Raw genomic sequence first — 101197 nt, 5'->3', positions numbered from 1 at the left:
GGATGAAAAATGAATGGTATTATGATAACTCCTTCCCCTGTTTAATTGACCTAAAGTCAGTTCGGTGCACTTTACTACAGCCATGAAGCCATTTTTTTTTTTTGAAGTGCAGGCGGAGTAAAACATTTTTGAAGTGAACAAGTGAATTAAGAACTGTTGCGATTAATAAAATGTTTCCATACAATTTTCAATCATGGAAACAAGTACCATCATTCAAATGATGTAGTTTAATTTGGCATTTTTGATTTTTTCTTAGGTAAAATTTAAGGTGTGTACGTAAGTGTGCGCCCTGAAGCTTATAACATTGTGTGTCAGTTCTGCTATAGAAATATGTCCTCTTGTTTCGCTCCTGGCACTTGTTATCCACTGACTGCATTTGGTTTGGTGCATTTATTCAACAGTTACTGATGAAAACTCTACTGGGATGTGTATTTCTCCAAAAGTGTGTGTGTGTGTGTGTGTGTTCTCTGTGTGCTCTCGTGCATACACATCGACTTGTCTGTACCGTAGGTGCCCAGGATCAAATTCATAGGGCCTCATTTCTGTTCAAAGTCGCTGTGACGCGTCTGTAGATGAGGTGACGGATGATAAGTGGATGCAAATAGATACTGGAAGAAGGAAGCTTGATGGAGAGAATGAAATCAACCCGAACCTGTGAGTCTCCTCCACGCCGCTCTGCTTCACGCAGCCAGGACTGTGTTTTTCCGATCTCGTGCAGCACCTCTTTGCAAAGCCATAACTCTCCACTACTTAACTACCAGCACTAAAACATCTCTTATTAAATAGCTCGAAGACAACTCCTTATACTGCCGACTGAGAGAGAGAGAGCATGTTTAAGGCCAAACTCCTCTCAGATTGCTATCCAGCGGTCTCGGTGCTTTGTGGGACTTGATCTGCAGTTGCTAAACGTTTAATTCACATAAATATGCAGTGCATAATAACTGAAGTTAAAGTCAGTTGCTACATGACTTAAACTGTGTCGTCATCCTCCACTTTGGCACAGAAGGATGTTGTGCTGGTGTTTGATTTGTAGACACGTACCATATCATCCTTCCCCACCCTGTGTCTCATTGAGCATTCCTCTTCTTTTTCTCGACTTTCTTTTCTGTCTCCCACTCATTCTCTTTTTTTTATTATCTTTCCCTTGTGTCTTTCATTAAACATTGTTCAGTTGTGGTTGTGGGATTTAGAATGATTCAGAAATTGTGAAGTAATGTAAACAGCATGAATGTTATAGCAGGGAAACTACTTTAAGTGACGTTAAAATGTTCCAGAGCTTAAAGCTTCCAACAGTCCAATATGGAGGTATTTCTAAAATCATTATCATGACAACCAGCTTTTGGGAGTAATCCACCTTTTCTCAGAGGAGCTGGGTAATTATCTTTACCATCTCTGGTGTCAAATAGGGGTTCTTCCTGCTGTAAATAATTCCAAGACCCCGTTGGTGTAAAGCTGTTTGGAAGTCACGGTGAAGGCAAAAGACCATAGGGACCATAAATTATTCTTTGTGTCGAGCACACATGGAAAAAATGTTTTTACCTACCAGAACCGAACAAACACAAAGTGACAGCGGAGGGGAATTGAGCCACTAGTCTTATATTGTGAAAGATGATTAAAGCTTTAAATGACTGGGATTTAACACCTTACAACAAACACATCAATCAACCAATTCCCTCTCAGGCCACAGCTGCTTGCAGCCATTTGTTCCACCATTTGTTTGTGTTAAGTAACCGATTGTTTTTCACCGTAAAATACTGTTCTGCACCAGCCAGGCTTAAGAAAAGTGATAGGGGGGCGGGCTTAGCGAGGTGCAGATTGCAAATGGAAAGGCAGTAGAAAAACAAAGCAATAATTTGTGTGAACGAGGATACAATAAGTTCTGTTTGGTCTAAGCTTCAGTGAGCTTCAGAGCTGTTGCTAACCAGGAGCTGTGCACTGACGAAAGAGCAGCATTGATTGCTGCTCTGATTATTGGTCGGTATTTGATTTAAAATATATATATATTCATCCTTGTATTGTATCCTATGGCTTGCATACACACACACACACACTGTATCCCACCTGTTTATCATTTTTAAATTCCAGTAGGTTTGACACAGACGTGACTATGAGTCCTCTATTATGATGATTACTGATATCCACCACATCCTGAGTGTGATTGTGTGTGTGTGTGTGTGTGTGTGCTCATGCAACCCCCCCCCCTACCAAGCTCCTGGTAGCTCACCACAGGATGTTTTCAGTTCAATCAGGTTCCATCTCCCAAGATATTTTTGAAGCATGATTTTGATGCACTAAAAGTAAGGTTAGTGGTGTTTCCTGGTGTAAACCATCGGAGCCAATTTGTTTTAATCTCAATTGAGGATCGGAGTATCTACTGCCAAATAAATCATCCAAGTACAACAAACCTGCCCATATCACTCGCATCCAATCACAGTCCCTCGGCACCAACAGCTCTGTGCTGCATTAGCTTTTCCCTAACAGCCAATCCCACGCCACATGTCGGTCTACATGCAGAGAAGTTTGCCCTTTGAACTGGATCAGAGTTCTTCTTAGGACACAACGTCTGCTGATTGAAAGAATAGTCTGTGCCAGATTCCCCAAACACGTTTTGCAGTCATTTCTGCCTCATCCAAAAATCTCAGGCTCACTCAAATACATAAGGATTCGTGTAATTTGATGAATGTGCAGAAACCATTTTAGGCTCCAACCCAAAAGTTAAGACAATGATGTGAGCACATTTAAAGATGACTGACTGACTTTGGACACTGAACCCTCAGTGATGATTGTAATAGCGATCCTTGACTCTTCACCAGATCTTGGTTAATTGGGAGATTAATTTTGTCATGTTTGTAAAACGCCCTACAAAGTCATAGCTTTTCTCTGTGTCATTTGGATCTGACCGCAATGGGATTCTCTTGCATGATTTTTTCATTCTTCCACTAGAATATACTTTTATTGCATCAATATGTGTGTAAAATGGTGGACAAAATGCCAACCCCTAACGACGTAATGATCATTATACCCGTGGTCTTAGTTCCCTGACCACCACCATACTTACAAAAACAAGTGTTGACAGTTAGAACAAATGTTTTGTCTTACGTTTATATTAAAAAAGAAGAAAACTGCTTTGCAGCAAGCAACACAATAACCACCATATCTCACAAACTCACTTGCCTAATTAGCCTATCGTTGCTTTTATATGGAGGCCATTATCACTGGCTATAAACAGCCACTGTACTCAGGCGCCCCTCTCTTTTGGTCAGATGCAGGATCCGTCATGTTTTACTGGCCTCATGTGCTTCACATACGTGGAGCATGTGTGCTGCTGAGCCCCACTCGAGTTCTCTGTGGGGAGACATTGTTGGTATATTTCACATTACTCAGGGTCTCAGTCAGGAGGACCATATCCACGGGAGTCAATGATTTGGGTTCAAAACAGGATTGTGTTCTGGGAAACATCACAAAAAAAACAAAGTTTCACCATAATTGTTGTGGTTAGTTCAGATGTTGTGTAACAACAGTTTAAAAATATTCGGGACAATTTTTTATACTTACATTACCATTGAACCGTGATATGTTTGCTTTGGGTTCAAAGAGAATTTCCAACTTACTAACGTCATATGACGTCATTTTTTTGAAGATTTGATAATGTCATGAGGTAAAGCAAGCCTATTTTTGTTTCTAAACATTTACTCGTATTACATATTTTGAGTAGACAGTATAACAACACATATATAATTATTACATTAGCATACATGAAAGTATTCTATATTGTAGACATTTTGCAACATACTGTATCATAGGAAGGGAATGCTTCACCATTAAGTATGACACTTTTGTCTTTTTTTGGTTACGGCTCTAGTACTTACAGTATACAACCTGTTTGAGTAGGTCCATGAGATCAAACCATACACAATGCCAAATTACAATCGGACCTATTTTGTTTTTTTTAGTTCATCTGAATTTATTCTACTTTCAGTTAGATGTATTGTCCATGCTAAACACTCTAACTCTGCTCATTAGCAGGAGTGAGCTATGGCTTTCATCATAAAACACAAGCCCTTGAATCCTGCTGTTTTATGGGTCCTGGGTGTTTTTATATGACTGGTTTTCCAACATGAAATGAATTGCTTGTGTTCAAATAATCAAAACTGGTTCATTTTCAAGGCCTCCGGGCCGTTTTGGGGGAGATTCTTTCTCCTGGTTGGCGAACATAAAAATGTGTTACTAAAATGACACAGAACCAGAGCTGGCAAATAAATTATGATTTTTTTCTTGATAAACATAACAACCTGCTTATGTTTAGGTTTGTGATTCACCAAAGTATTACGTAATGCCTTCCATAACCCCGGAACATAGAAACCATCTAAAAAATACTATAGGCTATGGATTAAAAATATCTCAACTATTCCAGAAAGTATTACCATGGAATTCTGCACAGGTATCCAGTGAATGAATCCTACTGATTCAATCAAAAGAAGATTGTACAGCCTAAAATCAGATGTTGACCACAGAGGGCGTTACAATCTGCCAACGTACAACATCTGCTGCCCGAGACCATTACATCTTTACAGCCCGTCAAAAAAAGAGGATTACATTACCTTTCGCCATCATGAAACTGACACGTTTAGGTTTTAAATGAACGACTATTAGATGGGTTGTGGTTTCGGAACACACAAAGATGGATTTAAATAATGCTGGTGGTTCGGTCATTGTTCGTCTTGCAGCATCATCAGCTGAAGATTTTGTCCAATAATTCATTTTGTGTAACATATACCTTCAAAACTAGTGACATTCTGCTTTACCTTTACTCAACAACAATGCAACTACGCTAACAAGTAGATGCTAACTCAATAAACCCTCTAAGATGTTTGGTATGATATACATTATATGTATCAAAGAGCAGCATGTTAGCATTGCCATGGGGATTATGTTAGCACGCTAACATTAGCATTTAGCACTTAGCACATTTAGGCACAGCCTCACAAAGCTGCCAGCTTGTAAGCTCTCAATATAGTTCAGAAGAATATGTATTGTGGAAACGGTGTGGATAACTTTCCTTGCCTTAATATAGAACCGTTTTTGTGTACATCCTTTGCAATACAAGGATTGAATCGGCCCAAAACCGCGTGGGGAGAGGAAACGCCACAAAGTTTTCCCTCCAAAGTTCTTTAAGAGAGAGGCAGCATCACTTCAGTGTCTTAATGTTTGAAACATCTGAGCATTTATTTACTGTTAGAAGCACAAGTCTCAACTGTTCCCAAAATCAACAAGCTAACATTAACCGCTGGTAACTCCAGCCAAGCCGATTTAATCAACGCTTAGATTAAATGGAAGATAAGGACAGAGTCCTCGTTTTTTTTCACTGGATGGAAAAATGTCGCCATTAATTTTCCTTCATAAAAAGACAAGTTCACTTTCCAAGTGCGGTTCACTAGGGTTGTTCTGCCTGGGTGAGAAACCAAGGGGTAAATTGTACTTTCACACATGTTTTAATTCAGCGCCTTTCCATTAGTACTTCTTAGGTTGAGAGGAAATAGTTCACTAGAAAAATAAAGCTCAGGCCATCTGCCTTCTTTCAACTTTCAATAGCGAGTAATGTTTCTCGAGGCCTGTTTCTAGTCCATATGTTCTGAAAAAGTCAACAAAAATGATTAACAGTATTTGCATTGTAAACTGGATTTTCTTGAGCGATTCAGCTCTGCAAACTTTCCACAACGACAAAGGTGTTCTGTATCTCTCTCACATACCGACAATTAACCGACTTTGAAAGGCTCTCTTTAAGGGGGATGCCTGACACGGGTCTCTGCAGGGCTGAATGAACGCGGGACAAAAGTCGAGGGCAGACGGGCCACCTGCCTCAAAGAAAGAGCTGAAAAGGGTTTTATCAAGGAGAAAGAGAATAGACTCCCCACCCAGATTAATAAAATAACCCTACGGTTCCTCTATATACACCCCGATCGCCACTGCCGCCCATTGCCCTACTAGAAATGTACCAGACGCATACACATACAGAATATCTGGGGCCTGCCTCACCTGTTGCCTGGCAACATCGGATGGGGTAAAAAAGCCGATGGTGCGCTGATGATTAAAATTTCCTGGGCAGCACTGTTTGATCCCCAGCACTCCGTCATTGTCTCTCCGCAGCTTCATAAGAGACTCAACGCTGGAGTTACAGGGGGGAAGAGAATATGTAAACTTTCTCACTCCTGTCATACTGTGCACTTCGGCGATTCCCCGGTCAGTCACAAAGAGGGGCTAAAAATAAGAGGAAATACATTAATTGAGGTCGTACTGAGGGTTAGAAAGCGGTGGCCTTTCCTAACAGTCCTGTGCTCAGTTGATTTAAAGTGTTGTCGTCAAGGGGGAGAGGGAGGGGAGACACCGCTTCGGAAGGAATGTGTAGTTAATGCCACGCTCATGGCCAAATTAGTCAGGCCGGCTGAGGGGATTCCTCCTGGGGTCACTGCCACAGTAAAGCCAAAAAAGTACACTTGAGTAAATGATGCCCAGATGAACCAGATAGGTCCACCCTTACACGTGCACAAACCTATTGCACAAATATTTGTGTGTGCGGGGAATACTCCAGGCAGTGTACTTATACAAATTTAAAGGACTAGTGCACACATCTGCTTCATTGCCCAGAAATAGATGAGAGAAAGTTGTGTCTTTACAATTGATTTGTAAAAGCTGCAGCATGTTAGTAAATCTAGCAGGGTAACAGATAGCGTACGCGGTAAGTAGTAAATAAAAGGAGGATTATTAGTTGTTATTCAATGGGCCTAGCAAAAATCTTTTGACTCTCTTTCCCACAAATGCCCAGATACACAAATAATAATTCCTTTATTGATACAGCACCTTCAAAAACAGCCTACAAAGTGTGTTGACCAACAAAGCAGCAAGGGCAAGGCAATAAAACAAGCTCAAGTAAAGCAAGACAAGGGTTAAAGTAAAATAATAGATATCAAAAAATAGATACATCAATTAAAAAGCTACAGCATTATCCCATAAAAGCCAGTCTATAAAAAATGTTTTACCCTCTCTATATACAACTGCTTTCCCTTTGTGTTGACAGCTGACAGCTCTTGCTGACAGTGATTATCTGTCCTTGACTACCTTCTCAATCCCTCTACTATGAAATGATCCCCTCAATCACCCCAGTACACACACACACACACACACACAAACACACACACACAAATTGAGCCCCATAACATGCACCTGTCTCCTCCTTGTTTATATTAATCTAATCCTCCCAGGCTATGTGAATGATAGAATGTCATGCATCAATAATTATTTATCAAAACTTCTAGATCCTGTATTTATGTATGCATGTGTGTGTGTGTGTGTGTGGGGCGGGGGTGGGGGGTTAAGTGTGTCTCTCCGTGCGTGTTGTTTGTCTATTTACATAACTCTGTAGGGGCTTTGCTGCCTCGTGTCACTGTTTGTACTTTCTTCACGCTGAGGGAATGCACAGGACGGCCACTGGGCTATTTGCAGCGCCGAACCGACGCAACGTCAGGAGAAAACCGGCATATATGGCCACAGACTGCACCACTGTGGTTTCACAGACCCCAGCGAGACACGCGCTAGCAATAGCTGTCCACGCTGCGCCCCGGCCTAATTCATTAACCGGTGACAGGAGAGCGGATCAACATTGTCACTGTCATCTGGGAATTTTATGAGTCAGAGGCATTAAAAAGTTTGGATATCGCAGGCAAGAGCTTTGCGGTGTTGTGGTGTGTTTGCTACTTTCGTGCGTCTGAGGATTAAGAGCGTAATGGATTAGCGCAATGTCATGTGAATATAAAAACGTGGACATCTGCTCATTAGTCTCTATTGTAACCTTTGATTGTAGCCTGTTCCTGGGGAATAATAAGTGATACACTTGGCCTCTCATAAAAAAGGTTATGTTTGCCTTCACTATTACTCATTAAAGAGCATTGTGTGTGTGACCTCACAAACAACAATACGGAGGCAGTAATATGAAAACTGTCTTAGCCCCTACTTAGAAGCTATAGAGAGACGAACAAAGGGGAACATTTATTAACTAAAGAGTCCAAAAGTCCAAAGTTTTGAGAATAGATGGCGGTTTAACTGGTTGGCCAAGATGTATGTCAGAAAGGATGATGCCATGCACTCTTTGCGCCTCACTCACCTCAAAGCCTAATGGAGAATAGAGCTAAAAAAAGGAATAAACTTGGTATTTAAAAAAAAGTTGTAGTGTGCATCCATCCTTGGTCGGCAAGGTGTATGCACCTGCCCGACTTCATTTGCAGGTGCCGACTGATTCTCTCACTGGACGGTCACAGGGACTGACCAAGTGACCTTAACCTTGCGCACCCCAATGCCACATACATATGCACACACACACACACACACACACACAAAACACACACGCATATTCCTACCCCAGGGGATGGTGGGGCTAGATCAAACTGGGATACAAAGACCAGCATTATTCTTTGACATCCATTGCGCCAAGCTGCTGAGACTGAGAGGAGGGAGATTTTCATCTTTATATTTGACCATTTTTGAAAAAGCAATTCAATGAATCACACATGAACTTATATGTGATATTAAATGTCATTGTTTAATATAATCTTCTGCTTAGATCTTTGAAAAATGAAAATACTCAGAATTTAACATAATTAATGCCATGCTAACTTAATGTTCCTGGTAAAGCTCGGATTCAGCAGTCCTCCTCAGTGTCTCTCTGGGCTGGTCCTGAGCTAGTGCAGGGCAAACAAGGAAGTATTCCCATAGAGAACGAGCCCACACTGTGTTTGCAGTGCGTTCCTTAGCGCAGTGACTGATGAAAGACCAGAAGCCACAGCGAGGAGAAGCACCGGACTTGCATACTGCTCCCCGCTAAACATCAACACACCAGTTAGACAAATGAGGCTTCAACCCCCCCCCCCCCTTTAAACCGCTCTGCTCCGATCTCCATAGGCCGCAATTCACTAAACATGGATGTATACGGCAACATCTCTGCACTTGCTAATTATCATGAAAAGTCCCCAAACTGAGAAACTAGTGACAACTAATCTGCAACCGTGATTGACGATGTGGATGTATTAACCATGGCATTAAATACCTCAGAGGGAAAACTAGTGCTAAATGCACCTACCATAGGATGTGTATTCTACATTCTTACAATACAAACAACAGCATTTGGACACAGCAGGGAAAGGTCAAGTGCCACAGTTTACCATAACTCACTGACACTGATGCTGGTCCGTTATGACAATGAGCTGTTATGGAGCTAACTCCCTCTAGAGGTCATACGGGGAGATGCTCCACACAAAACCTTCACCATGGCTACAATTAAAATTACTTTAAAAGTTATGATTTTTTTAAAGTTCTAAAGGAATAGAAAGCGATTAGCCCACAAAGGGTCCTATAAGTTATTGGCTAATAAATACATTTAGGTTCATTTGTGGAATTTTGAATATTGAATAAATGTGTAAAGTCAGTAATATTAGTCCTGACATCACATTGTGGATTCATCATAGTGTCAGTAAGGATACAAAACAACGTTAGGTCACTTCTTTGCTGGAAAACAAACTTTGAAGAAGAAAGTAAAATGTAAAATATGATCAATAATGACGTGTTGCAAGCCACGACACCTGCAGTCTCTCTCATTCTTTGTTAATTTAAATTAATGTATTCAATTGTGTGAACAAAAAAATGGGAAAAGAATGTTTTCAAACTAAAAATCCAAGTGCCAGTTAGCAGGTAGCAGGTGAGTGAATTAGTATGAGTCACCTCATTTTCACACTCACAAAACAAAACTCCCCATAACCCATACCCCCATAACCCCCGCCCCTCTGACGCGGGGGGCGCTTGCCCTCTAAATAAACTTTTGGAGCTCATGGGAGAGAGAGAGAGAGAGAGAGAGACAGAGAGACAGCGGAGGGCTGAAGTCATCAGCCGGCAGGAGGGGAGTGAATGGGTCCTGCACGCAAAGCAGAAAAGCGCTAAAGCTGCGGAGATTCACTTTTTGTTCGGCCGCCGACAGCGAGCGCGCGAGTTGGTGTGTGTTGCGACAGCCAAAAGAACAACGCAACTTCCACTTGCAGCTTTCCTTCTGACACCGCTGTGGGTCTTGGTGGTGCTTTTTGCTTTTGTGCGCGCCAGCGGATGCTGAGATGAAGCAGAGACCCTCGCCGCGCCTGGTACATATAGGGTGTCCGCACACGCGCACCGGGGGACGCGCGGCGCATCTCCACTGAGAGACACGTTCACAGGGGGGAGGAAGGTCAATTTGGAGTTCCGCCCGTGGATATGTTATCTCAAACTTTTTGAGTTCATTCTAAGTCATAATTTAGTTCATGTTCTTGACCTACGTGAATGCGTGACTTTCCTTTCCTCTTGTGTGGGTATTGGTTTTTTTTTACGAAGGGATGTTCTTTATCACAGCACGGATACTATATCCTTGACTCACTCTGGCTTTCTTGGCACATATGAAGATCCCATCCAGGATGTTTCAGTCTAAGCGGCCCAGGCATCATTGGGCCACCGTACACTACCATCACCACATATCACCACATAGTTGGGGGTCCTGCTGTGTCTAGGAATTATCTACCCGGCACACTCTGCTACCGTCTGGAGGGGAAGAAAAACGGAATCCTACTCCATAAGTGACTTGGTGAACATTGACATTGGCTTAACGAGTCTCATCTCTGGGCTACTATGCAATTGCAACTGATCTCCTTTGTTTTGATCATCTTGCATGGCATGGATTACACTGGTTGTCAGCAGCACAGCAGCCCCAGGCTCCGGCAACATAAACGTGAGTATAGGTCAAAGTGCGGTACTAAGCATATTCTTTTAAATTGTTCTATTTTATTTTACTGCATCCATTGCCCTCTTTTATCCCAAGATACGTCACGTCACAGCGGTCTCCCGTAGGCATATGTGGCCAACAAAAAAAAAAAACTTGTTCAATATCCAGTTTAATCTACAAATCTAAATTGATGCCTCGCGATAGGAAAACTTTTACGTGTAAAGTCAGTACATAATTTCAATTATTCAATTATTAATTTCAAAGATTTCAAAACTCAAGACGTTTTTAGCAGAGTGATTCTTCGCGGCTATTATTATTCCTTTTTAAATAAATTCGGTATTAAGATTTTTAAAAAAAATGTTCTCCATCATGAATCGATACCACGTTGCCGACATAAAACGGAAAAGCTGTTCTTGATGAGATTCTAGCGCACACTGCTCTTCCCTGTAGGCTCTACACATACATATACATATATATCTCAACGTTTTACTCCAAGTTCACCGTTTCCTTGGAGCCTCCATTTGATGAATGGGTCTTTGGCCATCACCTGACCCTCTCTGCTCTCTGCGCACATGTCCCCTGGTTCCCGTCGCTCTCTAGCGGCCGCAGCAGCAGATTTCATGCACCAAGTCGGGCCACTGATCAGGTGGATGCTCACGGCTATAGAGAATAACCCCCGTGCTCAGTGCATTGGGTACCGTTCTGATGTTCAGATCTTGTCCAATTTTCCTCTTATTTCTGTTTTTAAGTTCGTGCAAATTTGACAGTGTAGGCTCCTTAAAACCACCGGCGATGTTCCATTCGGGAAAACAATGGCCTGAAGGTATTTTATCTCCCATATATCTCCCACGCAAGGTCCAACTTTATGTCTCTCTTGAGCTATAGCCAGCCAATTTCCATCACACGATGAAATGTGTATTAATAGAGTATATTTTTCTACTTTTCCTACACTCACTTTATCTTTAATGGTCTCCAGATGTGCTCTGTAACTAAAACTGTTAGAGAAGAGCATTGACAATTGGAATATTTGCTTGCCAGCGTGGCTGAAAACTGTCCCGTGATATACAATCACCTCTTAAAGTGATGTTTTTAACTCTGCCACCTGGGGCCGAAACGGCTCTCTCTTGACATTTTACCACAAAGCTCGTATTTTTGTCTGGAACAGAACCCTTTTTTTTTTGGGGTGTAATTTCTTGCCTTGCGACCACCAATGTGGAAATATAAAACAAGAACTTGCAGCATCCGGGGTTAACTGTGTGTTTATTACATAGTTTGAAAAGGGTCCTGCGGTTAGCTGCTCCTGTCAGATCTGTTCAATGTAGTTTAGGTCAGAAGTGAGGAGCCGAGTTTGGTTGGTGTTCATCAGAGGGAAACAGCCAATATGGATCTTATTGAAAACGCGGCAAACAGACACCTCAAAAAGACACCAGAGAGACGTTTTGCAACAAAGAACAAGGGAGATTGCCCGCTGTATTAACAAGTTGATTATTCTCAGATGTTTCGGCTGTGTTCATGTAAAATATATGTTAAAGAGTCACAGACTTCCCGCTTGTATGTGTTTATTTCCCCTAAACAATTTTAATGAGCCTCTCAACACGGTGAGAGGGGGGCAGGTGGCTCTGTTGAGAGTACTTTAGTTTGTTAAATTCTGAGACTGAAAAGTCAGTAATGGAAATGTTGGTAAGAGATGGTGAAATTGTGTTTTAAGGGTTGAAAAGGATAAAAACATCTTACCGAACACCACAGGCTCATACTCAGCCATGATGTGATTGCGTTGTTGGATGGCAGCACCAGAGCATTAATTCATAAATAAAGTATAGCTCTCGGGGGAATCTTCTGCCTTTCCAGAGTTTACTCAGAACCCATTAATTGACATGTGCTTCTCAAAATCCAAACTTCGGCCAAGAATGCGGATAGCTGACACATGCCGCGTTATCAGGGAGGATGGAAGGATTAGTTGGTGAAAGGGTGCATGAGTTCACACTTCAGAGGGATAGGATAGGAGGGGGTAAGACTGAGCTGGAAGTCAATGACCACTCAGTCGACTTGGCAAAATTACGATGCAGATACTCGAGCCGAGCTCCGAGATTCCGGCCCGTGATCATGCTTCCAAAAGTGGAGACATGGGAGTCCCTGGGCGTTAACAGTGGGAACGATGTTCATCATTGTCCGGTTCAGGGCAGGATGAAGGTGGAATGATTTGAATCTTGATTTAAGTTAATCATATAGGATAATAAAATGGTGTAATCCTATCAAGAGGTAATCACCCAATTCTTCTGGGACATTTTTCCCCATCTCTAATACTCTTCTGTTTGCCTGTGTGCAGACATGTGAGTGTGTTTATACATATGTGACTTTGTTGGTATGCTATGCAGGTCCAACTGAGGTTTTGTTGGTGCAAGTGTGAGGGCAAGGCCGAATTCCTGTGTCTTAAGACTTGTGTGAATCAGGGCATCTTGGCAGGAACACATGTGGGCAAATGGACAGCCGTTGTTAAGATTGTCGAGCTATTTCAAACAAAGTATCCATGATCTATGGTAAACTGTCATCCAAAAAAGGGCCAGCTTAAAGTAGTGGCATGGGATGCCAAGGCTGAAGAGGAAGACCAACTCGTTGGATGCTTACAGGGGATCGCTTTCAATTCGCCTTCCATGTGTGACCGCAACCACTTTGACGGAGTGCATTTGAGAATGCAGCACCAGTGCCCATGGAACTTCTATCATGTCTATTGCCTACTTATCGACTCTATGCCACAGCTACAGTGTGTATTTAAAGTGACAGCTAAGTGTCCTGTACAACCTTCTGGATTTAACTCAACAGTGGTAATCCTAAAAGAGATCGAAACACATTTCATTATAACGTCTGTTACTATCTACGGTTAATAAAACATCAGGACCAGAAGCTAAAAACTTCCTCTCTGAACCGACAGACATCAGCATCCAACCCCCAAACCCTCTTTGTTACAGATTTTACGGGTGATGTACAACCATTTCCAGGAAAACTGATTGTAAGAAATCAATGTATTTCTTCCTCTTTAGTACAATTTGGTCTTTAAGACTTTAAGCTTTACGTTTTTTTTTTTTTTTTTAATGAAAAATGCTTTAACTAATCAAGTCCGTGACAAACTGTCAACATACAATTAAAATGCTTAAAAACTTCACCCAGAGCTTTCATCCAGATAAAGTCTGGTGGATCATCCCACAAAAAAGAAGAAAACCCCATGATAAAATGTATCAACAAGAACTTAACACTACAGTACTTATACACGTAAACAGGGTTGTAAACAAAGTATAAACAGCCGTCATTGGCAGTGTGCTGAGGGCAGAAGGTTATTATTGCTCTGATACTGGAAAAACTTTAAAAAGACTGAAAAAATAACCACAGATGACAATATTTAGAGAAAATATTTATATGCATAAGATAATAAATCAAATGTTAAGAAATGGTTGAAATATATTATTACATATTGTCACTGTTATTTATTTTTTTGTTGTTGCTGCTCTTATGACACGCAATCCATACCATAATGCAGCACTGCAGCTCCAGAAATATTAAAGCATCTCATTGAGGACAGGCTGATGTATTTAAATGTATAAACCCTCATAAAAATCTGTGTTGTACTTTGTACATGTTAACAGTCTAATCTTGATTCGTGCATCAAAAAAGAAAACTTTAAAAACAGCAAATATTAGATTTTCCTATTTTCCTCTTCACAAACGATGTTTATAAATTTGGCAGCCAATAGGAGGACCTTTGTTTGAGAATATCTGTTCATTGGCTGTGATAGGTTGCACAGTTGTAGTTTTAAATCCTGCATTTATATGTGATATAGAGGCTAGGTTATACATTTTACTGCTTGGTGTCTCATTTTCATAGTTTTAAAATGGGGACCTCTTAAACTGAATTAGGTGCCTTGCCTAAAAATAGGTGCCTACGTCTATTCATTCAGATGAATTCAACTTTGATTCTTTAATACGTCCCAATAGTTGTATTATATGACGTGAAATCCACACTTGACTTAACCCTCCATTGCTCCCGTCAACAGAGATCTCTGGTGCGAGCTCAGGGTGCCAGCAGGGTGGCTGTCTGACCTGCTCTGACTACAATGGCTGCCTGTCCTGCAAGCCGCGCTTCTTCATGCATTTGGAGCGGATCGGGATGAAGCAGATTGGCGTGTGCATGACTTCCTGTCCTCTGGGATTTTATGGCACACGCTCCCCGGAAAGAAACACCTGCACGAGTAAGCCCTGACTATTAGACTATTAACGGCTTTTGTAGCAGACAGGTTTTTGTGCAATTACTATCCCCTGAATGGACGGACGTATGTATTCATTCTAATGCTCTCATGTAACAAGCACGCACAGAAAAGTACCTTTGCCTTGTCTTGAGAAGGTTCGGCTCCAAAACATAGTAGAAATGAAATATGGCAGAATTTTTAAATACAGTGAGAACTTGATAGTTGTTAAGTGCGTTTCCTTGTGGTGACTTTAAATAAAACCAAATGTTATTTTACTTAAAACCATAAATCCATCTGACTGCCGTGGCCTATATTTCTGAAATGTATTCCCAGTGAGACCTGCACACACACGGACTGACACCCTGTATATTTAACAAGCCGGACACACACGATAACTTTTACAGTTTAAATAAACGCTGGCGGTGGGTCTGGGTTTCAGAGTGCAGGTCGGAGTGCGACTCCTGCTTCAACAAGAACTTCTGCACACGCTGCCGGGCAGGATTCTACCTTCACCTTGGCAAGTGCCAGGAGAACTGCCCCGACGGGCTGGTCCGCAGCGACACGCAGAGGGAGTGCGTTCCCGGTGAGTGTTTAGAGCTCACCCCATTCACCAACAGGGAGCACAATGCAAGTTTTGCCCTTTATCCGACTCCACTTGCCTCGTGTTCCTGCTGCACATGTAGCCGTGTGCCGTTCCGGCTTTGGAGTGACGCACTCGTGAAGCACGTCGCGCTGTTAAATTTGGCCCCTTCTATTCAGAGATGCATAACTGCGCTCTTGTCTTTGCAGGGTGCCCTGCAGAGTGCGAGGCATGTGTGAACAGTGAGACATGTGCACGGTGCCGGCCGGGCCTGTACCAGCTCAGTGGGAGGTGCCACCACGTCTGTCCGGAGGACTACGAGCCCAGTGACAAACTCATGGAGTGCACGCCACAAGGTCAGTCCGGCTAAAAAAGACTAGCATTGGCGGCAGGGGAGGGGGAGCCCCGGTGTGGAATGAACATGCTCAACCCTCACTTCTCTGTCTCCCTTTCCCCCCCCCTCCTCCTCCTTCAGTGCACTGCGACGTGGGGGAGTGGAGCGAGTGGAGCCCCTGCTCTCGTTCCGGGAGAACCTGTGGGTTCAAGCGGGGCAAGGAGACCCGCACGCGGCAGGTACTCCAGCACCCGTCGCCCTTTGGCGATCCCTGCGCCGACTTGTCAGAGTTCAAAGAGTGCCTGGTCAAGAGGAGGAAATGTCCAGGTAAAGACAGCGATAGTTGATAAATGAAAAGTAATGATTTGGTTTCAGGTGGCCACGTTCGAGACGCCGTCCATTGCACTCGCTGTCGATCAGTGTGTTTGTGACACCCGGCACAGTGTCTATGAATTCCAGACCCTGCTGCTTCAGCTTGTGCAATCAAAGTCGGTCGGTCTTCCGCTCAGGACTACGACTGTTTACTCAGAGGATTGTCATTGTGGTCAGAGTGAGGACAGTGGGGGGAACACACATGTGTGATGTTGCAATAGGGAGGTTGTGTGTTTTCCCACGAGACCTCTTTGGACTTTTCCAACAGAAAAAAAAAACCTCTTCTTCTGTTTGTTGTAAACAGGGAAAAACGATCAAATGAAGAGTGTTAAAAACTGCTTTCAGACGGGCTTGTCTATTTGTAAAACCCATGGCTGCGGAGCATTTACAACCGCTTCATGTTATGTATAAACTGTGTGTGTGTGTGTGTGTGTGTGTGTGTGTGTGTGTGTGTGTGTGTGTGTGTGTGTGTGTGTGTGTGTGTGTGTGTGTGTGTGTGTGTGTGTGTGTGTGTGTGTGTGTGTGTTGTTATTGAGATGGTCGCCTGGCCTCTGTAGTGTTAAATGACAGATCGCAGCCAGGCTACGAGGCTGAGATCCAGCCCCCTGGGGCCTCACACTTACAGAACAAACAGTGTGTATTTGAATGCATGTGTGCGTGTTTCCGTGCATGTGTGTGTCTGTATGTGTGTGTGTGTGTGTGATGCAGCAGAAAAGCAGTTGACTCTGGAGCAGAAACAGCCAGCTCAACATCAACATCCTCCCCCTGGGAGGCACACGGCGACCAGGGGATCAGTATTGGTTTATCCTCACAGCTGCCAATACACACACACCACACACATGCACGCAAAAAAAAAAAACCCACATGCACACACAAGTTGTGATACAGATACACCCTCTCGCTCTCAGGCAAATTCGCACACGCACACTTGCTGGTGCCCACCAAACAATCTCTCTCACACACACACACACACACACACACACACACACACACACACACACACACACACACACACACACACACACACACACACACACACACACACACACACACACACACACACACACACACACACACACACACACGCACACACACACACACACGCACACACACACACACACGCACACACACGCACACACACACACACACACACGCACACGCACACGCACACGCACACGCACTAACTAAAATAACTACACAGCCGTTGCGCTTGGTGGTAATTTGTGAAAAAAGTCAACGGGGTCGACGTGATTTGTAAGGCAGAGTGTGAAATGTGCCCTCTATCACCCCCTGCTATCCCTCTCTCCCTCACTTTCTATCTGTATCTCTGCAGCGATCCAATCCCCCGTCCTCGTTCCCTCCCCACACACACACACGCACACACGCACACACGCACACTCCCCACCACACCAAAGAAAACACAGACCCCCATATAAGCTCCCCGTTGGCGCTCCCAGTCAGTCGGGTCGGGGCCGAGACTTTAGTGCGGAGTCGACGGCTCTGTTGATCTAGCTTGAGCCTGGTGAGAGAGGGGGCTCAGAGGGAAGGGGGGTCGGGGGGGGGGGTTATTGAATAAAGAAAGACAGTTGTCCGCAGTCTCAAAAAGCAACACATTTAGCTAATAGACGCTGCCCCCCTGCTCGCGATTACCCAGTTGCGATCATTCTCTCAGAGCATCTGCGGTGAAAGGGAGGCTGATTATTTGTTTTGGAGCATCCCCTCCTCGCCGTTTACGTTCCGCACACGCTAGGAGGTCAGTGGTCCGACCTCAAAGAGCCCCCAGTAATCCACCAGCAGCCCTCAGACATTGATACCTCCTCCTCCTCCTTTGCGCTCTCTCGTTTGTCCTCCCCCTCCCTCCGTGCACTGCCTCTGCTCATCCCGTTCTGCTCCTTGCTACATCCTTTGACTCCTCCGTATGAGTCTACTGAGTCTCTGCTCATTTCATCATCTTTTGCCATTTGTCAAAGATGTTCAGTTCTGACATTTGGGGGGGAATATGACTGCAGTGAATAAGATGAGATCGATACACCATCATGACTGTTAAACATGGAGCTCGAGGAAGCATCCGATTAGCATAGCTTAGCATAACATCTTAAAGCTTCCTGTAAACAGCAGCACGAGAGCTTAATGACCAACCAGTCATTGTAGTTCGAAGGATCTGTAGAAACACTACAAAAATAAAACCTAATCCATTTGATGCCGCTTACCCACTGATTACCCACCCCCTCAAACAATGTTTTATTTATAGATATCACGTCAACAAAAGTTGTAAAACTGTAGGAAACATGCTGACATATTGTGGCTTAGAGTCAGAGAAACTCATCTCTGTTGCCCGTTATCTGCAGCTGGAGATTGTGAATGTTTAGACGCACATCCTCATCCGCCGCTGTCGCTCTGAAGTAAATGCCGCCTAATTTGTCCTTCGATCGACCCGCTGTTCACCTCGCTGTCTCTGTGGCAAGACCGACCGCGTGCCCTCTGTGAGCATCAGCCTCTTTTAATGACTCATATACCTCGCTATTTCACAAGCCAGTCAATGAGGAGGGCAGGGAGGAGGGGCGGGGGCGGGGGGGGGGGGGGGGGGGGGAGGGTGGCAGCAACTGACACACACACAGTTAGAACTGCCCTTGTGACATCCTGGCAGCCATGCATTCCACTTGTGGGACAGCCCATAGCCTTTAATCCCAGCATGGCTCCCGCCAAAAGCTTCCCGGACGACAGAGCGCCTGCCATGGAGGATGTGTCCCACCATAAAACACACAATGCTCCTCCAACCACACACACACACACACACGTGTACACAGACACCACCCCATACCCTCGGTGCCCCTCCCTCCCATTTCTTTTTTAGTTGAATGAATACCATTGAAAGGATTAGCTGAACACGTGTTTTTCACAAATATACCTGTTATCGGAACGTTGGACTCATTATATGTGGAACCCAAGGGACGTTACTGACCATCCTTTAATTGGATTCAGCATTATTTGAATATGTATGTCAATGTTTGTAGTGCCTTAATCACAATACATCTTTTATAGAGCATTTAGTTGTACTACACGTGACAACATCTTAAGTGGAGCATGTATACAGAGATTTAAGTGCTCTTAGATAGTACACCATTATTTGTGGTGTTTATTTGTACTCACTTTTAGGAGCTTTTAGGAACAACAAAAGAAAGTGCTTCAAGGGCTGGGAATGAATCAAATCAGTGTTTTGGTAGCTTTAGAGTTTCGGCGATTACAGGCAAATGAAAACACATTAAAAGGAGTAGTTTTACATTTTGGGAGGCATGTTTATTTGCAATCTAACAACGATTAGATAAAACGATAGATTCCATTCTCACAATCGTCTGTAAAGTACTGAGCTAGAGCCAGTAGACTGAAGGCTTAATTTAGCCCAAAAAGTACAAATCCCACCTGCAAACTCTGCTAGTGCTCTATTTAACCCATTGTGCCTACACGTTGCTCATTCTGCACACAAACAAAAACATACTGTGGAATTAATTACACGTCGCTTGCTGCAGTTAACGGCAGGCAACCAGTGGAGACATTGGGGTCACTGTTGCATTATTCACGTTTTACTGCATTTACAGTAATTCAACTTGAATATCACGTGATTGTGTCCAAACAATCATTTCGCTTTACGTGAACAGTGTTGGCATTAATTTGTTTGGTGCCACTTCAACCACTGTGATTTTCCAATTTAAATAATGCAGAAGCAATGCATTTTTTGTTCTGCAACTGCCTAAAACACTGAATACAGATTTTACAAATGCATTGTCCTGAAATACCAACTGTCCAGTTTAAGTGATAAGAAACTATTTAAAAATTATGATTCCTGACTATTTGGAGCACACATTTAATCCTCTAAAACAACTTTGCCAACAGGAGCTGTTGTTAAAACAATGCATTTAATTGATTTATGTGCAGCACTTTTCCATCCTTACAACATATAGCACAAGTCTCGGCCAAACCAGACTAATATCCTCTGCTTTTAATTAAGAAAAACAAAGATGGATATTTTTATTCGTCCTCCCCAAAGCCAACAAACTGCCAGTCAAACATTATTCATTAAAGCTTGGCTCTTGGGAATGTGCTTGATGTAAAAAAACATTTTAAAAAAACTCCTAAAAAGGTGTCTCGTTTGGGTATCATTACACACATGTCCTCAAACAGTTTACAAAAAGGCCCATCAGAACCAGTTCCAACCAACCAAAGGCTGGGGTGGTTTGATAAACACTCTCCTAATCATCTCAACACTGACATGGATTAGGTTTCTCCTCGGGCTCGACAAAGGCACAGGGGCTACAGTATGACTAATCCACTGAACTTGTAAATACTGGTAAATGGTGTCTGGACAGAGAAAACAATGAGAGCGATGGGGACTTCCTGTGTTTATTAAGGATGGGGGGCAGACCCCCAATGAGTCAATGCACCACATTACTCCATCCACCCAGCTATCCATGCACCCACCGATTTTACTATTTAGGGTCCTCGCTACGACTAGTCGGAGAGAATTATTATTATTATTCTGACAAACTTTTTGGGGCCTTTATCATATTCAAAAAGTTGTTAAATTTGGCATGGATATCTGGACTGTTAAAAAATGTGATAATTTTTTTAATATTTTGGAATTACTTTTCAGCAGATAGACTGTGTGAACACATGTGCGTCCATACTGTCTTTGAGCACGTTATCCCATGCACAAGGCCCTCGCATGACCTCATGTCCTCTTCTGACATTTCTAGAGTCGGATTAAATACACCGGGCAGGTAGAGCTTGGTACCTTTAGCCCAGGATGTGTTTGTCAGACATGGCCCCATGGCCCGACCAGAGCCCTCCCTTGATTAATGGAAAGAGAGGCACGGGGGAGGATGAGCACAGGGGGGGGGGGGGGGGGGGGGGGCTAAACGGGAGGGAGACAGAGAGATGGCTTCCTCCCCCTCCTTTTATTTCTCTCCCCCTCTCTCTCTCTCTCTCTCTGTCTGTGCCTACTGCCTACTTCAGCAGTTTCACAATCCCCGACTAGCCAGCCACCCGGGCCAAGCAGGCCGTGCTGCTCCGTTCCACTCACACATGAACAGCAGCCGTACAAAAACAGGAAAGGGCCTCCTCTGATTTCACTTGCAGGTCCCGTCTCCAACCTCCCTGGGGGTGGATCTTGTTATTATCATTAATAACTGCAGCCCGAGCAGAGATAAACCTTAAGCATTCCGAAACTTGGTTTTGTTTATGAGATGATGTCGCAAGAACAGATAAATTGGGGGCTTTTTTTTTAAAGGTTTTCTATTTTGGACAAAGGTCTGTTCATGAGAGGGAGAGGGCTGACATTCGTGGGTAAAGACTGGCATCTAGTGGTGAGCAGGGTTTCTCATCACTTATAGGCTGATCCATTCATTTCTTTAAGGCTACGAACCCCAGTAACAACAGTTAGCCCAATAAGAATCTACAACTGCTTTAATATTTTTAGCCAGGGTGAAAAACTGTAAGAATTAATCTTGGAATATGCATGTTTCCAGCTCCCAAGGTGAAATATGACATATGTTCATTAAAACAATACCGTATATACTGTCAGGATGGCGGTGCTGGGGCAGGTTGCAGGCGGAAGGAGGCAGGACTCAAACGCAGGCTCCTCGAAAACTGTGCTCTTTATTCAAACCAGGACGTGCTCCAACGACGGGTAACATTAGACACTGACGCAACGAGGGACAACAGGCACACGGGGCTTAAATACACTAGGGAGGTGCAGGTGATTGGACACAGGTGGGAACACTCAGGCAATCACATGACAGGGCAGGAAGTGAAGCTCACCCAGAGACACGAGAGACAAGAAAACTACAAAAGAAGACAGGAAGAGGACCCAAACCGTGACATATACAGGCTGAAGACTGACTTCTTAAGGGCGTTTGGATGTTTCTATGAAAACGTATTGATGAGCAGTATGAAAATACAACCTCCCTATGTCGATGGGGGGGGGGGGGGGAGTGGAGACGACACGCTACCCCCTGCTTCACTAATCTTTGTCATGTCGTTTTCTTAACTCCCAGGAGGACGGAAGAAGAATGAGCGAAGGGAACAGAGGAATCGCAACAACCGCAAAGATAAGGAGAACCAGGAGGGCCGACGGGAGAGGAAGAGAGAACGGGAGCAAGAGAGGGAGAGAGACACGGGTGAACGCGAAGACTTGGATAACAGGAACAAAACCGAGCACAGACACCGCAGGGGTCACGACACAGACGCAGTCTCCCCCGAAGACAGCCTCGTGCAGTAGGGCCTCTACAATCTCCGCTTGTTATCCTCCCCTTCTTCCTTCCCTCCTAAAGACCCCCATCGTCACCCACTGTTCACCCTCCTCAACCCCTCTTCTGCAGGGGTGTTGCTGCTACTTGTATGATTTGAACGAAATGTTTATGCACAAGCGGGATAGGGCACATTCAGCCAAAAGGCTAGGGCCACCACGGACTTACAAAAGCAGTCGTTTTTTTTATTCTACCCTGTAGCTTCTCCCGTTTCACTTCCACCACTGAGAGAGTGGCTCTGACGAAGAGGGCAGGAAACACTGCTAGGTACTGAAGACCAAAGTGAGAAGCGTCTGTGCGGAGGACTGTCGTACAGACGGACAGCGCAGCAAAGACTGTGTGCGATGAGCTTGTTGATACGGATATTTAATGGGGGGGCCCCGGAACGACGTCGCGCGTCTTGGTTTTTGAATGTAGATTTCGCAACATCATGTAAAACAATTGTTTGTTATTGTTGTTCCTGTTTCATTAGATCTCTTTGCTTTATTTTATTTGGTGCAGAATTTGTAAAGAAAAAATAAAAAGTGAGTTTGTTACTGCCACCTGTTGACATCTTCAAAATCACTATGAGGGACAGATGTGGGAGAAGCTGCAGTGAATCAAAGCAGCGGGGTCGGAAGTGTTCTGTCTTGGTCAAAAACTAGTTCTATCTAGATAAGTGAGGACTCTTACCCAGCATTGGTTTTTCTGTTGTGTAAATGAAAACGGTGCTTTCCATAAAGATCCTCGGCTGAGAACCAAAAGCACCTGTATGTCAAATAAAACTATAATGGGTTTGTACCTGCGTCTGCTTTCTCGTGGCCGTCGGCCTTTTCCATCCAGACTCCCTCAGCCACTTCCTCCTTAATTAGAATACACCAACTTTTTTCAACAGTACATACTGACATTAATTATTAGTGATACCGGCAGTCACTAACTATGCAAGTCGAATTTAGAGCAGATTGCTTTCTGTCTCATGGTTTGCCAGCAAAGAAAGTAAATAAAACTACATACATGGCAGCGCAACTATTCCTCAACTACAACAATTAAAATTAAAAGATTTAAGATATAGTACCAATGAACACAATTTTAAACAAAGGGTGATAACTCTTCTGGATTAGCTTCATGAGAAATATGAATTCAGTGTTATGTTGTACATTTACAAGCCAAATTCCTTTGTAAAATAAAAAGAAACATTCCTTTTTCAAAGCTAAACTGTTTATTGGTGGAGTGAATATTTTGCTCATCATTAACATCTAATTGCATCAACAGGCATGATATTTCCTCCTCAGTCATTAAGCAGAGAAATCCCTGTTTATACAGACTTCACATGTAAATATATGAAATTTTGACATTCGCAAAATATATATATATGAAACAGTACAGTAATTATAGTGCAAGATAAAGCCATGTTTGACAAGTAAGAGGGATGATACATAGGACCTTGGTTAAAACCAGGATTTCTGAATCAAAATTAACCCACTAGTTAAACAAAAACAAAGGGGAAACCCCGACAGATCTTGAGATTTAACCAGATGCTGTTTAATTTGAGACAAAACAAACTACCATTCACAACAGCTTTTTTTCTCCTTTTTCAAGTGACTTAACGCCCCCCTGTTCACTTTATATTAGCCACAAAATCCTCGCCCTTCTTGATGGAAGACTTCAGCTCGGTCATGGCATCCGCGACCAGTTTCTCCTCGAAGGCAGTCAGCTTGCCCAATCCCAGGTTCTTCTCGATGCCGTTCTTGCCCAGGAGAAGAGGTGTGGAGAAGTACTTGCACTCAGTCTCCTCCGATCGGACATACCCGCATTCCACCACACCCTCCTTTCCGTTTATGGCGTCCAGGACGGAGAAGGTGAAGCGGGCCCCGGCATAGGCCATGGAGAGGGTGGCAGATCCAGCTCCGGCCTTGGCCTTAACCACCTCGGTGCCGGCCTCCTGGATCCTGCCTGTCAGGGCAGCCAGCTGGTCAGCGGGGAACTCCACTTTTGGTGTGCACTGGGAAATCAGGGGAATGATGGTCTTCCCAGCATGACCTCCAATGACCGGTACATTGACGCGAGCTGGGTCAAGACCTTTGAGCTCAGCCACGAAGGCGTTTGCTCTGACAATGTCCAGGGTGGTGACACCAAAAACTTTGTTGGGGTTGTACACGCCATACTTCTTCATGACCTCTGATGTGATAGGTATGGTGGAATTGACCGGGTTGGCGATGACGCAGATCATTGCCTCGGGGCAGTTGCGGGCGCAGGCATCGGCCAAGGTGGCTACAATGGTGGCGTTCGTGTTGAAGAGGTCGTCGCGCGTCATGCCGGGTTTTCTGGGCACACCGGCGGGGATGACTACCACGTCGCAGCCCTGCAGAGCAGCGTCCAGCTGGTCGGGACCCATGTGGCCGGTCACCTGGGCCCTGGTTTCGATGTGGCTAAGGTCAGCGGCCACTCCGGGTGTGTGGGCGATATCGTACAGAGAGAGTTGACTCACCAGGGGGCTATTCTTGAGCAGCAGGGAAAGCGGCTGGCCTATGCCGCCCGACGCGCCGAGCACCGCCACCTTGGCGTTGTTCTGCGAAGAGGTGGAGAGGCTTCGAGCCAGGCTCACGGTGGGTCTCACGGCACGGACAAACATGTCGTTTGTTGCTTCTTTTCTCAGTTAGGTGGAAAGTAAAGACGCTTGCCGAGTCGCTCTCCTCTGTGACACCAACGTCCTCTAGTCACGAGCTAACAGGAAGTAGTGCTTACGGTCATGCGTAGAATATAAGGGTCGTGCGATTTTACGTCGATCTGCGTCATCGCGTATTCTTACGTCGTGGTCTTTATGTCAGCTCCTTTTTCGGAGGAAAACAAAGCCCGTTGAACATTGGAGGTCGGACAGCTAGCGCTCGGACTCAGTGGCGTAACACGAATTCTCTTCTCTTCGCAAAAGAACAACGGGGCAGCCTTTGACGGTACGGTACACACGCATTGTCTCTGTCGTGAGAAAAGAATTTCCGTTATTGACGCCCCCCCCCCCAAAAAAAATAACGTTAAGCTAGCGCCGTCAGTTGAACTCCGTCTATTTGCTGGAGTCAGAATGCTGCCACCAGCCCAATCAGCGTTAGCCACAACAGGTCGTGTTGTTATGGTCCCTTTGCCAGTCTAGAAATCCCCGTGTTCGGTTTGACTTGTAACGTCAACAGCCATTTGCTTGGCCTTTCTTTGCTGCTCTGGATCTCACTAGTTCGCTGGTAAACTGTCACCAGTTAGTGTCACTATTCACGTTAGATCACTAGCACTGTGGGTTTTACTCGTGTGTCGAGTCATAACCAGCGCTGTCTAATTCCGCCGGGTTTGCCCATTTGTAATAACAGTAAACTCATTTTCGCCAGACTGTTATCAGTCCAACTCTTTTGTTCCACAGACTCCCAATAATTTAGCAAAAGCTAGCTTAAGTGAATACATGCGAATTAGTAGCTACTGCTAATGCCTCTTAGCGTGTGGTTAAACGTCCACCTTATTCATCATACATGATGTCCGTTGTCAAATAAGGTTTGACGTTACATTACAAATCGAGCTTGATACTGTGTACCTCAATTGTACTTGATCTCCGGACAGCCTGATAAACTAAAAACTCTTACGTTTTTAATACCTGCTCTGTTCCCAGTAGGCAGTGGCAAGCTTTAGGATCTATCGACTCTCCTAATGATACATCAGTGTTGAGGCACCTCCGGTAGGTAACGACTATCAGCCTTCTTCATATAGATGATAGTATAATTTGAATTTTTGTCATCCTTTGCTTGTTTGCTATTCAGTGGCTCTGACCTATGGTTAAATGTGATGTGACACCAGCATGAAAATATATCCACTGAAATTTTATAATGAGCTATTTTCCCTATTCCGCAGTACTTCCTCAGGATGGCTAGCTGTGGAGAGGTAGACCACTCCGTCAGTTCGCTTCCATCCAGCAAGAAAGGCGGCGGCGGCAACAACAACAACAGTGGTGGTGGAAGCGGGAACAGTGCCGAATCAGCATGCCCTGGCTCCAGTAACCCGTCCCCAGCCCTGTCCGTGCCGGAGTGTGCCATCTGTCTGCAGAGCTGTGTCCACCCAGTCCAACTACCATGCCATCACGTCTTCTGTTTCCTGTGCGTGAAAGGAGCATCCTGGCAGAGCAAACGCTGTGCTCTCTGTAGACAGGAAGTACCGGATGACTTCATGGAAAGGCCCACTCTTCTCTCTCCGGAGGAGCTGAAGGCGTCGGCGGGCGGTAGGGGTGGGGCAGCCAGTGATCACGCCTGGTATTACGAGGGCCGTAACGGTTGGTGGCAGTATGACGAGCGGACCAGCCGCGAGCTGGAGGACGCTTTTTCCAAGGGCAAGAAAACCGCTGAAATGCTTATTGCTGGGTTTTTATATGTAGCTGACTTGGAGAACATGGTGCAATACAGGCGCAACGAGCATGGTCGCAGGCGCAAGATGAAAAGGGACGTTTTGGATATCCCGAAGAAGGGAGTGGCGGGACTGCGTTTGGACACGGAGGGTGTTACTGGGGCCACTGGGGCAGCAGGACGGGAAAGCTCTGCCGACGGAGCCGATATGACGGTAGCAGGTGCACAGCAGCAGGTTCCAGGTATACCCTCTACTGTTACAGCCCCTCCAGCACCTACCAGACCTCCCACCTCCCTTGGCGCTCAGCCGGGCAGCGGCCCCACTGTGGAGGATGCTCTTTCCCAACTGCAGATCACACCCAGGCCCACGCCTTCAAATGAGCGGTCTGATGCTGGGGAAGGGGAGGATGAGGAAGAGGAGGCCTCACCCTCCAGGTCCTCTGACCCCCACACCTCTGTAGACGAGTCTGGCTCTGGAGACTGGAGCGATGATGAAGAGGAGGAGGAGGGGGGAGGAGATGGAGAGCATGTAGAGCCCTGGGGGGATAGGCCACGGAGGCAAAGACTGACTCCAGAGGACAGAACCGCTCCTGGCGCTGAGTCCGCCTCGCCTCCTTCATCCAGTAGCAGTGGAAGGTCCAGAATGCCTGATGGCCAGTGCACGGTGACTGAAGTGTGAAGTCATCCTTAAGGCCCTCATCAACAAATTGCTATTTTTCATTTCATTAATTTATTCCTCGCTGTATGCTGTTGTTTACTCCTGTCATGGATCCAATGTGGGTCGATTGCTCGGTAAAAGAGAAACAAAAAACATAACCCACATCCAGAATAATTTGCGGTAAACAACTAAATTTGCTCACAATATTTCTGGCTGTATCTGTATGGTTTGTTTCCGATATACAGATAAGTAGAATTACTGTTGAGGGTTCTAGTCATGAGACCGCAGGCACAGCCTTCTTTTGGGTCAGATGGATGCCGCATGTTGTGAGTCGGCTTCCTTGCCTATCCAAGGAAATCTCGTCTGTAAATTGATCATGCCGCTACTCTGGGGGGTTTGTGGGAGTCAGGTCAGTGACATCTGAGGGAGAAAGCATCAATGGGGACATTACTCCTAAAAAATGGAACCGTACACCGTGATCACGAACAGCTAAATTTAACATAGCACTCAAAAACGGGCTTGTTAGAGCTCAAATCACCCTCTAGTCATGCAACGAATTTAACCGCTGATAGTTCCCAGCCTCCACCTTACCTAACCGATTTAGTCTTACTTTGGATTGAACTGATAATGAAGGCTTTCCTTCTAATCTGATACTTTGGAAATGGAGTCATTCCCAAGTAGATTGTTTGTTTGGTGAAGAGCTTTTTAGGTCGTTTATCCAGGTAAAAAGGAAACATTTGTACTTTACTTGTCAGCAATGTTTGAACTTAAAACTCAATTAATGTGCTACAACATGGCAACTCGAGAGCCCGCAGGATATTCTAGCTACCTGCTCTTTGGCAGAAAATCTGGTTGTAATTGACCTGCAGCTTCTGAAATCTGTATCGTTAACAAATCCTGTTTTAAATGAATGTGCAATATAGAAGCGCATATTGAATTCATTTGAGCCATTCCCAGCTTTAAATAATTTGAATGGGAAGTATCAGTGTTTTCATCATTAAAGTCTTCTTACTGTCCCTGACTGAAGTTTTCTCAGAGTGTCTCTAATGTTTTGTGATTCGTGCATGTTTCATGTCGGCAGGTTGAGGAGAGAACGTTTTTGAGATTGTTTTAACAAATAATGTTGTGTCTCTGTTGGTTGTCCATCCGTATGATGTCAGAGGCAGTCCGTTGCTATTGGCCACCCTGTAGATTTTCAAGTTGTCATTTTTTCTTTTTTTTCTTCCATCACCAGCTCAGTCTTCTAAAGAATAAAGTTTATGTAACAGTTTTTTTGCTCTGCAAATTTCTTACATGGTTTGTGATTTAACAATAAATTTGATTTCATCATCATGAATTATTTGCGCTTAAGTAAATTCCTTTTTTTCCATGTAATGAGGTACATGTCATGTTTTTATTTAAATATATATTTAGTTTTAAGTGTAAAATGTGTTTAACAATGAATAGTAATACAGATTTCACCCAAAATTTCCACTGTAGGCAAAGTCATTGCGGTTACCCCACGTTAATAATTCATGTCGCCTACGCAATACAGCAACTCTTTATTTCATTAGGGAGCATATAAACAAGGGTTTATGTGCTGTAGGTCATAACGAGGCCAAGTCTCTCCCTGCCCTCACTCATCAGCACTCCAGCTGGGTTCTGCTCAGGAAGCGTAGGAAGACCTCTGCCGGGGGAGGGAGGGGGGGGGGGGGGGGATGATCCCCGGGGACCTGTCCCGTTCTTCACATTTCAGTTTGTGCAGTTCTGTGCTTCTGCAACGTCTCACTTACACAGTCGCCACGTTTTAAGTGTGAAACTAAAAAATGAGCAGAAAATTGTTGCCACGCCATACAAGGAAAACGCTGTGTGTGCATTATCTGATCCCTGTGTCTCAGCATCTTTTCACAAGAGTCTGAACTGAAAACCAGCCACGTAACCCCTCGTACCACAGCACCAATCTCCCGGTAGAACGCAGAGAGAATGGAGATGACCAAGGCCACAAAGACAACACTAACATTGGAACGTGCCTGTTCTAGCTCATCGTGATCTAATTGCTGCTATCTGTTGCTTCAGTCCACTCATTATTAACTTAGTCATGTTCTCTGGAGACAATGAGGTCATTTGTTTGACTGATGGGGACATTGGGATTCAGATTTTTGTCCACGCTGAAGATAAGGCTGTGAGACCCGTGGAATGATATCAGCATGTTCACAGTTGTTAACGTTGGTGAGATGTCACATGAAGAGGTACCAAAACTAGATCAATAACAGCCAAAGAAAGATCTGGTTTTAGTGCATCAGAGGCAGCGCTCCATCTGCTTTATTGAAAATGATCAAGTGTACAATCATGTATCTCTTTATTCAGCACTCAGCTTTCTACGTGAGAGCATCGTGGCTTTCTTCAGCACATCAAAGAACTCAAGGTGGTTGATGTAAAATACGAGTCAGTCCGTGACACAAGTCTGACCGCGTGCTTCTCAGCTCACCTGTGTTTGGACTTGCTAGCCAGAGCCTGCAGGTTGGCCTGCCCGCCCCACACCGTCCCGAACACCTCCTTCTCAGTCCTCAGGGCCTCCGACAGCGGGAGCTCTCTGCCCGACGACACCACCTTCTTCACAGCCCGGATCACCGGGGCGGCTCCCCCTGTGTAGTGACTGAGCCAGTTCTCCGCCTGCCGAAGGGCGGCCCCCGCCCCTTCCGCTGCCCCGGGGGCCTCCACAACTCCGTCCGCCAGTCCGATCCGCAGGCCCAGCCCGGAATCCACTTTCAGGGCGCCGCCGAGCAGCTTCAGGGCGTTCTGGCCTCCGACGATGCGGGTCAGTCGAGCGGCGCCGCCCCAGCCCGGGACCAGGCCCATGTGCTTATGGACGAACTGGATCACACTGCCAGATGCCATTAACCTAGGAGGCAGAGATGACGCATTGTTTAAAAAAAAAAAAACATTTTTTTAAAACTTTGGATAAAAGGTGACGGCGTGAAAGAGATCCTCGTGGGTATTGTCCCATGTACCTGAAATCACAGGCGGTGGTGAGTTCTGCTCCTCCTCCCAGCGCTCTGCCCTCCACCAACGCGACGGAGATCAGAGGCAACCTGCACTGACCAGACGGTTCTGTCAGCACACGCCCGGCGTGCACGTTTCATAGCAGCTTAGAAGCAAACTCCTTGAAATCTCTAAAACGGGGTTGCCGCCGATTGAGTTGCGAGGAAAATGAGAGCCCCAATACCTGAGAAGTCTTGTGAGAGCATTCTGCATGAACATACACATCTTCATCCCATCCTACGAGGAAAGAGCAGAGGAAATGTGACGATGGTTGAACATGGTTTGGTTTCATCGAGAACGGCAGCATCGGACTAGAAAACAGCCAAACAAAGTGGTTTCAGCCCGATTAGCATTTCAATGGGGCTCCTTTTACCAGAAAGTATTCAAATACAAGTCGTTCCAGCGGCCTCTAAGAGTACAAATGGTAATAATCCGTGCTGCGACCATGAGGAGGTGGGTGGAAAAGGTTCCCCCCCCCCCCCGGGCCCCAAAACACGTTTGAGAAGCGCTGTTGTTTGACAGAACTTCTCGGCGCTGCTACCTGTGGGTTGGATATCGCTCGGACCGCAGTGAGGTCCGACCCAGAGCAGAAAGTCCCATCAGCGCCCCGAACAATGACGCCTTTCCCGTCCATCCAGCTCTCCAGCTGGCTCACCCTCTCCTCTAATTCCACCATCATGCTGCCTGGGGTAAAAAAAAAAAAAAAAGAACAACGTGTTTAGGTTTGTGGATGGGTGTGAATAGTTTTCATCCTAAAAAAAAAAAAACACCATTTGCGCACTAATCAATGTGGAAGGTTCAGCGTACGCCCCCCCCCTCACCGGAGAAGGCGTTCATGCGGGACGGGTGGTTGATGGTGAGCACGGCGATGCCGGACTCCTGTTGGTGCAGGTCAACGGAGCCTCCGGGGAAGGCCCGCAGCTTCTCTGTGATCTCCTCCTGCTGGAAGCCGTGGACGCCGGAGTACACACAGCCGCTGCTTGGTCTCTGCAGCAGCCTTTGAGGGACAACATTCAGGAATACGTTCAAATCTCTATGCCATCGCAGTTCATCGGTGTACGGAGCTAGCCCTTAAACGTGGTTATAGTTGCACAGGAGCTGCACCGGCTGCAACAATATACATAATATGGAACATTGCAAGTTTGTGTTGACCCCATTAAGGTCCTCTGTCTTTCATTTCCGTTGATCTCTACATGATAAGACGGGCATCTCGCATATTCAAGCACCTTAGAAATGCACTTGGTGTTTTTAGATCAAAGTTCAGTACACTTGATGTTCTTGTATTAGTGACTTTATTCACTGTCCCGAGGTGGCATTGGGTCATAGACGTGATGGACTCGGTCACCTGGCCCAGGAGGCACAGCTGCTCCTCAGGAGTCGCCTTCTCAGTGCGCACAGGACCATCCTGCAGCAGCATGGAGACGGACACACGTCGGGAAAAAAATACTCACTTTCCCCTCAATTACTTCACACATTTATTATGAGGAAGAACAACGGTTGAGGACAGGGATCAAGCTGACGGCCCAAAAGCAGCAGCTAATGTTTTTGTTAGCATATTTTACAATTAAATCAACAGATCCACATTAATACCAACTATTTTTTGCCAGAACACACGAATACGTTAGTAATTTAGCAACAAAAATGCAAGCACCAACCTTGCTTGCTTGACAGTCGTGTAAGTGTCACCCTGAAATCCGTCCGTCCGGAAACCGGAGCTCGTCGGATCTGGACAATGGCAACGCACAGATGTAGTTGCTCATCTGTACCACGGGGGGGCGGACTAATACCGTCAGGCACCAAATGGGATCTATTCTTGTGTTCAGGGAGATGGGTCCATTAGTTAAGTATTTATGGGTAATTATGTGGCATAAATTATACACAACACTCTACAAGCCAAAAGCAGTTTGAACCACGTCGTGGACAATCATTGGCCATATGGACCCCATGCAGGGATCTGCACAGGTTTGTAAACACGACGACGACTGAAGATCTGTCCATATAGACATGTCCTTATTCAGCAGTATTGAATATACCAAGGAGTTGTTATTCAGCATTGGGAAAGGTAGCTGACAGTAACACTACACAGCTTATAGGCAACTGAAGTTTTCCTTCTGCGTGTGTGTGAAGGTGTACAGCAACATTTCAGGCTTTGTTTGATTCTTGCAGTTAACCCCATGTCTTGACACCAGAGATGATTGAATCTTAAGGAAATAGATACGTTATAGTATAAGACTGTGTTGACATGCAGTCAAAGAAAAACATACTATCTATATGTGAAAATAAAATATTGGGTTTGTAATTATATCAAAATTAGATCAGTATTGGGTTAAGTGATATTTATAATTTATTTATAATTGTGTCTTGGTTTTCCGCTTTGGTTCCTTTAAGGAATATTAATGATGTATTGTTTGAGGGGACCACCACCCATTAGGAAGGGAAACAAAAAGTGTGAATTGCTCTGGGATCACATTTCGGCTACTGGGCAAACACAGGCACAACTAAACGGCCAAAGAGACTTGCAGCTGTGTTATTGAAATAATTTATCTGAGTATAACAAAAGTGTCCGTGTAATTACTGAAGTTTGTAAAGATTTGTACAATTATAGGAGACCGGTGGGAAATTAGATGAGTGTAATGACCAATGACAGTAAGAAATGAGAGCATTCAGAGAGTGAGGCCAGCAGAGAGAAGAACATGTAAAGACCACGAGATGTGCAGGAAAAAGTAAGGTTAATGTGCCAGATCAGTGAGATGTGGAGACACTTCCTGTCCTGTGGTCTGATCCATGGCTACTGGGAGCATGAATCCTTCAATTCAACCCCACACATCCTGTGAAAACAAAATCGGACAATTCCAGAAACATGCTTACCGTACATATTATTCAAATACAGAACTTGTTTGTTGTTTTTCAGACCCTGAAGGTAAGAGAAACAACCACTTTCTCTCCGTTTCTCCTTCGCTAACTATCACAAGATGTTTGCAATGAGTTGGGCTTTCAGCCATTTCCGACCCTGGACACAAAAGCACCCGACACAAAGAAGCTGATTGAGGCTCTTTGAATGTTCAAATGTGTGTGATTAGATCATATATATGATACTTCATTCATGACTGTACCACACACACACTCAAGGTTTTCTGCGTCTGAGACTGCAACAGGCTCAAAGTACTTCTCTGTTCTATTTTAAAGTGGAGAAGGAATTCGGAAAAAGGTCGGCGAGAATCATCCTGGGCGGGCATTCCAAACACGCTGGCTCCCCGTCCTGCTCTGAAACACAACTTTGAGCTTCGTCAGCGAGCCTACAGCCTGTCCCTAAATATTACTCTGAGAAGCGCACCTCCTGGAAGACACGGCGGCTCGGCGGTATTTGCATACATAGCAGCCTCCATGTGGTAAGGGCTAGTCAGCGTTTGATGGACTGACTTCCTGTCCAGACTGTTCATACATTTGTTGATGAATGTTGGTTCCCAAACCATTGTCTCTCTGTGCCTGTCTGCTTCCATTCATCTCCTGGTCAGCCACTTCAGTCCTTTTGATCAGCCCTGCTGCTTCATGCTCTGTCCGGATATCCGTGATGCAGCCGCAGACTCCTGCTCATAATGGAAGCCTGTCTGAAATTACAAGCTGACTAATGGTCAGAGAGGCAGAGACAGAGAAGCATGCACAAATGCTGTTGCTTGTATATTGCTGTGTGTGTGTTTCTCCGTGTGACTGTTTGTGCACTGCATGTGGCCTCTAAAGTGATGCATCGGTGCACTAATCGATATGCTGCTGTCTGGGCCTCCACAGGAAGCCGGGAGATGCGCTGCACTCAGCATGGCTCTACACCAAGAAAACACACACACACACACACACATGTGGCAGTACGGGTCTATTTCAGGGCAGAACGGATGGCAGGTTGGCAGGTGCCAGACTCTCGGGGGCCTGGATGTTTCCTTTGAGGAGTGGAAGGAGGTTAGGGGAGCTGGAGGTCACACAGGAGGGCCAACAAACACCGCTTCCAATAACAGGGAGGTTTCGGTAGCAGCTGGCATTGCATAACCATTGCACCACAAAATGCAACAATTTCCATTAAGAGGTATTTAGTTATTTATGAACAACTCAAAACCTTCAAAAAACCCTTCTGCAAAGTTAGACCCAATGACCACAGATAACTTGCTTCCTTGCAGGTTAGTCAGCTTTACCATTATACTGTTTGTTGTGAAAAAGGAACAAGACATGGGGATACACAGAAAGCTGCTAGCTTGACACTCGTCAATGAGCAAGAGGGCACAAATGCTATTTAGGATGATTATGCGTAACACTGTGAGTTATTTGGACTAAGGCTGTTAGACAATGTGCACCACAGAAAGTCTTTTGTTGTTGAACCTGCGTTCTTTGATTGTTCAATGAATTCTTTCCATGAAGTCTCAAGCCGCGTCGGAATCCAAAATCTCAGCATCTGGAAACCTGCAGACTTGAGCAAAGGCCAGCACTGGGAATCCACGCCTGGCCAGTCTCGATGCAGGAAAAAAGTGAGAAGCAGTGAGAAGCAGCCAACACAGCGCATCAGGCATCAGGGAGGGATGACAATATTTATATTTATATCAGCGGCAGGCTGGGATTCCTGGCACCATAACATCGTTGCACCTGTTGTTTCAGTCGGCCCGTGGCGCCACGTTTCAGGGTGAGGGGTTAGGTGTCCGTGCCTCTCGGCGGAAGGATGGTGTGTGAGACCTTTCCTTAACGTCTGCGTAAGAGGAATGTGCACGCGTGTAGTGCAAAGGCAGTGAAGAAGAATTGTGCAATAATACAGGTGTCGACGTCTTATGGACAGAAACACGTCACCACATGACGCAAACAGCATCACAGAAAAAAGGAATGCAGGATCTTTTATGGTGGAACACACACACACACACACACACACACACACACACACACACACACGCACTATAAAAGCGATGGGCGGGCCCCGTGCTCTGCAGCCGTCACTCAAAGGCAGAGATCCCAGCGTCGCCACGGACGTCAGCCAATAAGATGGAAGGATCCAGGAAGTCGGTTGGTTCTGGTGCTTCATCTTGGTGAGTCCAGTGGTCAGAGAGGACTCTGTTGAGGACTTTTTCAATTATTTGGGGGATTGAAGATCAGTGTCTTGAGGGTTATTTAACTTTGTAAATACAACATCATGATTTTCTTTTCTTTTTTTTAAATGTGATTCAGTTGCTTCATGAATTAGTTTAAGCTGCCAATAAATCATTTCTTAAAGTGTCAAATCTGCAGGATGCCAACACCGCATACAGTGCAAATGTAGGTACTTTGGTATGTGATGTGAAAAGAGAGGAGAAATATGTAAGTCCTTATGTTTATTACACAAAAAGAACAGAAACGGTATCATCTTTATCATATGATTCACTACTTTGACCCCAACGATTGACTGTACTACTCAGCTGAGTCATGTCCTGATATGTGACCATTAAGAATTAGTAAAAGTAGAAAAAGGCCTTTTAATCTGTTATTCATAAGCATTGTTACTTATACTAAGCACAAAAGCAGGCTCTCGTGAATAGTGTTCAAACATTTTGCAACGGGCGGGACAGCAAACATAAATGCTGTTACAAACAATGCATTTCATTATAGAATCAGCAAAATGCATAAAAAGAAAACCAGCCTTTGGTACAAAGTTATAAAAAGGAACTGACATTCTCATGTAACTGTAATGAAAAATGCCAAGCCAGTCATAAATGTAAAGCCAGGTGTTTTAGTCACAGGTAAGGTACAGTCCAGGCATGTAGTGTAGGAAACATTCAAGAAGGCAGAAAGCAGCACAGAGAGTGAAGCTGCAGAGACATCTCTGACACCTATGAATCCACCGTGCTGAAGTGTGTGTATGCAACATGATACTTTGTGCCAAAGGCCCAGAAATCCTGTTGGGAGCCATATACAGTAGAAGTCCATATAGCACTCCCGATGTATTTTTGTCTGGAAGATTTTGGATCATTTGAATAAAAAGGTGTAAATACAGTACATAGAACCAACGTAGTAGTGGCAGTTCTGTCCAGACCAGAGCATCGCACATCCAATCAGGGTGACGTGTTTTCAATGTGCCTTGTTCATCGGAGCACACTGCCGCATTCGTGAAGCTGCTTCAGATCCTTTTCTTGCATCTTTGGCCAGAAAAGGATCTGAAGGCCGGATGCCACGTACATTCTAAAAAGGTAAGTGGGTGAACTGGCATTTAAAGCACTTCTGAGTCTGCAGCAGTGGAGAAGCAGCCTGGGTGCGGTATGTACAGTAGTTCTGAAATGTAACGTTCAGTGTTGGAAGGCTAGCACGCAGGGCTTCCCCTTGGTTCAACAACGCGGCGAGGTGGAGGTCAAATAATCACGGTTTTGATGTGGAAGGCGTGCGAGTAGGTAAGAGAGGAACTGTGTTTCTGGAGGCCGAAGGGTGAAGGCACAACGGGAGGGGTCGTGGGAGAGGAAGAGGTGGAGGAGGAGGAGGAGGACGAAGTGGGGGAGCGGGTGGCCCAGCGGGCCGGGAGGCGGCGGTTGGCGGGACGGGCGGGCCGGGAGAAGCTCTTCTGAGCCGAGGAGGAGGCGGATGCCACGTGGTTCTTCTGTGGAGAAAGAAATGAATTACCATTTAGGATTATCCCACTGTTCCATCAACATTTAAATTCACACACTCAAGATACTTTACATTTTGTCACGTGTTCCATCGGAAGTCTTCTTGACCCTGGAGGAAACAACAGGCATATTTCAAACAGGAACACACTCACGTGGAAAGGTCACATAAGTAGATCCTATTCTTTTTATTCAAGAAAAGAAAAGCATCTGTAGCGGAAATAAGCTGCCGCTTACTGGATTTAAATCATCTGCAAAATTCTATTTTGAACTGTTACGGTTTAACTGAACTAAAGCAGAACTTTTTAATTACATTGTTTTCCTGAAGTGGAATGAAACCGGCTTGATAATTGCGCCCACGATTCCTCCAGCATTTGCATGACTTTAAAGCAGCGCGGTGACTTCAACTCAAGCGCGGGCATTCAGTCATGTGGCTCCTTGCAGATGCTTCTATGATTACTGCACAAAGGCCGGGAAAACACTTCCACCACGAGGCCCCATGGAAGGACTGGAAGATGAAAGACAACTATGTGGCCGAGGGTGATCAATCTCCTGCCAAGTACTTTGTGTGCCACACTGCCAGGTCCTTTTGTTGGGCGCCTTGAAGCAAGAGAATGGCCCAGATGCCCAGTTTCTAATGGAGGCTCTGGCCTGCTTCTGTCTCTTAGCACGTACCAGAAATAAACAACATTCCCGCCGGAGCCGTCCTCAGTCAAGGGCAATCGCTTAGTGTTTCAGAAAGGAAATTAAACAACGAGGTGTGCGAGTTCACTCGGGTCCACTGCTGGAATTGGCCATTAAAAAAAAAGTATACATTGACCTAAAAAAAAAAACTGTCGAGTGGATAGAGAGAGAGAGAGAGAGAGAGGCACGGCGGGTGCTTCCACGTGAAAGCGGGGTATTCAGGCTCTACCCACCTGCACTGTTAGATGGACCTCTTTCACCCCCGTGGTGCCGTGGCGGCCGAGCTGCGCGTGCGTGGCGTGCTTCTGCGAGGAGCTTGAAGTCTGCGCATATCTCAGAGTGGGAGGTGAGGCCGGCGGCATGTGCCGCCCCGTCGCGTTCCCCTCCTGCCCACCACTGGCGTCGGGGCTACAATCCATCTCGCCGGGAAGGCTTTGGTTCTGGAGAGCCCGGGCTGCACTCTCGTAATTCTTCAGAATCCTCTCCACGGCCCCGTAGTTGGACCTCGAGCCCTCGGGCCGCGGGTACGCAGCCAGAGTGAGCGCCTTCCAGGGATGCTCGCTCATCACTCGAGGCCCGGGTCTGGCCGGGTCTGACTGGGAGGGGAGAACGCCGACTCTGGCCGACCGGGACGTCGCTCGGCGGGGACTCCCCTTCTCGGAGCACGAGCCGTCCTCGCCCACCCTCCCCCGACCAGGCCGGGTGTCCGCATCGGGTGCCGGGTCCTCCGTGGCCGCCGCGTGTTCTGCTTTCCTGGACGGGCCGCCCGCTGTTTGAACTTTGTGCTTGACCTCGCGATGGGGCGTGGTCTCCTTGAGTCCAACCGGTTGCTGCCCAGGTGGAAGGTCAGAGGGGAATCCCTGCTTCGTTCCGACTTCCCGACCCTCGGTCCCACATCTCGTTCGTGGCGATTGGACATCGGGCTTCTGAATGGTGGAATTTGAGTCCGGAAGAGACAGTGTGATGTCAGGATGCACACCCCGTGCTCTAGCGGTGACATCAGTCTGAAGTGGCTTAAATGTTGTCTCCCTGGGAGGTAGTGTCTCATCTGGGCAGGCATCCATCACTGTAGAACTGTCGCGTCCCTCTACGCCGTGGCCCATCTCACACTGAAACAAAGTTCTGTTGAATTCAGCCGTTTTTTGTTCCAGCATTATGTTTCTTCTGGAGCCCTGGAGGCTGGAGCCAGCAGGCGGTATTTCAAGAGAGGACAAGAGCAAATCCAAAGGTAATTCTTTGACAACCTGAGGTATTTGTAGCTCTGGGCTTTTTAGGCTCCCAACACCAGGGCAGTAATCTGAGCGCAAGCCTTTGCCAGCAGTCAAAATGTTGACTTCGGAGAAGCTTTTCTGGACAGTCCCATACGTCGACAGCTTGCTGCTCGTGAACTTGCTTGCATCACAGGACCAGCGATTGTGACAGCAGCCCCTATTGACACATTCGGGGTTAGCGGGCACGGCGCACGAAGCTAAAACGCCGTCCATCAGTACCTTTCCTTCATTTTCTTGTAGCATGGCCTCAAATTTCCTGACAATAGACGGGCTGCTACACATTTTGTCGACTAGAACACAGGGGCTGTGGCACTTCCTCAGTGTCGCGACGGGGGATTCTGGGATGTAAAGTTCCGTGTCCGGATAAATGGAGGAGCTCAGATTGCAGGAGGAGGAGCGAGGAGGGACGGGTGGACACGCCGCATCCCTCTGTGAGACGAATCCAGGGCTTGTCTTTGTTTCTCCCGGGCTCTCCGGGTCGGCAGCGTTTGCCGTGGAGGGTTTGATCGGCTCTCTATCTGCCCTCCAGGTGTTTTCTGGTGACAAGGCGATCCAGTTTTCCCTCTGCAAGGCCCGAAGGTCGTCGTAAATCTGACTCAGGTCGCAAGGAGCGTCATTGACCTCCAACCGGCCTTTGTCAGGGCCAAACAACAACTCTTTCTCCTCAGGTGGGCACGGGGCTTCGGTTGGATTCCTGAATGAAAAGAATTAAGCGGTGAAGTTACCCTTATTGTAAAGGCATCAAGACAGGAATTCAATGTAGTGAAGGGGATGTATTTACCTCTTATCTACACTCTTCTTTCTGATCTCATGCTGGTAGCTGCAAAGCTCCTCACTCACACGGGCGATCTCCTTCAGAGCCTGAGGCACAAAGGTGGGGAGCCAGAAGTACAATGAGACATGCTGTATTGTTGAAATAAACTACACACACACAACTTAAATTTAGGATGTGGTAGATTAGGAAGATTTCTCTTCAAAAGAAACAAAGGAATGACAAGGAGGAATATACAGCAGGCGGTGCAGGAACACTGATGATTAAACGGGTTTGTGACATCAGAGCAAAAAGAGGAGGCAGGAGATAACGACAACACACATGTGTCTACACTGCGTATAAATAGTAAAACAGTTTGAATCACTCACAGCATTAAGGGCAGTGGTGTTCTTCTTATCGCTGCCTTCAGGATGAACATAGGTATCTTCACAGTTGGAGACATTCTTCTGTGGCACCACGGGCGCTCCATGAAACACGGCAGGCAGCTCTGATGTAGGGGCCGAGTCTTGCTGCCAAGTGCCTCTGGACCTGAAGTCCTTCGGCAGCTCAAGGTTTGAAGGGTCCCCCTGAATGGTCGGACCCCCGACATCGTACCCACAGAGGCCGTCTGCGTCCCCAAAGAAGCCGCAGCGGTGACCGTCTCTGCCGATGAAACCCCCGCCTCGGGTGTCTCCGTGGGGACCGGAATCAGGGAAAGGTGGATGTCCGGCAGGTGGTGACTGACTACTGCCGCTGCCCGGCGGCTCGTCGTCGCTGAGCAGACTGGAGCCGGTGCTGGTGGAGCGCACGCTCAGCCTGTGTGCGTCCCCGTCGTCGCCTCGCCTCCCACTGCCCCGCACGTCTCGCTTGGTTCTCACGTCACAGTACAGCTATAACAGGGAGGGAAAAGAATAGAGGTCACGATTGTTTCAGCTATACTATACTAAAAAGAATTCTTTCAAATTGAATTGGATAACTTCTGGCCTCCTACAGTGGGATCCCAAAACAGTAACCACTTCATGTTGACTGGGCTCCCTGGCATCACGCAACGTATAGATGGGATTACTGCATGCTTTAATCCTCTGCTGCTTTCCTCTCTCATTTTCTGGTCTCGGACGGGCAAATGAGAGCCACATGTTCTTTTCCTGGCAAACTGTTCTTGTGCTTTCGCAGTCTGTCCAGCTACTTTTGTGTGGCGTCCCTCATTCAAAGCACTAACCTACTCCTGGAGTTGTGGGATATTTGGACTCTCACCTACACCATCTCATTCCTAACCTTTACCGCCCTCTTGAGCCATTCATTTGCTCTAAACGACTATTCTTTTCTTTCCCAATTAATCTCATCAAACATTTTAACTCAACAAACTGAAAAAGCCAGCAATTCAAATTCTTATTACATTTTTATTTTTAAAAGTCTTAATACTTATGATAAATGGATTGTGTAACACATCCATTCACACATAATGGAAATTGCGTATATCCAGTTTCTGAAGCTCAAGGTGAAGACTAAATGGCTTGCTTTGCAAAATATATAAGATATATTTGTATCATGTAAGAAAAAGAGAAGTCCGACTACTTTCTTTGCCAGTTCTTCTGTCTACCTCACTCCCGGTTAGGGCTTGCTCAATCACTGTCTCTATCTAATTATACAGGGTTACCAGTAAAAAGTCCTCCTTCCACTCAAACCCTGCAGCTGCACTGATTGGGGCTATTGTTTTGACAGTGTTGATGTTGAACAGGATGTGGAGGAGGGAAGTGTCACACACTGTAGGCCGCTCACTGCACAGGAAGCCATCTCTCACACACAACGCTCTAAGTTTGGAAATGGCCTTACATACTTCAGGGTCGCTCACTTACCTCACTTTCACCTATATCCAACTAGAACTCAAAACCACCTAGAACTCAAAACCAAGACAAAACGTAGGAACACGACCCCCTCAGACACACTCGGCGCACCTTACCTCCTCTATTTTCCTCTGCATATCCTTCAGCTGGGACTCCCACTCCCTCCTCTCCACGTCAAATCTGTCCAGCAGCTCGGCTTTCTCCCTCGACCAGTCCCTCTCGTTGTGCTCAATGCGACAGCGCAGGTCCATGGCCGTGGAGTGTGTGTCCGCCAGGAGCCTCCGCTGCTCTTCCCTCTCCCGGCGGAGTGTCGACGCCGCAGAGCCAGTCTCTGCTGCCGACTGCCCCCCCCCACCGCTCGTCAGCCCAGCGCCCTCTCTAGTCTCCAACTGAAGAGGGGGGGAAAAAAAAAAAACCAAACACACAGACGGGGGAGTGGAGGGCACAGAGGAGGAGAGAAAAGGGGGAGGGAGTCAGTGGTTTTTTTACGGTTGGAGAAAAAGAAGGGAAGAGACGTGCACGGCAGCGGAGGAGAACATTTTTGCGGGATTAAAAGAACGCAGGAGTGGCAGGAAGAGAAGGTGGAGGAAGTCGGGGGATAATGCACCGTCGGGACGAGTGTGAGTGGGTCGAGAGGATGGAAGAGGGAGAACTGACGGATGGAATGTCCAACGAGTGGGTTCATGGGTTCATGGGTTCAAGTCTCTTTTGTCCGGTGCTTCCCTGACGCAGGATGCAGTGCAGGAAAGGGCAGATTCATGCACAGCTCATTTCTCCATGGCTCCAAAGTATGCACGTGGCCTCAGTGGAACAACAGTCTGGTGTAATAATTCTCAGAGATACGAAGAGGATCTCTCGCCACAAATTAAACAGAACCCCCCCCCCCCCGATTCATTTCAGCATACGACATCATTTTATCAAGTTCGAGTGGAATTCTCTGTTATAATAAGAACATAATTTAATGCCTCCATTCCATTTTGAAAATGTCACCGTGTCACAGCCAAAACCTACAGCCAAAGTACATATGTTCCCATTTTTTTAGAAGAACGAGTTCACAGTGAGGAGAAAAGGCTTAAAAACTGATTCTAGATAAAATAACTGTGTTTGGAAAACTAAATGTCCTACTAAATAAGATAGTAGAAAGTTCTGAATCTGATACAGATCCAGGATTTCTTTGGTCAATTTGCGCATTTCTGTTGCTCGTAAAAAAAAAAATTGGGCTTTGGAGCCCAAGACTACGCCTTTGCGTGAGCATTCACGCGCGTGCCTCTGTGTGTGTGTGTGTGTGTGTGTGTTAAAGTGAGGGAGAGAATGCACACCAGCATGCCTGAGTGTGTTATTTCAGTGTTCAGACACAGACAGCGACCAAAGCCGCCTTACAGGCCGGGGTCATGTTGCTATTTCTGCCTGTGGCCTGGGGTCATGAAATTATGGAGGAGAAAAAAAATGTCAACCTTTTTTCTCTGCCTCTGGCTTTTTCTTCCACATCGACAGATGGGTGCTGATGGGTAATGTCCACCGTCTATTCAGACATCCAAACATAAACAAAATAGTGACAGCGTATAAATAAAAGCACTAAACTGTCGCCTTAAATAAGAAACCCTGGATGAACGGGGACATCGGGACCATTATGAGGATGAACCCACCCATGCTTCTCAAGGAGCCAACTCCTCATACTGGTGGACACCCTGTGTGTCACTGTATGGAAAAGTGGATATAAAGGTAACTGTGTCACCACGGTGACCCACTATAAATAGAGGACACACAGCCTTGTACAATGTCACATTCCGAAGGGGGGGGGGGGGGGGGGGGGGAGGAAGAGGTAAGGGGAGGAGGGGGAGTTGGCTGCTAAGGCAGAGTGAGATGTCTCCTAGCTGCCAGCAGCATTAATAAATCAGTGGTGCGCCGAGAAATATATTAGGAAAAATATCTGGCGCAAGACCACTCCCTCGGATGCTAACTTGATGTTTGGCAGTTTTAAGTGAGCAAAAAAGATGTGGAAACAACAAACAATAGTCACGGTCACAGCCGTGGCCTACTGTGGAGAAATGTGCATCATTCAAATCTGAAGAAAAGAACAAGCGTGCATTCGCTTGTAAGCTACAACTAATGCTTCATTTCACCATTGTTTGCCATTAAAACGTATAATTAGAAGAAGTTTGGGTATAGCAAATAAATGGCATTATCAGCTACGTAGCTACGGAGCATATGTTTCTTGACCAATAAAAAGGGAAAATAAAATATGGAGCAATCGTGTAGAGCTTCCATGGATTAAAGCAGACTCTCACTGATCACAACATCTTCACCATGACAATGTGCAGATGCCACTAACGGCATCATTTAAAGGGACCTTGAAATTCAAACTTCCTTGTGGAGTATCTGCCGCTCGCTCCATACACTAACTTTCTGTTTCTATACTTCTATACTTGCTTGGGGCAAACTCCTCGGTGTCCTGGCTCCCTCCTGCTGCCGATTTCTCATTACAAAAATTTAACAAAACAAAAACTGCAAGTACGAGTATAAATGAGTCATTTAACTGATTGCCTCTCACACGTGCACACGCATTCTTTCTGGATTGTTATTTGTGTGAAGATCAGCATTCAAACCCTTACCTTCTACGTCATCAACACACTCTGTATTTTCTCTATGAGGTAGTAAAAAAAGAGAAGTGATCTTCATTGCAGCGGCACAGTGAAGCCAATTTGACACTGACGGGGGTTTCACACACATGTTGAAATTGCTGGCATGACACTTTAAAGTGAAATTAAGTTACAACCATTTTCCACTACTGACGCCCTTTGTGTTGATTTCCAGCCTTTGTGGCCTATTTCTGTGTCGCCTACTCTGGATTTGCTCAGGAATTTAGATTAAAAAGACGGAACAAAATAGCATTTCCCATTATCGTATTCTGTCTAACTAGCATGAATAAATTGAATTGCATAGATAATAGAAACTATGATGTCAACAACATTAGATTTCCTCAATGGCTACATACAAAAAGAAAAGTTAGGTAAAGTCTGTAATTTGGTCATTGGATGTCTTGGCTGTGAATGGTTTCAGAAAAATGTCATCTTGAACCTGACGAGCAACACTAGATTATCACTTGGTAAACATTCAAAAAACTATAAACTGTGGCAGGATGTGGCATCAAGACAAAACCACTTTTACAAGCGAGCTAACCCTGCCCAGCGTGGCTCAACTCCAAGACACGTTTCCCTCGGCCTGCTTGTGCAATATATATATATATATATATATATATATATATATATACTGTATATATAACGTATATAAACATATTGCATAATGTGCATTTTACTAATATGAAGAAACAAAACATCCATGCATCTTCAGTGTCAAAGCTCTCTGAAGATGCAACTCAACAGCCTCAATTATAGAGTCCTCACATCAACATGAACATCTTAATATAAGCATGTGTGTGTGTGTGTGTGTGTGTGTGTGTGTGGCATCGTGGCATAACCTCCTGCACTGGATTAAGCCCCTTTCTCCCACAGCTACAATGGTCTTGGCTGAAGCAAAACAGAACAGTAAAAGTTGGCGTTTATAAGGCTCTCAGTCAACCACCGTGTGAGAAGGCTTGAAGGCAGCCGGACAAAGAGAAGAGCTGAACATTAACCTCGTGCCGTCTACTCACACAGAAGGAATGACATTATGGCAGCTAAGCCATCTGTGCTGGGAAAACCATTTTACTACGTCGCATTCCAGTGTCATCACGTCAGCGGTGCTCTTGTCCAGCTTTTCCAAAGGATCAATGCACCACCTTGTTGATTTCCAGCACCACATGTCTGTGCTTCATGGATAAAACCAGAGAATTAAAAAGGTATTTCATGTGGCTCCTGAGGACAAATGGATGGTGCTGTTCACCGGTCCAATGCGTGGTAAATCAGTTTGAAGTCTTGGATAGGAATCATACCGGTTCAACTGACTGGTGGTCATAGGAAACTAGATATGTGGTGAGTGATGAGACACAAAGACACTGGGCACACAGCTAAATCAAACTTTGGGTAAAATAAGCTAAATCCCTAAAAGCCACATGGTCCTTTAAGTGTTCTTGACACAGCATGCCACTGGAATGCTAACTTCACTCCAAGTCATTGTCTAAGGAGACAATAGACAGTAGCTTTCCAAGGCAACACAAGCTTATATTGTCTACTTAAGAGTTGGTTCTGAAAAAGACACTTGGGTGTCTGTTTCCAGCTAAGCGAGGATCGCGTTTGTCTCCTCACTGCAAATTGCTCCTCTAAACTGAGGCTTAAGTTGAATGGATCTCAGGGGACTGTGATGATGAATGGGATGCGGTGGTGCCACATGGTCGTATCCTGGGGGGCACATGTTTATATAAATATCACACTTTCATGCTGAACTACTTATTTGGAATACACACGTATGTCCGGCAAACAACAATATTCAAAGTCGTGCTTGTGTACTCGGTGGAGTTGCTCAGTCTCACATGCCATCACCAATGTGGTTGGCAAACATGACAATCCCAGTTTACAATAAGCTCGAGGCGCACACATACAACCAATATAGATGCTTTAACACTTTAACAAAGCATCCTCTGTGTGCAGAGAGCTATCGCTGTCTAACGAGTTTTATGTCTCGTCCCTGAATTACCTGCGCAATCCTGCATTTGAGCTCTGCCTTCTCCAGGTCCCAAGCACTTCTGTCTCTGGTGTACTGCAGCTGGAGTTCGCTCCTCTTCTCCTCCTCTTTCTTCACCTCCCCCTGTACTTCCTCCAAAACGGTCTTCAGTTCCAGCAGAATCCTCCGGTTCTCCCCTCCCTGCATGGAAACACAGATGGCACCACTCCGGTCAAGCAAGTGAACTGGTATATTTGAAGGAAATAACGAGCAAGAACTGAGAAGGATATGAAAACAATAGCGTTTCATCATATCACGTTTTCCATTTGAAGCCCTGAGGAATATTTTGAGAGTAAAATATATGAAACCACACTGACTTTAAGTTATACATCATTGACAGGTCCCCGTGCAACAATGCTTCAGAGGGAAAAAAGCATCACAAACGCAGAAGAAGGGAGTATATTTAGCTTTCAAAGGGGTAATAAATATCTCCAATCACTTGTATGTCAGCTACTTCTCTCAACAGTGATTCCTTCTCCCGCGTCCATCCTTCTTTATCCTGAACGTGTTGCTTTTTCAAATCCTCAAGTTTCTTTTTCAGCCGAGTGTGTTGTGTTTGCTGCTGCTGCTGCTGCTGCTGCTGGGGTTCGGCACCGGGCCACATTTGTCCCCTGAGGATCTCGAGCTGTGTCCCTGCTCCACCTTCCGCTCCACCGGGCGATGCACCCAGCTGAGACTCGTAGATGTGACTGAAGACGGTGGGCGGGGAGGAGATCCTCCTCAGCGGGCTGCGACTCTTCCCCCTGCCTCTGTCCGGCCGATCCATCCGGGGGCACGGCACGAACTCCCATCCCTGGGACGGGACGTAGCCCCCGCCGGGCTGACCCGGGCCGTTCACGAACGCACTCCACATTTCCCCAGCGCATTGGAATTAAACATCACGCTGGAACAACTACTTTAAAAGTGAACGCATCCATTGCACGTGGTGAAATCACATGTGTTGTGCGGCCGAGCCTCCCGCGGCTGGACCTTCTGGTCCCGTCCATTTCCTCCCAGGGAAACACGGTCAAGGCGTCATTCTCGTGCCAAGAGCCCCCCTTCCCCCCCCCCCCCTCCCCGCGACGTCCCGTTTGAAAAACGTCTCTCGATTTTTTTTTTTTCCTCCTTTCACATCTTCCAAACCTGGGGGGCGCGCACGGCGTCGTCTCGTTGCCCACGTCGCGGAGCTGCGGGCCACAGTGACCAGTGGCCACTCCGACGCGAGTGGGAGAACTTCCCCGAAATATCACGGCGCGCGCTGATGTAAGAGCTGCGGGGTATTTTTACTCGCTGTAACCAAGCTTTGCGACAGCCCGCAGCCCGGGAGGCCACTGACCGCCACCGGATTGCTCCAATTACGTCGCAGCATACCACCTTGCGCTGTATCCATGGCAACAAAACCTTTACCTCTGTTGCGAGGTTGTCGCGTCTTGCCTCATAGCGTGACAACCTCGTAATAGATTTGTTGACAGCAGACTACTGGTACTAGTGCTGATTTAACACAAGTCCGCTTTCTCGCCATCACGCACTGCACTAACGTTGCAGTAACGTGGAATAGCCCCCTGTTTCCGGTTGAACCCATAAGAAGTACGTGCCGTTTGGATGAAGAGACCCTTACCTCGTCCTCTAATATATGCCCGATAATGTCCTCGGGAAAAAAAAAGCCTATTTCCACCAAATTTGGAATGCAGTAAAACAACTGGGAAGTTACAGCCTTGTGCTGAAATTATGCTTTCATTAACCAAAATGCAAGTTACCCTCCGCCCCCTCCCTCTCTCTCCCTCTCTCCCTCTACCTCTCTCTCTCGCTCTCCCTCTCTCTCTCTCCACAGCTGGCCCTCCTACGTGCCGTTGGGCTGGAAGTGGGCCGGTTCCGCCTCCGTCCTGGTGGTAAGGTCCAAGTCCGCTGATTTTTTTCTTCCTATAATTTGATGATTCAAACCTACCCGAGAGCATTTTGTACACAATTCATATTCCCTTCGTATTTGGATGATTACGGCACTGTCAATGTTATTGTTGAGAGAGTGTGTCCGTGCATTGTTTTCACTGCCACAACACGGTAATTACGCGGTACAACGTACTGCTCATAAACCGGATTATTGCTGCATTCAGGTTAACCTTTAACTTTACAGAACCATTTAAAAACACTCAGGTGTCTTCAGTTATTGTGGCCGATAAGACTATAGCCAGGTCGAAAATGAACAGACCTCTGCAATGAATGTGTTAATATAATAATGAAAATTGTGTCACCTAACAGGAAAGTGACACTGACATAGTCCGGATTGGTTTCTACCTGAGCAAAGCATGTGAAGACTCACTGTGCAAGTACAAAAACCAAAAGGTAACCACATCTCAGAGAATTTAAAGACAAACTTACCTAACGGTACACTGACGCTCCACGGTATTTGGTCTCCAACACATGTTGAAAGGCTCCAGGGAGATGATTGGCTTGGATGATAAATGGAAAATGATAATGTCCTGTACCTTTATGGCCTTATGTGACGGGTTCAAAATAAAAGAATCAAAATTATTGAATAAGTGAAAAAGAAATAATGAAAATGTACATAATAATATTGTGGGTGTCCTTCACAGAACAAAGAACAGGGTGAAAAGAAATACCAATTTAAAAATGGTGGCATAAGAGAGGGAGGAAAACAGAACAAGAATGAGAATCAGCAAAATAATGGGCTGAAACATCTGGATGAGTGATGATCAAATGAAAAATGTTGGGAAGTAGAGACAGATGCACATGTAAGGAACGCGCAGATTAGAGAACACAGAACATTGCAATCCTTTGATGTGTTTGGGTCAGCTTACAGAGAGGGGCTCCTCTGCTTGCTGATCCTCCTGCTTGGGGACATCCAGCCGGTCTATGAAGCCCTGCAGCTCCCTCCTGAAGGCCTTCATCTGGGCGTTGATCCGATACAGCAGCTCGTGCTCTCTGATCCTGGGGGGGGGCACAAGTGGGTTTTCGGACTACGAAATAACGCTTTAAGCACAGTGTCTTCCCAAAGGGTTCGGGGGGGTTGAAACACAACGAGGCCCAACCACATTACCTGCCGCCCTCCTCGTCCTCATCCAGCCTGGCGAACAGCTCCCCGCCGTTGACGTAGACCCGGGCCTCGGCGATGATAGTGCTGGTGTCAGCGATGAGCCTATCGATGGTCCGGCCCAGCCTCTCCGCCTCGATGCGGATGTCTATCATCTGCTGCCGGTCCTTCAGGCTTCGGGATAAAAAACGACTCTCTGCGGGCGAGTAAAGGGAACGCGTCGGGGTGAGGCAGCGGATGTTCCTCACCTCGTCCGAGTCACTCTCCCCTCCGATGGGCCCTTCGCGCTTGCGGTGGGGGGGGAGGAGGCGAGGCGAGGGCGCCGAGGCCGAGGGGCCGCCGCCGTCGTCGTCCCGCCCCCCGTCGCTCTCGGCGTCGCTGTCCCGGGGGCTGCCGCGGATGCCCAGGTGGGAGGCCAGGTCGTAGCGCTGCATGTTGGAGAGCAGCACGCGGTTCTCGTACTGGAGCTGCATGACTTTGCCGCTCAGCTCGTTCACCTGCAGGCGTGCGGCTTTCAGCTCCTCCTGGACGGCGTCCAGTTTGGCCGGGTCACTCCCCCCTGCGGCGTGAAAACAAGGCGGCAATGACAAGTGGGACACTGCCGCAGATGCGTAAAGCTCCTTGAGGCCTAGTGAAAGACGTTGTTCATCAGACACAGAATCATCGAGCTGAAAAAACGATAGAAGATATCCATGGTTCTGCAGTGAAGTTATTTGGTCTCATGCAACAGTGAATAGATGAAAAACAAACCTCCATGTCTTGATCCAGCTTCATGGGATCCAGCCTTGTACTTCAGTTTATTGAGTTCATTTGTCACCTAAAAGATGAAACTGATTATTATATTATTCCCATGTGTATTTGGCCCTGAAAGGATTACATGACATGATATGAGGCTTAGATAACAGATCGTTTTAATGAAAGTCATCAATAGCACCTTGTACACAAGGACACGAGAGAAGCTTTACATTGCTGAAACTAGAAACGGCATTGGGTTGCCAAGAAATATATGAAAACATTTATATCATAAATTATTCACAGTAGGCTGCCATTTTGGTAGATATATTTACTATTACACAATGCTTAACAAAACTTCAAAGCTTCCCAGGCATCAAAACTATAGGTGAGTATTTCCATACAATTTATAAGTAGTTATTAAGTATGAGCTCAGTCAAATCCACCTACCTTTTTGTTTTCTTCTTCCACGTCTGCTAGATTCCTGCGGAGAAGTTCCGCCTCGTCCTCCACCAGCTGAAGCTGCTGCCTCAGCTCTGACAGGGCCTCGCCCTGCTCTCTGCAGTGTTGACCTCCAACACCAGCGCTGTCCACTCCCGCTGCCACCAGACTAGGGGAGAAGAGACGCATTGAGAAATGTGACATCCAATCCACAGTCCTCTCTTTTCAACAGTGTATCCGCTTAACAATCTGGGTGAACCACACAAGTTGTTTTCTCCGTTATGTGGGTGTATATTATGCTTTTCCTTTCGGATGCAGCTGCCACTACATTTGAATCGTTCGTTCCTTTGCAATAAGGAAAAACCCTTGGACGAGGGCGGGAGTACCTGTCCTCTCTCATGTCATCCAGTTCAGCCTTCAGCCCCCGGTTCTCCACCTCCAGCTCCACAATCTTCCTGCCCAAGATGTTCGCCTCCTCCTCCACCAGGCGTAGGCGGAGCTTCAGCTCGGATTCCCGGGTGGTGGGCGGCCCTCCCGCCTCCCCTTTAGGCAGCGGGCTGTCCACGTCGCCGTAGAAGGAGCGGTACTTCTGCAGCTCGTGGTCCAGGCGATCCTTCTCCTTGTCGATCTTTGCCATTTTTTTCCTCATCAAGATGGCTTCCTCCTTGATGAAGGCCAGTTGGCATTTCAGATCCTCATTTTCTTCCTGAGAGAGAACCAAGGTAAAGTACACACAGCAACGTATTGTATAAGTTCCAATTAGTTTGTTTCCTGATCTAATTATCAGTTCCATTGCCTTATGTTGCGGTGGTGTGATCGTCATGTTTCTCCCTTTCACTCACTGCAAATGAGGACTCTGACATCTGCACATGACATTTTGCTTTGATTGGGAAACCACCTCCTTTTAAAACAACCCAATTGATCTAAATGCTGACTTACCTCGGTCGGGGTCTGTGGTGTCCTTCTCTCTGCTTTCTGTCCATCTTTACCTCCTCTTCTTTTCAGTGAGAGCTGCGGGGAAACAGCGGTTACAGCAGCAGAAGCAGCTCTCTTTTTTTCTTACTGAAGGCAGTGATATCACTCAGATTTATGAAGCACTGAAGGCTCAGTACATTGGAAAAACAGGCCTGTTTGAAGCCACCCTGGACAATATTTCTAGTCAAATATTTCATTACATAGTGTAAGTTTGATTTTACAGACTGGATTTAAAAAGACCCCCCACAAAGGACTTGCTATAGATTGTGTCATCTTTGTAAGTAATGCATATCTTACTCATCTTGAAAGGGAAATAGGACTATAGGAATGCACTATTACCATCAAAACATTACATTCCCCCATGTCACAAAACATTACACCTGTAGAGCTCATTGGCCATTTATCCTCAGCCTGACCTTACATGCAGTTCAGGCCACTATTTGCATTGCACAAAGAACAAAAAAATAACAAAAACAGTCCGTTACCTCTTTGGATTTCTCCAGTTCGTTATGGAGGGCCTGCTTGGTGACCTCCACCTGAATCAGCTGCTGCCTCAGCTTCTCATTCTCGTCCTCTGTCTTTGTCCTCTTTTCCTCCACACTCTCGAGCTCGTGGTGCAAGCGCACGGACACATCCTTCGCCACCTGAGAGTTGAGAACCAGACGGATGACAGGAGGAGCAAAGAGAGAGGTTGTCATGAATCATGCTGGCATATATGAGCCTCAGCCCGCCATAGACTCACCTTGAGGTCTTGCTCCAGACTCCTGAGCAGCTCTCCATCGACCTCTCCACTTTCTGCGAACCGGTGCCTTTTCCTCTCGGCCTTCTTCAGTCGGTACTGAAGAATCCTGCAGTTCTTGTTGGCTCTCTCCAGCTCTCTGCGCATGTCCTGCAGCTGGCAGGCGTCTTCCTCATAAAAGGTGTCCCGCATCTCATCCATCTCTGCCCGCATCTCCTCGATTTCAATCTAGCAAAAGAATGAGGCACACAAATGAATATCTAACTTGCCCCCATTCTGCCCCAACGCTAAAAAAAAACAAACACAGTTTTTTATGTATCAGCAATTTACCTTAAGATCGTCGTTTTCATCCTCCAGCTTCTCAATATCTTCTTGTAGTATCCGGTCTGGCTGGGGAGCTGGTTTTGGACAGTCTGTCTCAGGGGACAGCTCTGGCTCTGAGGCCGGTGGTGTCGCTGCTTTCGTTGGCATCTTTGTCCCTTTCTTCCCCAGGCTCTTATTCAAGTGAAACTGTATGAGCTCGGACTGCAAGCATCCCTCCTTCCAGAACCCGGGTCCGCAGCCTATCGTGCTTTTGGAGCTCTTCTTGTGGCCGCCCGTCGCCGCCGCCGCCGCCGCCGCCGTCGGTGACGCCTCGGCACCTTTCGGAGTTTTGCTCCTCAATTTGGGGGATTTGGATGCGCAGGGCTGATCGGAGACGACGCGGTTCGGGTCGGCTCTGGAGGGCGAGGAGGCATCGGCGACAAGGCGGGGGGAGTCTTCTGGTGTGTGGATGCACGGGGGCCTGTCCGCCGGGGGCCTGCTTAGCGTCGGGCTTTCAGCACCGGCCGCCTGGACAGCAGCCGCGCCTCTGACGGCAGGAGCGCCTGTAGCCTGCCGCTCCCTGCCCGTTGAAACGGGAGAATGGCCGCGGCTGCTTCTCCCTCCTCCTCCTCCTCCTCCTCCTCCTCCTTGCTTGGACGCGGTGGGCTTTGACGGGTGGCTGCCCTTCTGTGACGCTTTGGACCCGCCGTCTTTTATGCCGGCCGGAGACGACGACCGCTGCTGCTGCTGCTGCTTCCGGCTGCTATTGTCTGGCTGCCGCGGTGAGTCGGCAGAGGAAGGGTTCATCATGGTGTCAAATCATCCTCGACAACACCCATCCCCTCCAACCAGTGTCCACACGGCTGAAAAAAAACAAAGGACTTATCATACTCTCTACAGATCGACTAGTGCAAGTTTGTCCCTCTAGACCTAAACAGCGACATCATTTAGTCTTTAAAAACAGGTAGGACGCCTCCTTGAATTTGAGATGTTTTTTTTTTTTTTTTAAGATAGAATAGCGGCCATACACAGGTAGGCTACGTGACCACCAGTGATTGTGCAGCCGACCCTTCAGCCCCTGTTTGATGAGATGAGTGGGGGATCAGCTGCAGCTCGGTCCAATTAGATAGTCATTTGCGTCACGTGCTTTGCTTAAAGGGCAATGGACGCGCGAGCAGAAGAGAGAGAGAGAGATGGGGAGAGAGAGATAGACAGAGAAAGAGAAGGCAATGTCATTGGTTGGTAATCATGGAGCAGCAGCCGGCCAGTTCATCCCCGATGCCTGTCCAGTTGATAGAATTGAGGTTTTTTGAGTTTTCATCTGATCCTGCGACCCAAAGGACACAGGCGATATTGATATGAGGTGAGATCCGGCCAGGCTTCCAGTACTTCTGCCGTTTCCCGTCAGCCATCATCCTACTCATCCCATCCAGCACGCCTGATGACTCATTACTCTGATGACTGGAATGTGAGCGACAAAAGTACCAGAAGCGATGGACACAACGCCTATTTTAGCTGTTCCACAGATACCACTGTTCATATGTTTTTCTTTTGATTCTTTGTTTTTTTTTTAAACACGAACAAATCCACTACCTGCAAAATGATTCGACATTATTTTATTCGAATTAAAAGAAATCAAAAACATAAAAAACTGGGAACAGCAACAGTAAATCAAGGGGGCCGACAGTGGAACATAAAGTGGAGCACATTCCGACATTTGCCCTTCATACATCTTACTGTTGTCACACTAAGATGTATTATCAAGAACACAAATGTCTGCACACAGAAAAGAGATCATGATCCGGAAGGGTTGGCCTTCCTAATGCATTTCCTACCTTTTTCTGGCCGGTTTTGTCGGATGCTGAAGGGTTTCGGGGTGATGGGGAGGCAGAAAGGATGCCGAGTAGAGCGCCTCCCGAACACCAAGCAACCTGTTTCAATATTCATGACATTACATCATCGCTGGGAGGGCCGGGGGCCGCACGGAAATGAAGCTGCACGCAGCAGGCTCCTCTCATTGGAAGAAGACATGATTCTCTCTCTCTCTCTCTCTCTCTCTCTCTCTCTTTCCAACAAGCATTAGCATTAGATGCAGCCACTTGCAACTGTCCATTCACCTTGTGTTCAACCGTTTGAACTGATATGGATTTAAATTGACCACTAGGGACACTAACTGTTCCAAGTTTATTTTCTAAAGGCAAAGAAGTGTCTTTGCATGGGAAAGGGAAATTGTATAGTTGGCATTGAAATGCATTAAGTAATTAAGAATTGAGGGTTATCGTAAGGTATGAGAGCCTGCCTCTTGCAGTTTTGGTCATCACGTTTCGATTAAATGGTTTCTTGGCTGCTGCAAAACACAAAGTGAAATGTGAATGTCCCAGAATCATTTGTCAAAGTCTTCGGTGTTTAGAAGAGAAATGGCTCCGTTTACACTGCAAAGGAGGCAAACTGGTGTTGCATGCATCACCACTTAATAACCAGGAGGCCTAAATTAGCAGGAAGTGTCAGGGATTGACACAAAGCCAAAGATGGGATTTTCTGTCATGGATTTTAGCTTCTGTCGAGGCTACAGGAAGCACAGCTCTGAACCCGCCCAACAATCCATTGGCTTCTGGCGAAGCAGCCTTTGACAACACTATATATCTTAAAGGATTTAAACTGCTCTCTGTGGTAATTCACAGTTTAATTGCCTGACAATACGTTGCAAGGCCAATCAGCCATGCAGCTTTGACTAAGAATGATAATCCATCGTCTCTGAATGGGCCAACAGATGTTTGGGGTCTCCACAGCGGCACACATTTTCCACTTCCCCCACCTATCCTCCCCTTCTGCCCCGGGCTTATTCAATCATTTGCGTAAATTAATGTGACAGATGTCTGCATCACGGAGGCTCCGAAGTGACAGAGGAGATCACTGGTTCTTCTTTGTCTGGTGGGGGAAACAAAAGAAGGTTACATGTGGCTCCGAAAGTGTAATTTAATGTGATGAAAGACATCAGTTTCTTTACTCACATCATCCTAGTTTGAATTTATTACCCTACTTTCTCACAACATCAAACTATTTAGATACAGCACTGAATCAAGTTATCTGATTGTGAAAGAACTATTTTTAGCACTCAACGTTTCACTGTCTGTACACAAAATGTGCTCAAGAATTTATCTGAAACTGATCAACTTTTTATTTTTCCACAGTAATAAAGGAAAAACAAATCTTGCCACTGTTTTCACTTATAATGTTTTGTTGCTTTGTGTAAATATTTCTCTTCATCCCACGGCATTCAGTGGTGAGAGACAGAGAGACGGAGAGACCAATGAACTACCATCTAAAAAAATATCACCCTCATTCGTCTCACATCCCCGAGTTATTCACAAACACCTTCACCCGGGATCATCACTGTAATCCCAGGTCAGCTGAGAGTCAGGAATAATCTGCAGTGTCATTTTGTAGCGTCTGTGCACATGAAGTCTGAATATTTGTAGCAATGATTTAATTCGTGTGTGTGCTGTGAGATCATTTTGTTTCGGGGCACGTTCATTTGACAGACCAAAGTTTGAAAACACTAATGAGACAACGCTTTAAAAAAGAGAAGTCGTAACATGTTGCGCTTAGGCTAGAGATGCTATGCTATACTCTACCTTTAAGTTTGTGTAATGACTCATTCTCACAGGCAAGGCATTCGAGTGGCAATGAAAAAAAAATCCGCATCTGTAAATCCCAAGCCCTTTCGAAACCTCCTTTGCGGAGACACAGTGCACGAGATGTGCTGAGTGACTTGTAGAGGGGGCTGAAACAGTTGGAGGGATGTGGAGCGATTGAGGGGCCCCCGTCCAAGGGAAATAGTGCTGAGGAGGTTTTGGTTTTCTGTTGCAGAGTTGTGAAATGATTGCTCTGCATTGAGGAACAACGCAAAACATCATCCATGTAATACCCCTGTGCTAGTGGAGGCCTCCCACTAACTCTGTGGGGGGGGGTTGCACACACACACACACACATACGAATGTGTCTCTCAATCTCTCTACCTACACAAAAAAACACGCTCACACACAGAAATACAAATCGGCCCCCGCCCCACACACTCCCACCCGACACTGTTTAATAGTTTATTGCGTTGGTTGCTTTTCCCACAAAGACCACAGCTGATTCAAGAAGAAGCAGAAAGGGGGGGGGGGTGCAGTGGGTGGGGAGGGGACAGACAGCTGCTGTGTACAGTTACCATGGATACCTTTGTCTGAAATTTTCAAAATGGGAGGAGTTGAATAGCAGAATGGGATGAGCATTATTATTATTTTACAGGGTTTAGCTTTATCCCAGTTAGCATTTTTTATATTAATTGTATCAGACAAGCATCATATCACTCAAGACGGACAGGACCCCAGTAGAAGTGCACAGAAACATTGGTGTGTGAGTGTCATTCCTTGCTAATGGGCTCCTTGTGATTTAACATGTTTTGATTATAGACCAAGATAGTACCAGAGGTAACCAGAGCTAATCAGGAATTATGAAAGAATTATGTTTCGTTCACATACGTCTATTTAAACTTTTGATTGATTATGTTGATCTCCTCACTTCATTAAATATGATAAAGTTCTTTGTCCCTTACAGTGGATGTTTAAATAGGTGGGGTCCAATGTGGGCATCCCGAAGTGTAACTATGATGCCCTCTAGTGTTGAAAGTCCACTCAGATCATATGTTACAGTTTTTGTCTTTAAAATTAAAAAACAGAAAAAACTCTTCAAGTCTTGATCTGCATATAATGCAAAAACAATGTTCTAAGTTAGACCTTTAAATGAAGTTGCAAGAGAAAACCAGTATTTATACAGGCATTAAGTTTAATTGAATTTGAACAGGGTTTGAAGTTATGATACTTTTAAAAAAAAAATTAAAAAACACGCAAGCAGTGTGGACATGTAAATGTCCAAGCTAAAAAGCTGGGAACATTCCCAAATGCACAGTGTACAAAATATCACAATGTAATATGTACAACATAAAAATAATACAAATACACAGACAAGCACTCACAGTAGCAAGAAAATTGGTATTTACACAAAAATAAATAAAAAGCACTAAATAACATCAAAATGTATTTATAGGTGTAAGACTAGAAGCTGGACTTACTGACACATAGCCGATGATCATAGACCACTGATTGTTATTCTAGGTACTAGATGCTGAGCAAAGTTATTCCTCAAAATACAAAGTCACTGTAGATTTTCACCAGCTTTTGGAAATAATCCATCCTTTTTATTCTTTTAAATCCAAATTCCCCCTGATAAATTTAAATTCAAGCCAGATCAGGACAGAGGTTAAGCTTTCAAACATAGACACACAAAAAAAATATTTGATTGAATATGGGAAGAAATGGTACTCAAGAAGGCTCTGTTACTTGATAAAAACTGTCTTGGCAAACTTCCCAAAATCTCCACTAGCATTTTTTTTTCTTTCGGGCAACACAAGATTTTCACCAGCATGTTGAGACAAACAACGACGGCAGAGATAATAGAAAAAAAGACAGGAAAAACATCTGCAGAGACACACCTCCACCAGCTTTCCTGTCAAAACAGGGAACATTGATATAATCATCAGATTCATCATTTCTCTGGATAATATTCATTATATCACATAGCATTACGTACAGGTAGGGATATATAAAACCTCCGATGGTCATATGCAGAAATAGAAAATGTATTTGCAACCTTCTGAGAGATACAGTTGATGATTATTCTATCATAAAGCAGTGCTAGAACAACCCCCATCCACGTCTCAAAGGGTTACAAATCAATCAATTTCGATTTCGATGTACATCTCACCTCTGGATATTGATTTGTTTTCCTTAATTGTGATGTGAACGGCGCAGTAATGGATGACAGCTCAAAAACACGTGGCAGCTGAGTCCACAACTTCAAATAAAAAGGAATGAAGACAAGTGTGTGTTCACAAATGAAAAGGACGACTGCCGAGGTGTTTTTTTCAGTAAACAAGAAGTGTAAACTTAAGTCTCTCACAAGTAACATCAATAAAAACGTCAATACGATGAGGTCAAAATGCCGTGATACTGTACATCATCACTCAGTTGTCTGTAAAGGTGAAAAATAAAAAAACGATGATATACTCAAATATACGTTGACGTGTTTTGCGTGTTGTGTTGTGTGTTCCTCTCTCGATACAGCAGCAACACTATGAACCGTAGAGTCTTTTTTTGAGCGACTCAGGAACTTTTAATGAAGCCTTCCCAGCATGCCAAATGATCGGGTTCCTTTCTACACGGAGTCACTTTTTGTACCAGATCCACAGTACGTGGCACCACCGTAAAGAGAAGCAATACTGAGATTTATCCCGAACTATACACTACTGTATTTTAGGCTATTTGAGACACCTCTTGGCAACAAAGTGGTTCTCTCTCAACACAAAGGTGTCTCATATTTGATCTAAAACAACTCGGTTACCGGCTTAAATAAACACAACCAACCTTAACGCCTCAGTCAGTCTAAATCTCGCTCAAATGAAGTCAACCCAGAACCCAAAGCCAGGCCCTACCTCACCTCCACCTCTCCGTATCTCCTCCTCTCCTAATCTCTTTTGGCTCTTCCTTTCCTCTTTCTCCTCCCAGAGTGTTCCTGGGCCTTCTCCTCCTTCCTCCCCATCGCCACTGCTCCGTTGGCGGCCTTGCTGAGCCCGTTGAGGGTCCCGTTAGAGGGGGCCTTGCCCCCTTTGGAGGAGGAGGCGTCGCGCCTGGGCTGTTGGCGGCGGTAGGTCTGGTAGTAGAAGTTGCCGAAGAGGACGATGAAGGTGATGGCGTAGCAGATGAGGGAGTAGTGCATCCAGTGGGGGAAGTTACAGTTGACGTAGAGGGACAAGGCCGTGTGGCCGATGGTGACATGGAACTGGATCTGAGACACAAGGAAAGGCAGTCCCATTTCTGCGTTATGTTGCGTAATTGCTTGATGCATTTAAACCTGAGAACTGTTATTTCAGTGACGTAAGACTGACGTTCTAAAACATTTCTTTTTCCAATTCGCCGGACAGGGAGGTGAAATCTTACCATCTGAATGATTGTCAGGTACTTCTTCCACCACAGGTACTTTTGGATCTTAGGTCCACAGGAGGCCAGGCCGTAGTAAAGATACATCAAGACGTGGATGGCTGCGTTCATGTGGGCCCCAAAGAATGCTGCAAATATAAAAGAAAATTCACGCACTGATATTCATTTTACCATGCTTAATGTCGGGCTATTCCATTTCAGGAAAATAATAAATTTAGTGCTGGATATGTTATATTTCAAAAAATTCCAAGCCACATTAACGCACAAATATTACGCAAAACAAGAAATGATTTGGCAGATTGTCCACTGCAATGGAGAATGTATTGTATTGTGTTTATGTCTCTGCAAAATAATTGTTTGTGCTGTTGGTGATTTTGACACAAAGGGGCACGTATACATGCACAGTTTTAGACACCTCTCCCTACCTTCCTATTACAAAATGACACAAATTGCTCAGAATGACACGATCGGGAGAAAGGAAAAAAAAACATGATCAAGTCCTTTGAGTCCAACAATAAATGTTCATTTTAACTGGAGCTAAAGGAAAGAAAAGGGGTAAAGATAAATCACATTAAAAGAGTACGGCATAGGAAATAACGTATGACTCTAATGTAGCATGAGCTACTCACACTGTCCTCCTGCCACCCACTTGATGCCGATCCACCAGAGAGTGAACATGGTGCAGTGGTGGTAGACATGCAAGAAAGTAACCTGGTTGAATTTTTTCCTCAGGATGAAAAACACCGTGTCCAGATACTCGATGCCCTTAGAGATGAAATACCACCACAGGGCTCCTGCCACCTGTCTCGGGGCAGAGCACGAGGAATGGGTTGATGGGAGAAGACAAGCACAGGTGGAGGAAATAGAAACAAACAAGGAAACGTTGGCCAGTTAGAGAAGAAGAAGAAGAAGAAGAACAGTTCAATTGGACTCTCACTTCTAACTAAAAAAAAAAAAGCTTTCTTGACTCAACAGAATCCCACACACTCTTGTACTTCCTTTAGGATATAGTTTAAGTTCTTTGCCGCTCCGTTCTATCAAACACATTCAACTCAGGGTCACTTGAGACGGATTGGCTGTCAGATGTGTGACTACATCACGGAGCAGCGGGGAAAGAAGGTGAAACTGAACACCTTCAATGATCCCTCCTCCAACTGGCTCTTTTTCAAATGACACAGGCCGGGTCCAGGTGGACAGCAGATGGTCATTTCTTCTAAAACCCCTAAAAGTGAAGCGCCCCGGACATTAAATCAAGGACCCGATGTCAAGCTGATGATTCCGTGTAACACGTCATGTGCCGGTCGAAGAGCAAGCGCGTGTCCCGTTACTCAACCGTATGACAGCGGGTTACCTAACTAGTCAGGTATGGTGAAGTCCTCTAACAAAAGTCTCTCACCCTGACTTCATTGGGGTCTTCTGAATGGTCCACCGGTTGACAGATGTAGCTGTAGCTTGCCGCCCGCGCTGCCAGGAACAGCTAAAAACCACGAGAGTACCAAAGAGGATCACAGATAGAAATCGGTAATAGGACAGCAGAGAGACACGTTACGGTTTGGGACAACTCAACTCAACTAGCTAATAGTCACCAACCTCTTTAAAGATGAAGAAGTTGAGGAAGACCATGCTGAAGTTGTAGACGATGAGGGTTTTGCGTAGCTGGAAGGGCTCCCTGTTCTTCATGTATTTGGGCCCCAGCCAGAGGATTAGCAGGTAGGAGGTGCTGATGGCCAGCGTGGGCAGGGGGTTGTCCATGAGGGGCCATTTCTCCACTCGCTTGTCTGTTGGACAGATGTTCTTGTAGCATTACCCAACTGTTCGTAATGTTTGCATCACACTGTTACAGCGTGGGTTCAATGTCAAAAGGGGAGGGCAGGCGGAGCCAGTAGGAGTACAGATGCCACATTTTGTCCCCCAGTGACCTTTGGTTCAACGGTGCGCGTGATCCTTTGAGAATGTCGTATATGAGCGTCAATTTTCATTTGCCTGAAAGGTGAAAGATTCCATCCGTCTATTTAGCAGACATGAGAAACCAAAGTTATGATCGCCCACGTATTTAATGTACTGATTGGAGTTCAGGTACATGAAAACAAGTTCTGCCATGGTGCAGCTTTGACTCATCCTTCTGCAAAGTCTAACCAAAGCAACATCCAGTCACCTGAGCCATTGCAGGAAAACCATCGACCTGTAGACGTAGACTTAAGTATTCAGCCAGTCGTAGAAACATCATTGTTCTATAATACAAGACTGTTACCTGCAATGGTTAGGGTCCACTTGTAGAACTCTATGGTGTCGTTAATTAAATGAGTGACAATCTCCATGGCTGTGGCCGATGACCTGAAATTAAAGAGACAGACAGGAGAATATCAGCATTTAAGTCCTTCAAAAAACGAGGAGGATGCCATGCTCATTTTTAAACTGGAAAATAATAATCAATCTGTTTTTTAAATAATTGATTGTTAAATAGCATGACGCTGTAAGAGGAAGGAGCCCCGGGCCAACAGCAGTTCAGGTCAAAGCCTAGAGGAGCCTGTGGCCCCACGAGGCCTTAATAGATGGGCCATGCTCTCCTTTGCGCACAAAGGCACCGGTTGGCAGAGCGCGTGTGTCAGCGGGCTTCTGGCGTGAACATGGGAGGGGGGAGAGAGAGAGGGGGGGGGGGGTGTGAGGAGCCTCGTGCCCCACCTTTACATTAAAAATGGGTCATATCCTTTGCACAGCCAGACTGGCGCATATGTTGATATGGGTGATTGAATGACCCCCCCCCCCCCCCCCTGACTCTCTCTCTCTCTCGGATCAAGGGCTGCTGCAGCATCTGCCTCAGTCCTACAAGCGCTGCCCGCATAACCCGCTGTGGAAATAAACCACACGTCCCCGTCGGAAGAGACATGTAACCACACATCGCATGTTGCCAAAAGGCATCGGCCACCATATTTACAATAGGACTATTCACTTTGGAATGGCACATATTTGCCGTCTGCAGTATGCAGTCCGGCCTTCATGAGCCATCCCATCATCGATAGGATTTCTCGTCTTACATCTATCACATCTTACAATCAGAACGATTGCTGTCTCGATAAAAGGTAAACGTGGTCTCCATCACGACTCCACACGGGCGACATACGCTACCCGACAATATCGACATTGGTCTCTCCATCTTCTCCGTGCAAATGAAGACGCTTGATTTCTTACCGTGTCGGCGCTATACAAAATATCCGTCTAAAATGACATTCAATGCAAGGTCACGCAGCGCGCGTTATTTCGCGTGGGGATCGAGTGCGCGCGTTCTCTGTGGATCGATCGATCGACGCCGTATCGCCGTTGAATAAACGGCGATGGCATGAAATTGTCGTTAAGGAACCACACAAGGCTGCACTGCGCGTCTGCCTCCCTCAATCCTCCTCTGGTCCCACACAAGGACAGACTTCCGTTCGAACTTTCAAAATAAAAAGGCATCGAATGTTGCTTTTTCAATAACAAATATACAAACAACCATATATTACTACTACTGCTGCTGCCAATCATTATGAAAGCAATACTTATAATAATTACGCACATATTTTGGTATTGTTAATTATCAATAATCATTCAACCACACACCTTTCCTATCAGTTCAATCTCTCATGAAACTTAAATGGCAATGCAGTGAGTTTGGGAGTTTAAATATTTATTCACATCCGTAGCAGATGGTGTTCGTGTGCTGCTGCTGATTATTCTCTCAACTCTTTTTATTTGAATTTCCTGCTTGCTGTATTCGGTCCAGCTTCGTGCAGCCTCACGCTTTCCCACTTGACCGGGATGATGGCGAGATGCTGGGCGCATGCGCACAAATGGAGGCGGATGCAGCAGCATCAGCTTCATCAAGCTTTCATTACTCAACTAGAAAAATTGTAGCCCGACCATTGGTTTTGACTTCAAAATAAAACATTTAAAAAAGCGTCCACTAAGTGACAGAAAAGAAATACTTAAAGTTTACTAAAATGTAGATATTGAAGTTGAGTTAAAATTGATGCACAATAGATAGAAGCAGTATTGCATCGAACTTACTGTATATGTTTTACACGATACAGCAAAAGCCGGCGATGACAGTTCTTCATCTTTGTTTTATTTTGAAATCCTTGACCAGAATCCCAAAACAGACTAAATCGTGCTTGGCATTCCGTGGTTCCGCTGTTGCACCGGCTTCTCTCCCATCCTCTGCTGCACGCGCTGCTTATTTTAATCTATACATTGGCCCGCATGTTTGTCTTGCCCTGGGTCCTGCGACGGTGAGGATCAGAAGAGCACATTGTGCAATCCGAAGTGACGGATGCGACATCCGGAGTCACTTCGCTGACGGTCGTGAGCGTCCATCAGAAAAGGCCCTGCTCTCCCGTGCAGATGTAGGCTCGGATCGCGGAGGCTTTCGCTGCATCGATAAGGCCAAGGCGCGTCTCATGAGGATGAAGCTTTGGAGCACGGAACATGTTTTCAGGTTGGTTCATGAAGCAGAGGTCAGGTTGGAGGGACCTTCAACTTCATTGAGTTTGAATACATCTCATTTAACCCAAATCTGAAGTCTTACTCGTGCTGATCAATAAATTCCACCTGCTCCGCAGCAGTGGAACTTTGATCATTCTACATACAGCCTCCCAGTTACAGTTTTGTCCCCGAACAGTACATATGGGGAGTTATTTTTCGTCATTACTGTGCACGTGACGACACGCTCAGTTTATCTAAAGCTTTGCCAGCTGATTCATGTCCCCCCCCCCCCCCCCCTGTGATTCTGTACAGCTACCCCTGGGAGACGGTGATCAAGGCCGCCATGAGGAAGTACCCTAACCCCATGAACGCCAACGTGGTCGGGGTGGACGTGCTGGACCGCAGTCTGGATGCAGAGGGACGCCTGCACAGCCACAGACTCCTCAGCACGGAGTGGGGCCTCCCGGGCATCGTGCGAGCGGTCAGTCGTCAGCGCGCACACACACAGGCGTTGTATGTAGAAATGTAGAAGCACCCTTCTGGGCTCGTAGCAGTAAAACACGTCTTTCAGTGGTCTTTCCATTGAGTCCCCAGAGCAAACGGGCAAGAGTGGGTTTGGTGAAAGCAGTGCCGAATGCACACAGATCGAGCGACACGTTGATCATCTTATCACCGCGCTTGCTGTGTATTGTCGCGTGTGCAGATTCTGGGAACCAACTATACGCAGACGTACGTGAAGGAGCACTCCATAGTGGACCCGGAGGGGAAAAAGATGGAGCTGTACTCAACCAACGTGAGTCGAAAGTCAAAAATATCACAGGATATACTATCGTATGTTAATATAGAAATGATCGTATCCAAATAAAACGTGTGCACTTCATGTGCATCACAATATCCCATCAATGATTACATCAGAATGAATTTGATCACCCAGATCACGCTCACCAACCTGATATCAGTGGACGAGCGGCTTCTTTACAGGCCGCACCCGGACAACCCAGAGGTGTAAGTACATTGCACGGTTCATTCCACTTTAATTCATCTAGTTTCTGAAATCTCACCCTAATCCCCCCCCCCCCCCCAACCCCCTCCTCAGTACCGTTCTGACCCAGGAGGCCATCATCACCGTCAAGGGAGTGAGTCTGAGCAGTTACCTGGAGGGGATGATGGCAAGGAGAATGTCAGCTAACGCCGTCAAGGTGACACGAAATAGGAAGAGTGCACGTACAGTCACACGCTTCTTATAGGGAGACGTAACACCCTCTGCATGAGATCTGAAGTGACAACATACTGCGGGTGATTTCTTTGCATGTCATTAACCTGCACTGACTGTTCTTAGTTTGGCTTTTTTCTCCTCTTTAATCCTCTGTTTCTCTGTGTGGATCTGTAGGGTTGGGATGCTATTGAGTGGATTATTCAGAACTCTGAAAGAGAGAACGTACCTCTGTGTGACATTTACTAACTCTGGTAACTCTTTTTCACTTTTGATTTACTTTACAACTTTCAGTCTGACCAGACTAAGTCCAAGTCTAATATGTCTTTATTAAGGCTGTCAACATAAAGGCATCAATCCATGCCATTAATGGGGCCAAATTAATGCGACAAAATATTTTTTAAGATTTAGTCTTTGGAAGAAAAACAAACATTGTGACAACAACGACTTTCATGAATCGCCATTTAATCGAATGAATTTCAAAATGTGCGATGAATTAGTTAATGTTTCATCTAATCTTTTGACAGCCCTAGTATTTATGCATGTGTCACATATTATATTATATACACGGCTCATTTGTTTTGCGGACACAGGACGGCCGCTTTACCCGCTTCCCACACCTCATAAAACCAACGAGGACTCTCACCATCTCGGGATCCTCTGCAATCCGTGCTTCCACCGCGATGCGCCCCAAAGCCCAGACTTGACAGGGCAAATGCTTCCAAAGCTTAAGGGCTACAGAGCTGGATCGAGAGGATCGTCAGTCCCACGTCGGGCGGGCGTCTCTTGATGCTCCCTCTGTGAGCCACTGTTCTCATTCAGAGCGAGTGTGGACGGAACAGCACAGTTTTTTAGCTGGGTTCATGAGGAAGATGTGGATGACATGTTTGGGTTTTGTGATCAGTACAGTGAAAAGTTACGTTGACTTTGTCTGTGGGCAGCATTGCCCTTTTTGTATGGCCTTAAATGATGCCTATTATTGTTTTGGTAATCCTTCACGCCTTTACAAGTGATATACATGATGCCTCCAAAGGTTGGACCTCTCTGGAACCCGCTCCCTTTACCCCCGGAGGAGCAGCGTAGGACTGTTTGTGCACCGCATGTTTCTTGGTCAAATGAATATTTACATCATTTTTGTATAATTATTTATTTTTAAAGCTCTGTAAATGATTCCACGGTTTATATTCTCATGCTAAAAGAGTTCTTTCATTTGCTTTTTTAAAAGTGTTATTTTGTTTACTCCAACCGCTGAAACAATTCAAAGATAGCATCAAACATAGCAACTGTTTGTTGTTCAGGAAGCTCAATGTTTAAGGACCTTGTGTTACTATACAGCAGGCCTGCATAACTAACACAACTAATCCTTGAGTGGTCTCGAGACACTGATCGGGGAGGGGAGAGTCCCTCTATGCATTTGTTTTCTTCAGTGTTAAATCATCCAAGTACTGTTTATTGTGTGTTCCCCAGAATGACACCCTCATGTATAAATATTGCTAGTTGATCAGAGGCAGGGACAAAATCACAAGGAGAGGACTGGATGTCCTGAACTCCTTCCTACGAGTGCTTTTATAAACTACCAGCATGCAGTTCATCATGCCTCCAAAAGAGAGCACAATTTTGCTGTTAGCAGGAGGCAGGAGGCCCGAAGAAGCCCGTGTGCGTTTTATATAATATGAGGAACAGGGTGATTGAGAAAGATGCAGCCGTAAGAGCTGAAGACAAATCAGAACTGATGAGAGCTATGTTTTTTTTCCTCTTTATTCAACAGAACATAAACCGAACGCATTGCATAGCATGTAGCATCATTCCTCACTGACTGAGCAGTGGTCGCCAAAAGTCTGGGTCAAATTGCACCGTAATACAAATATTGCCTTAATAAACAAACACCATCCTCTGGGTGTTATAAAATGAAAGTAAAATGTTTTTTCAACTTTGGTATAGGAGCCTCAGGTCGTAATACCACTCTTGCTGGGAAGAAAGACAAAAAAAAAAAACAGCATCAGAAAACCTTCCAAACAAGGATCAAACTGTACCAGGTTCAAGTTTTTGTGAAAAGGCACACGCCATCGTTATGTTGACTATGTTCAAGATAATTACAATCTTTGGTAATACAGCACACCGGGGCGGTTACTATAGCAGCCACAGCAGAACATGAACACAATTAATGATAAAAAAAGTCATATCAAATCTTTATAAAAGTGAAAAACAGCAATAACAACTTTTGGTGTGCCAACATCATCATAGAATCATCAGTCCAACGATCAATTACGGACTCACACTTAGATACTGCAGCAACTCAAGATTCATGACTCGCCATCCCAGAACTCTAACGTAAACTACATCTGGACATCGTACTAGATCAAACAAAACACCATTTCAAAAACAGGTTTGAATTCTCTTTCCCTCTTCCTGGGATGAAAAAAAAAAAAAAAAAGAATACACAAAAATCCAAAACATTAAATAAAACCAAAATTCCCAAAGTGGGGGGAAAAGTGCATAATTTAGAGGTCATGAGGTGCGTTTGCTTTGGAGTATCGTTTCAACAACCACAATAAACTAAGACTTAACTCTGACAGCCGAGCGTTCCCTTCATCCTCAGGAGGACTGCTTCGTCTCCTTTCCTCAGTCACATTCCCTCACTTTTTCAACTGGGAACTCGCCCAGAGCTTCAAAAAGAAACTCCATTGCATGATTGTCCCACTGCTGAGTCATACCTCAACTAAACACACATCCAGGAATTGATTGTGCCATTAACAAAACAGACAAAAGTTGCGCGTCTCTATGTACAGCATATGTACAGTCCGAGTGGATTGGTGGATCAGAATTTGAAAAGGTTGATGAAGTCTTGAGGAGAGAGGGGCACGGTGCAGCTTTCTGGGTTGTTTGCTGTGCAGGGGTGGTTTGTGTCCTGTGAGGAGACACACACAAAATCAATATTGGACGATTTATTTCTCCTTTTTTTTTTCCATGGTTGTGACATTTTTATTGTCGTGTATCCAGAAGCAAAACACAGAAAAATAACACTACCTTCCAGAAAAGGATGTGGCAGTGGGTGCAGAAGTGGAGCGTGTCACTGTATTGCTCTCTGTGAGGATAGCAGCGGCTCAGCTTGGAGTACATCTTCTTCCACTCCAGGAGACCTTTATCGGAGACCATCAGGCGCTTTCGGATCTAAAAGAAATAAAACGGACGACTTTGAGACACGCCCCGAGGAGAGATAAATACCTAGAAATATATTCTTTAACGACAGCTTTCTTGAGGCTCGCCCCCCAAAAACAAACAAAAACTCTCTAGGCACCCTTTACCTTTAGAGAAATATTCACCATAACCCATTTTGGCCTAAAGGCTGAGGCTTTCCCCCTGGCTTATCATCAGGTGCATGCTTTGGAGCATGGTGCTCGGGTCCTGTGCGTTCACTATGCACAGTTCAAGGCCTTTTCCAGGAAAAGCGGGACCTCAGTACGTGCTTATAATGACATGCGAGTCAAAAAGACTGCGTTGTCATCTTACTTAACCGGCCTCGAGCATTTAAACTGAAGCCGTTTGAGGAAAAGAAGGAGGACATTTAAACTACCACGTGTGCTAAGGCCACGGAGACGTCCAGCATTCTCATGCCAGAGAAGCGATGGTCTACGTGCCTGTCGGTCTGTGAAATGGTGATGGCAGAGCCTCTTCCACAGCAGCCGGTCCTCAGCGAGGCCCCCCAGTGAGGGGCAAACCTGGCCCAGGCTGACCAGGTCCCTTCCATCCGACAGACGCTGCATGATGTTCAACTGCAGGTTGATAGGGAGGTCGGTCAGAGTCATGCCTGTCGATGTGGGCTGAAGGGAGAAAATTGGCAGGAATTTAATATAAAATGTGACTCGTCCTCTGCAAAGTCTCCTTAATTTCCCTCCAAAGGACAAAGCCCCGTCCGTGCTGATGCTTACCCTGTTGATCTGGATGTTGTCCAGCTGCTGGTGCCACTGCAGGATGTTCTCCATGCGGTACAGCCAGGTGTTGATGTTCCCCACCAGCACAGACTTGCCCATGTCCTGAACGAGACCACACAGCGAGACGTAGAGCATCTGCAGCAGCTCCTTGATGGGCCGAATGTTCTGCTGCTCGTTGAGAACTGGAGGAGCAAATCAAGACGTTATTAAACAAAATGAACTCAAATTATAATCTGAAAGGGCTGTTTGAGAGCCTGGCTGTTACGCAGCATTTATCCAAACAGTGATATTGGGACTCCATCGAAGACCACATCAACGCAAAAGTGCCTGTACGTTTATATTTACAATATTTGCAGGCCACCGTAACAAGCCCAGCCTCCGTATAGCAGAGGGAACACTTTGTTTACACGGCGGCTTGCTGAGCCGCCTGGTGAATGTCTTGTCTTGTTTTACTGTGTCATTAAAAGCACTAAATTCACTCCCCTGCCTTGCTCACACAAACAAGAGAGTAGCTTCTTTGATAAGGAAGCGAAGTCCGTACTGCTTCACATTTGATGCAACAATGAAGAAGAAAAAAAAAACTTTTGTCTTTTATGTGCACATCAGTTGTAAATTAACCCTTTTTTCAAGTGACTTTATAAAAAATAAAAAAAGAGCGGCTCACCTTTCTGTACCACTCTCTCCAGAATGTTCATGTAGTTTTTCTGCGCCACTCCGCTGAGCGAGGGGAGCTGGGACTTGGCGATAAGCTCCAGGAGCTGGAGCCGGAGAAAAAGGGAGAAACACAACATACATGTCATCCATTCGTCAGCTGTCGAGACTCACTTCCAGTTGCCTCAATACTTAAATGGCTGTTAATGCCGCCGTCTCACAAAAGGCACTTGCACAGCCGACAATAAAGCGCCGCCTCCAACTAAATTGGAGGGGCTCCACCTGGTCCTCGCTCTCGTCAGAAGCTCGGTCCAACAGGCGAACAAACCGAACTCTTGGCTCAGAGCCCTCTTGATCAGAGTCTCCTTCGGGGGGGGGGGGGGGGGGGGGGGGAAGCAGCTGCTGGAAAAGGTGTTGGACCAGAGCCCGGGCTGTCAACAACATCAGCCTCCGCAAACAAGCGTTTAATCACTCGACTGCTGATCCCCCCGTCATGTGAATTAGCTGAATCATTTGACAGAGTGTGTCTGCACTGCGTGTGTGTGTGTGTGTGCGTGTGCGTGTGAGTGGGTGCTGTCGCTGGCTAGCGGACAAACGGTGGGTTGCGGGGTGGCATGTTTGGCATGCACCAGATCCTGTGACATCATGGAGAAACTTAGATTCCCCCCTAGCTCAATTCTCACCGGAGTATGTAACCTTGGTCGACATCCACATATTGTGGAGTGTGTGTGTGTGTGGGAGGGGGGAGGGAGGGGGGGGGGGTTGTAGATAAGTTTTCAGACGAATACAAAAGTCATTGTGCATTTCCAAACTTAAAACTAGTAAAGAATTCATAATCTCAAACAACGGCAACTGTGAACAAGAGTTCAGTCGAATCCTCAATGAAAGGCTGATGTTTTGTCGGCCTTAACAAAAACTTTCTAAGAACTACATTATTCTCAGACATGCTTTTTTTTTTTTTTATTTAATTTTAAGCTTCTTCGCTCCCCCCTGGCTCCCCTAATCATTCATTCCAGCTCCACTCCTAAAACCTAATCCCTCCGGCTTTTAGCCGCGCATCAACTCTTTGTAGAGCAGCCATGCTGAACGGGTTGCGTATCAGAAACCGACCTGCACGCCACAGCTCGCCGTTTTCTACTAAAGTCGGTCCTGTTGTTGCTGTATCGCGTCTCTGGCAAAACAATCACTTTAAAAAGCTTTCTCTCTCTCTCTCCTTGAAACAACCTCCATCCGTGTGCCCCCGAGAAGAGAGAGCACCTCTCGTTGTGTCTCTTGTGGAAGAACTTGATCCGTGTAACTGACACCGAGTTTAAAGAACCCCCAAATGTCATGAGACACAACCAACGAAGGGCAGTGACCCGGGACGCCGGGTCCACACTAGACGCTAGTGTTACACGGCCATATTGTTCTCAGCACACTGCGTTGGTAAACTGGAACCTGTGCTAAAAAAAGGTCCAAAACATCAGCAGACACTAAGTTCAGTGTGATTTTAAGATTAAACGGGGCTCACTTGCGTGACAACGCTGTGGATATCGGGTGGTTATGGCTTAATGCTGACCTCCTACACCCGTGTTCAGTGAATAAATAAACGGTCGCAAAGCATAATACAGGAAACGCACGGTCCTGCCAAAACTGAGACTGGCTCTGGTACATCACGTCACATTCCTCGGGCCAGCAGAGACCGCTCAACAGAACCGCGGCACGGTGGAAGTGAAGACAGACTGAAGGGTTTGGCAGAGACGTAGAGACACACGCGTGTGCACGGAGGTCGTAGTCACCTGACAACCACAGAGTCTGCTGGTAAACCCCTGTCAGGTGGTCTTACGTCACTGCACAGCTGTCAACCCCCCCCCCCCCTTCAACTGGTACAGGAGAACACAACCACGTGCACTGAGCTCACACGTTGGGAGAGCTGGTGTTTAAGGACGAAACGCTTTGATGTGGGTGGGAGAAAAAAAAATAAAAACATCTGTTGATGTTGTTGTTCATTATGATATTATGAATGTTGACCAAGTAATAGTGGACCTTCTCCACAAAGCCATCTAGCATCACTAATGAATGTGAATCAGTTTAACGGTTGTAATCTATAGAACAGTGTCAAACGTTACGGAATTTCACTGAATAGCAATAATTGTTTTTATCAAGCATTTTATAGCAAAATGTCAATGTGTCACACTGTTATCCTACCACACACCCACACACACACACACACACACCCCCCTGGGTCAGTGTCATCTCCAATGAGAGACCCTTGTCTGCTGAGCATTGATAAGAGCCGGCAAGAAGCCCGCACACCCTCTTAACCTTAGCCCCTTGTCTCCCACCAACCAAAAATGTCCTGGAAACAACTCCACTAAAAGGGGTGAAACTGGAAGAAGAGAAAGAGATGAGGACTCACTCTAACGACATAATTAAATCTCCTCGTGTCCTTGATGGCGCTGCAGAAATCCAAGCGGTTGAAGGCCTCTCCCAGTGTGCAATAACCGTGACGCTGTGAAAAAAAGTCATCAGGTTAGATTTAGATCCTCGATATGTTTACATTAGCAATGAGGAGATGAACAGTTGCTTTGTTACCTCCTTGGTGCTTCCTTTATGAACATAAATCCACTTTTCCCTGTGGAAATCTGTGCAGAGAGCAGATTGTTTATATTAAGCAGCATATAATGACCCTGACAGATGCACACACGCACGCCCAAGAAGATACAATTTTAGAGTCAGTAGTTATTGAAATAGAGTTCATCAAATGCTGGGAAATGAATCACAAACAACATCCAGGGATGCCTTCCCCTCAAGACCGTTACATCGCGTCCTCAAGCCTCTTTGGGTAATAACTTTTGTTCTAAAAGAAAACTTCACATATTTTATTATGCAATTTACTACCCCGCACGGGAAAATATATATATATTTTTTAAAAAGGTTATCTTCTGCCACTTTAAAACAATAAGTCAGACTGTGCAGGCCTTTGGTGTTCACTCACAAGGGACCTTGGCGTTGTTGTTCATTTGGTCCTTCTTCCTTTTCTTGGCAGCCATGTCGTAGTTAAGAGAGAGCAGCAGGTTCTCCTTGTTGAAACACTCCTCCTGGTCCTCCTCCTCCTCCTCCTCCTCCTCTGCTTTGCAGAAGCTGGACACAAAAACAAAACAAACACACATTTTTCATTAAAGGCATCGTCTCACCATTCTCGGTTGCCTGCACACTTGATCTGCAGCACGTTCTTCTGCCTCTTCAGTAACAAACCAAGTGCACCAAAACTAGAAGGCATCCCCTCCACTGCGCATGTCCAATGATTCAACAACAACAGCCTCTTTAACCAGCATCAAAGGCAGGCTTTTCGTGCAAGGCTGGCCATTTGGTAAAGAGCACAGGCTCGACAGCGGGGCGTTAATCCACCCACTTGTTGTGAGGTTATTAATAGCCCTTGTGATTAGCCCGGAAAGAGAACATGGCCCCAGAAAAACAAAGACGCGGAGGTTAAATGCGAGGAAGGCGCCCGCCTCGCGTCCCTCGGCCACCCTGCCATCGATTCATAACCTCCCCCCTGACTTCCACCCCTCCCTCCATCGTTCTCCCAACTAGAGAACAAACTATTACCGCCGCGCCGAGGAACCTCAAACCCCGTCGCGTAAAGGACCAACCTCTCCATGGAGACGTTGTTGTTGTTGTTCTTCTCGTCTGCCGTGGTTTTTTTCCATCCCTCCTCGGTTTTGACCCAGCTCTGACCCGGTGACCTCCAGTCCTGTCCGAGGAAAGGCATCCTGCTTCGACGACGTAGGGTTTTTTTTAAATTCAAATAAAAGTATCGCGGGCCGCTTCAGTGTGTGTGCGTCCTCTCCAGGAAACCGAAGTTGCCCTGTACGTATTTCTGGTCTACTGTTGTCATTGCGCAGCTCTTCTTTTTATCCTCAACTCAGAACCCGGAAACGGGGCAAGCTCCGCCCACCGTGGAAACTTCGCCGCAGCACGTGGCTTTTGTTTATCAACCGAAGCGTTGCGAAACCTCCCGGGAGAACGGCGTGTTGGAGGGGGGCAACAACCTCTGTCACGTCGGGGAGGTGCAGGGAGGGAGGACACCAACGATGCCAGGAGGGGTCTCAGCAAGATTAGAAAGCGCTTACTATTTGTCCGTTAACTGTCTCTAGTGCAATTACGTTCACTCCAAATGAACCGCTAAATGGCAAGATACATCATGGAAGTTTACATGAGGATTTTTTTACTTCCATTGCCATGTGCCGATTGTAAAGAGTCACTTGAAAATGAAAATACACCATTCAACCGTACCGAGTAAAGTATGATTGTAAAGTATTAAAGGCCTCACAGGGGTGTTTAAGTAAGTATGAGCATAATCTAAACACAGGGTCAAGATGGGTCCAGAATCCAAAAAAAAAGAGTGCCCTGAGTACCAAAAACCTTTTTATATTTCATTTTACACCCAATATTAAAAAGAAGAACATTCAAAATGTCATTGCACCATCTATATTAAGGAATATTTCTACATACCTATTCAAATGTACATGGCCTGTTTTCATTGTGGAGAATAGACTGTGGTTCATTAAATAAATATGATCATTTGTTTACACATCCCTGTACAGTACAATAAGTACAATACAAGTATTCGATATAGTAGTAATATCAAACTGAATTGTAATTAGGATTTAGTTATGGAACACATGCAACTCACAACTAACGAAAACAAAAATGTAACAATAGTTACATTAGATCTTAAATGGATACCGTACTGGTTCGGATGAAAGTAAACTGCTCAGGAAGTCTCTCGGCCAAGCTTATCTGTGCAAAAATCCCCCATTCTTAGTCACCACTGGAATTATAAATACGCCAATTGGTCCTTTGGGTTCCTCCAGAGTATTAGGTCACATTGTGGATTGTTTGGGAGTGTGTGTGTGTTTGTCAGCAGGGAGTTCATCCTCAACCCGGGACGCATCGGGTGTGGGTACCACGTGGGCTCGCCGACGGACGTTTGTGTTTTTGCGATGCTGTCTCATCACGGATGTGCAGTGACAAACCCATTCATCTCTGTTCTGTTGATTCCTTCTGTTCTGTTCAGTTCGTCACCTTTTTGTGACTTTCCCTGAAGAATAAACACGAATGCATAGTAGTTCTCCCTCAATGGAAGTGCATATCAGTTAGTTGTATTGAAATCATTGAATCCATTCAAAGATTCTTGCACTGTTATGCACATATCCCGTGTTGCTAAGGCTTTTGGAACAGGTGCATCTGTGGCTTCATGTCCGAGGTTGGAATGTAACACCCTGATATATGCTAAAGGTCACGGCTCTGCCCACACCTCACACGTTACGATCTGTAAACAAGATGTCACATGAGAATATTGCAAAGCACATTGGGCTGATGTGCTCGGGCTTCCAATGGCAGTCGAACGTCTAGACAAAAACAGCTATCGCTCTGGGTAGTGTAGGAGGTATACAGTGATGTGCATGGTGTTCAGTCACCGATGTCTAATTAAGTCTATTTGTAGATCAGGCCAAACTACAGGATGGCATGGAAGGTCCCTGCAGGTGTTCGGTCAGTTGATGACTGAGTCACCAAGGAGGAAGCTCAGTATCAGTTCAGTTCATTCAGTGAGTCAGGACCAATGTTAAATCAGGGGGTCTGGTGTGGGCCATATGGCTCTGGGGATGTCATGTCAGTTTGTCAATCCAGATAAAAATGATCTCAACAACTTTAATATGGTTTTCCATGGCGGTTCAGATTTTCATGATCCTCAGAGGTTAAACCTTTGGCGATCCTCTGACTAAATAACCAGAGCATCGAGCAGACCACATATTTCCCCCCGTCCGTGATTCCTGTCTTTGTTGTGATGTTGTGACCGGACGGGACAGCTGTCCTCTCAAAAACGTATTACAAACACACACACTCTCACACACACACACACACACACACACACCTGTTGCTTCTCCTCCTGGATGAGTTTCATCACTGGCTCAGATTCTCTGTTGTGAAACCCTGCTGATTAGTTTCTCTGGCTCTCTCTCTCTCGTCGTTTCTGTCACATCTGCCACCGGCGGCGGGACATCACGCTTCACGTGGCGTAACATTTGTCCCTCTTGTCCGTCTCTCAAAATAACCTCAGAACTCCTATAGTTTTTCCAGTCCCCCGCCTTGACCCACCCACTCGACCCACTGTCCCGTGGACTCTATTGGCTGGCAGTGGGCGACTGGAGCACCTGACCCAGGGATTTCTGGTTTCAAAGTAGAGCACACTGAGTCCTGTGTGACATTATGTTTTCTCCACAATAAACAGCTGACATTGGTCTTTGAAAGTCCGCAGTGAAATAGTGTATTGTTATTATTTAAGCTGTTACTGGCCCTCACTTTACATGAGATCTGAAATACCTGCATCATTCAAGGCAATATTAAAATTCTGAAAGTAAACTGTTATCTCATGAATATGAAATCATTAGTTAAGTAGTATATACAGCACCAGTCAAATGTTTGCACACACTTTCTCATTGAATTAAATAAGAAAAGGCGTCCAAACTTTTGACTGGTACTGTTCATGTCCATCATCAGTGTGAGCGAACATATTGAAATTGAAGTTATTCAACTCAAACCGTGTGAAGCACAGTTTTGGACAATATTTAGAAACGTCCGTGGCAATACATTTCTATGTGTTATATTTTGTGTCTCTCGTTCTGTGGCTGACCTGAACTTGCCGGGACATGTGGAGGTCCGTTGTGGACAGGAGCGAGAGCGGAGCCAGAAGGACACATGATAACACATGTGGGGACATGGGCTGCTCAGATTGCACTGTGAAGACATACTGCACTGAGATGGCCTGGTGTGTTTTGATTCAATTTTATTGTGACAAATCACTAACTAGCGCTGGAAAAGCAGTACAAAAACATTTTAAAAACACATTTTGAGTTTACAATATTGTGCGTTGTGCGTGTCATTCTGGGGCTTTAAAAATACAAAAAATACAAAAAACACAAAACAACAAACATTTCACAATTCAATCCAAAGTTATGCTTAACAACAATCATAAGCTTTGATAACATTGTTATCAAAAAAATGGCATCATCATCTTTCAGTGCAAAGTGACCAGTGATCCAAACCTTCAGCAGAAAGACTGAGCAGCCAACAGTAAACCCCCCCCCCCCCCCCCCCCCCCGGGATTCAATCGTGACAAGTGAGATCTTGTGATTCAGAGCATGCTGAGAATAGCACTGCAGCCCCCTGGGAGGTCAAGACAGGTTGAGGATGGCATATGGAGCACAATAGCCTGTACATCCATAGGTTTGGATGTTAAGAAAGAAAAATAGAGAAAATATGGAACATTTACAGGTATTGAAATGACTCCATCACGATTGGAATAATCATTTTTCTACAGCTTGATTGGCACTCAGAGATGAAGGTATAGACTATAGGTATAGGTACATAAAGGTGTATCAGAGCTCAGCCATGATTTTGCCCGTGATTTGAGATGTACGTCAGAGTCAGCGAGCCGTGGTCAAACAGTTTATACGGCAGAGTCCCCTTAGATGTCCAGGTGTCCGTCTTTGTGTCGTAGCACTCAAACTTGTCAGAGTCCTCGATGACGTTGTGGCCGTTGATGTGACGTCCGCCTGTGACGTAGACTTTGTTGTTGAGGACGGTGGCAGAGTGGTGCATCCTCCGCTCCTTCAGGTTGGCACACTTAATGAACCGGTTGGCCTTTGTGTCGTATGCGATCATCCTGCGGGTGTACCCTGTGACAGGGGGGGCATTCATTTGAGAACGGTGGCCTTTGTGACTCGAGCCAAAAAGATTTGATGCATTTTTACTGTTTTGTTATCCCTCATCACTGCTATTGTCTACCTCCAATGATGTAAATTTTGTCGTCCACAGTGGCAGCAGGAGCAGAGACATTCTTCACCGTTCTGTTCTCCAACCTAGACCACATGTCTCTGGCAATGTGATAAACCTAGCAAAGAAGGGGGAGGCAGATTTGGTGTGAGTTCATAAATGACTTAGAATGAATAGAAAAGATGAACAGATGTTGCTGCAAAATGAAATCAAACATAAATCGGGTTTTAGTGATTCAAGAACGTTACCTGTATTATTCTGACTGGGTTCTGCATGGCATCCTCTCCTCCGAACACATAGATCCTCTGGTTAGCCACAGCCACCGCAGGGTGCAGCACAGCCTCCGGCATGGGCGCCATAGCCTCCCACTGGTTGAACATACTGTTGTACCTGATAACACCATTGAGAGATAACGCCATTGTGACTTCCCACGATTGCTTGTTTTGTTCTGTACGCGTCACATGTTGTTTGTTCTGTATGACGACTATGGCCCCACTCACCTCTCCGCGCTGTTGGTCAGTCGCCTGTCGGGCCCGAGGCCGCCCAGGACAAAGATGAAGTGGAGGTAGGAGACGCTTTGGTGGGCAAAGCGCGGCGTCAGCATGGGTTCTGCCGTCCGCCACTGGTTGGTCTTGAGGGACAGGGTGTAGACGGTCATACTGACCTGCCCGTCTTTCGTGTTGGTGGACATGCCCCCGATCACATACAAGACGCTGTGGAGGGCGACGTAGGAGGCTTTGTACAGGCGAATGGGCAGCTTGGCGAGCTGCTGCCACGTCTCGCTCCTCTCGTCGAAGACGAGGGCCTCCCTCGAGGTCTGCTCGTTGTTCTTCCTCCCTCCCACCACCACCAACATGTCGTGGCAGGAGGAGCGCCTCGGCGCGACCCAGAGGGGCTTGAAGTCCACTGCGGAGTCACCGAGGCATTTTGTGCTGACGGAAAACATGAGGCGCCTGACAGATTCTATGAGCTCGGCACAGAGGGTGGACGACTGGATCAGAGGGTCGTTGGCTATGAATTGAAAGAGGTACGTGGGATGGATGTGGCGGAGGCGGACTTTCTTGAAAAGGTCGCTGATTGCACCCCGCCTGGATAAAGGATCATGGTGGATCCAAGCTACTAGAGTCTCAAAGACCTGCTCCTCCTCCGCGTAGAGGCCGTCGTCCTCCAGGTATCCCATGAGCTCTGGTAAGGAGAGCTCACACAGATCCTCAGACGCTGACACGTCGGAGAAGCTCTTCATGGCCATCTCCTTTGCTTTGTCCTTTAAACTGTCACAATGCAGGATCTCAGAGAGCCGTATCATGCTCAAACAGTTGTCTGGGCTCAGTTGCTCCTGAAGGAAGCTCGAGCAGGCCTCAAAAAGGCGGCCGTATTGCAACATGGACGCCGCCTGCATCAGAGGCAGCACGACATCCACGCTGATGCTGGCGAGTCCTGTGTAAACATAGTCGATGACAGTGCTCAGAATGGCTGACGTGATGTCTTTTAAGTCAATCTTTGTCTGCTGTGTCTCTATGAAGTTGTTGCAGAACATGGCTCTGAAGTAGGGGCTGCTGGAGACCAGGACGTTGCGATGGCATTGGATCTCTGTTTTATCTGAACAAAGGGACACATCGGTCAGGATGTTCTCCTGTCTCAGTCTGTTGAGCTGCAGGAGCACGCTGGAGGACTGCTCCTTGTCTTGGTAGAGGAAGATCTGGACCCCTGGTCGCTCCATGCTGTGGAAAGGCCACGTTGTTATCGTCAAATCAATTGGGTTTTTTTTTGTAAGCTCCTTCAGCATCAACTTGTGAAGCAGCTGCATGTTCTAATTATTCTAATTCTAATTATTATTTAAGCATTTTAGCTCTAATGTCGCTCAATGAGTTGCAATCGAAGGGCTTTCAGTAAAATAGGGATTAACAACCATCACATGAGTGAATAGATGCTCTACTTTAACGTGAGCACAGTTAGGTTCATTTAGAATTTTGGTGGTGAAATATAAGATACCGGAAATTATAAAAATTATATAAATCCCATGGGTGGTGAAACAAACAACAGTACCACACAACCATGCTACTGGAATTATGTGTCATGTATCTAAAATTGTGCCTGCAAATCATTTTGGTAAACTCAAACCAATATTAGTGGTTAAATGTCCAGCTTACAGACTTAGTTTCCAGCATGCTTTATAAATCGTGTTTAACTTGTAACACTAACTTTGTTATGTGATCATTGCCCTCGAGGACATGTTTCTCACAGGCATGCTACAAATAGGGCCTGCAGAACGCCTGACGAAATGTTAGGAAGATTAGCAGTCAATGCAGATTACCCCAGAAACACCTACACAACTATTCATTGTCTTGTAAAGACGTGGTGCATGTACCTGCATCTCTTCCCATTCATGCATGCGTTACATAACGACATAACGCAAACAAAGGGACTAGTCTGATTTAAAGAAACATAATACAAAGTGCCAATTTGGAGATATTAGTGTATAACCAGTATGAACATGATCATATCAAACAAAAAAGTAATTTGATTCGTCCAAAGACAACTTCATACACAAAGCCACAGACTTTAGGGAATACATTTCTCACCTGTGCCTGTTTCTCCTCTTATGTTGTGTGGCAGTCCCACTCTGTTGTATAAGGAAGATCTCACTAGACAATCTGATGCGTTGTTGACATTTTGCTGTACTTTCTCCCTCTTGGCTCCTGTGTCGGTGCTGTGTGACTGTGCGATCCAGAGCGGGCCGTCTCTTTGTAGGGGCGCGCTGCGCACGGTTTGTTTGTTATGGTCCTTTTCCACGAGGCCTCTGTGTACATTCCTCCCCTCAAAATAGAGCCTCGCTTTGGCGTCACGGCTGCAGACTCACATGAGACTCAGTCAGAGCGTTTTCTCAGTACATGGCTGACTCACCACCTAATCTCTTTTCCTCTATTTATCTATCGCTTTGTTCTTTTAATATAAATTCATTTGAACTCTCCGCGTTCTGATCTCTCTTTTGTCCTCTATAACTATAAGACGGCACTGATACTGGAACAAACAGTTCGTTGGCTGCTGGCGGGGAAACACAAAGATATAAATACATGATTAGGTTACTGTAGAAGCAACTCAGAAACAGAGATCAACCCCAAGTAAGTAAAACAGTCAAGTCACTTTGGGTCAATGGAGATACCTTTGTTGGCTATGTGAAGCACTGTTAAATGTCTTCGGCTTCACTTTTACGGATGCAACTCCCAAGCATCACCAAACGTCCTGATTTAACTTGGCATCAACAACAGATGTGTGTGTGTGTGTGTGTGTGTTTCTTACGTTTGTGTTGGTTAAGCTCACTTCAATCAAGCCTATTCAACAGATTCCGTGGAGTGCATCCAGCAAGGTGCTTTTTGCTTTTTTTTTTTTTTTAAAGCTGGTGAATTGATGCTTGCCGTTGTGTTTCATAAATGTGGCCGACTGAAAACAACAACGCTTGAGTGCACTTTCACTTGTCACACATAGCGACATGTTTCTCTTGTGCTGAGGCTTGTTTACAGAGCTCTGCGAATTTCAGACAGAAATAGCTGCCTGAGCTTCGCCGGCCATCCCTGCCCGTTCAATGTGGATTGCACAACAAAAACACACTAGACCACAAACTGCTTGTGCCCACCAACCAATGCCATGTAGGCAGCAGTCAAAACTAAACAGCTCCATCTAGTGTTTTGTGTCTCCATAACAAAATGTCTGTTTGGCCACGAAGAAAAACGTTTCCAATTAACTCTTTGGCATTTTAAAGCTTTTTGGAGCGCGGTCATGGGTTGGTTTCAAAGGAAAATACACAATAAACAGGGCAGCTAAATTGGAAAGTAATACGTTTTTTATCATGTGAGAAAATGTCATGGATTAATATCTGCCCTTCGAGCGTGATATTGACATTAAACCTCTTAAACACCGATCTGTATAATAAGAGAAAAGGCTTCACTTGTTTGCCTAGAGGACAACGGTGTCATTTTACAACTCGCACTCTAATATTCAAAGCTGTGATTGCATTCTTTAAAGTTAAGCACACTGTCTGCTATCTCTGTTCCTTCACCTTGACAGAAAGGACTCATTAATGTCTGCCTTTAGGCAACAACTTATTCAAATTTTCTTGCAGCAGCCGAACTGTTGCCACCCGCTGCCGTGTCTTCATATTACCAAATTATTATCTTCTCATAAGCACATGGTCTAATAGAGCCTGTACCCCGGGGATTTAGATCTTGCTGATTGGTATACATGTGTGTGTGTGTGTGTGTGTGTGTGTGTGTGTGTGTGTGTGTGTGTGTGTGTGTGTGTTTTTTATTTAATCAATGTAAAAGTGAATGAAACCCTTTGTATCAATGCTGGTCTTTGCTGTTCCACAGTCCAGAAGGAGAGGCTTAGAAAACATCCCAATAAGGTTTTATGCAGACTACCACGCGTTTGTTTTTTTCTAGGATGTAGCTTGCCAATACTTACTCCAGCTTTAAAAGCAACAGTGTCGTCTGTTTCACTCAATTTGGCGATTGTGGGTTTATTTCTGATTGTTTCTTATTGTTCTATGATACATCTTAGGCTTAGTCTGAAGTATTTGTCACTTTGTCATATCTGTATAAGATAACGTGCATCTAGCGCTTGAATAAGCACGCTGAGATTTACAGCCCAAACAGGCCTCGCTTCCAAAGCAGAGTCGAAGTAGATTCTCCATGAAAAAACGTTACTAATGATTCTGACAATGTCAGTGGGAATGGATTGTTGTCCGAGCCATGCAAGGTGAGTGGAAAGCTTCATAAAGACTTGCCCCCATTAGGTCAGGATCTAGAATGCCCATTCAAGGTGCAATCCTTCAAAGTTTAGATCTGTTGGATTGGGTGACACCTGTGGTTGCTGTTGCTGATGCTAAGAATTTCATCACAAAACAATGTGAGGAGTTCATTCACCATCAGCGAGTCAGTCTAAAGAGTTTTAATCAGAAACAGCGACTACAGAGGAAGATGTGCAACGGACGAACAGCTTTACTTGAACGTGTTTCTCTTCAAAATAACAGGGACGGACTGTTCTGCTCCTGTCATCACGTAAAACATGTGCACACAATTTATGACCAATGTGTGCACGCATCCCCCTTCCCTGTAAATCTCTTGTGTGTTTTGGTACTTACTGAACTTGACCAAACTTGTATATCCCATTTCTAAATTCAACATCAGTTCAATCCAGTCACTAACTGACCCGTGTGGATGGACCATTATAGCTACTACTGTACTTACTTTTTGCTGTAGTGCAAAGATATCTCTTCAAGAAAAGTCTTGTGGCATGACGTGACTGAGCTATGGGTGGGAAGGGTGTGCAATTTTAAGAAAAGAAAAAGATTGAGATGAGGAGAAACTTGACTTAAACTTCCGGGTCCTGCACATACTCCTTCAGACCAACATTATTGCATCCACTAGGTGTCAGGCCAACGTTATGCAAATTTCAGGAGTGAAAAGTTATCCCCCGTAACTTCCAAGAGGAAGCTATCGAAGATAATAAACTCTGCTAAAGTCAGTCTGTGAACACAACAGATGCAGCTGCTGATATATTATTACAGCAATTTTACAGAATATCTAAAAATACACCCACAGAAAACTGAAGCTGTGATTCCACCAGTTGTTTCCTTTAATGATGCAAACAATACACTTGCGGTGTGAAATTCAAAATGGCTTTACTCAGACACAGATGTAAACACAATTGAAACACACAGTGAGAGACGTGTAAATAACCTCTTGATCCTGGATATGTGGGGTTTTACTCCAAAAGTGCAAAGAGATCCACGCCAGGCAACACGGAGAGCAGCAATCTGTCTTCGATGGGGGAGACGTCCTCGTTGTAAATCAACAAAGAGCAAAGGGAGTGAGGAGTTGGGGGGCGGAGAGGGGGGGGGAGGTTGTTGAGCAGTAGCCCCCACAAAGACAAAGAAAGAGAGAGTTGTGTTCCGTGCGTTCACACGTGCACAGGGAGGGGTGAGGTCTCACAGGGCTTACAGTTAGCTGCTTAAAATTCTTCTGATGTAACACATGCAGGGACATGATATTTGGAGAGGGGGGGGAAAAAAAGGGGCTTTGTAGCAACAAATGAAATGTGGAAGTGGAGGGGGAAATGCTTTTAGTTCACTCATCGTGCCCTCCCCCTGTTGCTCTCCCAGGTTCTTCTCTTGTTGGTATGGCGGCCATTCTGTTGCTTTGCAATCTGACCGCCTCCCTCTGCACTTGCTCTAGTAGAGTCAGACTTTGGGGGCTAGTGGGTTGTGTTTGAATGGAGGGAGTTAATAATGCCTGTGCCTTTATGTGTGCTATATGCTGCTACATGTGTGAGAGGGAGGCAGTGTGTGTGTGTGTGTGTGTGTGTGTGTGTGTGTGTACAGCAGACATTGATATTCCGCTGGCAGCAGAAGCTGAAGCCAGTGTCTTTTAAGTGTCAGCCCTCAGCAGCCAGCCAGGTGTACCCAGGGTTCAGAAGAGAGGGGGCAATTGAGGAAAGGGAGTAAAGTCACCAACGCAGCGAGAGAGAAAAGAGAGAGAGAGAGAGAGAGAGACCATGAAAGACAGCAGAAATGACAGCAAAGAGGAGCGCCACAGAGAGGAAGAGGAGGAGAGAAAATACACCGAGAGTGGATGAAGGGGTAAAACACTTTAGCGGGGCTCCTGGAGGTGAAATTACTCTCGTGTCTTTGAAGGCCCGCGTGGCCGTGCTCAGCCTCTGTGTTGTGTTCATCAGGCAGTCGCACACAGACGCAGACGGGGCGGAGGGGCGCATGCATGGACACACTCAGATTGTCGGGCTTCAAAACAGAGCCAGGGTCAGTGATTCAAAGCACGCAGCTGGAGGTTTAATTGATTGATTGCCTATGCTTGTGGTATTTTTTTTTTTTTTAATTTGGCTATGCCCTTGCATTTCTGACAGAAGCTAAATATTTTGTTTTTAGAAAAAAAGATAAACTCTCAAAAGGTGGGAAGAAGCTTCTGGTGGAGAGGCACTATTCCCTGGACCAGGACGACTTCATTGGAGCTTCTCCAATCAACATCGATTATACAGTATGTTGGCAGTTTGAATTACTATGTGTAATACAAACAGGGTCCAAGAAGCAGCACCTGAGTGCAGTTGCCCTCAGCTCAGTGGAGTGTTTTACATTATATCTTTTTTACGGCCCCCATCTCACCTTACTGATTCCCTTCAATAAATTCTACCTGCACCAGGAAGTTGTTTTCAGCAACAAAAAAACCTCTAAAAACAACCATGGAATATTTCCCTTGCACGACACAAGTTAGCCACTACAAAGTGAGTGCACTTAAAGAGAAAGGTGTCTTCCAAACGCTTAAAGGCGAGTGACTAGAGGACTACATTTTGACATTGACATTTTTTTTTAAAACTGTACAGTTTAATCTTTACCTCAGGATGCCACCATCTCACCAGTTAGTCACTTGAGGGCTTCGCTTAAGGGCCCCTCACTGACAGGAAGCATTACCTGCTAATGTGGAGCTTCATTTTTGTTCTTAGAAAACATCTTAATGCCAACAGCTCAGGCCTCCATTTAAGATCTTATTGAGGTTCTCGCATTATTCCGAACTAACGCCCGCATCCAGGGTCATCTTGGCTTTACCACGTTATCATCATTGCTCTCCTCTTCTCGTGCCTCCCATTTCCTCTTTGGAAACCTGTTACACTTCTCCTCTCCTCCCTCATTCCTCTCGCGCTCCCCACTCATTCCCCCCCCCCCCCCCCCCATCGCCCTCCACACATCTCCGAACACAGTCCATGTTGATGGAATGTACTTGAGTGGCGGATGATTCAGCCTGGGCATGATGACTGTTGTGACCTTAATGAAGTATGGTGTTTTTTTGTCAAGCCAGATCCAGTCGGTGCCTGTGCATGGATTCACTTAAAAGGAACATCACGGGCTAATAACCTTAACTCTGATAAGGCTCTTTGGAGAAAACATCCCAACCAATGAAGCAAGCCACCTTCTTGCCAAAGTACCGTTCAGCCTCGTATCGGTTATGGACACACATATCGTTTTTTCTGAAATTGGCTGAATGTTGTTAAAGGTAATGTTCTGCCTTCATGTGACCATCCAAATAGCATCCTTCACATGTGATAACAGCACAAACTATTACCAGAAACGTTTAAAGAAAGGCTCCTTTAACATTGTTGTGTTATTTCATTACCGTGAAAAAAGCATTTGCCCCCTTCCTGGTTTCTTGTTATTTTCCATATTTGTCACACTTCAATGTTTCAGATCATCAAACACATTTTTATGAGACAAAGATAACCCAAGCAAATACAAAAATCTGCTTTTTTGTTTGTTTTTTTTGTGGGAAAGAGGTCTCTTGTTTGTTTGCCACAAACATGTTTGCCTTGCCATTCAGTTCCTCTCCTCTATTAGATGTGATTCATACTTTGCCAATTCTTCTCAAACAGAAGGAGGTTATTTAGATGGGTTGTTTAGTTTGCGATTTTTACTTTAAACTCAATTAATTGCCTATTTTGTTACTCAGGGCAAAAACGGAAATATCTTTTTTCCTTCAGTCCAAAAAAATTCAACTTCACGACCTCCATGCGATACTAAATGCTGTGGTACTCTGGGGCGCTCCCTCCTGGTGGGGGGGGGGGGGGCGACCACCTGTTGTGTCAGTGGTGGGTTTGTTGCCAAAAACGATGACCGTTGTCCGTCTTCAAGTTTGATAGAAAAACACAGTAAACGCTAGTCCGCTCTGACTTCTCCCCTATTGAAAATGAATAAATGTGAGGTTCGGGGCGTGGAGCGTTATTAAAAACAATCAGTCAGTGGGATTGCAGCTTAAACTCTCACCGCACCGCTGCCAGCCTCCAGCTGGATGTGTCTCTGTGGAGCCCCTGATTTTGAATAAAGACGTGTCACACAGAAAATAGCTATGCTTTAATATGCAGCAGCGGTACAAACTTTTCTTCCCCCTGAAGGCATTCGATGTGAGAGTGCCACATGCCGCTTGCTCAACGGCCTGGTCCACATGGAGACAGTCCGAGACGAGGCCTGTCACCGGATTATATAAGGAAGATGATTCACACTGAGGCCTTGTAGTTTGTATCTTCTGCTGTGGTCACACGAGTGTTATCGGCAACGCAAATGTGTGAAGTTGTGTCCAAAACACCAAACTGTAGGATGTGCCTCGTAAATGGAAAACCTTGAATCAGCCGGGAAAATAGTCGAATCAGAATTTGTCCAAATGTTTTAAACCCAGGATTCAGGGCATGCAAATCCCCTCTTGCACTCCCACTGGAGATCCCCATAGAGATGCTGGGCATGAGCCTGCCCCGAGGTTTTTCTCCCAGCGACGGTGCAACACCTCTGTGTGTAATTATTGCGCTGGTGTGAAAGATCTTTGCTTTTCGCGTGAATAAATTAAAGTCATTTCAGACCTGTTTGCTTCAGTTAGATCTCAGATTCTCGGATGTCCGTTTACAGTCACAGAGTAACATGCATGTTGTGTGGTTTTTGTTGCTTTATCAAATTACTATTTCATCAATACAAGGCAGGATTTGATTCCAGCACTCCTTCCACAAACCAACGCCTTACAAGACACACTGTAGCTGTTTTGACAGTAATCTGAAATATTCACGCTATTTAGACTCGCACAATGTGGCTAAGGAAGGACGCTGTTGGAATCTGGAAAGCTGCGTTGCAGTACAACAACACGTGCAATCTGCAAACATGTTGCCTCGCGTAAGTACAAACGTCTGCTTTCTTGGCACCAACAGCACCCCTTCGGCTTGCTTGTTGTTGAGGAATTAGCTCATAACTGTGGGCACTGCAGCTCTCATGGCTCCTCCGTAATCTCCCCCTGCAAAGTTCCTGTGAACTCTGGTGCACATAATACCTTCATTCAGGAGTCCATGGCACGTGCAACAATGGTACAAAGGAGATCTTTGAGGTAAAATAGAAAATGCTCCGGATTTGGAAGAGATTGTGTCCAGGCTCTCAGGAACCGTCTCATGATATTGTTTAGGCACGTTGTTAATAACGGAGAGAATAGACGTACTGTTGATGTAATTACACATCCCATTGCAGATTGTGTTCTTTGAATAAACATGACTGGGTAGAGTCAGTGTGGTTTCTCTGTGTTTCTGGTGCGTTCAGTGAGCACCGGTTCGGTAGTCAAACAAAAACAGATGTGTGGTGCCTGATACAGATGAAAAAACTCTTGTCAACAAACGCTACGTTCCGTTTTCCCGCCTCGGGTTGGTTTGAGTTTTGTTTTTTTTCTCCAACGTAGTGCCAACAAAAAAAAAATTCTGTCAGAAAAACGACTGAAATCACAGTCTTGCGGTTTTGAATAAAAGCGGAGACATCATTTAACAATTTCCTTTTCAATGAGCCGGCTTCTCAGACAAGTGCCATGAGTGGTTTTTATCTGTTTGTGCACAGGGACACATTTGTGCATCACTTGTACGCGCACAGGGAGTGAACACTCTGGGTTTGATTGAGTGTCTGATCCGCCCACAGTGCACAAAAAAATTACCAAAAACCCTTCGGGGACTGCGCGTGTCATTTCGATATCTTGAACATTCCAGGATTGTAAATGCACTTAACGCTTCTCTGAAATGAACGCGATGGGTTTCGCTCCCTCGTCATCTCCTCTCACGCCGCGGCCTCCAAAGCAGAACGCCACACGACACCTTTATTGTACACCAGGATTCACACTCAAACTACCAGACCTGTAAATACTCATCCTGACCTCGAATTGCCCCGACACCACTCCGAGATAATCCCGGGTTGCTCTCGCCGAGGAGAAACTGCGCGGAGAAATCCTCCGGGAGAGAGTGACTGTTGGAAAATTCACACTGACTTCTTCTTTTTCTTCTTCATCTTTTGTGACAGTGGGTCCAGAGGAAAGGGATGACGGAGCGAGGGGGGGTTTGTGTTGGCGCTGCGTGTTAGAATGCGAGCCGCTGTGATCGTGAGTGGCAGCAGGGAGACCACAGTGAAGGAGAGGGACGGCGGGCCCTGTGACAAGAGCTGCAATGGTAATGCGTGTCACATTGATTAGGTCACGCCGAGAGAAGCTGTGTCTCCCAGCATCTCTACTCGGGGCTCTTAGTCCAATTTTGACTTCTATCGTGGGTTTGGTCCTTCTCTGCATTCGTCTTTTCTTTTTACCACAATCTCTCTGTGTTTCACTGTCCGCCAGCCACGTCTTTCCTCTCAGTCTCACCAACACCTTACAATTCACCACTCTGTTCTGGACTCTATGTCTGTATCGTGTGTGTGTGTGTGTGTGTGTGTGTGTGCGGTAGAGACGTGACTCCAAACTGAGCTCCCCTGGACTCCCTGATTACATTTCACCTCACCTGCTCGGACAACCAGAGCAGCCTTCAGTCTGCTAATCACCTTGCAGCATGTCTACTCCGGTTCTTCATACACTCAACGCCCCACACCGTTGTTCCAACCAACCCGGTAGTGACTTCGCTTGGTTGCTCGGTTGACAATTATTTCAGAGATTTGGAGTATCTATATACATAGTATTTTGCCTTTCCTCTGACAGGCAAACCCCTTTGTGTTCTCGCAGTCATCCGTTGTCCTGCTGATTGCATCGCTAACTGCGTTTTTTCATTCACATGTGAGAAAACATTGAACATTGCTCGTAGGGGTTTGCACGGTTGTGCGTCCCCCCCCCCCCCCCCCCGGCCCTGTGATGGACTGTCGACCAGTCCAGAGTGACTCCTGTCTCCTTTTCTTTATTGCTGTTTACATGGATGAATGAAAATTAATTAGAATTCTCTTTGCCAAATTCCTTGCATGCTTATGCCTTCATGGAACTCCAGTTCCATGTGCTCTCTATTACAAAACACAGTACGTACACTATGTATACATTTATGTGTTGTATATACATACAAAAATAAATTAGGAAAAGGGCCTATACATAAAAATAAACCAATGGAAAAAGGAGACTTACTACTACACAAGTCATTAGGAGGTAATAAGTGTAATTAAGATGCCGTCTGACTGTGCTTTGATATATATATATACTGTATATATAGGTTTAAATTCATCTGTATTTATCTATAGTTTGTTTCTAGTTCAAACCGACTATCAAAAGCTACACGGACCTGGGTGGCGTTTGTCTGGGTGGGCGGCACCGAGGTGCCCAGGCCCATCGCTCAATGGAGCTGCCCAGAGGAGCTTAGCAGGAAAGAAAACAGCGCTAATCATTACACGCAGCCCTTCCCTCTCCTCTGCCCCTTCCCCTCTGCTTCCTCTCGATAAAATAAGTCAAAGAGGGCCGGCCTGCATACTGATGCTTTGCTAAGCACTCTTAATTGAACTTGAGGATTGTTAATGTGCTATCATTCAATTGTCTGTGTGCTCTCAGCTGCTTGGGCCTCCTGTTATATTTATTCATTTTATACATTTATCTCCACCTCCTCCACTGCATGTCCATTCAGCCTTTGGAGGAAGGTCCCCGTGTCAGGTTTGTAGGTTGCGGGCAATGGAGGAAAAGGGCATTGACTCTTAATGCAACAAAGGGAACAAAAGCGCTCACTTGGTGCCAGCTAGCCAGTAGTTTCATCATCAGCCAGGAAAGAGAGAGAGAGAGAGAGAAGAAGTTATTGGGCTGCATGGGGCAAGGTGACATCAATAGCATCCCAAGCAGGGGCACAAATTAGCCGGGCGGGAAGCGGCGCGGCATGGGAGCCGACAGCTGGGGCCCCGCGCAATGCCACCAGGGGATTAGCGGGGCTCCAGGATCTGACACCGAGGGGGATGAGCGTCACGGGCAGAATAAAGAGCAACCCGGGGATTAGAGAGCTTCCCGACACTCCACCAAACACTCATGAAAGGCCCAGAGGGCTATAGATATCATTAATGAATGGACCGAGAGAGACAGGTTACGGAGAGGTGTGTTTTTTATTTTTCTCCGCCTGACCCCCCCTCCCTCCCTCCCACCTCCCCCCTGCGTTGCCACTGTGATTTTTAATGATCATACATCATCCCCGTGTGCATACATTAAAGGTCAATGAGCGGCTGGCTGCGGGGTGTTGCTTGTTCAACACGACGCGCAGCACACCAGACAGCGGCGGCCTACGTTCAGTTCATGCCACCCTCTGAAGATGCACGAAGATTCAACCTGAATTATTCATCTGAAAACACCGAGCGTTTGTTTGAGTGTCTGCACGCTCTTGGTGTGAGTGCACTGGAACAAGGAGATAGTATTCATCGCGGTGTGCGAGGGTGGGTGTGCTGCCGGGTTACTTCCAGGTGTCAAACTTTGCATTCAGATGCTGGGTATGGGGTGATTTGAGGGGGGGGGGGGGCGCATGTCTGTGTCTTGTTTTGTGAAAAGGAAATTGCTTAGTGTTCTCTCATAAGCCGACCACGCCGTCGGACAGGCTCAGATTCTCTGCAGAACCGCTGCGGGGATCCGACACCAAGATAACCTTTGTTCCAGTAACTCACAAAACACCACAGATGAGACAAACTCGTGGCGTTGGGCTAATGTGATTTTGGAAACTGCCGAAGTGAAACTTTGCAGAATATCTTCACTGTGATCTGTGGACTTAAAAATACCCACGTGGAGAACTTCCTTCTCCATTATAATGTCATTGCCTCGCAGCCAAATGGGATATCCTTAACAGGAAGGCATGGGGAGATAAGTCTGTTGTTTAGGAACATGGAGTTATCATCTTCTCTCTCTCTCTCTCTCTCTCTCTCTCTCTCTCTCTCTAGCTGTGTATGTTTGCCCTAATGGAGTTTTTATCGTAACAGTGTTAACTACTTATCAGCGGTACGCTGCTACAGATCAAGAGCATAACTGGATCTGCTGAAGGGTCAGAATGCTCTTTGATGAACTCGAGTCAAAGTGGAATTAAAGTAAATGTGTGTCTGTAATAAGGCCTTGGCCTGCTCCCACAGCAGTGCCTCAGTCACAGGATGGGAGTTTGTGGACAGGGGGAAGTCTGTGTAAAATACTGCCTGCTCGTTGTTTGTCAAACCACCACAATCCTACAAAGAGCCTTCATGATTATTTTCTTTCCTTACCGGACGGCCGTGGCGCTCGATCAAGTTGTTTTGGAGAGGAATTCTTTGTTGTGTGGGAGTCGCTGCCTCCCGCTACACGTCAACTGATTGAGTCCTGCTGTGTCAGGGGAGCCACACCTCGCCCTTGTGTACAGTCTCCCACCATTGTCCCTACAGATCCCCTGAGAGGGCTGTCTCTGTGTGTGTGTGTGTGTGTGTGTGTGTGTGTGTGTCTCTGTGTGTGTGTGTGTGTGCCCTTCTTTCTCTGCCTTCTGAGCAAACACTCACTGAGTAACCCGTCGTGATATGCCGGAGGAACAAAGAATATAAAGCCCTGTGAATGAAGTTGTTTTAATGTAACTGTAGCTCTGGTATCATGATTGATGTTCCACAGGAGAGCCGTGTTGCAATCGTTGTTCTTCTGTACTTTTGCTGCGGCGGCTCCGAGCCACGAGAAGAAAAAGAGACTCTGTCGAAAAAGCAGAAACCCCTCTGCAATATCAATCAAATATAGTTTTCTGTAATTGCAATGATGAAAGCGTGGGCGTTTTTTTTTTTTGCTGAAAACTTTTGATTTGAGAGGCGCATTAAAAAGGTGTAGAAATGGGTTCCTTCACAGCAGACACTCGGACTCGGGGACACAGCGATGTCGCCATTACCACCAAACAATTTCACATTTAGATAGCAATCATCGGCTACAGCATTTCTGATTGATGTGAGTGTGCGTGTGTTTGGATTGTGTGCCCACACGTAATCGTGCACACAAGGCGGGAGGGGAGGGGGGGGGGGGGGGGTCGTAATACATCTTCGTAATTAGTCTCATAATTATAAGGCAATAAACTGCAGCACACATGGGAGACTGATCCATCTCTGGGATACTGCAATTACCCCGCTAAGATGTGTTGCTGTGACAAATCTCCCGAAGCAAAGTGGAGCTCTGCACCTTCCCGCCTTGGAACAACAATCAGAACACGGGCTCCGTTCAGAGTTGTGTTTACAGATCTATGTGGGAAGTGTAAATGTGTCAAATCGAAGGCTTCGCACGGAGCGTCTGGCCCGTGTCTCGCGCAGTGGACGTGGCAGTGCGGCCAAATGATTCTCCCGTGAGTCATCAGCCTCGTTTGATTTTAAATTCCACTCCTCCTCTCTCCTCTCTACTTTTTTTTTTTTTTCTTTCTTTCCCACAAGGCTGTCCAGACTGCAATCACAAGCCCCTGGAACGCTCGTCTTTGAGTTTCCGTCAACATGGTCGATGTGGTGATATCACACGGCCACTGATTGAGTTGAAATTGGCTTTGCCTCCATTAGCACCAACAGAGGCTTTCATTAGCAGCTAACATCTAACCTGCAGGGCCAGACCCTCCAACACCCCCGCCACACACACACACACACACACACACGCACACACACACACGCCCGGGCTCTCACACAGGCCGATGTTCTCGCTATTTCTCCTGCTCTCAGCCGTACTTTTCATTTTCATGTCTTTGATTAACTCAGCGGGAGGTTTTGTTTGCTCCTGAGGTTTTCCGCCTGCCTTCATAGCGGACGCCCACAAAGGATGACGGGATGCTCCTCAGCTGGAGATGGAAATCAGAGCCCGGCTTTGTGACGTCAGCGTGACGGTGGGCATTACATTCGATATGAATGAAAGTCCCCTCCTCCGTATTTGCACAGCGGAGAAACATGAACATGTTCTTCAAACGTGCGAAATGCCAAGTTGTGTGACCCAATTTAAACATTTCGACACGGAGGTCATGCCTGCAAGTCATCCTCTTGCAAAATAGTGGTTCAATGCCTACCTTTGTGTTTGCTTTAGTTGGTACTGCAGTATATGTCTCTGAGTCCTCATCGCTTAAGCTGCATGCACATTTGAGATCTGCCGGATCAATTAGCTTAGCACAAAGACTGGAAACGGGTGGCTAGCCTGGCCATGTCGGAAGGTTACAGAAACGCCTGTTTGTGTTTGGCGCACAGAGAGCAAAAGTTAGACACCACATCTCTTAAGGCCACTGTGGACTTCTCATGACCATGACTCAAGTCAGTCGTGTTTTTTCGTAACAGTTGTTGCTCCACTGCTTCTCTTTCTGAGTGACACGCAGGAGGAACAGCACCTCTCGCAACCACCGCTTCTCATCTAACATCTGCAATCCAACAGCTACAACAGACCACAGTTAGCACGACAGGCAGATGTAAACAAAGTTTGAGTCACGGACGTCACCGTGTGTCAACTGAAACTCCTGCAGATATGAATATATTCATACACAACTAGTTGAACTAATTGACATTTAGAATATGAGCAAAAAAGCATGCAAGGAAAGAATGGTGCAGAAAAACTACTCACCTGACTTTTTGAACCATTAATATTGGTGAAGAGCATAAGAACATGCTGCTCCGAGGGGAATTGAAATTAAAGAAGAGCGAGAGCGACGATAAGCTCTAATTTGATCGGTCGAGGGTAAATTATTCATTATTCAAAAAGAAAATGCCACTGTCGGGGGATTGTGAGTCTTATCACAAAACTGACACATTTCCAAGACTGTGGGACTACTTTGCTAATGTTTTCAAGAAGATAAAATAAAAACAATGTTTTGTATGTATGATTGTATATATATATAACTTTGCTTTTACTTTTTTGATCGTTAACCTGTTAATCGGCACGACGTTAGCCAGTGCAGCTGAAGATGCATGGCAGCATGGTCTGTGATGAGGTGAATGCTGACAGCTATTGAATCAGACATAAATAATCGAAGTGACACACAGGTCAGAGGGCTTGAAGGCGACACATCTCAGTCACATCTCAGTTCAAGTATGAGGTTTTAACTCCCATCCCTCTCTTCCTTTCTTTTGTCCGTTCATTCATGCATCACCATCCAGAGAAACAGGGTCACTTTATTGAAGCATCGTGCAGGCCCTATCTCGGTGTCTGGCTCTTCTTATGTAAACCAGACAGCCCACGCTGACCGAACACGACAGCCCAAACTCAACGACTCGTCTCAATGATCAAATCAAAGAGCTCCTTAGATTGTCTCACAAAGCTGGGCCCACGCGTGATGTCGTGTTTCTTCGCCCGGGCCTGACTTGCTTTGTTGGTATCCTCGTTACTTTTCCTTATTTCTTGAGAAAGTTCACCGTTTTTTCAAACCCACTCTTCTAGGCTCAGCACTTCCCCCCCGTTCCCGTTATCTGTGGCTTTCACAATCCGCTCAGACCCACCAAACCACATGTGTCAAGGACAGTGAAAGAAACCACAAAAGGAAGGAAGTAACATAGGTTGTTGCGTGTCTGCATGGTAGCACATACACTAAGTGTAATTGTGCAGTTGAAAAGTAGCAGGTGCAGCATGAATAGTGCAAAAGTAGAATGTTGCAACGCCGCGGTGCCATGGAACTGTGAAGAAATGGACTTTGTCATTGTGCAGCTGAAAAAAATCATCCTACAAAAGAAAGAATCGCAGTCCAAAACCTACCGTAAACAATTCAATCCGAGTCCAACGGGGAGTCCCGTATAATGATCAACTAAACGCGGGTGGACGGTGCAAGAAGTAAAGTTTACAGCGAAATGTGGAAGATAAAAAGAAAGGTTGCGTGAGTTGCAGCACTGTGGATCAATAATGGCTCATTAATGCAGGGCCGTTCATTTTGGAGCCTCATTACACTCCCTCTAATTTCACAGGAAATGGAACTGTCCCTCCAAACAGCAGCACGAACACGACCCAGGTGAGTGGGCAGTGAAAAAAAAGCTCGACGAACAAAAACCCTCCATCAGGGTAACCCTGTGCGCATCAGCCTTTAGCTGAGGACACGAGTTCATATTTATCTTTTGCAGTTAATTAGTGAAGCTTCACTCTGCTGTCAATCAGAGGTGGCTCAATATGGATAGAAAATAACGGTTCAATCTGTTTTACTATCTCATCTTAGTGCACGCTCTCTCCAAACAGTCCTTGATGTTCATTTTTGTTGTTGTCCCACTGATGATCTGTTCAAATCCCCAAAGGTGAGATTCGTATTCTAAATAGCTGTGCACATAGCCTGCAATGGTCACGTTCCTCACACTAACCGTCTCTCAGCTGCCCGTTGTTCGTCCCACGTGGATCACAATCGCTCGGTGGCTTTAGGCCAGGCCCAAAACACGTCAGCGCACACCCCCACTTCCTGTCGGCCTGTCGGATAGAATCTCCTCACAAGCGCGCCCCTCTGAAGTTCAGACTTGTTTGCGTGCGGGAAGTTGTTGTTCGATAGCGACATTTTGTAAACACAGGGTGGGTTCGCCTCCGGCTCTGGCTTCTCCCCAACGTCTCCAATGATGCCAGTTCTGCCCCGAAAGTGTGTGGGCTTTCCTCCAATCCACCAAAAGTGAACACGACAGACTCACCGGGCCAAGAGGCCGATATGAATGCGTCGAACGCGTCGAACCCAAGGCCTCCCCTGGTTTCACAGGTTTTGTGTCGCGGGAACAACGAGATGTCTCTCGTTCGGCTGCAGGTTTGCTGGTGGCCTTTTTTCTCGAGGCACTAGATCTCAATCAGGAACGCGCTGGCTCAGGCTTCTCGGGCTGCGGGACTGAATCTGATACGAGCTAAATAAAAGATAACCTGTGGAGTTTTCCAGATTGGTTCAGTTTCTCTCTATTCTGCCGGCCAACAGTTGATGTGATATATGCCAACACATCGAGTTGTTGAAGGAGACAACTGCAAATGGTTTATGAGGAAAAATACTAGTGCTGTCAAATGATTCAAATATTTAATAAAACCAAGAGTTTGCTGTGAACAAAGCCGTCAGGCCTCTTATTTCAGAAACAATGAACCGTAACGACTTCTTTGCTCTCAGCTACTCAAACAGACAAGCTCCAGTTGTCCTGTTGACATTTTCAGACAAGTCATCCACCCCCCAAAAAAAAAAATCTTTTACAGTTTTATTTTAAGAAAACGTTTATCTTGCGTTAACGTCGCTAATAACGCGTTTAACTGACAGCACTAAAAAATACATTGGACATGTATGCGAGGCCTCAAAGGTACACACTTGGTGTTTTGGTGAGCAACACTAAAAGCAAACAGAGGATTGGTGCTCATGAAACTCCACAGGGCAGCTGTAAGAAGTGACTAACAGACAAAAACATACTCAGCTTTATATGAATTCAGCTCACAGCTTGATGCCTTTTTTTCTTCTGTGTGTTATTGTATATCCGTTTTTTTAAAAGGTCCGGATGTCACAGAAAGCACACAAACCTGTGGAGAGACAACCCAATGGAATAACGCTTTGTCCCACCTAATGAAAAATGTGAGTTAATATTTACTATTACTTTACGCAAATCTACTGGCGGCTGCTGTAACGTTCTGAAATGTGACAAATGCTCTTTGGATTGTGTTGCTGCTGAACTGTGGATTGAATATCATAAATATGCATACACACACCATTTAGATCTCATCACTGTGGTAGACCATAGAGGATTGAAGAAATGCTAATGCATCCGGCAGCTTTCCTATTCGGCACCGGTGCTGATGATGATCCCACTTTGGGTCCGGTGGGACCTCACCTGCAGCAAAATGACGAGAGTATTATCTGCATGCAAATATCACCAGAGGAAAATAAACAGGAAATGTATCTCATGGCTGGTTACGAGCGAGTCGTCGGCTTCCTCTGAAACGCAGTGGAGGAAAAACAAGATACCTCACGGTTCAAAACAACCTCAGAGCCAGCTGTCATTTCCGCTGCCGCCTCTGTGTATGAAAGTACTGTCAAGTGTTTCACCGGCTTTTATTGTTTCCCATTATAACACATGGCCATTTAAAATGTCATAGATACATCAATTTTGCATCTGTGACCTGTAACCTGTTACATAATCCGGTATGTTAAATACATTCCCAGCTTGTTCGTCGTCAACATTTTAGTCTTATTAAGTTACATAAAGTGGAATTTTATAACAAACTGTAAATCCATTTTCGTGGTGGGTGTAGAAACTTAAATGGGATGTAATTTGGCAGAGAAAAAATTCGGACCAAAATGTAATTCAAAGCTGTAATTCTGGGGGAGAAAGGCCACTGTGATAGATGATCATTCTTATCCTGCAACTAAACTTGAAAAAAAACTGACTTTATCTTCAGTCAGCAGAGATGTAAAAAAAGCTAAATGTCCAGCACGGTTTCAGCTCAACTTAACATGAGTTAGTTGAGCTGTGAAGTAATGCTGTTGCTGCTTTCAGAGAGCGAGTGTAGTGAAGCAAAAAGCTGGTGTTTAGGGTGCAGTTTCATCATATAAAAACGTTTTACTTTTTCAGAGATTAATGGTTGGATCTCATTTATTAGCAAGTGCAAAATCATTTCGCTGTTAAATTTGCAATCTTTTTTGCCAAAAAAAGAAAAACTCAACCATTCAAATATATATTTATTTTCATATTCCTTTATACAAACATCTTTTTCCAAAAAAATAAACTGTTGAAATGGACGAATCAGTCGATGAATCGTAGATGTGTAGAAGTGCGTAAAGCTGAATGATGATTGGATGCAAGACATTATGGAGCGGTTGCTCATGGCCCACATTAACAAAGAGTAAAAAGTATTTGTCTCTGGTCCAAGACGTCTTGATCACCCTCACCTGAGTTGTACAGGAGCAGGTGCTCTCAGCCCCCTCACCTGCCACAAGTTTAGCTCCACTGTGCAACGATTCATTGGATTAGAAAGGTAATGATTGTAATTCAAATTCTGATTTCATCCCCAGAGGCAAATGTATCCATCATAACGATTCAATTCATATGAGAGTGTAAAAATTATATTTTTACTAAAGCTGGGGGGGACATTTGCCACTTTCATCAAATCAAACTTTTGGGGATTTTTATTTTGACCCTTGTGATCCTCTTTGCTTATGCACCCGGATAGCAGGGCCTTTCCTCTCATTTTGGAGGAAACAAATGTTACATTATTACTCCATGTTACGGTCGTGTTTGGTTTGGCAGTGCGGGACCCGGAGACGAAGGCTCCCTCAACAACACAAAGATTAATATTTTTTTCTTAAAGAGAGCATCCACTGTCAGTTGACAACCTGCTCCTCTTTGTTGTTTTCGTGTGTTGCGTTCAAGTGGTTGGCCATCTCTTGCATCACAGCATCTTTGCCAATTTGATCGTTCCTCCTCTTCTCCATGATCACGTCCTCCAGGCTCTGAAACTCCAGGACGTGACTCTTCTTCTCTGAAAAGAGCAATTTCAACCTGTACGGCTGCTTCCCTATCCGTATCTCCCCTCCGATTTTAAACTCCCGTTTGCCAAACCGGCACCAAGCTGCGAAGCACTCAGAGTTCCTCCAGTACAGCTCTCGGTCTCTGGAGCCGACGTGGTCCAGGGCGTTGCGCGCGATCACCTCCGGCGGGAGCGCGCGGTACCTGTAGAGGCCGTTCACTATCCGGCCTTTTTTGCCCTGGCTCACATCGGTTAAGAAGTTGTTCTTGATCTCGGCCCTGTGCATGTGCACCACCTGGAAGTCCCCCACGTACACGGCCCAGTGGGGGTACTGTCCGGTGGCCAGGAACTCCAGCAGGTCTCCCGGTCTGCACTTGTTCAGGAGACTTTCCGCAGAGTGGGTCGCGGCTGCGGGGTTCGTCTCGTAGACGCACTCGTCTCGGTAGTAAATGGCGCACGGCAGCTGGTCCTCGGGGTCGAAAGGCTTCTCCTCGTGGTTGGCCACGTGGGTGTCCTGCGAAAAGCGGTCCAAATGGTCGTCCTGGTCGTCGTCGTCGTTGGAGAAAATGTAGGAGACGCCGATCCGCGGTCCGTCGTCGTCCGGGTCGAACCCATTTGGATCGGACGTCGGTACCTCTGCGTAATTCAAATGAGTTAGTTTCTCCACCTGGTTACCCATAAAGGTGGCAGGCGGATGCTTCGGGAGAGGGGGGGTTGGGGGTTAAGATGAAGACAGGAACAGGATCCACCTGTTCTTTGCGCTACCAGCCACGGAAGGAAGGCGCACGGTTGCGCCGCGTCGGAACTAAGCCCAAAGCCGTGAGGACGCGCACCAATAGTCCATGCCCGGCCGTAGATGGGCCCCAAAGAATACCGACTGCGCCGTCCTGTGCACAAACACACAATACAATATTTATTCAACAAAACCATTCGAAGCACAAGCCGATCTGAAAGTTGAACAACTCTGCGCGGTTTCTTAAGCTAATCCCAACAGGTGTGACCCGACACACCTGTTGGTTCACAGTTTTGCACACGACTACTCACCGACTTAACCAGTGCTACGTCTCCTTAACGCGCCACCCGGGTGCTGGCCGACGCCGCCCGCTGCTCCACTCATGCTGTCGTGTGAAGTATTTCTCCGTGTTTCACTCCGCCGTCAGTCCGGTTCACCGGAGAGAGTCCACGGTGAAAACTCTGTGGCGAGCAGACGGACTCGCGCGCGCGCGCGCAGCTTTCTCGCGCTCCCGTTGTCACGTCGGTAGAAAAAGAAAAGAAGAAGAAGAGACAGGCGGATTTTCGACGGCGGCGGACGCTCCTTCGTGGGGTTCGGCTGCGTGGTACTGTCCGTGCGTCTGGAGGATGAAGCACCACCGGTGTGTTGCAGTGAGACACTGAGCCGAGAGCCGGGGACTGCTGGGAGGTGTTGTCATTTAAAGGGACAGTACGCCTTTATTTCCCCCTCGTTTGCATATTTAGTCTTTAGACTCCGCGTCAGGAACGACATCAAATCTTCCAACTAGGAGAGGTTATAACGCAGTATTGTACAAGTACAATTGTGTAATTCATTAATTGCAAGGGTATAGTTTAATACATGGTACGGCTACTATTGGATGAAAATAAATCAAAAATACATACATTTGTATTGTAACCTATAATATCGAGATTTGGGTTTCTGTAGAGATATCATTCAAAACGACAACATCAATATTAGGTTACAATAAAATGGGTTTTACACACACACACACACACAAGTCAACGTGATATCATTGCTGGGGGATAATAATACGTTCCTCTCTTTTGATTAACAAAATGTTTTCATGCAATTCAAGGGAAAAAAGTGTAAGCCCCCCAAATGTATGTTTATAGCCTTATTGGGCTTATCATTTTCGTATTCAAAATTCAAAAATGTGTTATTCAGAAGCGATACTCCCTTGAACGTCAGGTTGCATCATAAAGAAAAGAGATTACATTAAACATTAAACCTATATTTTTGTACAGCACATTTCAACTTGACATTGCAGAAAGAACACAAACGTGGCCAATTACCATCAACACGTAATTACATCAAATGTTTCTGTCCCAGTGAGTCATGACGGTTGAAACCGAGACAGCTAAGTGAAAGTCAGCATTACTCCCCTCAGCTAACAAAGTGTTGAACATTCCTGTGTTTGTTTGTGCGACGCTTATCACTGGCAACTTTAACCACGGTGTTAAAGATCCACCCTCTGCGCCACG

General features: G+C 45.8%; 10 protein-coding genes across 17 annotated transcripts; 3 read left to right on the top strand and 7 right to left on the bottom strand.

The window, feature by feature from the left end:
- Nucleotides 1–9908: 9908 nt before the first annotated feature.
- Nucleotides 9909–23394, top strand: rspo3 (R-spondin 3). Its single transcript, XM_037453213.2, has 6 exons — nt 9909–10795; nt 14835–15029; nt 15466–15609; nt 15816–15962; nt 16082–16267; nt 22363–23394. Exons 1-6 carry the CDS (start codon nt 10696–10698, stop codon nt 22584–22586), a joined length of 996 nt encoding a protein of 331 aa, XP_037309110.1. The 5' UTR covers nt 9909–10695; the 3' UTR covers nt 22587–23394.
- A 399-nt stretch (nt 23395–23793) lies between these two features.
- mdh2 (malate dehydrogenase 2, NAD (mitochondrial)) lies at nt 23794–25344 on the bottom strand. Its single transcript, XM_037453212.2, has one exon. The coding sequence runs from the start codon at nt 25223–25225 to the stop codon at nt 24212–24214; it is 1014 nt and encodes a 337-aa protein (XP_037309109.2). The 5' UTR covers nt 25226–25344; the 3' UTR covers nt 23794–24211.
- Nucleotides 25345–25400: 56 nt separating this feature from the next.
- On the top strand, nt 25401–28956 carry LOC119197151 (E3 ubiquitin-protein ligase rnf146-like). Of its 3 annotated transcripts, none has more exons than XM_037453210.2 (3): nt 25401–25544; nt 26243–26305; nt 26479–28956. In XM_037453210.2, the coding sequence occupies exon 3, from the start codon at nt 26491–26493 to the stop codon at nt 27640–27642; it is 1152 nt and encodes a 383-aa protein (XP_037309107.2). In that variant the 5' UTR covers nt 25401–25544; nt 26243–26305; nt 26479–26490; the 3' UTR covers nt 27643–28956. The 3 variants fall into 3 exon arrangements, with proteins under 3 accessions (XP_037309107.2, XP_037309108.2, XP_062421745.1); XM_037453211.2 differs by having other exon boundaries at nt 25420–25544; nt 26240–26305; XM_062565761.1 differs by lacking the exon at nt 26243–26305 and having other exon boundaries at nt 25458–25544.
- A 447-nt stretch (nt 28957–29403) lies between these two features.
- echdc1 (enoyl CoA hydratase domain containing 1) lies at nt 29404–32367 on the bottom strand. Of its 2 annotated transcripts, XM_037454168.2 has the most exons (7): nt 32298–32367; nt 31988–32047; nt 31464–31639; nt 31184–31326; nt 30827–30879; nt 30612–30692; nt 29631–30502 (listed from the first exon to the last, which is right to left on the bottom strand). In XM_037454168.2, exons 2-7 carry the CDS (start codon nt 32044–32046, stop codon nt 30085–30087), a joined length of 930 nt encoding a protein of 309 aa, XP_037310065.1. In that variant the 5' UTR covers nt 32047; nt 32298–32367; the 3' UTR covers nt 29631–30084. The 2 variants fall into 2 exon arrangements, with proteins under 2 accessions (XP_037310066.2, XP_037310065.1); XM_037454169.2 differs by lacking the exon at nt 32298–32367 and having other exon boundaries at nt 29404–30502; nt 31869–31998.
- Nucleotides 32368–35968: 3601 nt separating this feature from the next.
- LOC119197415 (protein SOGA3-like) lies at nt 35969–54666 on the bottom strand. Of its 4 annotated transcripts, XM_037453690.2 has the most exons (12): nt 54504–54666; nt 52696–53531; nt 52369–52593; nt 52112–52270; nt 51591–51662; nt 51038–51357; nt 50661–50820; nt 50229–50295; nt 49485–50037; nt 49246–49375; nt 48806–49125; nt 46457–46591 (listed from the first exon to the last, which is right to left on the bottom strand). In XM_037453690.2, exons 2-11 carry the CDS (start codon nt 53476–53478, stop codon nt 49015–49017), a joined length of 2580 nt encoding a protein of 859 aa, XP_037309587.2. In that variant the 5' UTR covers nt 53479–53531; nt 54504–54666; the 3' UTR covers nt 46457–46591; nt 48806–49014. The 4 variants fall into 4 exon arrangements, with proteins under 4 accessions (XP_037309584.2, XP_062421689.1, XP_037309586.2 ...); XM_037453689.2 differs by lacking the exons at nt 48806–49125; nt 49246–49375; nt 49485–50037; ... (6 more) ...; nt 52696–53531; nt 54504–54666 and adding exons at nt 37101–37234; nt 37318–37353; nt 38159–39890; ... (2 more) ...; nt 41908–42180; nt 46890–47493 and having other exon boundaries at nt 46424–46591; XM_037453687.2 differs by lacking the exons at nt 48806–49125; nt 49246–49375; nt 49485–50037; ... (6 more) ...; nt 52696–53531; nt 54504–54666 and adding exons at nt 35969–37234; nt 38159–39890; nt 39978–40057; ... (1 more) ...; nt 41908–42180; nt 46890–47493 and having other exon boundaries at nt 46424–46591.
- A 2882-nt stretch (nt 54667–57548) lies between these two features.
- On the bottom strand, nt 57549–63132 carry elovl4a (ELOVL fatty acid elongase 4a). The gene is made up of 7 exons (XM_037454620.2): nt 62898–63132; nt 61960–62042; nt 61299–61486; nt 61105–61185; nt 60338–60509; nt 59709–59836; nt 57549–59556 (listed from the first exon to the last, which is right to left on the bottom strand). Exons 2-7 carry the CDS (start codon nt 62024–62026, stop codon nt 59236–59238), a joined length of 957 nt encoding a protein of 318 aa, XP_037310517.2. The 5' UTR covers nt 62027–62042; nt 62898–63132; the 3' UTR covers nt 57549–59235.
- Nucleotides 63133–63857: 725 nt separating this feature from the next.
- Nucleotides 63858–67349, top strand: prelid3a (PRELI domain containing 3A). Of its 2 annotated transcripts, XM_037454639.2 has the most exons (7): nt 63858–64179; nt 64479–64647; nt 64870–64959; nt 65101–65171; nt 65263–65365; nt 65557–65633; nt 65973–67349. In XM_037454639.2, exons 1-6 carry the CDS (start codon nt 64142–64144, stop codon nt 65626–65628), a joined length of 543 nt encoding a protein of 180 aa, XP_037310536.1. In that variant the 5' UTR covers nt 63858–64141; the 3' UTR covers nt 65629–65633; nt 65973–67349. The 2 variants fall into 2 exon arrangements, with proteins under 2 accessions (XP_037310536.1, XP_037310535.1); XM_037454638.2 differs by lacking the exon at nt 65557–65633.
- Nucleotides 67350–67796: 447 nt separating this feature from the next.
- fbxo32 (F-box protein 32) lies at nt 67797–73880 on the bottom strand. The gene is made up of 9 exons (XM_037454637.2): nt 73598–73880; nt 72940–73085; nt 72537–72586; nt 72361–72453; nt 69976–70069; nt 69309–69493; nt 69018–69200; nt 68407–68550; nt 67797–68287 (listed from the first exon to the last, which is right to left on the bottom strand). The coding sequence occupies exons 1-9, from the start codon at nt 73714–73716 to the stop codon at nt 68198–68200; spliced, it is 1104 nt and encodes a 367-aa protein (XP_037310534.2). The 5' UTR covers nt 73717–73880; the 3' UTR covers nt 67797–68197.
- Nucleotides 73881–77104: 3224 nt separating this feature from the next.
- Nucleotides 77105–80725, bottom strand: LOC119196954 (kelch-like protein 38). Its single transcript, XM_037452768.2, has 5 exons — nt 80366–80725; nt 78284–79504; nt 78032–78173; nt 77796–77901; nt 77105–77686 (listed from the first exon to the last, which is right to left on the bottom strand). The coding sequence occupies exons 2-5, from the start codon at nt 79501–79503 to the stop codon at nt 77394–77396; spliced, it is 1761 nt and encodes a 586-aa protein (XP_037308665.2). The 5' UTR covers nt 79504; nt 80366–80725; the 3' UTR covers nt 77105–77393.
- Nucleotides 80726–98156: 17431 nt separating this feature from the next.
- lratd2b (LRAT domain containing 2b) lies at nt 98157–100417 on the bottom strand. The gene is made up of 2 exons (XM_037453893.2): nt 100007–100417; nt 98157–99849 (listed from the first exon to the last, which is right to left on the bottom strand). Exon 2 carries the CDS (start codon nt 99639–99641, stop codon nt 98817–98819), a length of 825 nt encoding a protein of 274 aa, XP_037309790.1. The 5' UTR covers nt 99642–99849; nt 100007–100417; the 3' UTR covers nt 98157–98816.
- Nucleotides 100418–101197: the final 780 nt, after the last annotated feature.

Source organism: Pungitius pungitius, chromosome 11 (assembly GCF_949316345.1).
Source record: "Pungitius pungitius chromosome 11, fPunPun2.1, whole genome shotgun sequence".
NCBI lineage: Eukaryota > Metazoa > Chordata > Actinopteri > Perciformes > Gasterosteidae > Pungitius > Pungitius pungitius.
Note: the sequence above shows the minus strand (reverse complement) of the source record. Positions and strands in the feature narration are given on the sequence as shown.

Excerpts from the sequence above, each read along its gene's own strand:
- prelid3a (XM_037454638.2), top strand. The coding sequence starts at position 64,142 with ATGAGGATGAAGCTTTGGAGCACGGAACATGTTTTCAG. Across the intron at positions 64,180-64,478 it reads AGCACGGAACATGTTTTCAG|CTACCCCTGGGAGACGGTGA; the intron begins GTTGGTTCATGA and ends GATTCTGTACAG. Across the intron at positions 65,366-65,972 it reads TGTCAGCTAACGCCGTCAAG|GACGGCCGCTTTACCCGCTT; the intron begins GTGACACGAAAT and ends TTGCGGACACAG.
- LOC119197151 (XM_037453210.2), top strand. The coding sequence starts at position 26,491 with ATGGCTAGCTGTGGAGAGGTAGACCACTCCGTCAGTTCGCTTCCATCC.
- fbxo32 (XM_037454637.2), bottom strand. The coding sequence starts at position 73,716 with ATGCCTTTCCTCGGACAGGACTGGAGGTCACCGGGTCAGAGCTGGGTC. Across the intron at positions 70,070-72,360 it reads GATTTAATTATGTCGTTAGA|CTCCTGGAGCTTATCGCCAA; the intron begins GTGAGTCCTCAT and ends CTCCGGCTCCAG. Across the intron at positions 68,551-69,017 it reads ACCATTTCACAGACCGACAG|ATCCGAAAGCGCCTGATGGT; the intron begins GCACGTAGACCA and ends TATTTCTTTTAG.
- LOC119196954 (XM_037452768.2), bottom strand. The coding sequence starts at position 79,503 with ATGGAGCGACCAGGGGTCCAGATCTTCCTCTACCAAGACAAGGAGCAG. Across the intron at positions 77,902-78,031 it reads ACCCAGTCAGAATAATACAG|GTTTATCACATTGCCAGAGA; the intron begins GTAACGTTCTTG and ends CTTCTTTGCTAG. Across the intron at positions 77,687-77,795 it reads CAAAATTTACATCATTGGAG|GGTACACCCGCAGGATGATC; the intron begins GTAGACAATAGC and ends CCCCTGTCACAG.
- rspo3 (XM_037453213.2), top strand. The coding sequence starts at position 10,696 with ATGCAATTGCAACTGATCTCCTTTGTTTTGATCATCTTGCATGGCATG. Across the intron at positions 15,610-15,815 it reads GCAGAGGGAGTGCGTTCCCG|GGTGCCCTGCAGAGTGCGAG; the intron begins GTGAGTGTTTAG and ends TTGTCTTTGCAG. Across the intron at positions 16,268-22,362 it reads CAAGAGGAGGAAATGTCCAG|GAGGACGGAAGAAGAATGAG; the intron begins GTAAAGACAGCG and ends CTTAACTCCCAG.
- echdc1 (XM_037454169.2), bottom strand. The coding sequence starts at position 31,966 with ATGACCCAATGCCACCTCGGGACAGTGAATAAAGTCACTAATACAAGA. Across the intron at positions 30,880-31,183 it reads GAGCGATATCCAACCCACAG|GATGGGATGAAGATGTGTAT; the intron begins GTAGCAGCGCCG and ends CTTTCCTCGTAG. Across the intron at positions 30,693-30,826 it reads GCTCTCACAAGACTTCTCAG|GTTGCCTCTGATCTCCGTCG; the intron begins GTATTGGGGCTC and ends TGGTCAGTGCAG.
- mdh2 (XM_037453212.2), bottom strand. The coding sequence starts at position 25,225 with ATGTTTGTCCGTGCCGTGAGACCCACCGTGAGCCTGGCTCGAAGCCTC.
- lratd2b (XM_037453893.2), bottom strand. The coding sequence starts at position 99,641 with ATGGGTAACCAGGTGGAGAAACTAACTCATTTGAATTACGCAGAGGTA.
- LOC119197415 (XM_037453687.2), bottom strand. The coding sequence starts at position 47,303 with ATGTGGAGTGCGTTCGTGAACGGCCCGGGTCAGCCCGGCGGGGGCTAC. Across the intron at positions 40,058-40,336 it reads ACACCACTGCCCTTAATGCT|GCTCTGAAGGAGATCGCCCG; the intron begins GTGAGTGATTCA and ends TTTGTGCCTCAG. Across the intron at positions 37,235-38,158 it reads AGGTCCATCTAACAGTGCAG|AAGAACCACGTGGCATCCGC; the intron begins GTGGGTAGAGCC and ends CTTTCTCCACAG.
- elovl4a (XM_037454620.2), bottom strand. The coding sequence starts at position 62,026 with ATGGAGATTGTCACTCATTTAATTAACGACACCATAGAGTTCTACAAG. Across the intron at positions 61,487-61,959 it reads GTGGACCCTAACCATTGCAG|ACAAGCGAGTGGAGAAATGG; the intron begins GTAACAGTCTTG and ends TCTGTCCAACAG. Across the intron at positions 59,837-60,337 it reads GTGGGTGGCAGGAGGACAGT|CATTCTTTGGGGCCCACATG; the intron begins GTGAGTAGCTCA and ends TTATATTTGCAG.